Source organism: Antennarius striatus, chromosome 24, assembly GCF_040054535.1.
Source record: "Antennarius striatus isolate MH-2024 chromosome 24, ASM4005453v1, whole genome shotgun sequence".
NCBI classification, from domain to species: domain Eukaryota; kingdom Metazoa; phylum Chordata; class Actinopteri; order Lophiiformes; family Antennariidae; genus Antennarius; species Antennarius striatus.
In genome coordinates this window covers 1,328,584-1,465,621 of record NC_090799.1, presented here as the reverse complement: position 1 = coordinate 1,465,621, position 137,038 = coordinate 1,328,584, and the positions used below count along the sequence as shown (strand labels likewise).

At 45.0% G+C, this 137,038-nt stretch overlaps 13 protein-coding genes across 23 annotated transcripts; 10 read left to right on the top strand and 3 right to left on the bottom strand.

Moving 5' to 3' along the window:
- The first annotated feature begins 18,033 nt into the window (after positions 1–18,033).
- Positions 18,034–19,902, top strand: LOC137591595 (helix-loop-helix protein 2-like). The gene is made up of 2 exons (XM_068309691.1): positions 18,034–18,596; positions 19,381–19,902. The coding sequence occupies exon 2, from the start codon at positions 19,415–19,417 to the stop codon at positions 19,784–19,786; it is 372 nt and encodes a 123-aa protein (XP_068165792.1). The 5' UTR covers positions 18,034–18,596; positions 19,381–19,414; the 3' UTR covers positions 19,787–19,902.
- An 8,197-nt stretch (positions 19,903–28,099) lies between these two features.
- On the top strand, positions 28,100–56,306 carry LOC137591562 (vang-like protein 1). Of its 3 annotated transcripts, none has more exons than XM_068309638.1 (9): positions 28,100–28,256; positions 34,481–34,744; positions 39,008–39,134; positions 46,246–46,677; positions 46,996–47,171; positions 49,924–50,084; positions 52,488–52,635; positions 52,725–52,959; positions 53,033–56,306. In XM_068309638.1, exons 2-9 carry the CDS (start codon positions 34,674–34,676, stop codon positions 53,291–53,293), a joined length of 1,611 nt encoding a protein of 536 aa, XP_068165739.1. In that variant the 5' UTR covers positions 28,100–28,256; positions 34,481–34,673; the 3' UTR covers positions 53,294–56,306. The 3 variants fall into 3 exon arrangements, with proteins under 3 accessions (XP_068165739.1, XP_068165740.1, XP_068165741.1); XM_068309639.1 differs by having other exon boundaries at positions 34,435–34,744; XM_068309640.1 differs by having other exon boundaries at positions 49,924–50,057; positions 53,033–56,305.
- A 1,365-nt stretch (positions 56,307–57,671) lies between these two features.
- Positions 57,672–62,310, bottom strand: LOC137591476 (calsequestrin-2-like). Its single transcript, XM_068309502.1, has 11 exons — positions 61,964–62,310; positions 60,670–60,754; positions 60,510–60,610; positions 60,325–60,433; positions 59,716–59,789; positions 58,997–59,127; positions 58,875–58,920; positions 58,727–58,781; positions 58,535–58,635; positions 58,352–58,426; positions 57,672–58,269 (listed from the first exon to the last, which is right to left on the bottom strand). The coding sequence occupies exons 1-11, from the start codon at positions 62,207–62,209 to the stop codon at positions 58,069–58,071; spliced, it is 1,224 nt and encodes a 407-aa protein (XP_068165603.1). The 5' UTR covers positions 62,210–62,310; the 3' UTR covers positions 57,672–58,068.
- A 547-nt stretch (positions 62,311–62,857) lies between these two features.
- Positions 62,858–67,022, top strand: poglut1 (protein O-glucosyltransferase 1). Its single transcript, XM_068309402.1, has 11 exons — positions 62,858–63,096; positions 63,469–63,559; positions 63,639–63,782; positions 63,877–64,012; positions 64,095–64,216; positions 64,535–64,594; positions 64,736–64,835; positions 64,942–65,000; positions 65,084–65,251; positions 65,363–65,419; positions 65,494–67,022. The coding sequence occupies exons 1-11, from the start codon at positions 62,877–62,879 to the stop codon at positions 65,648–65,650; spliced, it is 1,314 nt and encodes a 437-aa protein (XP_068165503.1). The 5' UTR covers positions 62,858–62,876; the 3' UTR covers positions 65,651–67,022.
- A 99-nt stretch (positions 67,023–67,121) lies between these two features.
- On the top strand, positions 67,122–71,495 carry timmdc1 (translocase of inner mitochondrial membrane domain containing 1). The gene is made up of 8 exons (XM_068309364.1): positions 67,122–67,284; positions 68,195–68,544; positions 69,042–69,207; positions 69,297–69,385; positions 69,482–69,549; positions 69,970–70,048; positions 70,933–71,043; positions 71,138–71,495. The coding sequence occupies exons 2-8, from the start codon at positions 68,216–68,218 to the stop codon at positions 71,283–71,285; spliced, it is 990 nt and encodes a 329-aa protein (XP_068165465.1). The 5' UTR covers positions 67,122–67,284; positions 68,195–68,215; the 3' UTR covers positions 71,286–71,495.
- A 1,515-nt stretch (positions 71,496–73,010) lies between these two features.
- LOC137591625 (ATP-binding cassette sub-family C member 4-like) lies at positions 73,011–82,157 on the top strand. Of its 2 annotated transcripts, none has more exons than XM_068309747.1 (31): positions 73,011–73,345; positions 73,846–73,956; positions 74,037–74,157; positions 74,249–74,464; positions 74,537–74,626; positions 74,704–74,867; positions 74,951–75,076; positions 75,153–75,402; positions 75,479–75,586; positions 75,661–75,750; positions 75,822–76,013; positions 76,086–76,180; positions 76,313–76,399; positions 76,498–76,594; positions 76,980–77,198; positions 77,309–77,446; positions 77,521–77,558; positions 77,644–77,750; positions 77,822–77,968; positions 78,044–78,123; positions 78,203–78,353; positions 78,461–78,580; positions 78,726–78,836; positions 79,138–79,238; positions 79,320–79,511; positions 79,597–79,752; positions 79,846–79,935; positions 80,062–80,234; positions 80,315–80,420; positions 80,496–80,630; positions 80,714–82,157. In XM_068309747.1, the coding sequence occupies exons 1-31, from the start codon at positions 73,275–73,277 to the stop codon at positions 80,720–80,722; spliced, it is 3,891 nt and encodes a 1,296-aa protein (XP_068165848.1). In that variant the 5' UTR covers positions 73,011–73,274; the 3' UTR covers positions 80,723–82,157. The 2 variants fall into 2 exon arrangements, with proteins under 2 accessions (XP_068165848.1, XP_068165847.1); XM_068309746.1 differs by having other exon boundaries at positions 80,709–82,156.
- A 2,188-nt stretch (positions 82,158–84,345) lies between these two features.
- LOC137591624 (ATP-binding cassette sub-family C member 4-like) lies at positions 84,346–102,870 on the top strand. Of its 6 annotated transcripts, none has more exons than XR_011034678.1 (35): positions 84,346–84,455; positions 84,556–84,714; positions 87,015–87,170; positions 87,711–87,821; positions 87,902–88,022; positions 88,114–88,335; positions 88,408–88,497; positions 88,575–88,738; positions 88,822–88,947; positions 89,025–89,274; positions 89,351–89,458; positions 89,533–89,622; positions 89,694–89,885; positions 89,958–90,052; positions 90,159–90,245; positions 90,344–90,440; positions 90,826–91,044; positions 91,155–91,292; positions 91,367–91,404; positions 91,490–91,596; positions 91,668–91,814; positions 91,890–91,969; positions 92,055–92,205; positions 92,313–92,432; positions 92,578–92,688; positions 93,730–93,830; positions 93,912–94,103; positions 94,184–94,339; positions 94,433–94,522; positions 94,652–94,824; positions 94,901–95,006; positions 95,082–95,216; positions 95,295–95,340; positions 96,504–96,561; positions 102,212–102,870. XR_011034678.1 is itself a non-coding variant. In XM_068309744.1 (34 exons), the coding sequence occupies exons 3-33, from the start codon at positions 87,100–87,102 to the stop codon at positions 95,331–95,333; spliced, it is 3,927 nt and encodes a 1,308-aa protein (XP_068165845.1). In that variant the 5' UTR covers positions 84,346–84,455; positions 84,556–84,714; positions 87,015–87,099; the 3' UTR covers positions 95,334–95,340; positions 102,212–102,870. The 6 variants fall into 6 exon arrangements, 1 of the variants encoding a protein (XP_068165845.1); XR_011034682.1 differs by having other exon boundaries at positions 96,504–96,627; XM_068309744.1 differs by lacking the exon at positions 96,504–96,561.
- Positions 95,603–111,009, bottom strand: abcc4 (ATP binding cassette subfamily C member 4 (PEL blood group)). Its single transcript, XM_068309743.1, has 31 exons — positions 110,617–111,009; positions 109,943–110,053; positions 108,044–108,164; positions 107,728–107,952; positions 107,569–107,658; positions 106,635–106,798; positions 106,081–106,206; positions 104,513–104,762; positions 103,889–104,002; positions 103,712–103,801; positions 103,442–103,633; positions 102,368–102,462; positions 102,201–102,287; positions 101,494–101,590; positions 100,871–101,068; positions 100,587–100,724; positions 100,457–100,494; positions 100,264–100,367; positions 100,034–100,180; positions 99,822–99,901; positions 99,584–99,734; positions 99,384–99,503; positions 99,192–99,302; positions 99,010–99,110; positions 98,745–98,936; positions 98,512–98,667; positions 98,329–98,418; positions 98,021–98,193; positions 97,833–97,938; positions 96,292–96,426; positions 95,603–96,207 (listed from the first exon to the last, which is right to left on the bottom strand). Exons 1-31 carry the CDS (start codon positions 110,688–110,690, stop codon positions 96,127–96,129), a joined length of 3,957 nt encoding a protein of 1,318 aa, XP_068165844.1. The 5' UTR covers positions 110,691–111,009; the 3' UTR covers positions 95,603–96,126.
- Positions 111,010–114,126: 3,117 nt separating this feature from the next.
- Positions 114,127–117,705, top strand: cldn10a (claudin 10a). The gene is made up of 6 exons (XM_068309749.1): positions 114,127–114,187; positions 114,612–114,976; positions 115,729–115,890; positions 115,974–116,055; positions 116,145–116,249; positions 117,315–117,705. The coding sequence occupies exons 2-6, from the start codon at positions 114,757–114,759 to the stop codon at positions 117,442–117,444; spliced, it is 699 nt and encodes a 232-aa protein (XP_068165850.1). The 5' UTR covers positions 114,127–114,187; positions 114,612–114,756; the 3' UTR covers positions 117,445–117,705.
- A 2,192-nt stretch (positions 117,706–119,897) lies between these two features.
- Positions 119,898–122,060, top strand: cldn10e (claudin 10e). The gene is made up of 5 exons (XM_068309748.1): positions 119,898–120,298; positions 120,388–120,549; positions 120,770–120,851; positions 120,957–121,070; positions 121,582–122,060. Exons 1-5 carry the CDS (start codon positions 120,067–120,069, stop codon positions 121,979–121,981), a joined length of 990 nt encoding a protein of 329 aa, XP_068165849.1. The 5' UTR covers positions 119,898–120,066; the 3' UTR covers positions 121,982–122,060.
- A 139-nt stretch (positions 122,061–122,199) lies between these two features.
- On the top strand, positions 122,200–124,129 carry LOC137591446 (claudin-10-like). Of its 2 annotated transcripts, none has more exons than XM_068309447.1 (6): positions 122,200–122,484; positions 123,036–123,175; positions 123,259–123,420; positions 123,519–123,606; positions 123,680–123,787; positions 123,878–124,129. In XM_068309447.1, the coding sequence occupies exons 1-6, from the start codon at positions 122,393–122,395 to the stop codon at positions 123,996–123,998; spliced, it is 711 nt and encodes a 236-aa protein (XP_068165548.1). In that variant the 5' UTR covers positions 122,200–122,392; the 3' UTR covers positions 123,999–124,129. The 2 variants fall into 2 exon arrangements, with proteins under 2 accessions (XP_068165548.1, XP_068165547.1); XM_068309446.1 differs by having other exon boundaries at positions 123,875–124,129.
- A 405-nt stretch (positions 124,130–124,534) lies between these two features.
- cldn10d (claudin 10d) lies at positions 124,535–126,863 on the top strand. The gene is made up of 5 exons (XM_068309445.1): positions 124,535–124,915; positions 125,060–125,221; positions 125,304–125,385; positions 125,499–125,606; positions 125,725–126,863. Exons 1-5 carry the CDS (start codon positions 124,684–124,686, stop codon positions 125,957–125,959), a joined length of 819 nt encoding a protein of 272 aa, XP_068165546.1. The 5' UTR covers positions 124,535–124,683; the 3' UTR covers positions 125,960–126,863.
- Positions 126,864–127,641: 778 nt separating this feature from the next.
- dzip1 (DAZ interacting zinc finger protein 1) lies at positions 127,642–135,483 on the bottom strand. Of its 2 annotated transcripts, XM_068309233.1 has the most exons (19): positions 135,357–135,483; positions 134,738–134,872; positions 133,991–134,578; positions 132,261–132,345; positions 132,014–132,129; positions 131,631–131,789; positions 131,436–131,546; positions 131,295–131,357; positions 131,107–131,193; positions 130,710–130,758; positions 130,560–130,610; positions 130,311–130,370; positions 129,758–129,930; positions 129,467–129,671; positions 129,223–129,397; positions 128,765–129,096; positions 128,466–128,587; positions 128,213–128,372; positions 127,642–128,128 (listed from the first exon to the last, which is right to left on the bottom strand). In XM_068309233.1, exons 2-19 carry the CDS (start codon positions 134,738–134,740, stop codon positions 128,034–128,036), a joined length of 2,634 nt encoding a protein of 877 aa, XP_068165334.1. In that variant the 5' UTR covers positions 134,741–134,872; positions 135,357–135,483; the 3' UTR covers positions 127,642–128,033. The 2 variants fall into 2 exon arrangements, with proteins under 2 accessions (XP_068165334.1, XP_068165335.1); XM_068309234.1 differs by lacking the exon at positions 130,311–130,370.
- Between the last annotated feature and the right edge of the window lie 1,555 nt (positions 135,484–137,038).

Below are 137,038 nucleotides of genomic sequence, written 5' to 3'. Positions count from 1 at the left end.
CAGAAGCTTTGGAGTAAGAAGGTTAAGGTTTGAGTTACCATCTAACAATCTAAAGGTTTAAAGACTGAAGTCAAAGGAAAGGCTGAGAAAAAATATCAACAGTGATTGACAACACAAATTAAACATTCAGCTGTTGATCAGAATTGAATTTTGATTGTTATGTAAAATATTTTTCCTCCTATCAACAGTTTGTTTGTTGGATTGTCAGCAACATTGCACAAATACTACTTTTCAAATTATCTTGGCCTAGACTAGACCTTATTGAATATAGGGAATTCTGATTAAAAGTGGAATTCACAATTTCTTTCAACATTGAAATTATTTAACCCTAATTTAACCAAATGTATTTTTTTTTCAGAGTATGAATGAAAAATAAACACATAGAACTCCAGATCCAGATGTTGCTGCACATGATAGGCTGTTCTATATAAAGTTCTGATTTTGATTTCCTCCTTACAGGATGCATGTCTGTACACACAAACACACACACACACACACACACACACACACACACACACACACACACACACACACACACACATACACACACACACACACACACTGAGCGCTGCCCCCTGGACACAGATGGGTCCTGAGCCATCAGTGTTGCTAGATGTCACATGAGGTCCTACAGGCTGCCTGCCTGGTGTTGTGACTGATTATTTCTATCTTCCACTCTGTCAGGAGAGATGGAAAATTATATCGGCCTAAGGTGGCGCTCCGTTATTGATATCACTGTTAAAACTCTCCAATCCAGCTGGTCGCCTCGCCTGCAATTAAATCTGCACGCTGCTCCCAGCCTGTGTGTGTGGCAGAGAATAATGGGCCCAATAGTTACTGTAACAAAACAATAACGTGATTCAGCATGGCAGCTTAACAACCATATATATGGATATATCATTGCGGTATGTGACAGGGAAGTTAATGGGTTATTATTACCTCCCCGAAACAAATGGCAGCATCACAACAAACAAATACTCAGTGGACTTGTAAACAAACTATTAAAAAAAGAAGTGTGCAAGGAATTATAAAGATGGTCAAGAAAGTCATATCATGCTTTTCTCTCCCACTTTGCATACAGCAGGCAATATTAGATGATGAATATGGTAATAGTCCCCATTCTAGTGGGACTATCTCCTTTCAGAGGCGAAGATCTGGTTCTGCTGTTAGATTAGATTAATTCCTCTTCATGCCACTCCTCATTTTGTGTCCTGCCACCTCTACCCCCCTTCCTCGCTAACACTTTCAGGCCTATGATATTAGACGAACAATCGCAGAAACAAAACGAGCTGGAACAACCAAGATGGGAACAGATGGCACGTAATTGCCTGGTGGAGGAAGCCAGGGAGTCAATTTTTACCCGTCCTAAGGGAGATGCAGTTGCAAGAAGGGAAAAAAAAAAGTGCAGGTGCATTTGTTTTGATCAGATATGGCCTGGAGGAAGCGTCTGAAAAATATTCATCACACGCACATTAGGGGTGAATTCAACAAAAAAAGTTGTGGGTGAGACCTGGGATGCAAGTGAGCTTTCATCAAGGCAAGGAGGTAGGCGTGAGGCTGAGTCAACAGCAGCAGATGCATCGCAAATTAATATCACACTGAAGTGTTGTAAAAACTGTAAAACTTTCAAAGGGTAACAGTCTGTCCTAACATTTGCCAAACTAATTTTAGGATTTGTGATTGTGGCACTTTGAATAATGTGAGAATACTGTGGAATAATGATATAACAATTAAAAAAACAAGTCTTTATTTGACCTACATTTGTGCAGCACCAGCTTTACAATTAGTGTAAATTCAGATTTTGACAAATTTAAGGAGAAATAATGACTACAGTCCCTGGTTGGTATAGTTAATAGATAGTTTTATATTTTTGTACCATGTCTTATTTTATTGTCATCCAAAAACTAATCTTTAAAATACTCAAAAATCTATGTGAATACATTACCCATAATTCCTTATAATTTCCTCAACAGCAAAATTGATCAACATTTTTTTTAAAAAGTTAACGTGTTTACTTTTGTAATACAGTATTGTTATTTAAATAAAGTTTTATTAGTTTGTACTGGAAGCCACGTGACTACTTTATGGACATTGTGTCGCTTGATTGGTCCCGGGTCGGAGGCATTATGGGTCCGAGACAACATGAAGTGACGTAGACGGTAATTCTTCTTTATTTTTGACTAATCATAATTAGTGAGTAACTTCTTTGGCAGAAGTTTTTATTTATTTGTTTGACGTCAGGACGTTTTTGTTTAGCTAACTTGCTTCTGGCAAGTGGGTGCTAGCTTGAGATGCTATAAAAGGAAGGACGGATGTTTATTTTATAATGTACTTCCTGTTTATTTTTCGGCATGGGGGTAGTAATTAAAAGCTAAAAAATTGTTTCCCTTGTTATAAAATCAACATCCATTCTTCTAATAAACCACTAATAGACGCTAGCATGCTGTCTCTAACTGCTTGATATTTTATTTACAGTTTACTGTGTTCACCATAGAAGGTTAGCACGTTAGGCTGCTAACATTTAGCTGCTAAATAGCACAAAACAGGAAGTACAGTTGATGTGTGTCCAAATGTTTTGAGAAAAGTTGGGCTTAAACCACAGTACAGTACTGTTACACCTGTTTATTGTCAGTCAACGTAATTTAATTGATGGGAATAATGTAAAAAAACAAAACAGAAATATGGCAGATTCTAAAACTACTCAATTGTTTATTTGAAAACATCATTTCACAAAATAATTTTATTCTTATCCTTTCACACAAAAGAATCATTGAGAAAGTAGTTGAAAGATTTTATCAGTCTTTAATTTTCAGTTGTTTTTGAATTTATCTAACAATGCTTTATTTCAAGCTATGCAACTCAATCAGTGCGATACAAGTTTTGCAACAGGAGCTTTCTGTGCGACGACGGCAAAACTTGATAACGCTATTTGTCTGCGCCCACTTCATCCTTGGACATGAATCAGTCATATCAATCTGAGATGAAATCCTTTTCCCCTGTCCTCTAAGCTCTGACCACATCTGTTCAATTACCAGCATGGAAAGTGCATTACCATTGGCTTTGTTGTTGGAGATGCTTGATTTTCTTAGTAAAAAGCAGATGAATTTATAATGTTGTGATTCCCTCTGTTGTGAATCTCTTCAACGGCCCGCGGCCCGGGTCCAGAATAAGCATTTTGATGAGCAATAGGCCGTCTCTTCTTTTTACAATCCCAAACTTGCGCTGCCCGTCCAATATCAAACTAATAAATTACAGCCTCCGTCTCCACATAACTCACTGATAAATAAAAAAAAGGGTCTGCCATAGTGTGCAGCTGTGACCCAGGGTTACCTAGCAACAGGTCATGCCCAGACGTGATGCACAAGGTAGAGAGATACACCTCTAAGGAGGGAGAGGAGGGAGGGAGATGGAGGAGATGGGGGAGGGTGGGAAGGAGGGATTGGGTCTCATCCTCACTCTCTATGACCCTTGACAGATAGAAAACGCACTCAGAGGAAACGGCGTTTGATTGACAGGGATATTTGAGGATCCTGAGATTCCTTGGTTTCTCCATTACTGCTTTCAGGCTGGACACTGAGCTGCTTTATACCCGACGAAAGTAGACAGAAAACTGATTTGTTCAGTTTTAGCAAGATTTCTGTGCATCATATGAATCATCTGTGCCGCTTGAGGACATTTTGAATCAATTTGTACATCCGTTTATGAGTTGTGGCATAAAGAAAGCAATCTGGATGTGTTGTTTTTCTTAATTCCCTCTGAAGAATCACGCTGTCTCTTTCTCTACCTCCCATATTAACACACACAGAACACATTTACCACACTGAGACACACAGTCTGCTTTCCAACCTTTGCGCCAAGAGAATTGTCTGATGAAAACCCTAACTGACAGGCCTAAAAAGATTGAGCAATAGCACAAGAGACGCACAACCGCAGCGGTGTACGATGTCTTTGCCAGAACGGCGCGGCATGGAAATGAGAGCGTTCGGTCCGTGCCCACCCCCTTCCCTCGCCGAGCCTCTGTTGCCTGTGCGACAAACCCTCAAGGGGTCTCTGCAGCTGTGTGGGGTTAGCACATGGTCGAGTTAGGGGCCACACAGACACTGACAAACACTGCTATTCTGTGAAAATACAGAATATTTACGCTACATAAACCATAATTATTTGTTCTTTAGTGAGAATATTTCTTGCATGCAGCTGCAAGAATGAGTTTGAAATCTGTAATGTTTACTAGATTTCTGCTTTTTGGTAATCTGTGTTGTTTAGCCCATTTTATAAGTGTTGGAGTCATTGAGATAAATTCAACAAAATAAAAGAAGCATAGAAGGAAAACGAAATTATAATTGGCAATCAGATATTTTTTTCAGGAGTTGGTGGAGACTAAATCAGAGATAAAAGTAGAGAATACCTGTGTGCATCACATAAATGAGTGGAAATGTTGAACCACATCTGCTTATTGTGCAGAAAGTTTGTCAGACCATTGTAAAAGAGATAATGTATCAATGCTCTTTTTACAGTGTGATTCTGAATGCAGTGAAGGTAGTGATAGTGGTATTTATTGATTTTCTCTGTGCTTCTTCCCCCTCTGATCGGAATTCTTAATATTTTTCTTTTGTGTAGTTGTTTTTTTGTTGTTTGTTTTTTTGCTGCCTGCAAAAGCTTAGGGCTCTCAAGACATTGTAGCTGCTCGGTTAGTTTGTGTATCTGTTCAGTTGTGTAGCTGTTCTCCATGCTACGTGTTGTTCTCTGTCTTGTTTGCCTGAGAATCTTAAATCTTGTACAATAAGAATGGCAAGGGCATAGCCAAAATAATTCTGGACCTTGTGCAGCAGAGCCCCTCCCTAAAGCAACGGGGACTCATTCTAGTGGTTTCTCAGTCCTTCTCAGTTGAAGGACCCGTATACACAGCCTCTCTTTTCCTCTCAGTCCAACTCCAAAATGGGATTTCAAATGTTTATTAACGACAGGATTTAATGCCCTCATGTGTGCATCCTTGAAATTAAACTTCACAACAGCATCAACATCAGAGGAAGGCAGACAACCCAGATAAAATTTGGCTGTGATGACTTTTAAAACTTTGAATATTGGGCATTATTTGGTAAATGGATGCAAAATCATTATTGCATAAAGTAAATGTGAAGCTTCAGTTTAAATAGCAGGCTGCTGTCATATTTCAGTGCACACAACAAACTGGATGAGCCACATGCTACATGGATTTCTTTCTACTATTTTAACACATTTTTTAAGTTGTAGCCGCAGTTTTTTAGTTATTAGGATTTTTATATTCTAAGCCAGCCACTGTATAAACCAGCTCGACCATTTTATTCTTTTTGTTCCTAACAAGAGGCTTTAGGATTGCATTTCGCTGCATCAAGGAATCAAGTGTAGATTAAAGTTAATTGATGAAATCTCAAAATCGATCCTATAAAACAGAAGAGTGCTCTGCATAAAAATGCTAAAACACATCCAACAGAAATATTCCATTTAGCTTTTGTGCTTGTTTGATTATGGGAAAAGAATCTGGTAATATAAGGGTTCAGAAATTATTTAGAATGAAATAAAACAACTGGTTGTTGCAGTTATGTGCAAACCGTTTGTCCTGTGGACTAAACGACCTGTGCAGGAATAAACTCATCCTGTGGAAGATGATCAAACTCCATAGGTGCTACAGAAAGCAGCGTTGCCGTTTGATGCTGCGTTCATGCTCAGACAGACGTGCATGGAGTCATTTATGGTTTTTGCCTCGCATCCCTGTAAACAAGTTCTGCTCCCGTTTTCCAGAGACTCAGCACACAGTTGAGGTATAGCAGCTGACGCGGTGGGGGGACGCGGACCTCCTCATGCAGTTAATGGACATCACACACACTGTGGTAATTCACAGCTAGCAAAACATGACGTATGCCATCAGAGGACGGTGTGAGTAAAACGGGCATCCATCACAGATGCTAACAACTCTGATTAAAAATACATAATCTGCAAGCGGCCCCCTGATACCGCCGTCAAGCCATTTTGGGTCTAATTGCAATTGGTCTCCATTATGATCAAAGGCAAGTCACACCTGCTCGCCTTTAGCTTTCGTTTCGCTGATTACACTTTCAAATTTCATCAACGTCAACTTGAAAGATATGACAATATGCAGCAAACCAGTTTACTCGTGGTAAACATGATTCCATCACGCATTTCATAGGGCAGGAAAAGCACAGTGATAAGGAAGAGACCATAAAACGATGCAGCAGAGATGGTGGATCTGATGTCAATGGAAAACAGAACTGAGTATAGCTGCCCCCCCCCCCCCCTGAATCCTCACCTTACCCACCACCTGTATCTCATGGGGTGGTGGTGAAGCATCAAGAGGAAGAGGCCCAAGCCTTCCTTCACAGGCTTTTACATCCAGTGCTCACCCAATTTACACCTCGCCTTTTCCTGCAAACCTCACCCAGTATCCTCTGGTGACTGCACCACGTTAACCATCACCTCCCTGCTGGCGCTGCCGTGTGTGTGTGTGTGTGTTCAGAAAAGAGAGTGTGTTTTAATGTGGAGGAACATTTGCGGTATCCTTGTGGGAAGCAGTGTTAGACCTTGGGTACACCTTTTTCAAGGAGAGGTCATTTTATTCCCTCCTTTCTTCTGTGAGGGATGGGTAAAATATGTCTAATCACCTGATTGTCACCTTCCTGCACACCTGCCCCTCTTTCCCTTCGCCAGGTCCCAATATAAACCAGGCTCTATCACTCCATTCCACCTCAGATTGTCTTTGACAGACTATTGTCTGCCTGGTTGCCATCATTTCTGATCGCACAAACTTTGTTCCTTCTTCCACTTGATTGGAGTTTGTTTGTTTGTTTCTGTGTGCTATTCTCTGGAACTCTCATATCTCACATATCGTTATGGAAGAAGGAGGAAATAAAGTGTAGAAAATCCAAACACACTTCTGTATCAGTAAGACATTAAAAAAAAAGAAATTCTGTGTGAAGGATTTTGGGTGAGATTGTGCTGATTTTTCTTTGGAGGTCGATCGTTTCTGTGAGTTTTTACATTAAAAATATGGAGGTCATGTCCCATCTGAGCCCCTGCGCTTCTTTTGGCCTTACTCGTGTTCTTTTCCCTACCTTCAACAATACTGTATTTGATGTGCACACATTCTGTAGGAATCCTTAATACGTTGACACAAAAAAGAAATCTCAAGTTCTGCTTCTTTTAAACTGATTGATCAACTTTTATTGAGGAAAAATTGGCATTATTTGAAGTTTAAATTGCATCAAATATACTTTACCTTTTGCTTTCCGTCTCAAGCCATGTTTTTTTAATTCCCCAAAGAAAAGTACTTTGGTCACGATCTTGCCATCTGTCAGTCACAACCCAGTTAAGCGAAGAGACAAGCCATAGAGGGACACAGCTGCTGGCTGTTGCACAAAAATTAAAGCTTGATTTTACAGTCACAGCCTTAAATTTCATTTTCGTGGGAGGAAATACCTCGTAATATTTAGACCTGGCATGTAGCGATGGGGAAGATGAATGTGTCACAGTATGTGAGTGTGATGATGCCCCATTATAAGTCACTGCAGAGGCCAGACATCAGAGAGCCTGAGAGGAAATCTGCAAACTCACTTCCTGTTCAGCTAAAGCCCAGCTTTAAGTGATGAGCCAAGGGGGTAAAACATAAAAAAAGAAAAAGACAACCTCCCTGACAGGGTTTGAAATGATGTACCCACTGTACGCAAGGTCTGTTTAAACAACTTGACAGGATTAGAGTGGAGTTAAACTGCTTTGCAGGCGCAGTTAATTGAAGCGGATGAGGTTTTTAATAAAGCGTGCAGTGTTAGCAGCTGACAAATGGCTGGGCTGACACACGGGGGAAATTGCATTTAATGGCATCAGGTATGTGCTTTGCTGGAGCTTATCACATTACACTGGTGAGTGCACACACACTCACACACACGCACACACACATACACATTAATTTATGCTTACGTGAGCCAGTCAAGGTGTTGTCCCTCATGGATTTCAATTATGGCTCAGCGGGATGCCTCATGTAGGGCAGATAGGTTGGTAGGTCGGTTGGTACATAGGCAGGCGGGCAAAGTCACACCGGACCTATTACTGTAACACTGTTGGAGTTTCAGGTTAGCTTGGGGAATAGATGCGATTGCTGGAAAAACTCTGAGCCGCTTTAACCTGTCTTTGCTTGAGACAGCAGCACTTAAGCTTAATAACATGTAATAACATCAGAAAACACACAAGAGAGGGAGAAAATGGCTTGAAATGGAAAGGCAGGATGCAAAACAGTCACGTGTGCCACGTGGCTATACTTTAATAATTTAATTTTAATAATATCCTCTGCTTTCGGGCGTAATTCTTCAAAGAAATTAAATTTCCTCTGCTTTCTATCACCAATAAAATAAACTGATGTTTCAACCTACAGTCAGATTATGAAATCTTTACATTTTTATGTTTTCAGAGCAAATGAGTTTAGTAGCTGCCAAAGGTAGCGACAGAATAGTCACAAACTTTTTAAATACCTAACCTTCAACTAAAAGTTTGATTGAGATCCTAATATTTGAACAACAAACATCATAAAGGTGCAGAATATTAGAAATAAAAGTGGAATACTCAAGTTCCCTTTTTGTAGGCTACTTGTGTGCTAAAGTACTTTTCCAAACAAACCTGACGCTGTGCTTCTTTCTTATATAAAATAGATTGTGTATTCATGCCTCTCTTAAAATATTGTGTCTGGATCAACTACATATAATAAAGGCAAGAAACTGTCAGAGAGGACAACATGAATTATTTCAAGTGATATGACCGTTGCATAGATGCCCTTTAGGAGTTGTCAGTTTGATATCTCACCCAGAAGCCCATACCCCCCACACACACACAGATGCACATGCACACACACACGCACACGCACACACACACACACACACACACACACACACACAACGCAGACCCACACGATATCGAGAGTGAGCGCCTGTAAGAATTCCTCATATGCAGGACAATTAGAGTGTCTCATTTTCTCCTAATATCAATCACACAGCTCATGAATAAAGACAATTAGGTCCTCACGATTCCATACAATCGCATCTGCCCTTTGAGTTCCCCCTCTCCGATTTGGGAGGGATGCCTCTTGGGTATATGGCGCTCTCATCACCGTAACTCAGCGTGAGCCAGCGCAGTCAATAATGGGGGACAAAACGGGGGAGGCACAGGCCGGGCTTCAGACTAGATCAGATCCTCCGGACGTGTGTCACTCTTCATTAGGGAGGCGGGGTGGGGAGGGATACCCTTAAGGTGAGGATGGCCACAGAGAGATGGGGGGCGAACGGAGGGAGGGGCGGAGCGGCAGCTGTGGACAATGACAGAATCTGTGTCCATGGGCCCCCCAGGCCAAACACCAGCTCTCCTCCACCCCAAACTGATCTCTCGCCTCCAGACCCATCGTGTTTGAGGGAGGGGGGGTGGGGAGAGACAGAAATAGACCAGTCACACTCAGTGGACTTTCCATCCAGACTTGCTGTACTCAAGACTCGGCCTGACATTGATGTAACGCATCACACACATGTGTGCGATGTCATATTCATAGAAACATGATTGGTTTACCTCAGGCATGGGCGGGTCCATTTAGAGCGCAGCAGCTTGGGTAATGTCACATATGAATCTTTCATAGCCTGCATTAAATTAAGCACTTTGATTTACTTATTATTAATTTATACTGATTGCTGCAGTGTTGACATACATGCTGGTAAAAGCGGCTACTAAAGGATATCCCTCCCTGAGGTTGCCATTTGGGCAAACTGTGATCTTTAGTTGGGAGAAATAATCTTTTCTATGTGTAAGTTTTCACTTCAGCCGGTAGATCACATGACCCTCAATCAGCCTTTAATCCAATCGGATGCTCCTTAAACGTATTCTCCCTAGAGCTGAAACGAAGGATTATTTTCAGGGCTGATCAATTCATTATTTAGTCCATTAAATGCCAGTAAAGCAGTAATGAAATGGCTTTTATGGTTTCCCAGAGCGCAAATAAAAATCAGCAAATATCTAATTTATGTGAACAAAGAGTCTGAAATGCAAATATTCAGCATAAGGATGATATCAGACAGAAAACAAACAGATTTGTGTTAATTTTTGTGACTCAATATGATCTAAATCTATAATTCTCCCCGACTTTGAGCGAAGCGACAGATGCAGGTAATAAATCTCACTAAAATCAACTTCTTCGGCAGATTCAAACTGTTTTCACACCATCGTCGGATTTCCTTGTAATAAAAATATTGATTACAGCCACATGGATTTAACAGAGAGGCAACTGAAAGCAGCTACTTCTCCATAGAGTATATCTGGTGTGTTTGCTGCATAGCAGATAAAAAGAGCCTCAAATGTTAGAAGTAACCCCTGCGGCTCTGATGCGACTATAATAGCAGTAAACAGTGAAGTTGATATTGATGAAATTTGCTCAGGCATTCTAGATTGACACCTGAATGCAAGAATCCACCAATAATACAACAAATTATGTGATATGCAGGAACGATTTGTGACTCCAAATGCATTAAATAGCAAATACAGTCATCAATAATAGTTCTCTAACGCGCTTGTTTGTCATCAGCAACACACACAAACTAATAACCTGGTCTAGAAGGGGGTGGCGGGGGCTGTGGGGGCTGCTGCCACATGTAGGTGGCACACACTCGCCTTATTAGCCAGGTCAAACATAATCAGTGATAGACACGGCATGGAAGCTTAATAATGGCTGGCAGCTGGCAGCGGGGGCCTTCCTTTAGGGGCCGGGTTATGCCCATGCATGAGCCCCCCACCACCACCGTGACACCCACCCACACATGGCCCAAATGTAGAATAAATCGAACGTCCCTTTTGTTTGGGGTGAACCATGTGGCAGCCCTCTTCATTTAAAGCAAGAATATAAATGTGGACAGAATTCGGGATTAATAGAGGGGAATGGGGCATTAAATTAGTGTAATTGCAAGGTAACAGCGGCGCATGAATATGTGTGTGTTGGTGTGCGTGTGTAGAGAGGCAATAAAAATATCCTTCCAAGAACAGCAAATCATTTTCTCCAAACAAACCAACAAAACACCTGAGCTATCAAAAGGGCCCAGATTTTTCAATTTCATAACACAGAGAATCCAAACTGACTGTTTGCTGCACTTTGGGGCAACACGACAGATGTGTTCACACACAGCTCACTCCCAAACAAGACGGAACGCATCCTGAAAAGCCACCTAAGCCCCCGCCGCAAACAGCTTGTAAATCTGCACTTAAATGAGAGCAAGCGAAAGACCGACTCCTGCCTGCCTGCCCGCCTGCTGCGTCACCAAAGAAATATGGCTTCATGAAGTTTGCAGCCGGCGCGAAGCAGAGAAAGAACCCCTATTCGGCTGATATAGTGTGTGATTTTTATCCTTACTACACCAAAAACATCTCTCCGATCAAAGATGGTGCATGCAGTGAAAACACAACTGTGTGTCCGAGAAAGAAAGACGCTGCTTGAAGCCTCAAGCGCTTGTGCCCTCTGATCTCCCAAGGCTGCTGTACACACACACACACACACACACACACACACACACACACACACACACACACACTGAGACACATGCAGACCCCTTGATTCAGCCTGCTCTTATATATTGATCCATTTCATTCTGCCTCAATGAGATGCAGACACCATCCCAGCACCCCGGCCGCTCATAATCATGATATAACACTCGTCTCTATTGAAGCCCACCATAGGAAGGCATAAATCGGATAATGCAACAGCCCAGATAATCAGCGATATCAGATGACATATCGACGTTGTCATGCACAACCCATAATGAAAAGTAAATGTGATGTTGGGTTTGGATTGTAGCAGATGGGGGGTGGGGGGTTTCTTGTCCCTAACGGTGCACCGTAGCGTCTGAAGGCGAACTTTTAAAGCTGGACCTCGAATAACACTCGATTGTCAGACCGTTGCCACGGCAACCGCCCCGATTGATCAGGCACCACCTCGAAAACCGAAATGTTTTACCAAACCAATCAGGGTAGCCATCAGTGACCCCAGCAGAGGAGGATGATGGGAGTGTGGCCTCATCGTGGACGATTCAGTCCAGCAATTCAAATCATCGACACTGGCCCCCCCCATGTTTGATGTGTGCAACAATTGCTGATAAAAATTTGTAGTTTATAAAGCATTTGAATGCTGTGACCCAGAGATGATCAGATTCTTATTCTCTGTCTGTAGCGGGTCCAGTTTGCTCGTGTTTTGTTTATTCCTGTGCATTTAAGCGCGTCAAATATCTGCCGCTACCAAAAAATACAGACAGAATAAATAAAATAAAATCTTCCACAGACTTTACCGCCTGCGCGGCAGCTGGAGGGGGTGTATGGGGTTTATGTGAGGAGGGATGTGACACTTTTATTTTATGTCAACAGCCATGGATAGCTGGTCAGGGTTCAGGGTTCATGCTGTGATATTTCACCACGTCTCTGCTCTCCTAAACTCCCCTGCCTGTGTTTGTATCCTGAAGCGATGGCGCGTCTCATGCCAGAAATCTCTGCGTCACTTTGTGTCTATACGAGAAGAAGACGGGCAGAAAAAACCTTCCCCTGCGAAACAAAACCAAAAAAAAAAAAAAAAATCAACTCAAACAAACAACACAGAGAGCAAGACGGAAGGAGAGAGAGAGAAAGGGTGAATGAAGAGAAAGCTTATTACCAGAAAACAGATGGCCCCCAATTCGCAGTGGCCCCACGGGGACCTGGAAGGACAACTCTTCGCACCTCCGGGTTACCAGCGCTGCAGAGAGGGGTGGGGCACTTAAACACAGCTCTGTGTGTGTGCACTTTGTTTGTTAACTTGTAAACAAAAAGCAAATTTGTGACATCACTGGCAGGGTGCCATTCCGAGCTCGATGCGGTTTTTAAGATTTCCCTGGAGTTTGTCTTTAAAAGACTGTTTCATTCGGATGAAGACGCGTCCGGAACGGCAACAGCAGCTCATCGAATCCGCTGAGGAGTCCCATCTTTCCACTGCGGATGCTTCGAATATTCAAAACAGCGGAATAATCCTTTAAAACGGCGGCACACGTGCAAATTTGGCTCCACTTTCTTTTTTGATCAAACTCGTCACTCGGCATCATCGCCGGACGAGTTGATGTCACAGCATCCGTAAAATGAGATCTCACACGCGCTCAAACATTCACACCCTTAATGCGTGTGCATATGCAACTGTATGAGTGGACACACACACACACACACACACAGATGACAGGCAGTGAGTGGAAATGAAGGATTTGGAGTTCTATCCCGTTACATTATGCAGCAGATGGCGTTCAGGCCGAGCCCGGCCAGGCCTCTCCCAGGAGAGAGAGGGAGCGAGAGAGAAAGTGGAGAAGAGACAAGATGGGGGGGGGGTGTGGAAAAAGAGGGGGTGAGGGACAAAGCTGCGGTCCTCTTCTTCTTTTTTTTTTTGATTAACTTGCGTGAATGCACGTGTTTGTTTCCTGTTTTTTTTATTTTTTTTTGTTTTTTTTGACGGATGCCGCTCCGGTCGCCCGGGGGACAGATACCTCCTCTCTCCTCCTCTCTCCTCACCTCTCCTCTCCTCCCCCAGTCTGCCCAGCTGAGGCTACACCTGAGCCCAGCCGTGGAGGGCCCCGACCCCAGCTGACCCACCACCAGGGGTAAGGAAGCAGAGGACGGCGCTGGGAGGAGGTGAGAATGGAGGGAAACGGCTGAATCTGCAGCTGAAACGCTGCAGCAGAATCACCGAGACGCTCGCTGCTGACTTTGATTTGTTTGTTCATCTTCCAGCTTTAAACCTTGTCTAATTTGAACTAAATTCATACACAGCTGACTTGATCAAATGTCACAATCAATACCCACACACACACTGATAGACACACATACAAAGAGGCCTGTTAAGTCCCCCCAGATCTTTGCCCCCGGCGCTTTTTGTTTTGTGTTTTCCGAATTAATTGAGCCAACGCTCAAGTGTGGGGCCAGATGTCACTGCGACCTGTGGGGATTATTAGAAATCTGTTTCCCTCATTGTTTGTGTGGACCCCCTTCAAACCACAACGCCTCGCGCTCTTCCCCACCAAAGTTTCAGGGGGAAACAAGCCCCACACCAGATTGCTAATGCACAAAATAACACACTCCCGGCTCCAAGAACATACACAGAGCCTGAATGTGGACATGTGGGGCATTCTGGGACTTTTCTGACCCGCCTCCAATGGCCGCGGTCCGTGCCCAATGACCACCAGGGGCCTCCTGATGCCCTCCTGATTTGGCTTGAACAGTTCCACGCTCCTTGGCAGAACTCTGGGCCTAATGAACTCATCAGCCAGCTGGAGGCCTTGGATGGAGGGACAAGGGCCGCTGCTGTGGGGGGGTTATGAAGATGGAGGGTTGAGGAGGATGAGGAGGCCTCGCCTCCTTCAGAGGAGGGTCAGTGGGGGTGAGGAAGAGGTGCTGTGTGGGGAGGAACTGCACATCTGTGCAAAATGGCCAGAGCTGGACCCGTGAGCCAGTGGTGAGTTCAGGAGCGTAGGAGATCAGAGCTTTGGGCGTAAAGATAATTTTTTTGGTCTTAAACTACTTGTAACTTCCTGTACAGTGAAAGAACATGACAGACTTTAAATGTGGGAATTGCAGAACACAGCTGGGTCCTTTGCTGACTCATAATTCTTATTTCCACTCATGGAAGTCATGACATGTCATCACGCCGCCCCGCCGTTCACCGCGCAATCAACAAACTCATCATCCTCCCATTCGGTCCCCAGCGTTTCCTTGCTTCTCCCTCTGTGTGTGTGTGTGTTTGCGTGCGTGCGTGCGTGCGTGTGTGTGTGTGCGTGTGTGTGTGTGCGTGTGCGAGTGCGTGTGTGTGTGTGTGTGCGTGTGTGTGTGTGCGTGTGCGAGTGCGTGTGTGTGTGTGTGTGCGTGCGCGTACGACTGAGAGGGGAAGTGAGCACCTTTGTGTGTCCATATGTGTCTGGGTGGCGGGGAGCGCGCCGGGCGCCCTGCTGGGAACACAGATGGTGCTGAGGCCTGCCACAGCAGCGCTGATGATGGTCACATTCTCACATGGGACCCCCAGCTTTCTGGATCCCACACCTCCTGTTCAGGCCTGAGCCGACAACCCCTCCTCCTCCTGAGTCACACACTCCCAAACACACACAGTCAAGGCCAGGGGTCCAGACTACTTCCTGTCCCACTGCCCTGGAAGAAAAGACGGAACGGATGCAAATGTCCACATCACTCTGGGACTAAATGCTCACCACAACTACAGTTTTGTGTCTCACAAGCGGCTTCTTCTTCTCCCAATTCATCTTCATTTTTGCACACTTCCGTTTTTCCTCCCATCTCTCTCTGGCTCCTAATTCCTGTCTCCCTCTCTCCACTCTCTCCCAGATGCCCCCCGTGGCTTGATGTCCACCTGAGAGACGTCTCATACATCTCCTGACAAAGTGACTAATCCTCCCCATTTCACAGCTCCATCCCACTGCTCCCCCCTCCCACTCCGAACATTGAAAACTGTGTGTGTGCTAGGAGGTGACAGGTGGGAGTATGTCGCACGGGTTCAAGGTGTTTTTTTGTTGTAACAAGCAGCTCAGACCTCCGGGGGCTCCGCCGGCGGATTAGAGAAATCACTACGTCTCATCAGCGGCGTCTCTTTCTGGTGACAGCTTCTTTAAAAGATCCACCTACACACGAGCAAAAACCGTGTTTTCACGGTAGAGTTTTCATTTTTATCTTCGCCTGAAAACGATGGGATGCTTTCTAATTTCAAATTTGCATCTTATTCCCGCAGAAACGGCAATATTAGGCCTCAGCTGCAGATTTTAGCAAAGAATGATCACGACCATCGATCAGCGCTGATTCCTCTGTCAGTTCTGGAATAACTTGGATTTTAGGTGACCTTTGAGTTGAAATTCTCTTTTACTTCAATAATAATTTTGTTTATAAGCCCTACGTGCTTCAGTGTGTTGATGGCGGTATTTCTCAAACACGGTGCTGACATCACGCTGAGCGTTCACACACCGCACCGCCGCTGTGTGTTCAGGCTTTTCCCAGCAACGGCGTGACTCAAGCGGCCGTCATCCTGTTGGCTGAAGTGACCATCCTCTGGTGACTACACCACCCTGCAGTCACTACATCAGCTGTGGGATGTGATTTCAGCAGGCGCAAACAAAACAGCCTTGGAGGGGTCCTTCATGTATTTGGCCAAGGGCCGCGCCGAGGCAGAGGAGGAGTGCAGGCGGCGCCAACCACCAAGCATCTTCACCTCTCTGTCTGTAGAGTAATTAGAGTGGTGGGCTCTGTGTGTGTGTGTGTGTGTGTGTGTGTGTGTGTGTGTGTGTGTGTGTGTGTGTGTGTGTGTGTGTGTGTGTGTGTGTGTGTGTGTGTGTGTGTGTGTGTGTGTGTGTGTGTGTGTGTCCGTGGGGTCCAGCTGTCAGGAGACCTCTGTCTCCTGGTCCTGACATGTCTCCGATACACCCCGCTGTGAGTCTCTCTGTGTCACACACACACACTCCACAGACCCGGCCGGAGCCCAAGGCGAGCTGTCCGTCATCTGCGCACACACACACACACACACACACACACACACACACACACACACTCACACACTGATGCGATCCTTCTGGCGCTGTTCTGGTTCTCCTCTCTCACTCGTCTCTGGTGTGATGGCAGTGAGCATGGCGGTGGCTGCGGGCCACGGCTAGTCATCCGTGCTTCCTCTTATCGTTTTAATCACCTCGTTAGGCGCAGCTAGTGCCCACACTCACTGGCCACTGCCACGCCTCTGGAAGCGGGCCCTCCTGACCCCACGCTGGTGGTGCCACCGGGCACAGGGAGGTGTGACGAGGACAGGACCCCACGCTCACATCAGACATGAGTTTTATGTTAGAGCATTGAAGAGGTCAAACTAAACGGTATTTCACTATGAAGGTGAAAATTATAGAAGGTCTAAGAGATCATTTTCTTTTGTACTGCTGGAGAGGCCTGACCTCCAGGTGGGGGGGGGGGGTGTGGAATGCACCAGCAAACAGCAGGCCTGTAAACTTCTCTTAGCAGTCGAACAATGTTAGAAATAATAGATCTGACCTACCGTTTTATTACGTTTGAGTACTTTTACTTGAGACAGGATCTGCAGATAAGTGTTATATGTCATGAAATTCATCAAATTTATTGCTATACTTATATTTCTTTTGTTTTCATCACAACAAAAGAAACAAATATAGAGTCCAAGTCATGATTAACAATAAACTTTGCTTGTATTTGTAATATAGGAAAATAACTACGAAAAAGTTTAATTTAAGTCCTTAGACGCATATGTACAAACATGATGAGATAACTTTGTGTACTTTTGAAAAGTAGAATTATTATTATTATTAAATTTTTACTATAAACGGGGTAAAAAAGGGTTAAGTTGATAAAACAGATTAAAGAAAATTAGTCCTTTAAAAGAAACTTTCAAAAGCTCCTTGACACAGTGTTTGAATTCTCCACAAAATCACAGAAATATAAGGATTAAATTGAGAAAACACTTCTTTAATATTTGTCATTATTATCTAATCTTATGACTTGCAACCCAATCATATTTTGTCTTCCTCTCTCCATCTTCACCTCACAAATCTGACTCATTTTATTATCATCATCATCATCATCATCATCATCGTTATGCACACGCACAAACTCACCAACACGGACACAGCATTTATTTATTTTTTCCATCCTTTATCATGCACACATCTCTGCTTTCCCTTTGCCCACTACTCCCCCGGGAGGGAGAGCGCTTGAGGGCTGAGGGGCGTGAAGAGGGAGGGAGGGAGGTGTGTGTGTGTGTGTGTGTGTGTGTGTGTGTGTGTGTGTGTGTGTGTGTGTGTGTGTGTGTGTGTGTGTGTGTGTGTGTGTGTGTGTGTGTGTGAGAGAGAGAGAGAGAGAGAGAGGATGAGGGAGGGGGCGGTGTTAGACAATACCATTCCTCAAATATATTCCATCCCTGAAGTGAGCCTTTATTAGTCGGGACCGTTTGGATCTTATCTCGCCGGTGACACTCGGTGGAAGAACGGCTGGAGGAAGAACGGAGAGGCGGATTATCCGTGAGCTGCCTTCCGATCCGCTGCTTCCTGACCGGGGGAGAGCCTCGCTCATCTCGCCCCTTTATCCCCATCTTCCACGGGCGGACGGACGAGTAGCCCCGGCTGCACTTTCTCCACTATCTATCCATCTCTATTGTCTCTCCATCGCCGGGATCACACGGGGGGGGCTCCCAGTTTACACCATCATCAGCATCAGCATCTATTTCATCTAATCCGATCATCTTTAAGACTTCTGGACTGATCTGCAGAAACATTTTCCTCCTGTGACGTTTTTTTGACACCCCCCCCTACCTCCCCCCCAACGTTGTGATTCCCATGTTTGCGAGCGCGGCTGAAAAAGTAAAACTATTTGATTTTGTTCTCGTTTAATCTGCGTAACAGTTGATGGTTGTTTCACCGCTGGAATATGAGTTAATCTGGAGTTGAGGCTCCGCTCAAGAGCGTTTTCAACTTCATTTCCAGATTTTTTCCCCCCCCTCCTCACAACTCTTTGTCAAGGTGAGTCTTAAAATGTAAAAAAAAAAAAAAGAAAAAAAGAATGCCACACTTGAAAAAATGTTTTTATCTTATTTTCAGACTAAACCGACTTTTTAATACCTCTTATTTATCTATTTTTATTTCTTTCTGATAATAAATGATTTCGTTTTCCTCGTTGTCCAGAAACACAATAGCCTCACTTGATTTCATGTCCAGCAGATGTCAATATTATTTTTTGCCGTCTTTTGCCTCCATGCTGTCAAGTCACTCTGGCCTCAGCCAAGCAGATGTGTTCATCACACTGTGACAGATGGCCAATTCTGATTATGTTAATTCACCAAAACGAGAGTTTCTCCTTCATAAATGATCAGAACTTACACCTTAAGAAAATACAAATAAACGTTTTGGGGTTTTTTTTTTAAAAAAAAGATCATTTATGAATGCGAAATCCCCAATAGTTCGTCTCTTTTTTTTTAAATTTTGCAGCTGCTAAATTAATCATTAATCCAGGCATTTATTATTTATGACGTTTAATGTTATTATGCAACAAATGCAGACAGCATTTGGTTTCATGTGGGGAGGTGGGCACCCAAACACCCACCCGTGATTTCTCATATTTTAAGGCCTCGTGGTGTCAAAAAACAATTCAGTTAAATCTCATTTTTGAAATTATTTGTTATTTTTATTTGCGGTGTAAGAATTATTTTTTTTAAATTTAGATCTTTATTAGAACAATTTCTGTGACAGTTTACTTCAATTTCATTTTCTAAGCTTTAATTGTTGCTTCCCCCCCCCCACATTTCAGCTTCACCACGAGGAGTCACAGCCGGAGAATAAAGATGATGCTGAGTCCGGACCAGGCCGAGTCGGACCTCTCCTGGACTCAGTCCGACTCGGAGACCATCCTCAACGGCCTCAAGTCGGCCGGCTGCGCGTCGGACGAGCCCACGGAGGGGGAGGAGAGGGCCAAATGCAAGGCCGACCAGCCCCTGAGCAGGGAGGAGAAGAGGAGGCGGCGGAGGGCCACGGCCAAGTACCGCTCGGCCCACGCCACCCGGGAACGGATCCGGGTGGAGGCGTTCAACGTGGCCTTCGCGGAGCTGCGGAAGTTACTCCCCACCTTACCCCCCGACAAGAAGCTGTCCAAGATCGAGATCCTCAGACTGGCTATCTGCTACATCTCCTATCTCAACCACGTGTTGGATGTCTAAGAGTGACCCACGTGACACGACTGTTGGGGTGTGGTGTAGGTGTGCTGGGTGTCACGTGGGTATGGCAAGGTTGGCATTTAGGGTCGATGTTTAAAGTCATGAATTTTACTCTTGACGTCCCCCGACTTCCAGAGATATGAAAACTTGAGTGAGTTTTTTTTTAAATAATGGAGGTTTTATTTCCCCTGATAAGTTTTTCTTAGTAAATTTTTGTTTTATTTTTTAATAATTAAACCTTCCAGAATTTTATTTATTTTTTTATTTTTTTAAATAAAGGTACAATCAAACAACCTTTAGGCCGGATTGACCCATCTCGGCCCCAGGTGGGACCTTGCCATACCTTCACAGCTGACTGGGTTCACCCCCCCTACCCTCACCCCACCCCCACCCCCCAGCATGAGTCCAGTGTTGGTTATAATGGTGTAAAACTGAACAAAAGCAACAAACGTCGAGTCGTTTGAGCTGTTAGATGCAATAATAAGAGTAATTTCCGGTATAGGTGCAGTGGTGGAGGATGTAGGACCCCCACCCCCCCGCAGGTATCCACTCCCACCCCCCTTTAGCAAAAGGGATGCAGTGGAGCAAATGTGAAGGCGTTCAGAGACACTTGATCTCCACGTTAAATCAGCTTAAAAAATGATATTGGTCTAATTCTAACGCCGTGAATGCATTTAAGCCGAATATTAAAGTCCTCCTCGATCAGTCTGAGGTCTGAAAACACAAACAGCATTTTCAGATCGAAATGAAGGGATGTTAACGAGATAGCTGCTTTAGATCTAGTTTAGGCGATGTTTCCCGTGAAGGAGTAAAAAAAAAAAAAAAAAAAAAGATAAATGCGTAAGTGCCACTTATGACATATAAAATTGTGACCTTAATCATTTTTTAAAAGTGTATGGAATTATTTATTTAATTGTGTTAATATTTAAGGCTAATTTATTTATGTTGATACCATAGGCTGGCGTCTTTTTTGTATAAATGTACATTGTTTGTTGCTTCTATATTTTAGGCTGTGAAGTTGAACCTGGAAAGTGATGGTGTTCTACTCTTTAAAAAAATGGCACTTTCTGTTAACCCATTAGCAGATTCGTTTTGATGTATGTTTTGATGTTTGTCATTCTGTTTGCTTTCTAAAGTCATGTCTATTGTCTATCAATAGCAAAGATAAGCACTTCAACATGGGGTCGACGGCCCCAGAAATGTTTGTTCTCCCTCAATTGTTGTGTGAAGAGGTGGTTGGAAGAAAAAGAATTGGGTTGCTTTTTAAAAAAAAAAAAAATCACGATTTAAAAATGTCTTTCAGTGACAGAATATTCAAATAATGTGTGAAAAACAATTTATCCCATCAAACAATTCACAAGCAAACCTCTTTTTGCTGTTACCAAAAAAAAAATAATGCTGATAATGATTTCGAAAAAGTCTGAATTTATTACCTTAAATGTTCCGCAGTTTTTTATTTATTTATTTATTTGTTTGTTTGTTTGTTTATTTATTTATTTATGCTTTGTATTACAAAATTCAATAAGTAATTTTATAGTGGGAAAAAAAAACATATCCTCTATCCAAAGATTTTTGTCTCTTCAGGGTTGTGTAGGCTACTTGTTGCTTTATGCAGATCTTTTGTAGTAGAGGTATCATGTGACAGCTGGTTTCTAATGGACAAACTTTTCATATTTTCCGGTGTTATTTTTAATTAAAAACGGAAATACTTGAAAAAAAAAGAACACAACTTCCTGTCTTTGTAAACTCATGGAGTCTTCACAGGGTTCACCCCAGCAGCGCACATTCAGCTGACTGCAACGCTGCGATGACGTCAAGGTTCGTGCACGCGTGGGCGCGCGCACACGCATCTTGCTTCGTGTTTAGTTCTCAAGCAAATGCGCACACTCGCATTATAACTCACTGCAGGCACATGCACGCGCAACGCGAAGGGAGCGTAAATCCACGCGCAAAAAGCGCACGCACACGCACTGAGTGGTCAGCAGCTAAAGGCAGTGGTAGCCTGTCTGCGCCTGGCTGAAAGGCTCTCTCCCTCCCCAGAGAGGGGGCAGGTGTTACTCCAGACGAGCCAAGACAACCAAATTACTGGCCGTCTGGCACCTCCCGTGGGAAACCCGGGCAGAGAGGACGGATGGGAGGGATGGAAATTTATGAGCAAGCAAGCGCTGAGATGTATTATTGCCAAATGGTATGAACAAAAAGATCCAAATATTTATATTAATTTGCGCTGCACACACCTATTCCCATCGATTTTGCTATAAAAAGCCTGACGAGCTGCAGACCCGCTGATGTGTGTGGATGCTTTTATCCAGCCTTCATTAGATTATCATGAGTGAACCTTTTTTAGCAGGAGCATGTTGTGGTCCCAGTGGGCATCGAACCCTTCACCCTGGAAATACCACTGATAACCAGTTCCATCTGCTATCTATCTATTGATTTACAGCCATATCTTTTATTACAGTAATAATGTAAAATAAATAACCTAAAGGTTAATTTAAGAAAGAATTATCACCCAATCTGCATTCATAAGCGATAGCGCAGAACCAGGAAAACTGCGGCCCGCGGGCCACATCCGGCCCTGTGGTTGACCCTGTCCGTCCCACGTGAGACCAATCATAGATTACAAGAGGTAAACTTTCTATTCCTGTATAGATTGGAGCTCGAATTTTGCAAGCAACAGGTGCTCAGAGTTCAGCTTGTCTGTATAATCAGTACATGAGTCGAAGATTGTACGAAGGGACGGAGACGACGCATCAATTTGCATCCCTCCATTGGTTCTGCGTGCGCTCGCTCCACCTCTTCATTGTCGTGCAATCATTTGTTGTGCATCATTTAAAAAACCTGACTTGCTCCCATCTTTTAGATGCTTTCAGCGTGGTTAAAAAAAAAAGAAAAAGAGAACACCAATATGTTGCATCAATAGATTGTCCTCTTCAGAACACAAAAAACAAGCTCTGTGGTTCTGGCACTGTGTGGCGATAGACTTCTGCTGCAGCTTATTGAATGGAGGAGTCCATCTGTATATGTGGCTGTGAAGCACTACAAGGCCATTTGTGCTCCTCATCCCAAAAGCTTCCGTAGCATCAGTCCTCTTCAATTTATTCTTTACAAACCCCAGAAGGGGCAGGCGAGAGGGAAGTGACAGGCAAAGCCCAAACTGCTGAGGGCACTGAACAGCCTGCCTGACAGTGTGGCCTTATAGTGCATACGTGTGTGTGTGTGTGTGTGAGTGTGTGTGAGAAAGTAGCACGTTTCACCACGACCCCCCACCCCCACCCTCTGTGCACCGTGGGCTTATGTAATGGCGGAGGCCGTGGAATGACCATATGTCAGGAGGTGTGCGCAGACAGCAGGGGATTATACAGCGGCCATTATCAATGTTTGGACATCCTTCTCCTCATCATCATTCAGGTATACTCAAAGCCAGGAGGAGCACACACACACACACACACACACACACACACACACACACACACACACACACGCACACACACACAGGCGCTCTGCAAATGCCCATTTAATTCTGAGAGCTCAGTGGCTCTGTGTAAATTGGACGAGGAGAAAGAGTGTGACAACAAACAGCCATATGTTCACACACCAGGAACAATATTTGGGCCTTTTCTTTTTTTTTTTTTGTGCTGCCTCATTTTGTCACCGTCTCTTTTATTCTCCAAGTCGCCGGGTATTTTCTAAGTGTTCATGTTCAAGGCGAGAACTCCCCACCACCCCCGCCATCGTGTTACCTCCCCTACGCTCACAGAAGTGTGTGTTGATGTGCGTGTGTGTGTATGTGTGTGTGTGTGTGTGTGTGTGTGTGTGTGTGTGTGTGTGTGTGTGTGTGAAGGGTGCTCGTGGAACCAGAAGTACAAAGCCCGGTCCATGTGTTGAAATGCAGCCCCCGGGATGGAGCGTATTATCCCTGCCTACTTCACCAGCAGGGTCCTGGGGCTGGAGCTGGCTCCTGGCCCTTTGTCTCCAAACAGATGGAAATGGGCAGAGGAGAGGAGAAGAGGAGAATCAGAGGGAGAGGAGGAGGACGAGGAGGATGGGGGGGGGGGTAGAATGGACAGAGGAAGGAGACAGGAGGGGATGGGAGGGAGAAAGAGTCAGTCTGCTCTCGTTAAGTGCTGCATTGAAGACGACGTCCCCCCCCCCAACCCCCACAATGCGTCAGCAGCCGCCGATGGTCCCCCTCTCATTCAGCCTCACGCTCGGACCATCTGTACTGTCATAAGGTGTGTGTGCATGCATTAGGCCGCAACACACGGCCCAATCTGGTGAGTTAAAACGCTAATATTCATTGGGTTTCAATTTGGTTAAGATCTTTGAAATCCAATTGTTGGGGCTTTTGTGGAGGACGCCTCATTAGCGGGAGTCACCCGGAGTCAGAAAGGGAGTTCATCCAACATCCTGCTGTCACCTTTTATTCCAGCTTCACACACATAAAGGTGGAGAAATGAAGCGACTGAATCATAAGAAGAATAATCCCAACTTTCATCCTGTGATGATGACTGAAATTAATTATTTGTTCACTGCTGACTTCTCTTAAACTTCATTTAATCATTATTTTCAGGATCAGAATTTCAACTACAATGAATGATTATTTTCAAAATCCGCTAGTTGATACAAATTATTCTCTCAGCAGAGTCAAGAAACCCAAAATAAATCTGGTCGACATGTTTTTCGTCAAACTACACTGCGAATGATGGTTCTTTGCAGGTAAATCTCAACTTGAGGTGAGTCTTTTATTGTCTGTGCAGCTGTTTTAGTTATAATGTCTCATCTCCACACACTTTCAGTAGTTCAGCCTATTCAGGTAAAACTAATCCATGAGTCGCTCAATTAAAACATGAAGTTTAAACTCTTGGATTTGATGCTGCTCCTTACGGTGTTTATAACTACACAACTTTACAGTGAATTATTGAGGCCTCCAGGGGGTCTAAAGGTCCTGCATCTTCTCATAGTTGTCACTGATTAGTATCTTTATTGATTTTTGCAGTTTTGATCGACTATTTGATATTCATTTCTCACTCAAATTCACTCAATTTTGATTTTGCATGTAGTTCCACTAGAGTTTTGCTTTCTTACTATCAGGATGATCGGAAAAGAAGAAGAAAATAGTTATTAATTTAAGATTTTCCAAGATTCTTAGGCTTCTTATAGTTTTGTAGATGTATTGTTTTGTATATATCTTTATACTGATCTGGACATTAAACATGTATGTACATGTCATTCCATCCTCTTATCTTTAACCCTACCACAAAATTCTGACTGTGTCGTTAAACTTTTCTCCTCTCACACTAAACGTAATTGGCCCCCGAACAGAAAGTCTCATCTGGCTGTAAAAGATGCAGTAAAAAAAAGCCGCCCCCCCTCCTCCATCTCGTCTCCTACGTCTATGTCCGTGCATGTCTGCGTGTGTTCTCATAAAGCGCGTCTCTTCCCACTTCGTCTTCATTTTTACACGCGTTCATTTTTCTCCTCTATTTACCAAAAACCTCTGTAAACTCATAAACTGCGTGTCTTCGGGGAGGACTCCATCCATCTTCCGGACACCAAATCGGATTGATCTCAGGGGCCCGGGGCCCCCCCGCCCCCCCCAGCCCCCACCTCGCCTTCTCAATGGGGGCCATCTGCGCGCGCTTCCCCACTTTGAATAAACATGAAAAGGTGACAGCACGTGCTGCCGCCGCTCGCCGTCACGCGACGCGCGTGCCCACGAGGCTGCCTCGCGCTTTCATTCAGCTGTGTAATCTGATTTCACACATCCGGGCTACAAGGGCTTCAGTCACAAAAACTCATTTTAATCGGACTAATCACTCATTAATATTAATATTTATATTTATACATTTTTCTCTTAACTAACTAAATATTTGAAAGTACTTCCCAAGATTAAAATAAATGCAATCGTTGACAAAACAATAACCCTATATAATATAATAAATTATATTATTTAATGTCTTAAACACACACACAAAAAATTTTTTTTTTAAAAATGCAATAAAACATCAAATCTGTCCACAGTATAAAGAAGATGTGGATTTGGAATAAACATGTAATGTCAAATAATGACCACATGGTGGCGCAGCAATCATAAACTACGATGCTTTGTAACTACTGCGGGCCTCCATCGATCCTGATATAGTCTGAATTAATGCTAATATGTATATTTAAAATATTGATTTTTTTAAAATAATGACAGCCGTGATCCAATCTAATTCTTAATTACATGTAATTACAGTTAAATCTCAAATTTGCACTCTGTTCATGTTCACGTCTCATTAGAAAAGCAGCTTTTTCTTCTTTCCAGAGAAAGGATTTCATACAATAATGAACGGAGAGGCAGACACGTGTTCTCCATCATCCATCCTCCCATCTTGACACAGTATTAGTGTTTATCTGACTCTCAGTGGGGAGGGATGGGGGTCATGTCCCAGTCATGACCTCCATTGTGTTGTGGAGGGCGTGAGATATATGAGGCTGCGTGACGCGTGCGTCGAGGTAACGATGGCTTTCAAAGGGGGACAAAATATCGATTCACATACAGCTGTGTGATTTCTGGGGGCATCTGTTGCCTTGGGGTTTGAGCATCCATGTGTGTTTGGAGTCTCGATCAGCTGGCCCCCCATCCCCTACCAAAATGAAATTAATTAGAGAAGATATGTGTTTTATTGACTTCTTGTAATCTTTATTTAATCATATATACTGGTAGAAAATAATGTGTCTGAGTGCAGGAATTAGAAAATGTAATTACTTGTATGAATAAACTATAAATAAAAAAACAACCTTATAAGCCTGCAAACGTTTGACTAAGTAATGTCTTCAGCCAATCAGTGTCCAGCATCAGGGCTGCTTTTGATCACTCCTTTGATAAATAGATTTATAGCATCGTTCTCATGTTACTCCATAATATCTCCAAATTAAACAAATCTCTACCTCTGCAGGTGTTTGCTCGTAGATATTCAGTCTCAGTGAAAAGAAGCAGTTTCTCCTCCCCAGGCTATAAAGTAAGTTTACAACACCACTTTTATCAGCAGGGGTGTGTCAGTATACATAGTATTCCTGAGGTCTCCTGCTTTAAAGAACTAGGAGTTATCAGATAGAGGAATTCTTGTTTACATTCCCCCCTGAGTGGTTGCCTCAAGGCCTCGGTGACTTCATTGTGTCTCTGTCACTGACTGTGTCCAGGACAGATCACTATCACTCCACTTTACGAGAGTGAGTCGTTGTATCACCGACGATCGCTTGCTTTATTTAACTTCATCAACTGTGAATAATATATTGGGTTGAATGGAGATGAGAGACGGTTTATTTTGCACTTGTCCAAACCTTTAACAAAAGAGAAAAAGTTCTTCATAAACTTTATGAAATTTATGAATCTTTATAGTAGTAATGTTACTTAGTATTGATTTTATATGGTTTAAATGTTAGGTGTTTTGAACTAACTTTATCCCAACCTGTCCACACGTAATTATCTAACTTCTTTCTTCTGTGAAGATGTTTGAGCATGTTTCCATGACACTGACATTTTATCCCCTGACATTTTATTCCCGGGATCTGACATTTGTGTCTTCAGTGCAATTCAAATCTAAGACTTGTTGAGGCAACAGCAGTTGTGAGTACCCACCATCTGCTTGTTAGGAGCAACATCGCTGAACACACAAATGGCTTCTTACGATTTTGATTTTTTTCGGGGGAGGCAGGGGGGGGATAATTCCTCATCATCACAAATATTTGCTTCTTTTGATATACTTCACTGTGCAAAATGATGTAGAAGCAGAGTCTGATGCTGTTAGTTCAAGGCAAATTTAAAATATGAACTCATTTTGTGACATTAATGCTTGGAAATCACAGATCAGTACAAAGCACACAGAAATGTGATGTTTAAAAAAGACTTAATTTGAGGAATGCCTTAATTTCTTGCATAACAGAAGAACAATTCATTTTATGTTGGCATACTTTTTTTTAGCTTTTCGTGTTACATCAGTGCTCACATTCATTTTAAACATTCTTAGAATAAATAAAAGGTGCAGTCAAACAAAAACAGCTTTCAAAAAAAATACATATACATATGTCTTCGATAAGATGAAAAAGTCAAGTAAATAGAATAACAGAAAAAATCTGTGTGTTGACACAATTTAACATTACCTCACAATTAGGAACAACTGGAATCATATCTGTGATCAATATCCCTCCTGAATGCAACATCAGGTCCACTTCTTCTTCTTCCTCCTCATTCCACACGACACAGCGACCTCCGCTGCTGATAGCTCCCCCTAGCGCCGTATTTGCGTACTACACCCCCCTGCGCTAAGAAGCACTGCCCCCTGTGAAATTCCTGCGTGCCAGGATGATTCCTATCGTTACTAAGGGCTGCTTCCCAAAGTAGTCCACCGTGAGCTCCGGCGTCACATATTTTATAACCTTGGGATAAGTCATCACCTCCAGGGAATGATATCCCCACGGATAAAGGGTGAGTTATGCTTTAATAACGCAGGATACACCTCCGGTCATACGTATTCTGCAGATGTTACCGTGCGGGTTTAGGAGCGTGTGGAACTGACAGGCTGTAATGTCTCCTCTTTCTTCATTCGTTTAGTCAACAAATGCAGTTTATTCCCATTTTTACGACAAGAGAGGACGACTGTTGTGTTAAACGTGAGGCTGAATTTGTTTTAAGGCGTTAAGGAAACAGTTGGGAACACGCCCTTGCCGCCTTGCCTTGCCTACCTGTGCGAAAGGGAACGCGTTCAACTTCACTCCCATTCCCCCCCCGAAACGGAGCCGAGCGCGGAGCCCCGACCTGTGGAAGTCAGCCGCAATTATTCGATTTTAGGTTCAGTTTTTACTTTCCCACAGATTCCAGTGTGTCTAGGACATGTTTCTTCAGAGCCACAAACTCGGGAGTCCCTGCGATAAAAAGTCGGGGCGGGAGAGGCGAGGGGGGTTCCGAGGCCACGGTGAGACCAGGGAGTTTCCTGTCTCCTGGTCCGCCGGGCTGCAGGTCACAGGTGTGGGCAGGGGCGGGGGAAACCTGCGCCGGAGCTCCACCAGACAGAAGTGATGAATGGATGAATGTCTGTTGATCATAAAGGAAACCTTTAATGTTTTATTTAAGTTATCACGGCTGTAATATCAAGTAAATCATCCCACCAGCTGTTAGTAGTTTATTAATTAACGCCATATCGGCTGTTATTGACGAGAAATGTTGTGTCACGTGATCGGGATGCGTTTAATTGATTGGATTAAATCCAGTCGTGATATGTGCTGACGTAAACAAGTCCAGTGTTTATGTAGTTAATCAAGAATATAGGGGTTATAACGTGTCTGCTATTCAATCACAGGTTCATTCGACTAATTTATCATGAATTTATCTTCTTTCTTTCTTTCTTTTAATCATTTAGTGTGGAAAAAATGTGTCATAACAGTCAGAGACGTAACATTTCCACGTAATTGATGCAAATTATAATAGCATACATTTACATTATCAAAAATGTTCTTCCTGTAGAAGCAGATTTTGCAGGAAAAATTAAAGTCATCACTTTATTTGCTAAATATATATATTTTTTTCAGTGTTTCCAAGTTATGACTGCTGATAAAGTCCCTAACAACACAACCCCCTCTCTGGCGCTGAAATCATATAAATAGCCTGCTGCATACATTCTAGATTCACCCTCTTGACAGTTCATTCCAGATGGATTGCCTGAGTGTAATTGCTATGTAGTTGACAAAATGACAAAAGCTGTATGGTCACATGTGCACTGTGAGCGCTCAGACGAACAAAATCAGTCCTGATGACCATTTCCTCCTCATAAATTATACAAAGCCTTCATTAAGATGAAGCATTGAGATGAAAATGTGAGAGCGGTGTGATTCCTGGCTTCCTGGGAATGTGCTTCTGGTTTTTGTGACAGCTGCACAGAGAGGGAAAACAGATAAGGAAGACCTCAGCGATACGAGGCGTGTGCTTGACATCTGGCCTTGAGTTCTGCTCGCTTGCAGCGTTCATATCAGGTATAATAGGTTTTAAAAGCGTTCAGTTATGTGTGCTGGGGTGATCTTGAACCATTCAGCTTCTGGTTTGTTGTCTCAGCTGTATCAGGGGAGGACAGTAGAGGAAGTTAATCTCTGGAGAGGAAAAAGGCAACATGTCCGTGTCATTTTTCCCTCCTGTCTCCACTTCTGCACAATCATTTGCATTATTTTCTGTTGATTCGTCAGCGGTTTGAGGTGCAGCAATCTCGTCTGGGTGAATGCCGTCTCCATCGGCTGGTTTATTGATTGACCACACAGGGTCTGCTCCTTGTGGTTGCCTAGCAACTCCGGCACAAAAATGCAACAGGTAAATGCTAACATGGGAGAGCGAAGCAAGAGATTCGGAGTCGGTGTTGATCAGACGCTGCTAATTGAGAAGTGATATTGGTGTATGTTCATTATCAGTTTCCGTACGATGGTGATTATGTAATTTATTGATCATGATTGGAAGTTGAAGAGCTCTTTTTTTCTGCTAGGCTGTGTCTCTGTTTCTGCTCCTTCCTGATTCATCCTCACCAGAGCCCTGAGGGGTTAAAGTCGGGATCACTCTGGAATGTTGATTGGATTCTGCAGAATTAATGGTCCTCATTCGCTCCATCATGGACAGCAACCCAGGAAACATGTGACCGTCCAGACTTGTTTTCGCGTCTCGTGACTCGTTCTGTGGAGAGTTACCTTCTCTTGCTGAAGTGAAGTGACTGCGTGGCATGAGCTGATCGCCTGTTATTACAGAGTTATTATGGTATGGTGGTGATAATGGAGGCAGAGCGACCAGGGCGCCATGGTTACCAGAGGGTCAGACGAACGAGCTGGAAGTAGCAGAGCAGGATAATTTAATTTGCGCAAATGACACAAGCAGATATTTTTGACAGATTATTTGAGATCTCTCATTCTTTTCATCCCAAATACATCATAATTATGCGTTAATCCTTAATTTTCCATCATCAGCGCTTTCCCATTGGGTAAACAGAGGTTATATCTACCATCAGCTGTAATGCTGATGAGCTTTTAATGGCATCTCAGCTCAAACTGGCGTCCCCCCCACCACAACAGATCCATCTCTGATTATCCCAATCGGTGTGTGGAGAGAAACAATCCCACTTCCTGAACATTTCTTGCTCTTTATATCAGTCGGTTAGTTATTTTTCTCAGAGGGACAGAGAAGGACTGGCTTGAAAGGAGGGTTTTATAAAAATCTGGTTCATTAGGTACTTAATTTGCTGTTTTACACGAAATAAGTGGAAACGCTCTTTCTGTTCGACTCGGAGTCGCTACTGAAGTCTTGACTCTGCTGTTTACTTTTAAAAGTTCATTTGTGTGTTATGAGGTCAGTTGATCCAGTAGGTTATGAGTCAGCAGAGAGAAGTTTGTCTCATAAATGTCTCCTAATCAGTTCAAGCTGCTGCAATAAGCAAGTATTAACATTGTTTTTGAAAAAGTTTTAGAAATAAGTGGTTGTTTTTTTTGTAATATAGCATTGGGGTTTGATGATTTACCCCTTCCACACTGTTTGTGCCCCGTTGCTCACACAGGTCTCTAACTTGTGCGTGAACTTTGACACGCTGCCATCGTCAGGAAGCCAAACGTGTTTCCTCGTATTCGCTTTGGCTGCCGAGTCCTCGTTGGACGTGATGTAAAAGGTGCAGCCGAGCAGCATTGATCCGTTCAGGGCGGCTGACAGCTCCGGTGTAACGTTGCTCCGCGTCGGCGCCGGAGACGAGTGTGTGTTCTGTTTACACAAGGTTGTTGGTTTACATTCTCGGTTCAGGTCCCTGGGTGTTCATCCTGTCGTCCCAGCTTGAATCTGCGCTCTAGCCGCTACGCTTTAGCTCCTTGGCGTCATTATTCTTCAATTGTTCCACTTTTTATTGAGTGATTTGTTGTGGTCTCGTAAAATCCCCGGGTGTTTCTGCGTGGGATTAGCACACAGATTTCCCAAACAAGGATTCATATTTTCATTAACTGGTTCTGGTCTGCGTTTGATCCATGCGATCTTCCTCCTCGGCGGGGGTCTCGGTTCGCTGGAAAGAATCTTCTAGGGCTTTCTGCCCTCCAGGGTGGGAGTTTCCTGTGTCGGCTTCGGGCTCTCGTAGTAAAGTGATTCCGCTTTCCAATTTTCTCTGGCATGGAGGGGAGACACAAACCACATGCAAGAACACCCGCATATCCTGTTTCACTTCAATATAGACCTCAAGGCCAAGCCTCTTCCTGCAGCGGTGCATGCACAGGTCTGTGAAGCACCTGATAAATGGAGACGCTCCTGCATTTTTTAAAAAACATGTAAGACTCTGCAGGAGGAAGTAATTGATCAGCTTTTAACCTGGCTGCTGTGTTTACTTGCAGCTGCACCCTGACTGAACTTAGACACTCATTTAACCCCGTTAATCCCTCATTTAGCCGCATGCCTTTGCTTTAGACCAGATTAAGACGGGCAGTGGAAATACTTGTGATTGTGAAACATGGTTTTTTTTTTTTCAAAGTGTGGTCTCCATGGAGTCGTTTGAGTTTCTAACCCTGGATTAAACCAAAAAAATTGCTCCCTATTCATATCTAAAATTTGGTATAAATTAAAAGACAGTCATTTTCGGGAAACCCCGACTTCTCTTGAAGAGAATTCCACGTGATCCGTTTTGCAGCTGTCTGCCGGTGAGAGTTGGGAGAGATCCTCCTGTTTATGGCGGATTTGTCACCACGTGAGGATGATTCAGGCGTTTAGAAATGATCTGCAGAGCCAGCGAACCCAAAAGTGCAGTTGCGCAACCTTCAAAGGATTTTCGGTATCCTGACATACAGGATACCGAACCAAATGGGTCAGCCTCCCTGTGTTGTGTGTTTTTTTTTGTGTTTCTCTCTCAATGTCAGATAAAGATTGGACTAAATCTGGAATTTTCTTTCTGACGTCCTGTTTGTGGAAATGCAGGGACGTCTTCTTCACTTTCTCACCACCTCTCAGGCAGCCGGAGCCGTAAATCAGTCATGAATCTTTGTTTGTGCTTGAAGGCTAGAATTAGAGTTTCAGGGCATTTAGGATGGAGAAGGTTTTACTGCCGCGTCAGACTCTGTCAGGACCAGGACGACGGTTTTATTAGCATCTTATTGGTTCTATAAGCTCTAGACTGAGTCTATGGAGAACGACTGAATTATTCCAGAAGGTTCTGGTAATTTTAATTTTTTCCAGTGTTGACGTTAGAACCTAGAAATCTGTTCCTCGCTTCAACTCAACACCTTCTGGCAGACAACTTTAACTCCAACATGGTGACGCTTTAAGTGCTGAACAGAGAGGTGAGCGCCGTATGCTTGACAAGGTGTGTGTGTCTGTGTGGGCGTCTCACACAGGTGTGTTAAACACAAGTGTGTTTACAGCACGCCTGCAGCTACCTATGACTCACTCCTCCCTCTCTCCCTCCCTCTGCAGCTCCTCTAGTGTGTGTTAGTGCTTTTAATATGACTCTTTAGATTCAGATCCACCTCACACACACACACACACCTCTGTCTTTGCTCGCCGAGGCCGACCGCACCATTTCAGGTTGCACTCAGCGAAGTACTCCGATTATCCACTAATTCCCGTTATTGCAGTCTTTAAAACCCTCCGGCTTCCCGGGAGCCGTACGCGATATGAGTGTGTGGGTTTTTTAATGGCGCTCTGGTTTTTACAAACTGATGCATAAGTTGGTTTCTGCACACGAGCACATGGTTCCATCAGGGCCTCCATTGCATGCAAGACCCTTCAGCTTACTGGAAATTTTTAAGCATTTTGAATAAAAAACATGTGTCCTCTGAACAAATTAAAAAGGATGAAAAAAGTTGTGTTGACAGGAAGCCCTGCAGACACTATGTAGGATTAAAACATGACTCTTTTCATTAAATAACCATCATTCAGAGGCATTGCTCTGTGGAAGAACCCCAGACTTTATGAAAATGCTGGACTGAAATCAGCCATGAGACTAATTGTTTTATTAATGTGCTTTATATTCAGTTTGCACATCCAGATAATTCTAAATGTGGGAATAATCAATGTTAACAATTCTTTAAAAAAAAAAAAAAGCCTCCTGGGAAGGCGTAAATGTGTCGGTACAAACACCTGATAATTACAAGGCTTTGCTCGGGAAAAACGTCTCTCAAAACCTTCCTGTTGTATTTGATAAACCTGTGATAAACCGCGAGCAGCACCGGAAAAAAAGTTCTTTCATGGAACAAATGTTAGTTTTGATAGCTGATGGTGTTCGCTAATGAACGGCAGAGACGCCGCTGTCGCTTCATCTCCATCTTTTTTCATGGGACTTCGCCGTCTCGTCGTCTCGGAGGTCGTCAGCGTCGGTTTCAAACGGTCGGCGGCGCCTCAGACGCTTCAAGCCGCCTCTGAACGACAGTCGGCTGTCACACGGAAACGAGAGCTGAAACGAAGCGCAGTTTCCCAGCGTTTCCTTAAACGGGAATGATGGGCTGTAACGCAGCCTCCTGAGGGCTGTTAGATCTGTGGGGACTCTGTGTGTGTGTGGGGGGGTCTCTACAGGTGTAGGAGGCAAAGAAAAGCTGCCAGAGGAGTGAATGTGAAGAGTGAACGCCTTAAATGTTTGATTCTTTAATGTTTATTCCTTGATTCCTTCTGTCTGCAGCTCCCAAACGTCCACATTCATCTTTCCTGTTCCGTCCTCCTTCCAGGTTGATGCTTCCTCGCCGGGCGCCCCCCCCCCAGCCCGTCTGCCGGCCGCTTCCCGTCTCCGTCCGCCTCTGGAGCGAGGTCATCGTTCGCTTCTAACGCAACAAGCATCCGCCGGCGGTCCGGCTGAGCGGCCCCCGTGTTGCTGCCCCCACCCCCTCAAGGCTCGTCTGCCTGGGCAGGACTTCCATCACCATGGATACCGAGTCCAACTACTCGGGCTATTCCTACTACTCTGGACGCTCGCGGGGATCCCACAGGCACGGGTAAGGATGAACGCTGAACTGCATCCTCCTGTTTCTGCACAAACCCCTCATTGCACCGAATCACATCCACTCTCCGCCCATGACCCCCACCTCTTTTGGACACCCCCCCCCCTTCCGCGGCGTGTGCATTAGTCTGTCGACGGTGAAACGTTAGCGGCTGACAGACATCAGGAAGGCTGCAGGAGACAGGTGCTGAGGAACGACTGATGGTCAGCGGATACGAGAGCCTCAGAGGAGAGGAGAGGAGGGATCTCCTGTTCCACCGCGACCCCTCCCCATGTCACTAATGGACCCCCCTCCGCTTGGCGGTCATATATCTGCCCGAGTCTGCTGCTGCTGCCACCTGTTGGCATTTCTGTCACCGTCTCTTTGCGTCTTTCGCTCCTTCTCCTCATCATCACACATTTTTTAAAATTTTAGATTTTTTCTGGTGTCTTCACACGGAAGCAGCTGCTAGCCCCCCCTCCTAATGGATTCCTGCCTCTCTGAGGACGGCGGGTCGGTCGGGCGCAGGCGTATCACTTGTTCCTCACCCCCCCAACCGACCCCGGGGGCAGGAACGTGCCCTTGTAGCTCAAAGATATGCAGAGCAAAAAAGTGGTCCCACTTTGTTGAAATCAAAGATGAGGTCAGTGGTTTGGGTAGGGGGTGGTGTGTGAAGGGGGGGGGTGCACCTCTCTTCTTGCCTCTTTTGAGTTGACATCTTTCAATTGAATGACAGAAAATTGGAACGGAACCCGTCGGCGTCCTCGCCAAGTTCCCTCTGCTCCGAGCGCGGCGGCGCCAAAGCCACCGGCTGGCCTCTCATTTCACATTAAAAAAAACAACACAACAAACAAATTGTTGCCTTTGAAAGCCTTCGCCATTGTACAGAGGAAATCTTTTTACACCGGGGTGGGGGGTGGGGGGGCAAGGATCGCTGTAGTCTAATTACATTGATGTCAGGAACAGATGCAGCACGTGGGAGTGTGTTCATGCACCGACACGTAAAAAAATCACTCCCGTGTTTGTATAAATGCATATTTATTTGACATTTTCACTGAATATGTCTGAAGAGAAAAGGATGAAGGGAGGGGGTTGGCTCAGGTTGTTCACCGACAGACGGAGGCATGTTGGCTTCATGCCTTCACTCCTGTGGTAAAAGATATTTCACTCGCGTCTCCAACAAAAAGAAATCCTCCTTTTTTCTTCACATGACTTCTGATGATGATGATGCAGAGTTTTTTCTTTTAGGTGCATTATTTTAATTCACTATGTGTCATAATATCCATTATAATTCATAACCGCCATATCACACAATTGTAATTTTTATTTATTTCTACCGTTAGAAATAATTACAAAGCAATATATAAAAATTATATATCATGTAATATTTCTGCTGGACAGATTTTAAACAACATAATCATATTTAGAAGCATGAAAGTTTGATGAACAGTGACTTTATTTCATTCTTTTTTTCCTTCGCTGTGACGGTTTTAAGTGTTTAAAGGATTATGAAAATATGATTCTCGTATTTTCATCTGCTCATGTTGAAAATGTTTTTTTAATTTATTGGTAGAACTTCAGTTATGGGGAACATGCAGCATCTTAGAGGTTTCTGGATGAATCCCTTCGTAAAGGAGGGACTAAATAAGTCCGAACGCGGCGGAGGTAGCCTCAAACGCCGTCTGATTCGTCCACAGGCGCCTCGGCTCGGACCGCTGCTTCACACAGGTGTGTGTGGGTTACCCCCTCAGCCAAAGAGAGAACAAATTGGTCCACAGACAGTTTGACGAGCCCTGCTAGCTGGCGCTGCTTCACACATAGCTGTCCTGCCATCGTCGTCCCTCAACAGGGGGGGGGGGCGGCGATCACAGCCTCAGGTGTTGGAGAGCATCAGCGCTCTGAGGCCTAATTGGCAGAGCTCTTCTCTTACCTCGCCAGGCATGTCTGCCCTCACATCACCCCCACCTCCCCATCCTCAACACACCCCCTCATCCAAAAAAAAAGCCATACCGGTTGCAGGGATCCATGCTGGAAGTCAAATTCCATTAATCAAATCACTGCAAAGGCGCTGTTGGAATACCGATGGGCTGTCTGCATGCTAATGAGGCAGGAAGAGGATGTGGGAATAGGAGGAAGGTGTGTGTGTGTGTGTGTGTGTGTGTGTGTGTGTGTGTGTGTGTGTGTGTGTGTGTGTGTGTGTGTGTGTGTACACTCCAGAAGCTTTACTGAAGAGAAAGAATGAGAAAAGGCGTTGGAGATCGGTAGACGGAGGCCGACCTGTCTCGTCTTCATCCATCCACAACGGCGCCCTTTAAAACGCTCGTTGTTCGAGGCTCCCTCACATCGTCTTTACACCTCTTTTTCTTTTTTTTCCTTCTAATTTGCATATTTGTAGTCCTGCCGGCGCGGCGAGAACCAGGTGTTCCTTCACCTTGTTGCTCTCGACTCACAATGAATCACCCGTCGGCTGCGATCCACAGGACTCGTGCTGTACACACGTTCTCACGTTGAAGCGAAGCACTCGTGACTCGTCATGACAGATTTATTCTGTGGGCAGTGATGTTACCTTCTTATTTATGGGAAAGAATTAGCAATAATTTAGTAGAAAAATTAAACAGATTCGACCCCCGGCTGCTTGTTATTCATCAGATCTCCTTCTCTGAAGCGCTCCTCCCCAATTAATAATCATAATCAGTCCCGCTGAAGTCACCGTCCGCTCTCTGACGGCGATACGTCACGCTATTTAGAGGAAGAATGATGGCTGTGATTTCTTTTAATGCCTCACATCAACTTCCCCCTCCCCAGGCATCAATAAATAAAAGCGTGTCAGTCCCGCTGAGAAGAAGATATTGCACGCACATGAAAATGACTTCTCACTTCAGGACATTCGTTCAGTTGTAAGCGTTTTTTTTGGGGTTTTTTTCTGTAGGAAATTGTGTCTCCATTCAAAAGGAAACACAAGAATAGAGGCGGGAAGCGGGCCGGGTAACGCCCTGAAATCATAACACTCGGATCCGATGCTGTCAAAGCGTCAGTTATACCGATTCCTCCATCGCTCCTGCAGGCAGGATATCCTGTACGCTACGGTTATGAGCTGTTATTGTGAGAAAGGAGATTTTAATGATTTTGTCATTTGTAGTTCAGCTAGCTAGAAGCTAGGAAGCTAAAAGTGTCCAAACAGTTCCATCAAGACTGAGTGTCTGAATTCAATTTGCTCTACATTGCCTGGATGTGTGACAAAGAAAATGTCAATATAATTATTTGTGAGTAGAAAAGTTGTTTAGCTGCTGTTAAATTTAATTTGTAAGACCAACCGTGCTCTTACACAAACGAAATGATTACCATGAAATAACGCGATTAGAGACGGAGGGAATCAGCATCCGGCGAGACGACAGCATCCAGAGACGTCTTTTGTCCTCCTCAGACGCGCCGCTGGAGCAGAATGCACGATGTCTGAACACGTCGGACCTGTGACCTCTTCATCTCCGGCGTGTGATATCTCTATTAAAGCTGACGACGTTGGATCTGGACTGCCCCCCCCCCCTCAGTCTGCATTCAGAACGACACAACTTATGTCACCCAGAGTTCACTTTGCGTTTTTACGGCCTACCTTGGGACCGGTTCTGCAGCATTTCGATGTGTGTGTTGCTCTTAAAGATGCCAGCAGCAGCAGAGGGGGGGGGTGGAGGGGAGATTAAACTGGAGGGGGGGGCTGCTGAGCCTTTCTGTGGTAATGGAGCTGCAGCGTGGGCGCGGTGCCATGTGGCAGCGCCGACACCGGGCGGAGGATGTGGAGACCACGCTGTCGACGCTCACGCAGGATTAGGGCGCTAAGTGCAGGAGGGGGGTCAGGTCCGGCTAATGGAGCTCATATGTTAGGGAGATGCAGTGATGGATTGAAGATGGGGGGGTCGATAGATGGAGGGAGGGGTTTATGTGGGGCAGAGTTCACACAGTTTCTTCATCTCCACACAGATGCTTTTCGCTGCCTCTTTCCTTGCATGTTCAGTGTGTTCCCCACCAGCTCAGGCGTGTTTAGCGCTCAGCCCATCACGCCATGAAATAAAGACCAACTGAAAAGCACGGGGAGATAAAAGGCCATTTGCAGCTCTCATGGACGACGCTGGGAAACGAGATAAAAGAGCCGACAAAAGGGAAAAATGCACTCGTGTTTCCTAGAGGGGTACTTGAGAAGCGTGAAAGATGGAGGCTGTGATTTATTGACGATTTGTTGAACGTCCCCGTGCCACGTTCACCACGATCTTTTCTCCTTTACAGGGAGCGGAGCCGGGATCGCCACAAGTCCCGCAGCAAAGACAGCCGATCGGAAAAGTCGGTCACCATCAACACGCCGCCGGCAGAGCCGCTGCTGGGCGACTCGTCCGTTCGGGGGGAGCAGGTCCAGGTAGGGTCCTCACATCCTGCGTTCTTGATGCCTCTTCCGTTATATCTGCAGTATATTTCCATCAGGGTGTGGGTTTGGCCTTCGGTTCACGCGTGTAGTTCTTTGCCAGTCTCCACCAAGTCATTTTCAGGGAGACTTGTAATTATGTTTTTCTGGAGTCAGATTAAAGGAAGCTCGATCAGATAGCGTCGTCTTCAAGTTTGCATGTTTAGACATAAAATCCTAACTAGCATTTAAACGATACCGGGCTCAAAAAAATGTCAAAGGAGGAATCAGAGCTCTTAAGTTCTGCCTGGTCTGATTGAGCTGCAGTGTTCAGTGTTAGCTCGATCTTTAGCGCAATTTGGGCAATTTTTTGACACACGCTTTAGTAGTCATGAGTGGATTGAGGTGTGTAATGCGACATGTCATGAGTTCATGCAGTGGGTATTGGCACTGTGTCTTTAATGGTGGAAGCAGCGCTGTGAGGTTGTGGTTAGCTGGTTAGCTCCGTGGGCGTTGATCTGAGCTCCTGCATGTGGAAGGGTCTAATTAATGATTGTAAGCACTTAAATGGTGCGTTTTCGTGTTCACGCCACAGGTGATGGATGTAGCTGAGGTGTTGTTCACACGCTTCACGCCAGTCCTGACAAGTCGACATCACCGACGTCCAGGTCCTTCCTCGTTCCCGGCTTCCGCGGCGGTTTTTCTGAGCGGTTGTTGAGCAATCATCTCTTCTTTCATTGAAGTGTGAAACTTGAGCAAATCTTAAACATTTTTTTTTCCTGGCGAGCGTCAAACGCTCTCACACACACACACACACACACACACACACACACACACACACACACACACACACACACACACATACACACACACCGGTCTGCTCTCAGAACCAAACAGCTGTCTGGATCATCAGACACGAGATGTACCGCGCTGAAGGAGGAGGATGACAAACGCTAACTGACACTTGAACGACCTACTTGGCGCTCGCTTTCCCTCATGTCAACAGTTCCCCCGTATGGTCGACTATTTCCATTGTCGTCACAGTGAGTCTGATTCTAACACATGGCAGGATTTATCACGGTGCAAAGCCATCCTTAGCATCCTGCCTCGTTTGGCCGTAGTGTGAGTAATCAAGGCCACCAGTTCTGCAGCGAACGAGGCTCAGCACTAATCCCTGTTAGTGTGTGTGTGTGTGTGTGTGTGTGTGTGTGTGTGTGTGTGTGTGTGTGTTGGCTCCTTGGGCTGTTGTTTCTCATGGTTTTTCTCATCGTCCTGCGCCGCTCTCATCGCTCCACGGGCGGGACTTAAATCGGGATCTCGTCGGATCGAGGTGCTCGTCGCTCCAGGCGGGGGTATCCTCACGATCCAGCAGAACATTTTCTCATGACTGTGATGTGACTTCACCTCAGGAATAATACGTAGAGGGGTTTATCTCCACGTCAGAGTCGGACGAGGAGATATTTATTATCTTTACCTGCAGAGGGATTCGACTCTTCTGGTGTGAAGGGAACACATCCAGCAGGTCGCCCCAAATTCAGGAGGCAGGCCGGCGCCCCAGGCTGAGTGCTGACGGTGGAATGTGAAGAATACCCCTCAAGTGCTTAGTCAGCAATAAAATCTTGGAAGTCCACCTTTGCTGTGATTCTCTGGGTGGGGGTTTGTAAATGACAAAAGGAGGAAGTTATCGCTCGACTCGAAACCCGCGATCAGGTCGGTTCATCCCGCCGCCATTGTTCTGTGAAGTAGGATATCGGATGGCGAGGTGCGTCGGCGTAGCGAAGGTTGGGTGTCCAACAGGGGGGAGGGGAAATGTGACACCTTTGAACCATAAAGCGTGCTTTGAGAATTAGCACATTCCTCTTTCCAACAAATGGAGACAGTGGAGCCGCTTTTATTTTTAGATGTTTTTCTTGCAGTTTAGAGGCGAGGCTTCATACGGTCCTGAGGGATCTGCGATTCGCCGGCACTCTGAAGCCGTGGAAATGTCCAGTTTGTTGATTCAACATCAACGTAATGATTTTCAGGAAGGAGAAGCCGTTTCTAGGCCTGTAATTTCACTCTGTCACACAATTATTGTGGGGAGAATTCATTTCTTTTTGGTTTGGCTGGTTTAAAAAAATCTTTTCAAAACACACTGTGTGGGTTTTTTTGTTCTACTATAGTCTCCTATAGCTCTCTCTCACACACACACACACACACACACACACACACACACACACACACACACGAGGCCTCGCCGGTGGCGTCGTGGCGACACCACGCTGCTCGCTGGGTCAGAAGGAATAGACGGAGAGTGGCGCTGAGGCAAGAGACGAGCGGAGAATGAGAACGATGGAACGTGCCCGGAGGGAAAGATGGATAAAAGGATGGGGGGGGGTCTCTAGATTATTGCGATCGCACCTCATTCCGTTCTGTTTACTCTCCTCTCTGGACCCGGATGTTTATTTCTTCGCTCCTCCATCTGTCCATCCGTCCATTTATCCCCCTTCCATCAGGACGTCCCATGTGATCACCTCAATCCTCTCTCCTGCCTCCCTCCATAAAGCCCCCTTACATTACGTGGCAAGTGAGCACACAGTCCCACACAATGCCTCCTGATGCATGATGGGAGTGATTTCTATATAAAGACGGATAAAGCGAGGCTGGGCGGCATAACCGGAGCGAGTCGGGAGGTCAAGAGCGCTCGTTCTGGGATGGATGAGGGGATGGACGGCAGCGGCTGAGCTCAGAGGGTGTGTGTGTGTGTGTCTGTGTGTGTGTGTGTCTGTGTGTGTGTGTGTGCGACCCGGACCGAGCTGAAGTCTTGCAGTTGAGTGTTTGGGCATGCAGTCGCCAACGCTGATGGAGCCGGAGGACGAGGCCATTCAGGTGCTTGAAGTGTGTGAAGCCCTGGAGGAGTTAAAGGAAGTGATTATCACCACCATAGAGAGTAACGCTCAAACCGACTCCCCCCCAGTCACCAGCTCTGGGACGGGGACCAGACCAGGACAGGTAAGACGGAGACGAGGGACATGGAGGGACGTGACGCACCTGCAAACATTCATGTCTGTTTGCGTGTGAGCGCGGTTCGTCCTGCTGCAGCAGGTTGTCGTGTTTGCAGGATGAATCTGCGTTTACTGACTGATTGCATTTGAATATTTAATTCGGTGTTGTGCAACTTGTTAAATTAGGGAAGGTAAACCTTTTAGTCTCGTGCAGAATCATGCAACTTCTTCATATTTTGTTCCTGCAGGATTGATTTATCCCGTTCAATACTTGTGAGACATTATACAAAATGATTATTTCTAATGCAGATATTTAACACCAATAAAAATTCTTGCAGAATTAAAATGTCACTGAAGAAGCTGCTCGGTGTTTCGTGCTCGAAATGTTTAAATCCTCAGGTTGATCCGTACGGATTTATGCATGGGTTTTGTTATTCTGATGTAGGATGACATCATCTTTCAAACAGATTTTCCTAAATCAGAAGTTATCTACTCGCCTGCTGCTGAACTGTTAGTTCTGTGAATAATCCGCTGCTCAGCTGTCAGTCTCCATTTGTCACAGAGTCGCTCGTCTATCCTGCAAATTAGTCAAGGGAACTTTGTATTAAGTGCTTCCCATCCTTGTCCTGACAGGTTGCTGGCAGCTTCCTCTGCTGCCCACAGCCGGAACAAAGGACTTTTTAATGGCTGCACGGCGCTCTCGGGGGGGGGAAACTCACGTTGCTATATTCTGCACGAACTCAAACACACACACACACACACACCTCTCCTCCCAGTAGCGAGTTAGAGTGCATTTGTTCCCTCGCTGAGCGAGGCGCTTTGTTTGCAGCCCTCTTAAAGGTGAACAACAAAGAAACGAGCTCTTAGCGGACGTTTGATTTACGGTGAGGGACAATAGCTTTTATTTACACTCAGGTGGAGAAGAGACCAGAAATAGTCTGTTGAAAGCTTTGCAGATGCACGCATGCTGACATAGCATGTTCTTACAGTGTTCTAAATATACCTGCAGTCACGCTAACACAGTGTCGTCAGAGCATCTTCAATATTTCAGTGTATTTTTATGCCAATCCTTTAAAATACTGGTTATAATATTTATTCTAGATCAGAATATCTCACTGAATGCAGTTTTACATTTTATTTTCCGTTTTCCTGCGACACAAACAGCTGTAACCGTCGACCCATTCGTCATCAGGGACGCGCTGAAGGCATTGAGCAACACCGCATTCCATCAGAAAAATCCCTCCGATTCCAGCAACCGGTCCTGTAACGCGATCTGCTCCAGAGAGCGTCTCTGCGCCGTTCAGATGTCACTCTGGATGCGTCTTAAAGCTCGCCGGCTCCTGGATCATATTACACCACTTAACTCTCCTTGCTTTGCCAAAAACTCCATCAAAGAAATACTTTGATGGCACATTTTGCGCCCTGTCAGCTTGTGATGAAGAGTCATTTCCTCGCGATGCTGTTTTGGACGCCTGCCTCTGAGTCGTCGCTGTGCTTTTTCAGGCAGAACTTCTTGTTTCTGTTTTTTTTTTTTTTTCTCTGATGATTTTACATCATTTTCAAACTCTTTCTAATTTTATTTCCCATCTAAATAAATAAATACATCATGAAAGCGATGCCACTCTCCCGTCTCTGTGGTTTAACAGGAAACCAGAGGCGGATTAGCTTAGTGTGAGCGCCCCGCTCCTCTTCCTGTCTGAGTCGATCTCTCTCCTCCCTTTAATTGGCCGTCTTGTTATCGAACATTTCTCTCTCGCCCTTCTCCCCTCTCCTCCCTCTCTGTTGTTTGTTCCTCCCTCCTCCGCCTGGTTTTCCAGTGATGAATGGGTCTGGGCCTCCTGCTGGGCGGCTGGTACTGAACCAGATCGCCCTGTGGTGATTGGTTAATCCTGGGAGGAAAATGTGGGTCACGCGTGGCTATTTTTAGTCGTGGTAGTGGAAGGGAAAGCCCAGGTACGGTCGTACTGATCCATCAACAACAAGGAGTGGACGATCCCTTTGTGGTCGCAGGTAAAGGTTGATGGATTTCAGCGTAACGACTAAAAACAGCCAAACAGGCATCGCCTGTTCAAAAAATCCTGATTCTGAACAATCAATTCTCTGCCGATCGGCTTCTTTCTGGTGCGATCGCCACTTCGCTGGTGTGTTTTTGTGCGTCTGAGCACGTCGGGTGAAGATGGTTTGGAGTTCTTTAGAGACTGTGAGTCAGAGGCGTGAAACAAGGCCAATGAAGGATGAGTGTGTGTGAGTGTGTGTGAGTGTGTGTGAGTGTGTGTGAGTGCAGGCATGATTCACGCCTCCCCCGGGTGTTCTGGAGGCGCTCCGTGGTCAGAGAGACACTCGTTCTTACAACTAATGCCTATTGATTTCCTTTCTGTCTCTCTGACACGCACACACACACACACATTACACACACACACACACACACACATTATGAGTGTCTGCAGCCAGACTGTAGTAGAGGAGATTCCGACTTGGGAATCGTCCAGCCGGGTGGATTTGCGCTCTACCCAGCATCACACGGACCCGTTGTGTCACGTTTACTCACTCAGAGGAACATTTTAAACGTGTTCGTCTGAAGCCGTAAAAACAGCTTCGCCTTCCTGCCGTCTGACTCCTCAGGTATGTTAAATGTCAGCTCTGGTGATTTGTGAAGCTCCCACTTACTGCCATTTTTTTTTCTCAGAGCTTTTATCTCGGCAAATACAAAAGCAAAATAATGAGAGTTTTGTTTACTTTCATCCTCTTCGGTGGACCATTCCTTCATAAAACGCCGGTTGCGTTAATGTGTGTGTGGAGAGAGGACGATGGCGTTCACTGTTCACGCTCACAAACAATTTCCACTCGTAGAGTGGACTGAAACATTCAGTATTCACCATTTTACAGTCACGTCCGCCCCCGCTGACCTTTCCCTCCACTCGGTTTCCTTCACACGACATCGGCCGGTTTGTGATGTTTGGATTTACGACCGTATTGTCGTGTCGAAAGGTCGTCTGTGAAAAACTACACCAACAAGTCGACAGCTAACATGTCAAACCCCATGAGAGATGGCGCCGCTATAGATAGGAAATGTTGCATCATGTTTAAGGCTCATCGTGTCCCGGTTTTGTGGGTATTTACTGTAAAATACTGTGAATTTTTAGCTGGATTTGACTTACATCTGTATTCTCATCCTCAGTCTGCAGCTACAGCTTGTTAGCATGAAAACACACACAATTATGAGGCTCATCTGTGTGTTTTTAAGAGATTTTGACAACTGCTGACATTAATAAATGTAATTTTTGTTCAATTTAATCTTTTTTTTAAAGGATTTGCAGACGATCACACCTTTAAAACCAATGCAGTGTCCTATCTTTGCTCTTCTTCATCCATTTCTTCACTGCTATAAGCCCTGAGGCCGGGGGGGGGGGGGTTTCTTCTTCTAAGTGCACTCTCTTCCCCCGATGTAAACTTATAATACACCCCCTTTCTCTGATAGCTCCAGGTTAATTTTGCAGATAGGATCTTTAAACAGGATTCCTTTGCAGCGGCGAGGTGAGTGTTCTCCTGCTGATGGCGGCTCATTAATCGCCCATTTTTCTGCAGAATCGCGCGAGCAGCTCGTTACGAGTCCTCTGTAAAGAGTCCTTATCGTTCTAACTCTGAAGGCCGCGCCGTATTGCCGCTGACCTCCGCTATCTGCAGATGCAGTCGGACCCAGACGTCAGCGCTAGCCCAGTTGGCAGCTGACTGTGTTGACTTTTTCTCTCCACTTCCTATCCGCCGTTGCTTTCTTTTCTCAACATGCCTGGAAATAACCCCCCTTTGCTTTAGCCGCGCTGGTCAGGAGCATGAAAAAGAAATGCTACAACTCCTGGAGCTGCAGATATTCTCACCAAACAGGGAATTGATTCACATGCAGTACAGTGAGGAACCAAACTATACTCCAGGCGCCCCGTATGGATAAAAGCTCTCTCTTCTAATGGTTCCAATCCTTTGATGTCCTCTCTCACTTTTTCCCCACGAGCGATGCAGCTATATTTGGCCTGAACGCCTCACTGTTGTGCTGCTTTTGTTATCCTGCGTTTGCTGAAGCCACTGGCTGCATGTGGATCTGATCACATCCCTTTAAACGCATCTTTTCCTCTGTTTTTCTTTACCAGGATGACAACTGGGGTGAAACCACCACGGCCGTCACGGGCACGTCGGAGCACAGCCTCTCCCAGGAGGACATCGTCCGCATCACCAAGGACCTGGAGGACAGCGTGGGCCTGGACTGCCGCCGCTACTTCACCCTGACCCTGGCCGTGATCCTGGGCCTGCTGGTGTTCCTGACGCCGCTGGCCTTCCTGGTTCTCCCCCACCTCCTCTGGCCGGAGAAGCTGCAGAGCTGCGGCACCGCCTGCGAGGGCCTCTTCATCTCCGTGGCCTTCAAGCTGCTGATCCTGCTGCTGGCCGTCTGGGCGCTCTTCTTCAGGCCCCCCAGGGCCGGCCTCCCGCGGGTGTTTGTGTTCCGGGCTCTGCTCGCCGTACTGGTTCTGCTCTTTGTGGTTTCCTATTGGCTCTTCTATGGAGTCAGAATCCTGGACTCACAGGTGAGGGAGATGAGTCGTGAAATGTTACCGCTCTCATCTTTTATAAGCAGCTCAGGTCTCATATTACAGATGCATTTATTTTTAATGCCTTTAGGAGCGAAAAAACAACCAAAAACACATTTAGCTTCCCCAGAGTTGTGTGTTTACTGTGTGTAATTTATTCAGAACGCTCGTCGAGTCTAATCCTTTGAAATACGTCTAAATATTCATCTCATCTTAGATGGGTACAATTTCTTTTTTTAACTCTGTTGGAGCATTTTGTGCCTGTTTTGTTAGAAATTATTACATGCAAATAACTTAAGACTGTGTTGTTTTCAGGATGAGAACTACCAGGGCATCGTGCAGTACGCCGTGTCCCTGGTGGACGCGCTGCTCTTCATCCACTACCTGGCCATCGTCCTGCTGGAGCTCCGGCAGCTCCGGCCCTGCTTCTCCGTGTGCGTCACCCGCTCCACGGACGGCGAGACGAGGCATTACAACCTGGGACAGCTCAGGTGAGAGGATCACGGACGATAGCTGGGGAGGGCGTGAGCGACATCCAGGGAAAAGAGAGGCAGAAATCATGTCTGAGATTGGAAGACAAGAAGCTGCTGATGGGGGGAGGAAACTGTGCCAGGAGGAAAAGAGCGAGGGCGGGGACGACTTCACAGAGGAAACTCCTCAGAAATAAGCAGCAGACAGGGTGGGTGGAGTACAGAAGGGAGACCCAGGAGACTGAAGGGGGAGGGGGGGGCACAGGAGTGGGGAGAGAGAGAATCGAGGAGGAGGGGATTAATAGTTAATGAGAGGGTAGAGTTGAATAATCCTCAAATGTATGTGGGAATTAAAGAAAGAAAAGGTGTGTGTGTGTGTGTGTGTGTGTGTGTGTGTGTGTGTGTGTGTGTGTGTGTGTGTGTGTGTGTGTGCGTGTGTGTGTGTGTGCAGGAAGGCACGGCGCAGACCAGACGGAGCAGGTTTTTTACGACCTCTCCTTCGTCTCTGAGGGAAAACAGGAAAATCCCATTTTTAGCCCAACAGCAGCTCCTGTTGCTCCCTGGAATAAACACGGAGCTCTGATTCTCAGCAAACAGGCAACAGCAAGGATTTACAGCAGGGGGGGGGGATCAAACGTCTCCCTGAAGTGTTTTATCTTCCTGTAGATTTACAGGTGGATTGTTTCATACTTTCTCCTCAGGAATAATAAAGTAATAATAGATCCACTCCTTTAAATGAAAACAACTTATCGCGCTCCAGCGGACCGTCCTGTTTGCTGTTAACATGTTTTTTTAGAAATAATCCTCCACAAACAGCTCGTAAAAAAGAGTTGAAACTCTGCTTCCAGCTTTCAGAGAAACCATCGTGAACGTCAGGTTTAAGTGATGTCATTTCCTCCACCCACAAAGGAAACAGAAGAAGTGCGGCCAACAGTCCCACTTCTCTTTGGAATATTACTACCAGCGACATAAAATACATCATTTATAGCCAAAGGGATCACGCTGTGACCCTTAGAGCAGCCTGGAAGTAACAGTCGTATTGATACAGCATTGGTAAAAGCAGGTCAGACGTGTGTGTGTGTGTTTGTGTGTATGTGTAATGGTGTGTTAGCTGCTTGCCTTTGGGGTATTATCCTTTGTAAGCTGTGCCATTCATCCCTGTTTGGCCGGCAGCAGGCCTGGCCTCTCTCTGTCGTCCGTCTGTGGCTGTAAACACACAGCTAATTAGAGCTCCCTGCAGACAGGAGCTCTTCATCTGGTCATCCTGGTGCACACGCGTGAGTGCACGGCTAATCGCATCATATACATGCAAATGATCCTCATATGCATGTATCCACAAACAGATCTTTCATGTAGCGACTCGGGCTTTGATGGCGATCTGACGACCACAGGAAGTTTTATTCGTCCCACGTCGGGTGTGAAAGTTGTTCCTCTCTAAAGTTTTGACGCAAACGTGTCAAATATTCTAATGTTGATCTCTTTATTTTATGGATCTGGGCGCTCACACAGTGTCTGAGTCTAGCCTCGAACCGGTTGTAGCACGTCTCCCCGCTCTGACAGGATGTCATAACGTCTCCATTCGCTAAGAATGAATGACAGTTTAATCCCGGTTGGATGTCTTGTGGTTTACATCTGTCTGGTATTCCTGAATGGCTCCTTCACTTGTCGGAGGACTGGTTCTGAACAAGATGCAGGAGTCCCCAGAGGTCAGGAGGTCATCTCTCACACACACACACACACACACACGCTACAGATTAGCGTGTGTTGTTCCTGTAGATTGAGTTTGCCGTCCACGCGGCCTGAAGAATGACACGGGACTCAGTCTGGTGTCACACGTGGGTCGATTCCACTCAGGCAGGAAGAAAAGGCTCCAGTGTTCAGCGGTGAAGTCATGCTGCGGGTCGGTTAGCCGCTGCGCTGCGAGCTCGTCTGCAGAGGATGAGTGTGTTAGACGCTCCATCAGGGGTGGCTTCTCTCTCTGACCTCCAGTATGAGGAACACCGAGCTAACGCATCATTAAAGAACCCATCCATTACGTCGTACAGCGTGTCACAACACCCGGCTCGTGCAGCGTGGGGTTAATAGTTTTGTGTAACTGGAGGAACAAGAACCGGCATGCAGGGTGAAGGATCAGGATCTGCTGCTCTGAAGCCTCATCAGACTGTGAATGCTCTTCTCGCTTCTCACGCCTTCTGTCATCAAATTTAATGTTTCAAGTCAATACTTAATCTCCTGGCTGTTTTTAAAAAAAAGTCCTAAATCACTGTAGATTCTGTCTTTTGAGTGATTTTTATTGTTAAATCATTTGAGTTAGGTCCCCTTTAATGCCTTAATTCGACTATAAAAGTCACGTCTTTACATTTTTCCTTCTTTTTGATCCTTCTTTTTCGTTTTCCAAGTTTCCCTTCATCATTTTTTTTGTTGAAACCACTTGAGAATGTGCCCCCCCTCCTCTCGCTGCCAGGTTCTGAAACCTTCCATCTCCTCGCCATCACTCAGCAGATGACGGGTGTTTCTTCAGGATATACGAGAGGGATTTTTTTTTCCAGGCGTAGCTCGTCTGGAGAGAAAACCAAAAAGGCCTTTGTGCTGATCCGTCCTTCTGTTCTTGCCCTCTGGTTTCTCTAATCCCACTCCTCTGTATTCAGGAGGAGCTTGCTGCAGGAGTTTGTCGGTGTTTGATTTTAAGCAGTTGGAAGCCGTCCTGCGGCTGATCGTTTCTCACGCTGCCGTTTATTCATTCATTCATTCCTTTCCCTCCTCGTCTCCTCAGCATCCAGAGAGCAGCTCTGGCCATCTTGGAGCACTACTATTGTGATTTCCCCGTCCACAACCCGGCGCTGCTCTCCGCCTCCAAGTCCCGTGCAGCCAAACACCTGGCCGGCCTCAAGGTCTACAACGTGGATGGTGAGTTCCCAGCAGCCCCTGCTGAGGGTGAGTGGGACGTTCTTTCAACTCCAAGCTTCAGTTCCTCTGTGTGTTCTGGTCTGTTTTCCCTCCTGATGCTAATGGTAGCATTGATATCACAGGTTTAGCCCCTGGACTACGACTCTCTCTGCGTTTCTCTCTGCTTCTATTGATGCTTCTATTGATCGTTTAATGCATGATAATGATGGAAAAGGAGCTGCAGCGTATTCTCATCTTACCGGTTCATTGTTTGGTCACAGTATTTGAATGAAAAGGTTTTTAGTTTCAAATAAGAAATAAAACTGGAAAACATGTGAAGCTATGAAAACTATGCTGGAACTTAAATATGTTTTTTAAGAAAAAAATTTATATTTTTTTTTACATCAGTAATCCAACCTTTCTGAGTTTTTCCTGCACTGGGATGCGTTTGGACAACAAATATTAAACAGATTTAAATCTATTGGAGTAAAAGATGTGATGATGTGACCTTTCACAGGGTTGACACAGTCATGACATTTAACTAATGATGAATAGTACAGATTGTATTTGATTTATCATTATCTGCTGTTTATCTTATCCCACCGTTCAATTAAACGTCTAATCGGAGTTTAATAATGTAAACACACCTCATGGGGAAGAAGATCCATTCATTGGCACGTTCATGTTTGTATTATTTGTGCTGCAGATGGACCTGCTGCTGTGGAAATCTGTTCAAACCCACTGATTCTGTTGTGTTGATGGATTCCTGGTTGTTCTTAGATTTCGGCGCCGCCTCTGTGTTACGTAGTTATTTTGCTCTTTTTCTCATGACTTAAAGCCAGTGAGTGCTCTGTGGTGTTTGGCTCTGGTCATAAATGATTCATGATGTTCTCTCATAATTTAAGCACCTTGAGAGATTAGCATTCAGCGGCGCTAAAGGCTAATTTAACTGAAGTCATTAGCGAGCAGCCGTCTGACTTCAAACAGTGGGAAAGGTGATGATAGCAGTGGAAACCTAGCATTCCTCCTCCATCCAGCTGTTTTACTCAGACTTATTATTTAGCATCTCATCTGACTGGTTTCTTTTCCTCTTGTGTCCTGATGCTAACCCGCTAATAAGTCTTGAAAGCTAAACTGAGAGCCTACCTTCTGGACAGTGAGTAAAAGCTTTGCTGCTGTTGACCAGAAGTCCTCCTTAAATCTGAAGCTTTAAAACAAGACTTCCAGGAATGTCACCGCTCGCATCACCCCCCCCCACCTCCCCACCCCTCACTCTTGCATGCCACAGATTCATGAAAAAGTTCAGTCGTCTTTGCAGCAGCTGGCAGAATGTAACACAAACCCTCCATTAAATTATCGCCCTCCCTTAAGTGTGCTCCAGCTTCGCTACCTCGACTCCCTCATCGTTTGTGTTTTCTCCCCCGTTTGTCTCCCTCCCTTTCTCCTCAGACGTTGGGAGACGGCTCGTAAATCAGAAGCGATCACGCTGCCGTCTTATCACGTCTCTCTCATTTCCATCCAGCAGCGTTTAGCTGCTACTCCCACAATCCTCCTTTCTGTTGTAACATCTCCGTCCAGCTCTGGGACAGATAATAATGTCTCCCCGATGAAAGGGCGGTGCAGCCCTGAGGGTTGAGGTAATTGTACGATGCCTGACAAGCTATTTAGTCTCCATTTTGACTCACCAACATCTAATATCAGGAATGACTTGAATCCCATCAGATAAAAGGTGCTGTTTGCAGGGAAATCCACAAAAATATAGAATTAAAATGCCTTCAAGTATTTTTCTGTGCAGCAACTTGTGCTTGAGTGCAGTTTTGGCTGCTTTCTCTTCACCTCATGTTTTATTTTAATCTCTTTCTGGTGTCATATCGTCTATGTTTACATTTTAAATCCTCCATACGAAACAATCAGAATGAACTCATACACAGATTTCCCATAAATCCCATCTAATTGCAGGAAAAAGCAGGAGTGTCGAAACTCCTTCCTCTCCCTCCATGAATTATTCTACACGTGCACCATCGCTGCCCCCGCATTAATAATTCACCAGCGCCAGCTTCTTTTAACCTGCATTAGTAGCGATGGAAGGGTTCATCAGCAGCCTCCTTACTCCGCTCCAAAAATGTAAACTTTCCAGGCTGAGGCGCTTTAATTGGACGCACCCCGTCTCCTGAGGGTCCCACGGAGGAGTGAAGGAATGTGTGAGTCTCTGCTGTCATGTGAGGATTAGCTGCGTGTTCAGGGGTTTCCTCTGATCGCCGTACTTGGAATAATTAAAAGAAGTTACGACTTTGTGCGGATAAACACATGAGCTCCCCCCCACACACATACACTCTGAATGCACGTTGCACTTAGTGTCATCAGTGAGGATTTTCTTTGCTTTGCGGCTCTGGTTTCACCTCAGAGGCCGCGACACGCCGGGTTAACGTTCTCGTCTTATTCATGTCCCAGGTCCTGGGAACAACGCGGCGGCGGGTCTGGCCCACTCCCAATCCAGAGCCATGATCGCAGCCGCCGCCCGCCGCCGGGACACCAGCCACAACGAGCTGTACTACGAGGAGGCGGAGCACGAGAGGCGAGTCCGCAAACGCAAAGCACGGTGGGTAACGCGACACGCAAAAAACAAACAAAAACAAACTAGAGCTCGATTCAAGTGTGCGTGTTTTGTGGGGGGCGTTTCCTTTCCAGGCTGGTGGTGGCGGTGGAGGAGGCGTTCACGCACATCAAGCGCATGCAGGAGGAAGAGCAGAAGAAAGCCCCCGGCGACGTGATGGACCCGCGAGAGGCGGCGCAGGCCATCTTCCCCTCCATGGCGCGCGCCCTGCAGAAGTACCTGAGGACCACCAAGCAGCAGCACTGCCACAGCATGGAGAGCATCCAGCAGCACCTGGCCTTCTGCATCACCAACAACATGACGCCCAAGGTCAGACGCCGACCGCCACGCCCCCTTTAGAGTCACGATCCTTTGACCGATTCTGTGTCCCGCCCCCCGCCAGGCGTTCCTGGAGAGCTACCTGACCTCGGGTCCCACCCTGCAGTACAGCCGGGACCACTGGTTGGCCCGCCAGTGGACGCTGATCAGCGAGGCGTCGGTCACCAGCGGCCTGAAAGACGGAAGCGTCTTCCTGCTCAAGTGCGTGGACTTCGGCCTGGTGGCGACGGCGAGGAAGATCCCCTACATCCAGATGTCGGAGGAATACATCGACCCCAAGTCGCACAAGTTTGTCCTGCGGTTACAGTCCGAAACATCCGTGTAGGACGCCAACAAACATTCTCGATTCCTCGCTGTTTCCTTCGCTCTTTACGTTTGCAGTTTTTATTTTTACTTTTTTGGAAGATTTTTTATATATTATATACGATATATCACACACACGTTTGAATATATTAAGCTTTTTATGTTGGAGAGAATCCAGACAGGATTCGTGTAACCGGACATGAATGTGTGGACAAACTGTGTGTGTGTGTGTGTGTGTGTGTGTGTGTGTGTGTGTGTGTGTGTGTGTGTGTGTGTGTGTGTGTGTGTGTGTGTGTGTGTGTGTGTGTGCGGATGGACATTTTTGTCTCAACACAATCACTTGTTCTTTTTTTTTTTTTGTGATGCTGTGGCCAAAAATGATGGGACCATTTGTAGGCTCTGACGCCCCCCCACGGAGACATTTCTTAAGCAACGGATGGATAAACCACTAAAGACTGCGAGGTGTGACCTGGATTGTGGTGTTTGAAGCTTGATGGGGGGGAGGGGGCATATTAGAAATGTCCCACCAGAGTTGCCGTCTCTTCAAGTTTGGACCCTCTTGTGGACGACAGATTGAGAACTGAATGGATTTATTTGTCTTTAAAACCAAATTAAATACATTTGACTTCAAGGTTTAATCAAACTTAAATCAGGCGTTGCATTAAATGCACATTTATGTATGTTTAGAGATTAAAAGATTATGCCTAAAAAGGATGTCAGCCTGCTCAAAAAGAGGATATATGGGACTGTTTTTTCCAAACTAACCCTTTCCCAGAATGCAGTTCGCCTCACACCCAGCGGCACCTCTGGGTGCTAATTCTAGCAGCCGAAGCGCGAAGCTTCGAGCAGTTTTTTTTTTTTTTTTTTACAATTTCTTCTCCAGGTGCGATGGAGCAAGATCCAGAGTATTTCCACTCCAGTTGGTAACAACACACACACGCCATGTTAAACACAGAATGAACCGCATAATAAGAGGTGCTCAGAGGTGGATTCATGCCCAAAAACATTTGCCCTGCCTCATCGGTTCAGTAAGCATCTCATGTCTGCTGCATCCGCCTGACATGAGGCCAAGGAGAGGCGGAGACGATGACAGAAATAAGAAGTACTACTGATGACTTCCCCCCTTTGTGGGATTCACTAAATACTGTAAATGTTCTCATAAACTCGTATACGATTAAAATGGGGCAGAATGAACAAAGGAGTCATGTTACACTCACTCTGCTTTCTAGGATTTCCATACTTGCAGTCATTTCTTTTTGCTCCATCTTAAGCCACCAAGAACAACTAAAACCTGCCTATAAAAGGCATTTCTTACCTTATAAAATCCACAAACAACTCAGAGAGGAAACATGGAGCGAGACGCGGATGTGACTCGTAACCGAGGTTCCCCGGTTGGGAATGGAACCGAGGATGCTGTGGTTATGTGGTTAAGTGCCTTAACCATTAGGCTACCAAGATGCAATTTACAAGGATTCAGTGGGGAAATGAGAATGTCGCCGTTAAAGAACATTGGATGTGAGGAAAGTCGGTTCAGAACGCCTGAGCAAACAGAAACACAACAGGAAATGCAGCGGCCGCCGCTCGGTTTGCTCCTAGAATGCAGTTACGTATAATTTGAGCGCGTCTCGGTAGCGAGAGCTGCAGCAGGGTGGGACCTCCTTCCCAACTCAACCATCTGGTTTTCCTTTACTCCTTTACTCTCTCTGTTGTCTGACAAACGCGTTCGCAGGAGATCCCTGGAGGTCGGTCACATCGCTGGAAGCCTCGTAGGGGGACGTTTGTAATTCCTTCCTACGGTTAAATGAAGCTAACGGCATCGAACGACACTTTAAACGTAGGAATCTGTTGCTGTCATAACAAAAACCCCGTTAAAAGGTTATGGATCACTCAAACAAGAAGAATTCAGTGGGTCATGTCAGTCGCCGACTGCCCCCTGGTGGCCAAACCTGATATGACAGCCTGAATGTTTAAGGGCAGTGGAAAAAGTGTCGAATAAATCATTGAAATACTGCAAAAACATTTTTCACTGTAAATTCGTAGATGTAAAATCACTTAAAACTGATTAAAAAAAAACACTTTTGCTCTCTTTATATGAAGCAGCCACAACAAATCAACACCTCATGTTGGTTTTATACCCACTGACAGATGAACTTTGTGTGATCCCAATGTGACTGTGCCTCCTGTTTTTACACTGTACCTATTTATGTAAACATGTATGTATGTATATGTATGTATGTGTGTCATTCCAGTTCACATGACCAGCCTTTCACCCTCTCTTCTACGTCAGCACCATCTGTCACGCTGTTGCCAGGTCACAACAGTCATCTGTCACGGTGTTTGTCGGCCTGCTTTATGATGAAGACGTGACATTGCAATGTAAGACATGATTCAGTTCCACAGCGTTAGTATTTGTAAAGAAAATAAACATTTTTATGGACATTTGTAACTGCCGTGTTAGATTGTGTTGTGCGCTAATCGACTCTGATTTGTCTCCAAAAAGGTATTTTTCCAATTCGCGTGAGCGGTTTTATTAGACTGACAGTTTTTCCAATCCTATCCAGTTTGTGGCTTTAAAGAGGGTCCAGATGTCAAATTTACATGCTGGAGATTTAGTGGGAGCGCCAAAACAAACCAGTTGGTCATGAGTGACGAGTAAATCAGCGTTGATGCCATGTTTTGTTTGAACGCCTTCAGAACAGAACACCAAAACTTCATATTTTGAAACCATAAATTGTGTCTTTTTAACAATATCTAAAGTTATTTTGAATAGACAACTGATGGATGATGATTTAGTCATGTATTTTTATTTTGAATTGAGAAAGATGTTGTCATTTGGGCACAAATTATTATTTCAAGCCTCCATTTAAAACCTAAAGCCGACTGTTTCCAAATGATTCTTGATCTTGACGTAACACATAATTTAAAATCATTTAATCCACAGCAAGGGATGCAGTCTTTTGTTTTCACATCAATATTGTAAGATCAATAATGAATTAACTCAGGATTAAACTTGTTTTCTGGAGATAAATCCATGATAAATGTTTTGTTCCGTTTTCTCTTCGACCAAACTATAATCTCTGTTAGGAACTGGTCTTTTAATCCCTCTATTTCAGTTTGGAGTGAATCAGGTCCTCATTTCTTCTCAAATAGCCGTCTCCTTATGCACGAGCATCTCCCCCCCCAGCTGCAGGCGAGCTGACACCCTCCTCTGTCGCCGCCCATTAACCGTGATCCTGCTGTGTGACAAGCTGCAGCAACATTTCAGCCTCTTTGCCCTTATTTTGGGGGCTTTTTTTTTTTTTTTTTGCTGTCATGAAGCTCAATAGTAATTGGCCGGCCGTCAGCCTGTCAGCGTCGCACCCGGGCCTTGTGGGTAAATGAATGTCAGTGTCAGTATCCAGCGCCGAAAACAAACAATCTCATCCCGCCACGAGCTCAGGGCGCGAGGCCACCTGTCGGAACTCATCTGTCCTCGGCTTAATCCCCCCCCCTGTACCCGTCTGGTCCACGCGGGACCGGGACGAGCACAACGGAGGTGGACAGAGAGGAAAATTTGCATCTAAATGGAATGTTTTCCTTCGCTTCATCCTGGATTCTCCATTTGTCCGGTAATGACTTGGTTATGTGCGGATCGAGGCGCGACAGGAAGTCCCTCCATCCTCCAGAGGCTTCGGTTCGGAGCAGAAATCTTCACCTTATTACATCTCATGTCTTTGTTCTGTTTCATTCCGACTGTGTTGATGTCATCCCTCGCCTCACGGGAATCAGGAGGTGTGTGTTCAGGACGTCGGTCCTCCTGGCCTCCTTTCAGTCGACGTGTAAAACAGCATCGCAGCTGACATTCAGAGGATTACGTAACATCAAGGCCGTCGCGCCGCCACTGTCGGCTTCCTTTTTCCTGAGGAGGGAGCGTGAAACGTTCCCGCCTCGGGTCACGTTTAGATTCACGCCCAGCTGAATGTTCTCATCGTTCAGCTCAGTCGTGGATTACGTGTAAATCCCACAGCAGGACACAAACATCCTGTTTACACATCCACCTCCAGGGGGATAATGATTCTTGCATGACCCGGTATTATTAATTCATGGGTTCAGTGTGTGTGTCCTCACTCTGTGTAGTTTGTCGGGGGCCCCCAGTGGGCAACATTTTAGCCTGACTCACCCTCGACCCCCTCACCCACCCCAACCCCCGCCTCACTGTCCAGGTCCCTTCTCCCATTAGGAGCCATAATGATGCTGAATTATTCACCCATGTTTGAATAATTCAAGGTGAAAATGTGCCAATTTGCTGTCTTCAGCATCAATCTGGACCTTCTTAATGAGGGTGAAGTGTGTGTTCTCTCACACACACAGACACACACACATTAAAAACACAAGTAAGACGACAGGCCTGGTATTGTGTACTTTTATTTTATACTTTTTAACATCATGAAAATGCTGAGCACATACTCTAAAGCATCATAATTCTTGTAATTAATGTCTTAAAAAATTGAAAGGAACTTTTTAATAAATAATAACACTAAAAAATTCCTTCTAAACTATCTTGTAGAGCCTATATGATGAATATTTTAAAATATGACACTGATATGACTCCTAATTCTGATTCTACTGTTCCCCTCACCTTTATGCACCATTTTAGCGTCTTTCAGTTCGTTATTTTGGTTTTACAGCCAATAACTGTAACGTCTCCTCAGCACATCTCTGGGAAGTCACATGTAGCTAACTGATAACACGTTAGCTGTAGCGACTTGACAGGTGATAATAAAGAGCGACACGTATCACCGACCCTTGACCCTGAGGTCAGTCATATTCCTCCTCCGTGTCTCGGCTTTCGGTGCTGTCGTCTGTGACGTATCCGTCAGTTCTGTCGTGATCGTCGGCGGAATCGTCGTCGTCCTCCGTGTTCACCCTCCCGGAGAGGACGTCCTCGATCCAGTCCTCCAGCTCCTCGGCGGTGGGCAGGTCCTCGTCGTTGGACATGTCCAGCCACACGCTGTCGGCCTGCGTTACGGGACAGCAAGACGAGTCGAGGTCAGGGTAACAAACACATACATTTTTAAGACAGAAAATAAGGACTACTTACGTCCGTGACGTTGACGACACCGATTTGAGGCGTGAACAGATCCAGTTTAAATGTTTTTTCCCAGTAGGTTGTCAGCTGGAGAAGAGGGAGGGAAGAACCATGTTTACTTTGCCTCATTTAAAAGGAACATTGTTGTTTTAGACTTCTATATCCTTAAGAAGTATTTAAGTCAGGAGGCAGAACCAGAGGGAAGTCATCCGGGTCGATCCAGACGATGCTGAGCTCTGGATTGTTGGTGTTGTCTCTCGCCACGTCTTTCAGGATCTCCAGGAACTCGTAACCATCTGTAGAAGATGGAGTGGAGAAATTAAAGCTCACATTCAGGCAGGAAGGACGGGGTTAAAACTGTGAAACCAAAAGGGGAAAGGTGCCGACCTGGATCTTCCTCCTCGGCGAAGGCAACTATATGTATTCCGTCCATGTCGTCCTCCTGGAAAATGTAGAACGTTGCAGAACAACGGAAATTTAAAAAGCAAAATCAGTGCTTGTGGATTTGAGAACTAGTCAGACAAGTTTAACTCACCCATGTTTCAAACATGTTCTCTGCCCGGAGCTTCCTCAGAGTCGCCCTGTAAAGAGATTACATTCATAAAATGCTGCTTTTAGTGGATTGAAGGGACCCTAAATGATGTGGATCAAACCAACCTCCGGTGTTGGTTGACAAACTCCACGATGTCCATTTCTGACAGCGGTCTGCCAGGCAGAACGACCGGCTCCTCCATGAACGGCTCGTAGAAATTCACCTCGTTCATCTTGAGGGAGAGATGTTTGGCAGTCTAGAACATACAACACACCAGATTAGGATTATCAGGTGGATGCTTCAATCTGAAGGGTCTGCACTGCTAAAAATACCAGCATTTCTCTTCATATTTTGCCGTATGGAGGCCATCATGCATTTTCTTGCTATACTTACCCACAATCCTCGATGTTTTTAAAGGAAATTCACATTAACTGAACCACCAAGGGAGCACAGATAAATGTTAGCACCACCAAAATCTCATTTTTACGATGAATGTGTGTCCAATATGGTCAAAAATCACTTTAATGTTGTGTTCAAGCGTGAGAAAGTACTGCAATATGCACCAAACGTATGCATAATGCATGCAAAAGTATGCACTTTGTAAAGACAGCAGCTGTGCTTTAGTGCTAACGCTAACACAAGCAATTTAAAATGCAATTGTAACGTGTTAATTTATGTTCCTTTGTTGGATTAAAACAAAGACACAGCAGGATTTTTACTATTGTTTCCAGAGTTTATGCTAAGCTAAGCTAACTGCCTGCTGCTCAGACACATATTTCACATACATACAGAGGAAGATCCTCTGATGTGTTGCCCATAAATGCAGGTTGATTACAACACTCACCGATTTATCAAACGTAGCAAAGAACTTGATGCAAGGCTGGAAACGCTCTGAGGCCTCCTGAAAAGCTTTGTAGTCTGACAGAAAGGGAGACATAAGAGATACGCTGATGAGCAACACAACAGGGAACCACAAAGAGAACTTCACGCTTAACAGTCCGGTCACATCCCTATCCAAATCTATGGCGTGAGATCAGGAAGCCAAGCAGTGGAACCCGCTCGCTTCATTCAATTTCCCGCCGTGATTGTGCTGTCCTCAGCCGAGCGACAGCGGCTTCCTTAATACAGTTTTATACGCTCGCCTCGGCTCCCAGTGAGGTCACATCCAAGGACCAACCCATTTCTGCTCAGAAATAGAGTCTGATGAAGCTTCATGCTGCTGTCATCAGGCCAGATCGCACCTTCCCTGTCTCACTATGTTCTCGTTTCATAAAGGGGATGTAATTGCTTTTGGACTTATTAGACACAGAACTGGAGGCTATTTACAGGCTCTCCTGAGACCACTGAGTCTGGAATCAGGTCTCCCCCCTGTCCATTAGCCTCCATGTCCCATTAGCGTCTGGGATGCATGTACGTATTTTCAGTCCTCGTAAAGAGTTGGGTGTGAACTAACAGGAATCCTCTCCTCTGAAGTATCCGATGAGGCGGATGTCCTCCTCCATCCTCTCGAAGGCTCGCAGCTCCATGGCGTTATTGATCATCTCCACCGGGTCCTCCAGCACCTAGGGGCCGATATAAAGGATGGTGAACTGGTCGATGAGGCTTTGAATTCCATCCGAATGGAGTTACAACACTCACATCCAACAGAAACTCCACCAGCGTGTCCGATGAGAGCTCGCCGTCGAACTCGATGACGCGGTCGTCCTTGAAGACGTACAAGCTGCCCTCCTCCTCCAGACCTGATTAGAAGGGAGTTTTAGGAAACAAAGCAGGTGCTAGAAGAAGACATGAGTCCTACCTAGTTTTCTGGCCACTTTGGCGTCCTTCTGGGAGTCCACCATCCCAAAACCGATGTCTTTGTTTTCCAGGACCTGAGCTGTGAGCTGTGAGTTCACACAGACAAAAATAAAGTCTTTTAAACCCATTCAGATGGTTTTTATTTTGTGAAACTATCATAGATAACCTGATGAACGCGGCTACATCGTGATGCTACACCAGTGATCACATGGTCACCTCACAGGCCCTCCAACATCGCCTTTTTTTACTAACAACATTAGCAAAGCGCTGTGAAGCATTACTGTCAATGAAATGTGCTTCATAAATAAACTGACGTCCATCCCAGTGATTTATGATGTCAAAATCTAGTTAGATAATGTGGTAATTTAATCCAGACGTGAATTATGACCAGTGACATTGCTCCCATCGAGGAAAAGAAATCCTTTGTGACTTTATCAGCACTTTCCCTACTGATTAGATTTTATATGAACAAATTCTGGGGAACATTTTTAATTAATTGCATTAGGGGTTTTTTCACCGGGTTTCACTTCACTGTGTGGAGGATTGGTTTTATACCAACAAAGGTAAAAGCCCAATAAATGATATAATGGATATAATCCCAAACTGAAAGTCTGCTGCTCATAAATGATAAAGACGCTTTCAGGAGTGCATCAACTTATTTCTAACTCGCAGCCAGATAGGAATGAGTTTTGGGAACAAGCTATAATTAACAGCGTGGCCTAGAAACGATCCCTGGAGGCAGTAATGAGATTAAATTCTTGATCCTGTGACGATGGATCCTAATTCACTTTAGGGTCTGTAAGAAATTCCGCACAAAGAGACTGAGAAACATGCTAACTGCTCTGATGCTTTGAGCTAAATGCAATTAGCATGCTGACAGCATTTATCTGTGTTTAAAATGCTTACACAGACTTGAACGAATCAAACAAGACGTTTGTTTGAATCTGAGAAATTCTTGCTAAATTTTGTTTAGATCTTTCAGATGTTATCACTAATCTAATAGAAAATTGATTAATTTGTTGAAGAAATAATTGGAATATAAATGGTACCAATTTTTGGCCTGTTTGATCACAAAGAAGTTCATTTGTTACAAAATAAAAATATTTATAATCACATTATTGTTGAATCGCAAACCAACATTGCTCATGAAATGTATTTCTTTCTTTCTTTCTATTATAGACTATTATGCACACAAAAAAAAGCACAGCAGACCACATAAGTCCACATTGGGAGTTCCTGCCTCTTTCCAAACTTCTGGGCTCCCCTTTGACCCTCTTGCAGACCCCCTTCCTTACCTCCAGCACCAGCTCTGTCATCTGGAACCGCTTCTGCAGACCCTTGTTGGCGGGCAGCGGTTCATGGTAGAACAGACACAGCAGGTCAAATCTCTTCAGAGCTTTCTTGTAGTTGCGCTCGCTGATGTCCAGCACTCGATCCTTGCCATCAAAATTAGGGAACTCGAGACCTTCCTCGGCATTGCAGAGAGAAATCAGGAGTGGGTAGAGGATAGATAGCAGAGAGTAGAGCCAGATCTGCTGCATTGTTGTTTAGCTGTGGGTGTGTTTGCAAACTGGAATACAGTTTGCAGAGAAAAAACTGAAAAATAAGAAATAGAATAGAGATGTGTTAAAATACAGCTACGAGTTGGATCTGTCTTGCAGACCTTCCACATCTAATCTCTGATATTCCTCCCTCCCTTCCTGTCTTTGTTCTCCTCTCTCTCCATCAATGTCTCAAGAGGGCCTCATTCTTTCTCCTTTTATTTGTTTCTTATTATTTATTTTATTATTTATTTTATTTCCCTCACTGAGAAACCATATGAAGGTCAAAACATTCACATAAATTCAACAATTATAGCAGAAGAGCAGTGGTCCATTTAACCAAAAATGACATCATCCCTCCAAATAATGTTTAGTAAATAAATAATAAAGTATACTTCTTCTAAATAAAAATGATTCTACGACACAAATTCAGATTTATTTTATGTATGTTTTCTGATATAACACAAGTGTGATATACAGTATTATCCTCAGGCTTAGTGAATATCCCTTTAAAGTCAGGTAGGACTGGTCTTCTCTACGTTACGGTAGCTGATTGAATTTCATGGTGCGCATTACCGTAATGACGACATTCAGACAGGAGTAGCAGATAACACTGCTTCTGTTTCCAGACATCACTAGAGGATCGAAAGAAAATGGCGCGCTCCTGATGCGGTGTTCTTCTTCTTTTCCTTTCAGATTTTCCCTTCAGGGGTCTCCAAGGCGAATCAATTGCCTCCATCTAACCCCGTCTTCTGCAGCCTCATCTCTCACACCAACTACCTTCATGTCCTCTTTCACTACATCCATAAACCTCCTGGGTCTTCATCGAGGCCTCCTGCTGTTGATGCTGCTTCAACTTTGTGATTTGAGTTCGGCTTCCGCGTCAGGTAATAAATCTTTACACGAACACACCTGAAGAAAACGTTTCGCAGTCGAGAGGAAGACGATGACGGATGTTTGGTCTCGACTCGATTCATGTTTGAGTTGAACTTTTTGTTTCGGAGTCATTCATCGTGTGACGAGCTAACGTTAGCAAAGAAAGCTACACAAGAAGCTAACTATCGAATAACTTTTGCGTGAATTGAGGCGTAAAAGTTGAGACTTTCGCTAAATATTTTCAAATTAGTTTATTTTTATTAAATGATTGTGTTAGTTTTACAGCCGGTCTGTTAATTCTAGCTATCCCTAGTGGTGATTACTGTACACTCTTGGATATATTTTAAATCTATTGATTCTAATGTATTTGTCTCTATTCGTAGAGAAACAGTGGAAGCAAATTAAAAACAAGATTTCAGAAGCTGTCAAAGAATACACGCCGTGCAGCTCTGCTAACTGCAGCTGCCATCTCAGGTGGGTGTGATGTCCGTAAACTGTTAAGAGACTGTAAATATGAAGAGTCATTTAAAAGCATGAAACTATTACTTAACAGCGTCCTACAACATGACCTGGAGCCCTTTAAAGGAAGAATCTCTGAAGCTCTCATGGCTGCAACTCTTGAAAGAGGGGTTGGAACCCACTACCAGATCATTGGACACAAGTTATACAGAGAACACGACTGCATGTTTCCAGCCAGGTGAGGAGGAGAACAACTTGATCAGATTCAAATTCTAATCCAATGCAAACAAAAGGAAAGCTGTTTATTTACCACGTCTGTTTCCTGTTTCAAGGTGCCAGGGGGTGGAACATTTCATCCTGGAGGTGATTGACAGGTTACCTGATATGGAGATGGTGGTAAACGTGAGGGATTACCCCCAGGTGCCCAGCTGGGTGCAGCCCACGCTGCCCGTCTTCTCCTTTAGTAAGGTGAGACTCCAGTCTGGTTTCATTACCAGAGATATTTGTTGAAATCAATGTCTTACAACATGTTGATGTCTGATCCGCGCAGACTGCAGACCAACAGGACATCATGTACCCTGCCTGGACATTTTGGGAGGGCGGACCTGCAGTGTGGCCCATATACCCCTCCGGACTGGGTAGATGGGATCTAATGAGGGATGACCTTAAAAAGTATGTTCAGATGTAAAGATTATTAAGTGTGTTTACTATTGTTGTTCTAAATTTGCTATTATAAGGGATAGTTAAAACAGTTAACCAATCATTCAGTAATTGAGGTACATTAATTGGTCTATCAGCCAACTTCTCTGCTAGTTATCATCTTAGGTATGTTTTTATTGTGCTGCATATCTTTTTTGTAATCATAGTTTGCCATTTAATGACAAATCATTAACTGAGCACTTACAGGGTGTGATAAAGAAGAAATAAATGACAGTAATTTGCATCCATATATTGTGAAATGTAGTTTATCAGTAGGATGTGTTTTGGTAGGTCTGCGGCGCAGTGGCCTTGGAAAAACAAGGAGTCCAGAGGATTCTTTAGAGGATCAAGGTGAGTTTTTAATTTGGTTTGTGTAATATTCTTTTTCATTTCTGCTTCTCTGTGTCCTTCTCAGATCATTTGCTTTATACATTCATCCTTAATGAATTGTCATTTAATCTCCCTAATGCTCCATTCTGTGTTTCTGTGTAGAACAAGTCCAGAACGCGACCCTCTCATCATTTTGTCCAGAGAAGATCCAGACCTGGTGGACGCAGAGTACACAAAAAACCAGGCCTGGAGGTCTGAGAAGGTCAGTGACTCTGAAACCACACGGCATAAATTAATTTAAACAGACCTCAACAAAAAACAATTTATTTTTAACCATTCACCAGCACGTGTTTTTCATTATTTCATAGGACACACTAGGAAGACCCCCAGCCAAAGAAATCCCACTTGTTGATCATTGCAAATACAAGTAGGATTTTTGGATCGGAGGGAATAATGATGGCGTCATTGTTATCAAACAGCTTTTAAAATCTCTCTTTAATATCCTTGCAGATATTTATTCAACTTCCGGGGAGTGGCGGCCAGCTTCCGCTTCAAACATCTCTTCCTCTGCGGTTCTCTTGTGTTCCATGTGGGGGATGAGTGGCAGGAGTTCTTTTATCCTCAGCTGAAGCCTTGGGTCCACTACATCCCAGTCAGACAGGACCTCCATGACGTGAGGTATCCTAAAACTACAGTCTAGTTTTATAGTCTGTTGAAGGCAGATCAGTCCTGGAATGAACTGAATCAGTGTGTTGTCCAACTATTGATCTATGTTTGAACTGTCCTCAGACAACTTCTACAGTTTGCCAAAGAGAACGACGCCATCGCACAGGAGATTGCCTCAAGGTATCCGATTATATTTTATGATTTAAGATTTATTTGTATTGTTGGTCTGATTTGACCTCATTGTCCCACCCTAGAGGTGAAGAATTCATCCTTAACCACCTGAGGATGGAAGATATTTCCTGCTACTGGGAGAGGCTCCTCACTGAGTACAGCCGTCTTCTCACCTACAAGCCCAAAAGGAACAAGAACTACAACCAAATTTTTCCCAAAACTAGGAAGACGGAGCTATGAGACAGGCTCAGCGGGAGCCGATGAGCTGTAGCAGCTCCAAATGGTGAATGTAAATGTAACGTAGGCAATACTGAACATGTGTCCTTACATGGTTACTGGTCGTAGTTGCAGGGTTTTTATTGTTGTTGATGGATTGTGCTGCCGAATCTTCAAGTGCCACTAGGCGGCTTATTTTTATTTATTAGTCTTCGATCGCTTTCTGGTTCGATTAGTTTCCTCTAGAAATCGTCTCACCAGCAGTGTGATAAAAGGGGTTTCTACAGATTCTTACTCACAGTGACCAGCACTACTCAGCCTTTTGACATTCCGCTTATTTTTATCCTGATTAATCATTTCATCAACAGTGACCCAGAAAATATCAGTCAGGTCATGATTGGAATTTTTATTGTTCTGACTCAGTGACCCAAGGAGATTGGGAGGAAGAAATTCAGTGCCTTGTTCAAGAGCAGCCTACTTGAATCCAGAATGTTTTTAACTTTTTCCACAGGCAAAGTCGCCAAAATTAAAAAGTAGATCCCATCCAGCATCTTAAACTTTCATTTGAAATGATTGAATCATGCCGCAGCAGAATTTGGGGGTTAATTTTCCCCAGCTGCTTAAATATCTTTAATAATCTACTAATAATAGTTTTAGTATTGTCTATGAATTCCGTGATGTTACAGATGAATTACATGGAAGGTTTTTTTTAACTCTACAAAGCTGTTCTATGCACCACATTAAAATGCAAATTTGCAGTTCCTTGTGCGCACTGAAGAATATTTTCAATACTCTCTAGTCTATATGGAACCTAGTCTGATGGCTACAATTACAAAGTATTGGATAACATTTAGACATAGTTTGTTAAGTATATGGAGTCTGTTGCCGAGGGGGGGAATGTGATAATTTAATCTCACTCAAGACATCAGCTTTGGACATTACCTACAACTGAGTCCAGCCGATTCTTCTCAAGTCTGTCTGTAGGTTCTCAGTTATCCAGGACATGGTTATGGGACACATATGGGATCACTATACCATCACTCTTGCTCTCTTCTGTCCTCCTTTCTGGATCTTGTGTGAGCTTTCACAAAGGTTCAGTCAGGATATCCACAGGTTTTCAGTGCCCCTTTCAGGTGTTTGTGTTCTTTTACCTGGTCTTGGGTACTGGTTGGTAGACCAGGTAAAAGAACACAAACACCTGAAAGGGGCACTGAAAACCTGTGGTTATCCTGACTGGACCCTTGTGAAAGCTCAAATGTACATCTGAGTGATAATGTAATTTCTTCCCTGAATAATAAAGATTTCTTTATTATTTAACAGTATTATTGAGACATGTGGAGAAGATGGGTCAACATTTATTTGTCTTCTTTTATGCTAATAAACATCGTTCTAGGAACTACCAGAGTTGAGATTTTCTTATACCCAGTTAGTCCAGTGAGCATGCAGTGTAGTCCTCCACCTGCAGGAGGCGCTGCTACTCCACCTGTCATCGAGGTCAAAGTTCAAAATAGCGCAGCGATCCTGCATAGAGAACCTCTGCGAGACGACAGTGATGAAACGTTAAATACAGACATTATTTACATTTGACGCATTAACCAAAGTAGCGGTTATTAATTTAATACATACCTCGATGTCGAGAAATCCCGCCTGACTCGCTGGTAAGTTTTATTTCTCCATAGACAGAAGCTAATAGCATGCTAACCACTGATACTTCCATTGTCGGACAGCGACCTTCGCGTTCCCGTAGCGTTAATTTTGGGACTGAACTTCAACGACCAGTCTTATGTTTCCAGTGTTATTACAGCTTCAAAGTAAATAACTCTTGTTTATCTGTGATTTAAGTTTTAAAACGCGTCAGTTGGTGACATTTTAGCTCAGGTTAGCGTTAGCCAAAACGACCTGGGTTCATCAGGCTAACCCGACACAGGTGTTCCTCATCAAGCTAATCAACTGACGCTGTTCGGGGTGACTAGGTTATTAGCTCATGGATGGGTTTATTTTAGTTAGTAATTAACTTGTGTATTCTGTTTTCCTGTGTTTTGGAAGAGGACAGTGATTTCTACAAATGCTTATTTCACGGTAACAGCTCACTGTCGTGATGTTAGCTTGCTAACTTAGTTTGACCTGCTGATGAGGTCAATGACGTCATGTCGTGGCAGAAATAATTCGTGTAACATTAAACTTCTGAGTCATTTGTTTATAAAAAAAAAAGCTGGTTTAACAATTATTGGTAATAACTTTATTCATAAACTCCATGGTTAACATCGACTCTGTTGTAAAAACATTCTTAATTTATCTTTAGTTATCAATGGGTGATTCCTATGGATGCGTTGTCTATTTATGTATTGAACTTTGACCCTTGACCTTGTCAAGGGGTTTGATTTTATCACCCTGTGACACATGGAAAGAAGGGCTTCTGCCCATTGAGTTTAGACATGACAGAACATGTAACAGCTGCTGAGCTATTCCGCCCTGCCAGGATTTCATTTGCCCTCTGGTTATTTATTCTGAGGATGGAGTTGAGGAGTGTATCATCCCAAATCACGGTTGTGTTTCTGTTTGCTGCAGCTTGATTCCAGCTGAAGCGTGATGCATCCAGAGCTGCCCAGAACGGGTCCTGCCCTGCAGAGACATCGGTCAGACTCAGCCCCTGGGGTCACGCTCAGCACCGGTCGCTTACAGGGCTTCATCCAGAGTGCCAGGCCTCCGTCCTTCTGCTTCCTGCTCCCCAGGGTCCATGCAGCTGACACTACTGCTGCCCAGCCTGCACAGACGCCCGCTTCTTCCTCCTTGTTGCCATCCTCCACTAGTCCTGCTCCTGCACCCACACCCTCGCCCAGCTTCATACCAGAGTGCATCGGCAATCCAGAACTACCAGAAACCGGATGGGAGCGCATCAAGCACTTCTTTCACAGAGAGTTCGTATTGAATTTTATTCTTTACTGATCACCTTTCACTCACAGTTTTATTCTCCATCTTTTTACAATGTGGTGTCAAATTTAAATCTGTTGTCAGGTGTCATAACTAATGGATGAGGTCAAAGTAGAAGATCCCTCTTTTGAAACCATTTAACATGATTATTTGGAAGATTACAGAAACATTCTTTCTTTGTACCAGAATGCAAAAACCTGGGCAGACATGGCCAAACTACGGCCTAAGGCCACATCCAGCCCTATACTTTATTAATCCTGGAGGAAATTGCACTTATCACTACCAGCTTTCCAAAACATTTAATTTAGTGCATTTTATAATGGAAGAAAGTTGAGCAAAATTCAATTCAGGCTACCGTTGGTGTGGTTCTCTGTTTTTCATGTGGCCCCTTGTTAACATTAATTGCCCACCCCTGTTTTAATGTATTTGTCTCCCACTTCTTGTTGAATTTGTGTCACAAATTAAAACCCCTGTCTCCCTGTAGTGGGACACCTCAGTACCCAGAGGAGATAAATAATGTGATCAAGAGTGGGCTATTTTCTGGAATGATTGGTTTCCTGTACGGAGGCGTGCCAGCAGCTCGCTATGCCAGACGGAGATATATCCAATCCAGCCAGGCAGAAATCTACACCAGTCGAGTGGACGCCATTGTAAGTGTGTGAAGCAAAGTGAGTGTGTGTGTGTGTGTGTGTATTTTACCGTCGCATAACACAATGAATGTCATTTCTTTGTAAACCAGCGCTCGTCCCATAATGCAGCAATCCGAGGTTTACTGAGATACGGGTGCAGGTGGGGCTGGAGGGTGGCGGCTTTCGTCACTTTGTTCAAGTAAGAAAACGCGTCACCGTTCGTATTTGATGATCGTATTTCCAGTGATCTTCCTCTTAAAGCTGTGAGTTTCAGCCTCGTTCCTTCTGTCTGTAGTTCTGTCAGCACGGGGCTGTTGGTGTACCGGAACAAGTATGCCATCAGCAACTACGCTGCAGCTGGAGGTGAGTCACAGGGGCTTGGACGTGTCACACCTTCACTTCCTGTTGAGACTTCATTGCTGCAGTATTTACTCAACACGTGGATAAGGGCTGCAGCAGCTGTCTATGAAATGATACACAAATACCCATCAATTTAATGACAAACAAAAATCACACCAGAAGTTAACTATCAAGAAAACACGGGTTTATATTGTGCAAAAATAGTTTATTTTCTCAGTCGGTGATGACAGTAAAAGCAGAGCGATGCTCAATCAGCCAGGAGACAAACGGTTTGAACCCCTCCACGCCAGCGCGTTAGCCGAAGACTGATGCTAATAAAACTGTGGTGTGTGTGTGTGTGTGTGTGTGTGTGTGTGTGTGTGTGTGTGTGTGTGTGTGTGTGTGTGTGTGTGTGTGTGTGTGTGTGTGTGTGTGTGTTAACAGCTGTGAGCGGAGCTCTCTTCAGAGTCAGCCTGGGCCCGAAAGGCGTTGTGGCGGGGGCGGTCATCGGAACAGTGCTGGGGTAAGGGCGTCCATTCACACCCACCGATCATGCTAAGAGCGAAGCACGTCAATCGTTTCGGTCACCGTGGATACATCAGAATCTGCTGTTTAACAGTCGAGCTCGTTCGCTTGTGTGTGTGTGTCATGTTTATGCGTTCCTGCTCTCTGGCAGCCAGCTGCGCCCCTCCCAGCAACCCTCTGTCGCCCAGCTGAACCCCCTCCCACCTCCAGCTCTGCTCATGGTGCCAGAGGGACTCATGTGCTCTGCAGACAGAGGTTTTGTGCATGAGGGCAGGGAGGCGGTCCAAGGCAGCAGCTGCTTCTCCTTTTATGCCACCTCTGTTATTCCAGCCTCTCGTCTCCGTCCATCCTGGTCAGATCTGGATGTTTGCTCCCCTCCATCCCCTCAACCCCCCCCCCTATCTTTCTCTCCACTCGTTGCTCTGGACACTTTTTTCTGCGTGCATGATGCAAACACAGATCCTATAATGGAGTGTTGGCACAGCCCTGCTCCATTTTCCTCTCTGCTCCGTATTAATATCTCCCCCGTCCTCCTCTTCCTCGCTGCCCGAAGCCCCAACCACCTGGAGCGGTTCACGCATACGAACCGGCCCGCCCCCGGCGGTGCCAGGTGCATCCAGGGCAGGAGGCGGCGAAATGAAACGCTAATCAAATAGCACATCACGCTCCAGATCCCCCCCTGCAGATACACATCCATTGGTCCATGTGGTGGTCAGGTGACTGAAAAGTTTGGGTCCAGAGGCGTGAGACAGTTTGGAAGATTTATGGAACGTAACTGACAAACCGTGTTTCCAAGCAGGTTAATATCCTTTCATGTGTTTGAAATGCAGTTTAAAATACAAACAACCTTGTTTGGTTTTTTTTCTTCAAATTTATTTAAAGGATTCCCATCGGCGCTCTGATCATCGGCATGCAGTCGCTGATGGGACAAGATCCTGGAGAAGGAAGGAAGCGCAAACAGAAGGAGCTTTATGAGAAAAGACTCGGAGAATGGTAGAAATATTAGTAAAAAATCTCACAATTACACCATAGTCAACCAGACGTGACCCAATGTCCTGTTAACCAATCACTGTCCTCCCATCACAAGGACGGGCCGTCTGCAGCTGACGGACGAGCTGATCGGCGATCTGACCGTCCGATCGGAACACGACGACACCAGCCAGGACGTGGACAGGATCCAAGAGCTGCTCAGTTTACCCCCGAACGACGACGCTGTGGACTCGAGCAGCCAGTGATAGTCGCTGAAGGTGGGACTTCACTCACCTGTCTGGATAAAGGGGTCACTTTTCTGGGTGAACTTCATGCACCGCATCTTCTAAAGGGACGGAAACTGCCTCACGTCAAACACCAGTAAAAATTCACAACACAAAGCTACCAAATTGGGACCGCGTCCATAATCAAACCTATGTTCCTCTTGATTCTGTGTGAATAAACAGTTTAAAAGATCTGTCCAATAAAGGCTCTTTTTATTTTTGGATAATCCTGCGATGACCCCCATCATTGCTCCCCTTCTTCTGTTGTAAGTGAATTAGTCTCTTCCTGTTCCAGAATGGTGTCCTTGTTTTCCCAGGTTAGGGTTCTTCACTGTTTGTCGGGCTGTTCGACATCTAAAGGTCAAACACACCATTGGTCCCTGCAGATGGACAACCAGTAGGAAGCGATTGTTTCAACCGTTCCCTTATCAGCGCATTATATTTTTTGCAACTGCAGGTATTAGCCTGTGTCCCATATAGAACCTGGAGTATGACCATGTTTAAATTCTTTCTAGGAACAGAAATGTCTTTGTTTTCATTAATCCATTTGTCTGGCACTGCGATGGTGTTCTGGTCTATGCAGGGCTGTTAACCGCTTCATGGAACAAAAACAAGAACAAACTTTGAATTGTCCTAGGATTGAAAATGAAATCTAAATCTTTATATTTTTTAATATCCTGGGACATAATTGTTTATACAAAATAATAGTAACCAGATAATGCCCTTTTTTTTTTTGGTTCATGAAAAATATCTAAAAAATATCAACACTAAATTCTGTAAATCTTTAAAAAATGTTTGATTTAGAAATTAACTCATTGGCTGCAGCCATTTTCAGAGCCGAGTTCCCTGGACTGTCATGGAACTTGAAGCTTTGAAACTTTGTTGCATCATAAATTGCCACAACTTCTGTCTCCCTCTGATTCTCCATCCTCTGTTCCGTAACTGGATCAGTGCTGTTGTCCTGTTTACTGTAGAGACACATCTACAGGATATAAATTAATTGCTTTAAGTGCCAATTTAGAAGTCCTAAAGCTACCTACGTATTTATATTCTATAAATTTAAATATTTAAATATAAACGAGAAGAAAACAAACGGAAACAAACGTAATTTAGACACTTAATTAGTGTTTTAATTAGAGTATTAAGTCCAACCACAAAACCCAAACTGCAGCCTTTAAAGCGGGCTGGCAGCGGCCTCTAGCGGCGGGTGTGTGTTACAGCAGCTCGGGTAAGGAAGGACGGGAAGGACAAGAACAGGCTGAGGTGTCAGAGGTGTGGAGACAGAACAGAGGAGTGGAGGTGTGAAGGAGCCCCTGAAGACCCCTAGGGTGTGAGGAGGGGGTGGTGGTCTCCAGGTTTAAATCTTCCATAAAAGGAGTTCATGCGTCCAGAGATGCCAGTGTTAAGTACTGTATTACATAAGTTACATTATCTACAAGAAGACAGGTTAGGATTTGATAATATTTTATTGCTACAGGAGAGTTAATGTTTACTCCCTGCTGGGATTAAATAATACATGCTTGATGTACTTTAACCTTGAAAGTTTCAGCACAAATTCCACACACACGCAGGCGTCCGTTTGTGTGTGTGTGTGTGTGTGTGTGTGTGTGTGTGTGTGTGTGTGTGTGTTTAGCACGTGCAGCGTTCACGCACTGGTTAACTTTCACTTCTCATATTTCACGGATTTTTTTTCAAAGCAGCTCCTAGAAATTAGAAATTCTTCGCGACTCGACGAATAGATATCGATTATTATATGTGACGTCATCCGCACTCCAAACGCAGCAGCTGATGGGAATCAGAATTTCCCGCTGGTTTCCTGTCATGAGGGATTGGTGATATTAAACCCTGCTGTAACGTGATCGACCTCGACTCTGACTTGATTCCAGGAGTTTGTTTTACTTGATGTTCCTGAACTCAACACGTCGTGGTGACAGTCCGGTCTGAACGGAGCCGACCCGGGACCCCGCAGAGATGTCAGGGGGGGACAGAGGGAAGCCCAGCCCGCTGGAGACCGCGGGGTTCTGCTCCAGGATGCTTTTGTGGTGAGTTGGTTCGGTTCGTTCACACCGGTACCGGGATTTAATTCCGTGTCGGGATCGAAGTGAGTCAGGAATCTGGTGCCAAGAATTTGTCAAACCGGTTCCTCAAACACGTGTAGTATTGACCTTCAGTTGGTTTTTTTTTGGTTTTTTTTACTGTTTTTTTCCCCTTTTAGGTGGTTCTGAAGGTGTGGAGAGGAGAGAGGGGAACCCCACCTCTGACCCACGTTTGGTCTGCACCTGTCAGAACTCACCCTGGGCTTTAGTAGCCCATATTATAAAGCCCACAGCCGTCTGGAGAATTCTTGTCTGGTGACATAAATGTTTACACCAGGAGGGGTTGAGAGATTGATGACTCCACTGATGTCAGAATGTCTCCTGTCCCAGATTAACCCATATGATTAAAGCTTGTTGTTTACAAGGAGACTAAATGTAAGAATTTGTCCTCTTGTTGTTGCATCAATATATTTATTGAAGCGTCGTTGCGTTCTCTTCTCTTTCAGCTGGATTTCGCCGCTGATGCGTCTCGGTAAGAAGAAGAACCTGGAGGAGAGCGACCTGTACGGCGTCCTGCTGGAGGACCGGTCGGAGACGCAGGGCGAGGAGCTTCAGAGGTGCCCCGCCTCAAACACGATGCAACACGGATCTTTGAGAAGATTAATGCGTCACGATAAAATGCTGATCTTTGCTGCAGGTTTTGGGACCGTGAAGTCAGAAAAGCTGCAAAGGAAGGAAGGAAGCCGAAACTCAGCAAAGTCCTTATTCAGCGCTACTGGACGCCATTTGCCGTGGCTGGGCTGTTGGCCGTTTCAATAGTGCGTTCAGTGATTCATACTAATAATAATGATCAATAAGGTGGGAGATCAGGTTTGAAATTGTCGCCTGTCGTCTGTTGACTCCACATAGGAGGTGATGAAAGTAATCCAGCCTCTTCTCCTGTGGAGAATAATCCAGTTCTTTGAGACGTCCGACGACCCCGGCCTGACCTCGGTTTACGCCTCTGGAGCAGCGCTCTCCCTCTCCGCCTTCGCCCTGACCTTCTTCCAGAACTCCTACTACAACTCCGTGCTGACGACCTCCATGAAGATCCGTGTGGCCATGTGTCACATGATCTACAGGAAGGTGAGCGTCTGTCCGGTTTGAGGCCTGACTGGAAACGGTTCTGGTTTTCACGCCCTGCTCTCGTCTTCTCAGGCTCTTCGCCTCAGCAGCGAGGCGATGGTCCGAACGACCACCGGCCAGATCGTCAACCTCATGTCCAGCGACGCCAACCGCTTCGACGAGGTGAGGGCGACGCCTTCTGCTCCACGCTGCCGACTGGGGATGTTAGTGACCGTACGACATTGTCACTTCCTGTTTAGGTCCTAACCAACCTCCACTTCCTGTGGATCGGCCCTCTGGAGGTGGTGGGGGTTACGGTGCTGCTCTGGTACTGGATCGGTCCGTCCTGTCTGGCCGGTATGGCGGCCATCGCCCTCATGGTGCCGTTGCAGAGTTGGTTTGGGAAGATGTTTGGCCACTTCAGGTGAGGGGGGGTAAAAAGATTCAAAATTCCTCTTTTGTTTCCCGTAGAAGTCGATCCAGCTTTTCCTGTTTTTTTGTTCTCAGGACCAAAACGGCGATTTTCTCCGACAGGAGGATCCGCATCATGAACGAAGTTCTGTCCGGCATCCGGATCATCAAGATGTACACGTGGGAGAAACCGTTCGCCGCCTTGGTCGCCGAAGTCAGAAGGTCCAAAACCGTTCAGAACCGCATCAGAGACGGCGTTTAGAAGGCGTCTCCTCACAGCATGAATCTCCTCCCCCAGGAAGGAGATCCACCAGGTGCTGAAGAGCTCCTACCTGCGCGGCTTCAATATGGCCTCCTTCTTCGCCAGCACCAAGATTGTGGTGTTCGTCACCTTCGCCGTCTACGTCGTCCTCGGCAACACCATCACCGCCAGCAGCGTGTTCGTCACCGTCTCGCTCTACGGCACCGTAAAGCTGACCGTCACACTGTTCCTGCCGCTCGGTGTGGAGAAGCTGTCGGAGTCCATCGTCAGCATCCGTCGGATTCAGGTCGGTTGGCGTCGGTTGGTTCCAGAGGAGACGTGAAGGTTCACCGTTTAACTTCGTGCGTTGATGAATCGCCCAGAACTTCCTGCTGCTGGAGGAAGTGAAGGCGACCAACTCGTGGCGTTCGCCGGAGGAAAAAGATGCGAGCTACGTGGAGATGGAGCGTCTGCTCTGCTACTGGGACAAGGTGAAGGGCGTCGCCATCATGTGGGTGTGATGTCATCACCGGGTGGTTCCTCACAGCGGCGTCTGTCTCCTCAGTGTCTGGACGCCCCGTCGCTGCAGGACGTCTCCCTGGCGGTGAAGTCCCACCAGCTCGTGGCCGTGGTCGGCCCCGTGGGGGCCGGAAAGGTGGGTGCAGCGTTTTTCCGTCGGTTTGTCGGTCCGTTCTGTCTCACGTCAAACGTATCTCCGTTCATCAGTCATCCCTGCTGAGCGCCATCCTGGGGGAGCTGCCTGTAGACAAGGGGAAGCTGAGGGTCAAAGGTCGGGTCACCTACGCCTCCCAGCAGCCCTGGGTGTTCCCCGGAACCATCCGCAGCAACATCCTGTTCGGGAAGCCGCTGGACGCGCAGAAGTACGACAGCGTGATCCGAGCCTGCGCCCTGAAGAAGGTTAGATACTTGAAGCAGAACCATCGGCATGGAAACAAGCGTGTTTTAACGCGTCGTCGTGTCTGAGCGCAGGACCTGGAGCTGCTCCCCGACGGGGACCTGACGCTCATCGGGGACAAGGGCGCCACGCTCAGCGGGGGGCAGAAGGCTCGTGTCAACCTGGCGAGGTCAGATCCCAGAGTTCACGAAGAATACGAAACGGTCGTCGTTATTTTCTGTGTCTTTGAATCTGTGTGTGTGTGTGTGTGTGTGTGTGTGTGTGTGTGTGTGTGTGTGTGTGTGTGTGTGTGTGTGGACAGGGCCGTCTACGAGGACGCAGACGTCTACCTCCTGGACGACCCGTTGAGCGCCGTTGACACCAATGTCGGGAAGCATCTCTTTGAGCAGTAAGCAACACTTGGAAGCCGTGTGTGTATAAACGACGACACGCGTGTGTGATAGACGTCCCCCTCAGATCGGCCTCGCTGTCCGTGTTCACGCTCAGGTGCATCTGCGGTCTGCTGAGGAACAAGTCCCGCCTCCTCGTCACCCACCAGCTGCAGTACCTGTGGAAGGCCGACCAGATTGTGGTCCTCAAGGAGGTTTGTAGACGTCCTGGCAGCGATCTGGAAATATACCTGGAGTCTGATTGAGCAACTTTTCTTTTACGTAAAGCGCCTGCAGCTGTAATTACCTGATCCCTTTAGATTACATGAGAACAATTGGAGTTATTTAAGAACTTTTACTGCATCTAACACTGATAAACAGGGAGGAGGTGTTGAGATGATCTCAACGAATATCATCAGGTTAATGGTTGAGCTATCTGAACTGGCTAGCCTCCAGTGTACGACTGGAGGACAGTTACTTCTTCTGTTGTGCCATAAATTAAACCTTCAGGTTACAAATGCTGCATGTTTTCATCCTCCTGCCCCACAAACAATGTCTGGACATTTAAAATCCCACTTCCTGTCTCTCTTGACCCCACAGGGTCGCGTCGTGGCTCAGGGTTCCTACAGAGACCTGCAGCACTCGGGCCTGAACGTCGTGTCGTTGCTGAAATCCGACAACGACGTGGATCCGTCGTCCCGATCGTCCGACCCCGACAGACAGTCGCTGCTCAGCAGGAGGACCAAAAGCTCACGCGGGTCACACAGCTCCGCCAGCAGCCTCCTGCCACCAGAGGGCAGCGCCACACACGAGCTTCCTGTAGGTGGATTTTCAGAATAAAACCTGACCTTGCTCTGCTAAGGAGTTGCTGACTCTTAGAGGAAGTAGAGGTCTTCTGCTCGAGTCTCTGATGAGCTGTCGTCTTGCAGGTGGAGACGGTTCAAGCGATGGCGGAGGAGACTCGAGTCGAGGGAGACGTCGACCTCCGCATTTATGTGAAATACTTCACCGCAGGGTGTAACCTGGTGGTGTTATTCCTGGTTGTGCTTCTCAGTGTCGTCGCCGAGGTCAGAAATGATTCAAACTCAACGTATTTGTGTGTTCTTCATCAGTTTATTCTATTCTTCGCTTCCTTTTTCAGGTTGCTTATGTTCTCCAGGACTGGTGGCTGGTGTACTGGTGAGTTTCAATGTCAATTTAATATTACATTTTGCAGCTTATTTTCTTTCTTTTGTCTCTGCTGATGTTTTATTTCCTCTGTCAGGTCCAGAGAACATGTTTTGAACAACACGTCCATCATTAAAAAGATGAACGCGACTCATTCGTACGATCAAGGGTCAAATCTGACCTTTTACCTCAGCATATATTCAGGTGAGTCTTGATTCCTGTTTGTAATTTTGCTGCTGCTGTTGGATCGTGTCTTTAATCCGCTGCCGCTTCAGGTCTGACAGCCGCCGCCGTGGTGTTCGGTTACACCAGGAGTTTGGTCATCTGTCACGGTTTGGTGAGGTCGGCTCGGACGCTCCACAACAACATGTTCAACGCCGTCATCCGGACGCCCGTTCGCTTCTTCGACGTCAACCCCATCGGTGCTTCCTGTTCGAAACGGTATATCCTGGTGATACGGACGGTTTTAGCTGACTTGGCTTTTCCCCGCTTTGCAGGGAGAATTCTCAACAGATTTTCCAAAGACATCAACCTGATTGACTCCAGGCTTCCCATCACCTTTGTGGACGTCTATCAGGTGAGAAACGAACGCGTGTTGAACTTTTTTACATCTTCGTTTTTGTCAGAATGTCTCATCAGCGCCTGTTGCTGTCCAGTTGTTTTTACAGGATACTGGTGTGGTTGTCATGGCAGCGGCAGTCATCCCTCTCATCCTCGTCCCTGTCATTCCTCTGATTGGAGTTTTCTTGTACCTGAGGCGTTTCTATCTCTGCACGTCTCGAGCCGTCAAACGTCTGGAGGCTACAAGTACGTCCATGTATTCCTGATAAGACAAAGACATTCTATCACATTTATCTCTAGACATAAAGATAAAGATGGCTGATAACTCTTGTGTTCCTCTTGTGTTCCTGCAGCTCGGAGTCCAGTCTTCTCCCATCTGTCTTCATCTCTTCAGGGATTGGTGACAATCCGGGCCCTCAAAGCTGAAGAGAGGTTGAAGAAAGAGTTTGACGACCATCAGGACCGCCACTCAGGTTCTCCTTTAACATGACTAATGTTTCCAAGCTTATTTAAAGTAAGAACTAAAATCTCACCATACTAAAAGGATTATTTCTTGAGTAAAGAGTTTCCCTGTTGATTGAGGTCATTTTTACTCACATGCTCTCCTTCTGGTGTCAGAGGCCTGGTTTCTCTTCCTGATGACCTCCCGCTGGTTTGCTTTACGCATTGACTGCATTTCTTCCACTTTCATCACCATGGCAACATTCGGCTGCATCTTCCTCAGAGATGGTGAGAAATCATCCTTCTAAGACAATATTATTATATTATCAGACGGAACAATCCAGCTGACCTTCTCTTTATGCAGAGCATACGTCACTGTTTGTCACAAAACCATGTTTTAGAATTACAGTTATGCTCAAGTCAAACTAAAATTTTACAACATGGTGGTTAAACCTCTATAAAGAACAGACCTTTTTATAATTATTTGTTTTCAGAGGCTAGAACAACTAGAAAATTATGGATTATAATCTGTCAATGCTGTGGAAAAACATCCTGAAGCAGAATTTTGTTTTTTGCTCGTCTTCCTCAGGACTCAATGCCGGGGAGGTGGGCTTGGTTCTGACCTACGCTGTGACCCTGATTGGAAACTTCCAGTGGATGACGAGGCAGAGCGCTGAGGTGGAGAACATGGTGAGAACCTGGTGACTCTGAATGCACTCAAATATCCAGGATGGGCTGGAGATGTGAGGAAATGTGATGTTTGTCCTCCAGATGACCTCAGTGGAGAGAGTGGTGGAGTACATGGAGTTAAAGAGCGAAGGGGCCTGGGCATCCCAAAAGAAACTGCCTTCTGATTGGCCCAGCAAAGGCCTGGTGACCTTCGATCATGTTAACTTCTCCTACAGTGATGATGGACCTCTGGTCCTGAGAGACATCAGCACCACCTTCCAGCCCAGAGAGAAGGTGAGACGTCTTCAATGGTTTCCAGCCACCAACGTCTCTCTGAAGCACATAGTGATCAGCTCTGTTTGTCTTACCGGTTTTTCAGATTGGAGTCGTTGGCAGAACCGGAGCGGGAAAAAGTTCTCTGATCTCGGCTCTGTTCCGCCTGGCGGAGCCTCGGGGGAATATTTACATCGATGGGATTCTGACGTCTGAGATCGGCCTCCAAGACCTGCGGCAGAAGATGTCCATCATCCCTCAGGTGAACACACGACTCCATCCGTCGCTTCATGATGTTCATGAAACTCCACACCTGTGTGTTTCTGAGCGACTGATGTCCATCCTCGTTCTCCAGGACCCGGTTCTGTTTACGGACACCATGAGGAAGAACTTGGACCCGTTCAACCAACATTCAGACCAAGAACTGTGGAACGCCCTACAAGAGGTTCGTAACGTTCAGTCGAAAGACAAATGATGTCAGTTTGCTGGAAGAGATCCCATTAAATCGACGTGAGGCCACAGACGTCCCTTTTAGAGTTGTAGGATTTATCTTGACTGCCCCCCCCCCCAGGTGCAGCTGAAGTCCCTGGTGGAGGAGCTGCCCGGGAAGCTGGAGACGGTCCTGGCCGAATCGGGATCCAACTTCAGCGTGGGCCAGAGACAACTGGTGTGTCTGGCCAGAGCCATCCTGAGGAAGAACCGCATCCTCATCATCGACGAGGCCACGGCCAACGTGGACCCCAGGTACCGCCGACCCCTGACCCCATTTGAATGGGATCGTTGGCTTTGTGTTTATTTACTGAACTTTGTGTCTGTCTCTGCAGGACAGACGAGCTGATCCAGAAAACCATCAGGGAGAAGTTCAGAGAATGCACCATGCTGACCATCGCCCACCGCCTCAACACCATCATCGACAGCGACAGGATCCTGGTGAGAGCTCTGACTAGATTCCTGCTACGAAGAGTCTTCTCTACAGTAGATTTCAACATCTGATCCTGCTTTTAGGTGCTGGACAACGGTGTGATCCAGGAGTTAGACCGTCCCCTCACCCTGCTGCAGAATAAAGAGGGCGCCCTCTATAAGATGGTGCAACAGATGGGCCCGACTGAGGCAGCGGCTCTGCGGGAGTCAGCCAGACAGGTGAGTGAGCACATGAACACACTGTGTGAAGCATCGTTAGCTTTCAGGTCGCTAAGCTAACTGTGACTCTGTCTGCAGCACAGCGGCGCTGACAGCCTGAAGCCGCCAGAGCGATGAAGCAGATGTAAGTACCTGAGAGACCACCCACTGAACAAGAAGACACCACCTCGTTTTAAAATGGACAGGACACAGACTTTTATTTTGAAGGATAACTAGCAAACAGACAAATCATGTGATTTTGTGTCTGGTTTTGATTCTCTAAAGTAAAAACTTTATTTCTGTGTAAATCTAAATTTCCCAGTTTTGGATAAATAAAATCTTTCTATATAACTTGTATGACAATTACGATTTAGGACACTACAGTATTTTCCACACTCTAAAAGCCTATAATTTTCTCATAAGCCCGAAGTGTGCTTTATAATCCGATGCACTTTGTATATGGATTAATATTAATATTAGTATTGGTTAAAAACAAGTTCGCTGAAAAAAAGCCGGCAGTCATGCCACACTACGCCACCAGGGGGCACCCTCCGACAGTATTCAGGCCGTACAAGGCCCCTAACAACGGTAGTCAAGGGGCGTCGCCTCTCACTGACCTGCTGTTTGACAGCAGCCTGCTGAGAAGAACACCAGTGACCTGCTACGATAACGTAGCAAAACATAGGGAATTTTCAACAATTCTAGCAATAAAGTTTGACTGACTGATCTCAGTATTTCCCAACTACTGTGGCGCCGGAAATATCCCACTTTAAACTTAATTGGTCTTAAAAATGCCATTGTGCTGTCATCTGGAATCTTGTGACGGTCCATCTATTAGTCTGTGGAAACACACGGAGAAACTGGCATAAAGATGAATGAAAGACCCTCAAAGCTGAACTTCCAGCCTTTTCTGAAATTTCAAGAGCAGTCACTGCTAGCAGTCAGCTTGTGTATTCTGTTTGGCAGCGATGTGCTGATTCACGGCCCGAGGCACCGACGTTAAAGTCAGTTCTAGGAGTAAAACAGCGTCGCATTTGCCTGTAAATTAGCAACCTGAGATTAAAAACTGGTAAAAAAATTGTTTAGGCAGCAAATAGCTGCACTTCACCTCCGACTGGACTACCGATCGATCAAAACAATATTTAATTAATAAAGACGAATGTTGGAGCTTAAATATCTGCTTCAAACTTCAGATCGGGAAATAATCCGCCCTGTTCGAACTGAGTGGTCCACTCGAAATGTCAGGTTTTTTAACATGCGTGTTGACTTCTTTCTAAGATGGCAAAGTGATCAAGTGAGGCTCAGAATGGCCTCATTGGCATAAAAATCTCCGTTCGCAGCTGACTAAAGGTAATCACAGTCACGAATGCTGTAACTAGTGGACGGATAGCGCAACTACAGCCACTAGTTTTTGAAATCCATTTTAATGTTTATTATATGCGCCTTATAATCCGGTGCGCCTTATATACGAAATAAATTATAAAATAAACAATTCATTAAAGGTGCGCCTTATAATCCAGTGTGCCTTATGGTGCAGAAAATACTGTAATGTTGCATGGAAATACATGACAAGATAAAATGTCACTGGCAACAAACCTTGGCTCCTTCCCTTTATCTCCAGCTGCACCTACATTTACATCTTTGAGGCAACTTTCAGAGAAATGCAGTACTGTTTGTTTAATCCCACTGACAAACCAACCGATACCGACATCATCTCCCATCAGCCAGCAGGACAGTTTCCACGGAAAAGTAGAGCCACCTGACGTTAGTTACAAAAGACTTCAATCAAAACCAGCAAGAGAGAGCGGTAACATCAATATCAGCACCGCCAAGAATCCACATGCCCCACCAGACCAGAGCAGATCCTGATTGAAAACAAACTCAACGCTGACACTAAGGCTCAAAGTGAGCTCAAGAGGAAGCCATGTTTCTCTGACCTGAGACTCAGTAACCACAGAGCAATTCTGAAAATGTTGGATTGATGGATGGATGATGGATTTGGCCAGACTCGGTGTTCGCAACTCTTTGGTGGCAACCTGGACCTTGTCATGCCAGTATCTATCTCACGCACACACACACACACACACACACACACACACACACACACACACACACACACACACACACACATAGGTTAATGATACCGTTTTGAATCCAGATGACATCATTGAGAAGAGATTTCTCTCCTAACAAGACACTGTTTGGACAGGTATGAGTCTGATTATCAAAGACAAGTTCAAGCCTGTGATGAAACTTCACAGCAACACTTGTGAGACCTGCAGTAGTGCTAATGATCACCTACATTAAAGCAAACATATTTCATCGGTTCTGAGAACAAAGAAGTCTGAAAAAAGGGCTGACAGATGGGACACTTTCTAGTTTGGCCGAGTGAAGCAGCAAAAACGTCTAAAAGGGCATTCCCATAACCTTCAACACCTTTCAGACAGCAGCCATAAACCCCAAAGGTCAACCTGAAAACAGATCACATGTGAGTCCACCATTCCTTTCCCACATCTCTGCTCTGCCTGAGTCTCATCTCACATTACTCCACCATTTGTGAGGGACTACGTTTTGCAGTGGAACAATCTGGGGTCAGTGTTTTCTTGGTAATAAAGGTATGTGTTTTCATTAGATTTCAGACAACAATGGAGCTCAGAGGTGTCAAGTAGGTGGAAATAAATCTGCTTTCCTCTCTAGTTTGTGTTTCTACACTAAATAAAAGGTCGACCGACCTTTTCTCTGAATGCTTTGATAAGATGACAGACTGTTTGCTTTTTTAAATCTTTTCAAACTGCTCTTCTTTCATCAATTGTTAAGTAAAACGCGATAGCCTGAAGTCTGTACAGACATGGAAGCTGCCTGATACTCTGTCTTCAGTGCAGTTAGATGCCAAACCACTGACAGCATTAATAACTAATTGGTAGATATAATTGGTATGTGTATGTAAAAATATGTAAAAACAAAAAAAGACTTTAAAGTTTATTTTCGACCTAACTTTCAGCACAGGAGACTCAAATTCTGAGAAAACAACTCGATATTCCATTTATATGGAAAGATTTATGGGCTGGCACTGTGGGTAGTGCTGTTTGTCTACATGTGGCTTCGCGGTGCACTGGCGTGGCGCCCGGAGTGTCCCCTGCCTCACACCCCCAGCCAGATGGGATAGGCTTTAGCACCCCTCGATCCACAACAACAGCGAGTCATAAAACTGGATGGATGGAGAGATTGATCACATTTGAACATCGTTCACATCCTGTTGAACCACATATGCCAGCCATCTCCTCTGGGGATATATTGTGTTTAGATATATTTATAGAGTCAGAAAAAAGACTGAAATAATTGCAATTATTTGCTGTCTGTTCTTTTGTGTCAGAGCTGTTGTCTAAAAACACAGCATTGTCTGGTAATTTAACCTTTTTCTGTTCGAACCATCTACAACTAAATGAAAAACAAATTGGAGTTCAATCTTTTTCAATAAACACGGTGATGACTTCAGGATAATTTCCCTTAAATTTAGCATAAAACCAAATTGGTGCATGTGGTCAGGTGACTGAAAAGTTTGGGTCCAGAGGCGGGACTTTGTGCCTGATTCACTTTCCAGTGAGACAGTTTAGAAGATTTATGGAACATAACCGACAGAAACAGTGTTGCCAAGCAGGTTAATATCCTTCCAGTGTGTTTGAAATGCGCTTTAAAATGTAAACAAGCTTGCTTATTTTTTAAATTTTTTTTTTAGAATTCCACCGGCGCTCTGATCATCGGCATGTAGTCGCTGATGGGACAAGATCCCGGAGAAGGGAGGAAGAGCAAACAGAGGGAGCTTTATGAGAAAAGACTCGGAGAATGGTACTAAATATAAAAAAAATGTCTCACACTTACACCATAATGAACCAGACGTGACCCAATGTCCTGTTAACCAATCGCTGTCCTCCTCTCCCGTCATAAGGACAGCGGTCTGCAGCTGATGGACGAGCTGATTGGCGATCTGAGCGTCTGATCGAAACACGACGGTGTCAGCCAGGACGTGGACAGGATCCAAGAGCTATTCAGTTTACCTCCGAACGACGACTCTGTGGACTCGAGCAGCCAGTGACAGTCGCTTAAGGTGGGACTTCACTCACCTGTCTGGATAAAGGGGTCACTTTTCTGGGTGAACTTCATGCACTGCCTCTTCTAAAGGGACGGAAACTGCCTCACGTCAAAGACCAGTAAAAATTCACAACATAAAGCTACCAAATTGGGGCCGCGTCCGTAATCAAACCTATGTTCGTCTTGATTCTATGTTCTGTCCAATAAAGGCTTTTCTTTATTTTTGGATAATTAGTCACACAATCCTACGAAAAAAAATTTTTTTTCTCGGTTCATGAAAAACCTGCAGTCTATGTAAACACCGCAGTCTGGAAATCTTTTTAAAAAATGATTTAGACATTAACTCATTGGCTGCAGCCATTTTCAAGCTGAATTCCCCGGACTCTGCTCTGAAACTTTAAACCTTTGAAGCTTTGAAACTTGCCAAAACTTCTCTGTCTATCTCTGATTCTCCATCCTCTGTTCCATAACTGGATCAGTGCTGTTGTCCTGCTTACTGTAGAGACACATCTACAGGATATAAACTAATTGCTTTAAGTGCCAATTCAGAAGTCCTAAAGCGACCTAACTATTTATGTTCCACAAATTTATCTGTTTAAATATAGAGGAGAAGGAGACAAACTGAAACAAACGTAATTTAGACTCTTAAATAGTGTTTTAATTAGAATATTAATTAAGTCCAACCACAAAACCCAAACTGCAGCCTTTAAAGCGGGCTGTCAGCGGCCTCTAGCGGCGGGTGTGTGTTACTGCAGCTCGGGGGACCGGAAAGACGGAAACCGGAAACAGACTGTCAGACGTGTGGAGACAGAGCGGAGTCGAGGATTACAGGTAAGATCTTAAGCCCGAGCCCGACTCCAAACCCGACCCGAAATTCGGGCCGGGTCGGGCTCAAAAAGTCAGTAATTAGGTCGGGTCGGGCTTTAATACCCTCGGGTTGGGTCCGGCTGGTGTTTAAGATCTTATGATCCAAGCCTCACCCGGCCTGAACTTTTTCAATATAATGTATCTCAAATGATCTATGGATATTAAACAAAGAAAGACCCTGATAAAATGTAGGTAAAACAGAGGGCGCTGTGTGAGAATCGTCCATCTACAGTCCCTGCCCCGTTCCCTCCGTGCTTCAGCTTCTCTCCTGTCACTTCACCTTTCCGATCGAACGCACTGAAAGTAGAGGTACGATCTTCAGCCTGAATCCATGTGTGGTTTCAATATCCCCGGAAGGTAACTTCACCGTTAGTCTCAACTTCTGACATGTTGTGTAGGGTTCTTTCATCGGAAACAGTGACGACTACCTCCAGGCTTGCGTTTGTTCGGGTTTTGCTGTGAACTAAACCCTCTTGGGTTTACTGAAGAAGTTCAGCGGTTTACAATTTGGAGAGGATACAGCGCTGGGCTCCCCAACAGACACAGAACAAACCTCTGCAGGAGAGCCCCGAATGTTCAGTTACTGTGTTTGGATTGGACTGTCCTTGAGTCACCAGACGCCTGACTCAGCCTCACATGTAACGGTTAGGGTTAGGGTTAGGGTGTGCTTGTGCTGTACTTGTGTGTTCAGAAAATTATGTGATAGACAAGAACTGGATAGACAAGTGTACAGCTATCTGTGTTTGTGTAAGCAAATGCGTTTTGTGGTTGTTTCCATTGTTAAATGGAAAATTCCCAACACGTTGCAATCTTTTACTGAATAAGATGATCAGACGTACAACTCAATACAGCACGTTTCATTTCAGAGTCCCAACTGGGAAGTACCCCCAAGGCCCGCCTTCAGACCTCTCAGGTTGCGTGCATGATAAACATTACACCGCAGTGGTCTCCAGGTTTAAAGCGTGTATAAAAGGATCTCCTGCTTCCAGAGCTGCCAGTGTTAAGTATTATATAAATTATATTATGTAGAAGATGACAGATAAGGATTTGATTTAAATTTTATTGCTACAGGAGAGTTAATTTTTACTCCCTGTTGGGATTAAATACAGGCTTGGTGTACTTTAACCTTGAAAGAATTCAGCACAAATTCCTTCGAAGCAGGCGTGTGTGTGTGTGTGTGTGTGTGTGTGTACAGCACGTACAGCGTTCATGCACTGGTTAACTTTCACTTCTCATTTTTCACGGTGGATTTTTTTCAATGCAACTCCTAGAAATTAGAAATTCTTCGGACTCGACGAATAGATATCGATTATTATATGTGACGTCATCCGCACTCCAAACTCAGCAGCTGATGGGAATCAGAATTTCCCGCTGGTTTCCTGTCATGAGGGATTTGTGATATTAAACCCTGCTGTAACGTGATCGACCTCGACTCTGACTTGATTCCAGGAGTTTGTTTTACTTGATGTTCCTGAACTCAACACATCGTGGTGACAGTCCGGTCTGAACGGAGCCGACCCGGGACCCCGCAGAGATGTCAGGGGGGGACAGAGGGAAGCCCAGCCCGCTGGAGACCGCGGGGTTCTGCTCCAGGATGCTTGTGTGGTGAGTTGGTTTGATTCGTTCACACCGGTACCGGGATTTAATTCCGCACTGGAATTTCTCTGTACCGGGATCTCTCTGCACGGGATCAAAGGGCGTGTTTCAGAAGTCTGGTGCCAAAAATTTATCCAACCGGTTCCTCAAACACGTGTAGCAGAGAAGTTAAGTTGTTTTTTACTGTTCTGGTTTTGGTTTTTTTTGGTTTAAAATTTTTTAGCTGGTTCTGAAGGTGTGGAGAGGAGAGAGGGGAACCCCACCTCTGACCCATGTTTGGTCTGCACCTGTCAGAACTCACCCTGGGCTTTAGTAGCCCATATTATAAAGCCCACAGCCGTCTGGAGAATTCTTGTCTGGTGACATAAATGTTTACACCAGGAGGGGTTGAGAGATTAATGACTCCACTGATGTCAGAATGTCTCCTGTCCCAGATTAACCCATATGATTAAAGCTTGTTGTTTACAAGGAGACTAAATGTAAGAATTTGTCCTCTTGTTGTTGTTGCATCAATATATTTAAGTTTCGTTGCGTTCTCTTCTCTTTCAGCTGGATTTCGCCGCTGATGCGTCTCGGTAAGAAGAAGAACCTGGAGGAGAGCGACCTGTACGGCGTCCTGCTGGAGGACCGGTCGGAGACGCAGGGCGAGGAGCTTCAGAGGTGCCCCGCCTCAAACACGATGCAACACGGATCTTTGAGAAGATTAATGCGTCACGATAAAATGCTGATCTTTGCTGCAGGTTTTGGGACCGTGAAGTCAGAAAAGCTGCAAAGGAAGGAAGGAAGCCGAAACTCAGCAAAGTCCTTATTCAGCGCTACTGGACACTCTTTGCCCTGGCTGGGCTGTTGGCCGTTTCAATGGTGCGTTCAATGGTTCCTACTAATAATAATGATCAATAAGGTGGGAGATCAGGTTTGAAATTGTGGCCTGTCGTCTGTTTACTCCACATAGGAGACGATGAAAGTAATCCAGCCTCTTCTCCTGTGGAGAATAATCCAGTTCTTTGAGACGTCCGACTCCGACGACCCCGGCCTGACCTCGGTTTACGCCTCTGGAGCAGCGCTCTCCCTCTCCGCCTTCGCCCTGACCTTCTTCCAGAACTCCTACTACAACTCCATGATGACGACCTGCATGAAGATCCGTGTGGCCATGTGTCACATGATCTACAGGAAGGTGAGCGTCCATCCGGTTTGAGGCCTGACTGGAAACGGTTCTGGTTTTCACGCCCTGCTCTCGTCTTCTCAGGCTCTTCGCCTCAGCAGCGAGGCGATGGTCCGAACGACCACCGGCCAGATCGTCAACCTCATGTCCAGCGACGCCAACCGCTTCGACGAGGTGAGGGCGACGCCTTCTGCTCCACGCTGCCGACTGGGGATGTTAGTGACCGTAAGACGTCTTCACTTCCTGTTTAGGTCCTAACCAACCTCCACTTCGTTTGGATCGGCCCTCTGGAGGCAGTGGTGGTCATCGTGCTGCTCTGGTACTGGATCGGTCCGTCCTGTCTGGCCGGTATGGCAACCATTGCCCTCATGGTGCCGTTGCAGAGTTGGTTTGGGAAGATGTTTGGCCACTTCAGGTGAGGGGGGGTAAAAAGATTCAAAATTCCTCTTTTGTTTCCCGTAGAAGTCGATCCAGCTTTTCCTGTTTTTTTGTTCTCAGGACCAAAACGGCGATCTTCTCCGACAGGAGGATCCGCATCATGAACGAAGTTCTGTCCGGCATCCGGATCATCAAGATGTACGCGTGGGAGAAACCGTTCGCCGCCTTGGTCGCCGAAGTCAGAAGGTCCAAAACCGTTCGGAACCGCATGAGAGACGGCGTTTTAGAAGGTGTCTCCTCACAGCATGAATCTCCTCCCCCAGGAAGGAGATCCACCAGGTGCTGAAGAGCTCCTACCTGCGCGGCTTCAACATGGCCTCCTTCTTCGCCAGCACCAAGATCCTGGTCTTCGTCACCTTTGCCGTCTACGTTGTCCTCGGCAACACCATCACCGCCAGCAGCGTGTTCGTCACCGTCTCGCTCTACGGCACCGTCAAGATGACCGTCACACTGCTCCTGCCCCTCGGCGTGGAGAAGCTGTCGGAGTCCATCGTCAGCATCCGTCGGATTCAGGTCGGTTGGCGTCGGTTGGTTCCACAGGAGACGTGAAGGTTCACCGTTTAACTTCGTGCGTTGATGAATCTCCCAGAACTTCCTGCTGCTGGAGGAAGTGAAGGCGACCAACTCGTGGCGTTCGCCGGAGGAAAAGGATGCGAGCTACGTGGAGATGGAGCGTCTGCTCTGCTATTGGGACAAGGTGAAGGGCGTCGCCGTCAGGTGGGTGTGATGTCATCACCGGGTGGTTCCTCACAGCGGCGTCTGTCTCCTCAGTGTCTGGACGCCCCGTCGCTGCAGGACGTCTCCCTGGCGGTGAAGTCCCACCAGCTCGTGGCCGTGGTCGGCCCCGTGGGGGCCGGAAAGGTGGGTGCAGCGTTTATCCGTCGGTTTGTCGGTCCGTTCCGTCTCACGTCAAACGTATCTCTGTTCATCAGTCGTCCCTGCTGAGCGCCATCCTGGGGGAGCTGCCTGTAGACAAGGGGAAGCTGAGGGTCAAAGGTCGGGTCACCTACGCCTCCCAGCAGCCCTGGGTGTTCCCAGGAACCATCCGCAGCAACATCCTGTTCGGGAAGCCGCTGGACGTGCAGAAGTATGACAGCGTGATCCGAGCCTGCGCCCTGAAGAAGGTTAGATACTTGAAGCAGAACCATCGGCATGGAAACAAGCGTGTTTTAACGCGTCGTCCTGTCTGAGCGCAGGACCTGGAGCTGCTCCCCGACGGAGACCTGACGCTCATCGGGGACAAGGGCGCCACGCTCAGCGGGGGGCAGAAGGCTCGCGTCAACCTGGCGAGGTCAGATCCCAGAGTTCACGAAGAATACGAAACGGTTGTCGTTATTTTCTGTGTCTTTGAATCTGTGTGTGTGTGTGTGTGTGTGTGTGTGTGTGTGTGTGGACAGGGCCGTCTACGAGGACGCAGACGTCTACCTCCTGGACGACCCGTTGAGCGCCGTTGACGCCGAGGTCGGGAAGCATCTCTTTGAGCAGTAAGCAACACTTGGAAGCCGTGTGTGTATAAACGACGACACGCGTGTGTGATAGACGTCCCCCTCAGATCGGCCTCGCTGTCCGTGTTCACGCTCAGGTGCATCTGCGGTCTGCTGAGGAACAAGTCCCGCCTCCTGGTCACCCACCAGCTGCAGTACCTGTGGAAGGCCGACCAGATTGTGGTCCTCAAGGAGGTTTGTAGACGTCCTGGCAGCGATCTGGAAATATACCTGGAGTCTGATTGAGCAACTTTTCTTTTACGTAAAGCGCCTGCAGCTGTAATTACCTGATCCCTTTAGATTACATGAGAACAATTGGAGTTATTTAAGAACTTTTACTGCATCTAACACTGATAAACAGGGAGGAGGTGTTGAGATGATCTCAACGAATATCATCAGGTTAATGGTTGAGCTATCTGAACTGGCTAGCCTCCAGTGTACGACTGGAGGACAGTTACTTCTTCTGTTGTGCCATAAATTAAACCTTCAGGTTACAAATGCTGCATGTTTTCATCCTCCTGCCCCACAAACAATGTCTGGACATTTAAAATCCCACTTCCTGTCTCTCTTGACCCCACAGGGTCGCGTCGTGGCTCAGGGTTCCTACAGAGACCTGCAGCACTCGGGCCTGAACGTCGTGTCGCTGCTGAAATCCGACAACGACGTGGATCCGTCGTCCCGATCGTCCGACCCCGACAGACAGTCGTTGCTCAGCAGGAGGACCAAAAGCTCACGCGGGTCACACAGCTCCGCCAGCAGCCTCCTGCCACCAGAGGGCAGCGCCACACACGAGCTTCCTGTAGGTGGATTTTCAGAATAAAACCTGACCTTGCTCTGCTAAGGAGTTGCTGACTCTTAGAGGAAGTAGAGGTCTTCTGCTCGAGTCTCTGATGAGCTGTCGTCTTGCAGGTGGAGACGGTTCAAGCGATGGCGGAGGAGACTCGAGTCGAGGGAGACGTCGACCTCCGCATTTATGTGAAATACTTCACCGCAGGGTGTAACCTGGTGGTGTTATTCCTGGTTGTGCTTCTCAGTGTCGTCGCCGAGGTCAGAAATGATTCAAACTCAACGTATTTGTGTGTTCTTCATCAGTTTATTCTATTCTTCGCTTCCTTTTTCAGGTTGCTTATGTTCTCCAGGACTGGTGGCTGGTGTACTGGTGAGTTTCAATGTCAATTTAATATTACATTTTGCAGCTTATTTTCTTTCTTTTGTCTCTGCTGATGTTTTCTTTCCTCTGTCAGGTCCAGAGAACATGTTTTGAACAACACGTCCATCATTAAACAGATGAACGCGACTCATTCGTACGATCAAGGGTCAAATCTGACCTTTTACCTCAGCATATATTCAGGTGAGTCTTGATTCCTGTTTGTAATTTTGCTGCTGCTGTTGGATTGTGTCTTTAATCCGCTGCCGCTTCAGGTCTGACAGCCGCCGCCGTGGTGTTCGGTTACACCAGGAGTTTGGTCATCTGTCACGGTTTGGTGAGGTCGGCTCGGACGCTCCACAACAACATGTTCAACGCCGTCATCCGGACGCCCGTTCGCTTCTTCGACGTCAACCCCATCGGTGCTTCCTGTTCGAAACGGTATATCCTGGTGATACGGACGGTTTTAGCTGACTTGGCTTTTCCCCGCTTTGCAGGGAGAATTCTCAACAGATTTTCCAAAGACATCAACCTGATTGACTCCAAGCTTCCCATCGCCTTTGTGGACGTCTATCAGGTGAGAAACGAACGCGTGTTGAACTTTTTTACATCTTCGTTTTTGTCAGAGCGTCTCACCAGCGTCGATGCCTGTTGCTCTTCAGTTGCTTTTACAGGTTACTGGTGTGGTTGTCATGGCAGCGGCAGTCATCCCTCTCATCCTCGTCCCTGTCATTCCTCTGATTGGAGTTTTCTTGTACCTGAGGCGTTTCTATCTCTGCACGTCTCGAGCCGTCAAACGTCTGGAGGCTACAAGTACGTCCATGTATTCCTGATAAGACAAAGACATTCTATCACATTTATCTCTAGACATAAAGATAAAGATGGCTGACAACTCTTGTGTTCCTCTTGTGTTCCTGCAGCTCGGAGTCCAGTCTTCTCCCATCTGTCTTCATCTCTTCAGGGATTGGTGACAATCCGGGCCCTCAAAGCCGAAGAGAGGTTGAAGAAAGAGTTTGACGACCATCAGGACCGCCACTCAGGTTCTCCTTTAACATGACTAATGTTTCCAAGCTTATTTAAAGTAAGAACTAAAATCTCACCATACTAAAAGGATTATTTCTTGAGCAAAGAGTTTCCTTGTTGATTGAGGTCATTTTTACTCACATGCTCTCCTTCTGGTGTCAGAGGCCTGGTTTCTCTTCCTGATGACCTCCCGCTGGTTTGCTTTACGCATCGACTGCATTTCTTCCACTTTCATCACCATGGCAACATTCGGCTGCATCTTCCTCAGAGATGGTGAGAAATCATCCTTCTAAGACAATATTATTATATTATCAGACGGAACAATCCAGCTGACCTTCTCTTTATGCAGAGCATACGTCACTGTTTGTCACAAAACCATGTTTTAGAATCCTGGTTGTGCTAAGTTAAACTAAAATTTTACAGCATGGTGGTTCAACCTTTATAAAGGTCAGGCCTGTTTATAATTATTTGTTTTCAGAGGCTAGAACAACGAGAAAATTATTAAAGGGACAGTAAAGTTAATTGTAAGTGACATATATGTTATTAATCATTATGAAAAATAGAAGGAAAAATTAATTTTATGTGTGTAGCATCATCCGTTTGGTCAGAAAAGCCGCAGCAGCTTCCGCATTCAGTGGTCACGTGAGCCTCCTACGTCACTGGCGAACAACTTAGCTTAGCAGCCATAACAAACAATGCAATTCTAGACGTGATTAACACTAAAAATCTCAGGGCTACCTGCGCGGTGAACGGTTGTGTCAACAGAACAGCAAAAAGACGCGACTTTCAAATAAATTTTCAAATAAATTAACAAAGTCCAATATTAATAAATGGCGGTTAGCTCAATGCTAACATAATATTGACAATCCCATTGACAGGCTAGCGCGTTCGCATTTTTAGCGCGATACCTTCCCAGAAGGTGTTCTAAAGAACGGCAGGTCCTCATCTTCACGTCTTTTTGTTCTTCTGTTGACACAACCGTTCACCACGCAGGTAGCCATGATACTTTTGGTGTTAATCACGTCTAGAATTGCATTGTCTGTTATGGCTGCTAAGCGAAGTTGTTCGCCAGTGACGTAAGACGCCCACGTGACCACTGAATGCGGAAGCTACTGCTGCGCAGATTTTAAGCTTTTTGGACCAAACGGATGATTCTACACATATAAAATGTATTTTTTCTTCTATTTTTCATAATGATGAATCACATACAGTATATGTCACTTAGAATTAACTTTATTATCCCTTTAATTATAATCTGTCAATGCTGTGGAAAAACATCCTGAAGCAGTTTTGTTTTTTGCTTGTCTTCCTCAGGACTCAATGCCGGGGAGGTGGGCTTGGTTCTGACCTACGCTGTGACCCTGATTGGAAACTTCGAGTGGATGATGAGGCAGAGTGCTGAGGTGGAGAACATGGTGAGAACCTGGTGACTCTGAATGCACTCAAATATCCAGGATGGACTGGAGATGTGAGGAAATGTGATGTTTGTCCTCCAGATGACCTCAGTGGAGAGAGTGGTGGAGTACATGGAGTTAAAGAGCGAAGGGGCCTGGGCAACCCAAAAGAAACTGCCTTCTGATTGGCCCAGCAAAGGCCTGGTGACCTTCGATCATGTTAACTTCTCCTACAGTGATGATGGACCTCTGGTCCTGAGAGACATCAGCACCACCTTCCAGCCCAGAGAGAAGGTGAGACGTCTTCAGTGGTTTCCAGCCACCAACGTCTCTCTGAAGCACATAGTGATCAGCTTTGTTTACCGGTTTTTCAGATTGGAGTCGTTGGCAGAACTGGAGCGGGAAAAAGTTCTCTGATCTCGGCTCTGTTCCGCCTGGCGGAGCCCCGGGGGAATATTTACATCGATGGGATTCTGACGTCTGAGATCGGCCTCCAAGACCTGCGGCAGAAGATGTCCATCATCCCTCAGGTGAACACACGACTCCATCCGTCGCTTCATGATGTTCATGAAACTCCACACCTGTGTGTTTCTGAACGACTGATGTCCGTCCTCGTTTTCCAGGACCCGGTTCTGTTTACAGACACCATGAGGAAGAACTTGGACCCGTTCAACCAACATTCAGACGAAGAACTGTGGAACGCCCTACAAGAGGTTCGTAACGTTCAGTCGAAAGACAAATGATGTCAGTTTGCTGGAAGAGATCCCATTAAATCGACGTGAGGCCACAGACGTCCCTTTTAGAGTTGTAGGATTTATCTTGACTGCCCCCCCCCCCCCCAGGTGCAGCTGAAGTCCCTGGTGGAGGAGCTGCCCGGGAAGCTGGAGACGGTCCTGGCCGAGTCGGGATCCAACTTCAGCGTGGGCCAGAGACAACTGGTGTGTCTGGCCAGAGCCATCCTGAGGAAGAACCGCATCCTCATCATCGACGAGGCCACGGCCAACGTGGACCCCAGGTACCGCCGACCCCTGACCCCGTTTGAATGGGATCATTGGCTTTGTGTTTATTTACTGGACTTTGTGTCTCTGTAGGACAGACGAGCTGATCCAGAAAACCATCAGGGAGAAGTTCAGAGAATGCACCATGCTGACCATCGCCCACCGCCTCAACACCATCATCGACAGCGACAGGATCCTGGTGAGAGCTCTGACTAGATTCCTGCTACGAAGAGTCTTCTCTACAGTAGAGTTCAACCTCTGATCCTGCTTTTAGGTGCTGGACAATGGTGTGATCCAGGAGTTAGACCGTCCCCTCACCCTGCTGCAGAATAAAGAGGGCGCCCTCTATAAGATGGTGCAACAGATGGGCCCGACTGAGGCAGCGGCTCTGTTGGAGGCAGCCAGACAGGTGAGGCAGCACCTGAATGCACTCTGTGAAGCATCGTTAACTTTCACGTCGCTAAGCTAACTGTGACTCTGTCTGCAGCACAGCGGCGCTGACAGCCTGAAGCCGCCGGAGCGATGAAGCAGATGTAAGTACCTGAGAGACCACCCACTGAACAAGAAGACACCACCTCGTTTTAAAATGGACAGGACACAGACTTTTATTTTGAAGGATAACTATTCGGAAAATAGACAAATCATGTGATTTTGTGTCTGGTTTTGATTCTCTAAAGTAAAAACTTTATTTCTGTGTAAATAGCTTGTATGACGTTTTACTTGCATACGTAGGCAAATAACCTTTGACCTCAAGGCAGGAAAGAGTCTGTAAAATAGGTTCACCTACATCCAGTGTGGAGTTATATGTATTTATTTTGAAATTAAACATAGCAAAAACAATTAAAAAAACCATTGAAACTCAACTCGAAATGTCTGGAAACAGTTTAAACATGGACGTCATTAGGTCGTCACTCATCCTGTGCAATGATGCAACCAGTAGATACAGTACAAACAAGGCAACTTTGGACAGGTCCATTAAAAAAGAGGCACTTCATTAATTTGATTGTTACAGTAATTTTCTTCAAGGCATCAGCGATCACTGTTGAAGGTTAAATATAACTTAGCAGCAAATGAGGGTCCTGTTGCATCTTCAGCATGAGGTGCTCTTGAAGACACGTGTTTAACCTTTAACGTAAAGCTTCATTTAAGGCACAGACGATAGTGATCTATTAAAATAGTGATTTCTAAGCCCTCTTAGCTTGAAGGAAACGACTCCAGTCCCATATGGCCCCACCGGTCGGGATCCTTCGTTCACCGGTAGCTGGAGGGGCCTCCTGCCTGGGGACTCAACAGTCTGTGGCGACGTACAGTCCACCTCCTCACAGGGCCGTCTCAAAGATGACCAGGCTGCCGTCGGCGGGGCCATTCGACAAGCTGAGATTGCTTCTCCCGTCGTAGGCCTGGAAAGAGTTTGTGTGGAGTCAGATTCACAGTAAAAAGCGTTTCCGTTCACGTGTTTGAGGATGACACGAACAAGCGTGCACCTTCTTTGCTGCCTCCTGCAGGGCGGCGGCCTCCTGCTTGCCAGTCTGCTGCACCATCCTGTAAAATATGCCTTCTGGGTCTTGCAGCAGTGAGTAAGGCGTGTCGTAGGCGTGAATTTTCCCTGCATCTAGAACCTGGAGGCAGATTTGTAGTCCGTTAACACGATGTAGACGTCTACTGTGGCTAGAGTTAACTTTGACATTTGTTTCAGGTCGCCTGAAGACTAGAGACACCAACAGTCAGTCCAGCCTCATCATCATCACCTACAGGCAAGTGGAGCACTAGATGCTGCACCAGGGTTAGAGGGTCAGATCACCTCCACAATAACCAGGAAGGTAACTTCCACACAAGATAGATCAGAACAAGTGTTTCAAAATAGTTTAATTACCATCCTACTAAAATAATGCAGCAGTGGTAATAAAATAGAATAGTAAGGTAGTATTAATAGCAGCTACGTGCGGTGAGACATTAAAGTCAGTGTCGCATTTGCCTGTAAATTAGCAGCCTGACATTAAAAACTGTTTAAAAATGATTTAAGACACACAGTGCAGCAAAGAATAGCTGCGTCTCACCTCCTCACTGGACGACCAATTAAACAAAAGATTTAAGTAATAAAAGACGACGCTTAAATATCTTTCAAACTTCAGGTCACAAAATAACCAGTTTTTAATGTGTATTTTGCCAGACAGATTGGGAAATACACCACGTTGGCTGGCTTGTAAAACTGACTTTACGTGAGTGCCTCACCGCACGTCACTGATTAATAGTATAAACGAAGTAATGGTAGACCAACAAAGTTGTAGTATAATGCATATAATAGAATATTACTAGTATAAAACAGTACAAGTAATGTAAAAGAATAGTAAAGTATACTATGAAATGTAGAATGTAGTAATCCATTACTTCAAGTTTATCGTACACTAACAAAGTAGTAGTATACGTATAGAGTATTGTATTAACAGTATAAAATAGGAAATAACGTAGTAGTAGAGTAGCATGATGGAAAAGTGTAAATTAAACTAGCAGTAATCGATTAACAGAATAGTAGTATTGTAGAAAAAAAGTCAATACTGTTTAGTGAACTACAATTTTTTTACAGGACTGGCCCTGAAACCTAAATGAATGTTTGCTGCCCTCTAGTGGTTTAAAGTGGTACCTTCACCTACACTTATACTAAGTTATAGCTACACTGTTAATATAGACCGAAGAGGGCAGCAGAACATCTTCAATCACAGCAGCTACTGCTTCCTTGCCTGCAGGTGGTGACAAGAATAATGCCTATATGCGTGAGCATATGTAACCTCAGATCTAATCATTTGCGCATATACATGTTTATACAGAGCGCCCTCGTTAAAGCTTTCAGGAACCATAATGTTCCATGATATTGCGATACAGTAATTTAAACGTTTATGAACCCTCCCCACACTGATATTAAAGAACATTCTATCTATATGCACTTTTGCACGCGACGGCACACTGTATACACACACAGTCACACTATAATACTCCACTATCCAGAGCTGAAGGTCAGAGCTCTCACCAGGATCCTGTCGCTGTCGATGATGGTGTTGAGGCGGTGGGCGATGGTCAGCATGGTGCATTCTCTGAACTTCTCCCTGATGGTTTTCTGGATCAGCTCGTCTGTCCTGCAGAGACAGAGACACAAAGTCCAGTAAATAAACACAAAGCCAACGATTCCATTCAAACGGGGTCAGGGGTCGGCGGTACCTGGGGTCCACGTTGGCCGTGGCCTCGTCGATGATGAGGATGCGGTTCTTCCTCAGGATGGCTCTGGCCAGACACACCAGTTGTCTCTGGCCCACGCTGAAGTTGGATCCCGACTCGGCCAGGACCGTCTCCAGCCTCCCGGGCAGTTCCTCCACCACGGACTTCAGCTGCACCTGGGGGGGGGGGGGGGGGGGGCAGTCAAGATAAATCCTACAACTCTAAAAGGGACGTCTGTGGCCTCACGTCGATTTAATGGGATCTCTTCCAGCAAACTGACATCATTTGTCTTTCGACTGAACGTTACGAACCTCTTGTAGGGCGTTCCACAGTTCTTCGTCTGAATGTTGGTTGAACGGGTCCAAGTTCTTCCTCATGGTGTCTGTAAACAGAACCGGGTCCTGGAGAACGAGGACGGACATCAGTCGTTCAGAAACACACAGGTGTGGAGTTTCATGAACATCATGAAGCGACGGATGGAGTCGTGTGTTCACCTGAGGGATGATGGACATCTTCTGCCGCAGGTCATGGAGGCCGATCTCAGACGTCAGAATCCCATCGATGTAAATATTCCCCCGAGGCTCCGCCAGGCGGAACAGAGCCGAGATCAGAGAACTTTTTCCCGCTCCGGTTCTGCCCACAATTCCAACCTGAAAAACAGGAAAAGCGTTTCATCACCTCCTGTCAGGTCATAGGAAATCATCGGTAAAACTAAAAGACGACTCACCTTCTCTCGGGGGCGGAACATGGTTTTGAGGTTCTGCAGCACCAGTGGACCGTCGTCACTGTAGGAGAAGTCGACGCCGTCAAAGGTCACAAGGCCTTTGCTGGGCCAATCGGGCGGAGGTCGCTTCTTTGTTTCCCATGGTGCTTCACTCTCCAGTTCAGTGTACTCCACCACCCGCTCTACTGATGTCATCTGAAGGTCACAAACTGGGGTTATGGCCTGAGAGCTGCTCTGTGGTACAATGAATGCATTAACGGAGTCTCACCATGTTCTCCACCTCGGCGCTCTGCCTGACGCCCCACTGGAACATCCCCATCAGTGTGACGGAGTAGGTCAGCGCCAAACCCACAGAGCCGGCGTCCAGCTCTAACAGAAGGAGTTAAGACATCAAATATTCTAACATGATCCTGTGAAATACGGACAATCTGTTCAAAGACGAATAATTACGGTTTCTGAGCAGCAGGCAGCCGAAAAAGGTGATGACCACAAAGACGGAGCAGATGGCGTCGAGTCGGAGAGCGAACCAACGAGAAGTGGTGAGGAACAGGAACCAGGCAGCTGATCAGGAGGAAGCAAAGTGTTCATGACAGGAATTTAAAAAACCCCTCTGTTGGAACAGGAAGGCTAAACGGTACCGACCTGAGTGCAGGTCCTGATGGGCATCGAAGGTTTCCTGGAACCTCTCCTCCGCCCCAAACGCTCTGATTGTCCACAGGCCCTGAAGAGACGAGGACAGGTGGGAGAACACCGGACTCCGAGCTACAGGAGGACGACAGATGGTGGTCATCGGCCTGTTTAGAGTGCAGGATGCAGACACTGACGATCTTCAGGACACTCACTGGTGGACTCCAGGCGTTTGACGTTTCTGGAGGTCCGCAGGAAGTAGCGGCGCAGGTAGAGAAAGAAGATAAGGAGGGGGATCACTGGGAGTAGAATCCAGGGGATCACGGACACGGACACAGCGATCACACCGAGGATCTGCAGGAGCACCTGCTCAGAGAGAAAACCGTGTTAACGCCGATGAAAGAGGTTCTCCTGAGTTTAAACTACAGACACGAGGCTCTGAGATGTTTTCACCTGAATGAAATCCACCAGGGTCCACGGCATGTTGGAGTCCAGCTGACCCATGTCCTTTGAAAACCTGTTGAGGACTCTTCCTGAGGTGAAGCAGGGGAGAACAGAATGTTATTCAACCTAATGAGGCCTTTGAAAAGTCCCTCAATAAGTTAAGTGTCTCATAAGGAGGAGTCACGAAGGGATGATCGATATGTGTCACGACATCCACTTACCGATAGGGTTGATGTCAAAGAAGCGGACGGGCGTTCTGAGGATGGCGGTGAACATTCGGTTGTGCAGAGTCTGAGCAGACCTCACCAGCACGTGGAACAAGAACAAGTTCCTGATGAAGCCAAAAACGATGACGGCTGCCGTCAAACCTGTCAGAGCCAATGACTGATGATCAATAACAAAACCCTCTTAATGAAAAATCTCTGACTTGACGGTCCGGACGACAGATTACCTCCATAAATACCCAGAAAGAAACCCAGATCCAGCTCCTGGTTGACATTTTGACCATTTTGGACGATGGTGCTGCTGACGTTCAGCTTCTCCTGTTGGTCAGCCCTGAAGGGGAAAACATTGCTCAATTTAAAAATCAAAAATGGACTGAGAGAGCGTTGGATTTTTAAAACTATTTTTAGTGTTTGCCTCACCAGTAAGCCAGCCACCAGTCCTGCATGACGTATGAAACCTGGGAGATAAGAAAACCAACTAGTTTGAGTCTTTTCTCTTTGCTCCAACGTGACATGACAATCCTGACGCGTCGTTAGCGTTCACCCATACCTGAGCCAGGACGTTGATTAGCAGCACAGCTAGCAGAGCCACGATGTTAGCGCCAGCTTTCAGGTATTTCATGTACAGACCGAAGCCAATCGTTCCCTGAGCTCGACTCTCCTCTGCGACCGTCTGCACCACCTCTTCCTGTTTACAAACGGGTCACATTAGAATGGAGTCACACATTTAAACGTGGCCACAGCTGTCATCAGCTAGTAAACAGTCCTCTATCATTAATGCTCATTAAGGTGCGTTCCAATTGGCAGGTTCCTTTAGAGAGGTGGTGCACTAACCGGTACGTAGTCGCCGTCTTTGACTGAGAGCATCGAGGAGGTCTGAGAGCGGACGGAGTTCTCGGACAGAGTTCGGTTTCTGATGACGACGTCTTGAGACGTCTGCTGCTCCTCTTCCTCGTCCTTCTTCAGCAGGGAGGTGAAATCCACTCCCGACTGCTGCAGCTCTGTGTACGTTCCCTTCGCCACCATGTGACCCTTAAGCGTGAGCAAACACCGTTAAAGATGTCCTGAAGCAGGATCTACACACCATCACCACCGAGTAACGACTACTGAATAGATTTCATACACATTATATGTACAGATCCATTAAAACAGGTTCTAACGGTCATAATGGTGATAATAAGTACAATTGATTTCTTCCACAAATGTTAAAACTCTCAACTTCACCCTGAATTTCTACATACCAAATTAAAAGTTAAAAACCTTCAATCCAGATATGAGGAAGCAACTGATCCTAAAGCACTGAAGCGTATATTTATAAAAAGCCATCTATATTCAAATGTCACGATACACAGAAGACTCTCAGCTGTCTGTGTGATTATGATGAGGCCATGATGCAAAACAAACATGGCTGCGTGTTTCCCATACATGAATGCGTGTCAGTGTGGAACGAGACTTACCTCTTTCAGGACCAGGATCTCGTCGGCTGCCTTCAGGTACTGCAGCTGGTGGGTGACCAGGACTCGGGGCTTGTTCTTCAGCAAGCCACAGATACACCTGAGGGTCACAGACGTCTCATCGTGGTTGTTCCACACAGTCTATAGTCAGACCGGTGTCACGGATACGAGCTACGAGGCCTAACGTCTTTCAAACAGTGCAAATCTTGATTTTACTGGCAAGAATCTGCAGCCCCCCCCCCCCCCCCCCTTAAGTCCTCCGGTGACAGGAAATCTTTCCTGATGTCACTGGCGTTCGTGTGCAGGATGGTGACCAGAGCGCTGCAGGATTTCCTGTTTGGTAACAGACCTTACGGGTCATCCACTCCCGAGAACCACAGGAAAAACGAGAACTCCAATTATTGATGAACAAACAAGACACGGCTGGAAGACTATTTGGACAGGTCCAATTGAAATGAGTGCAACGTACATGTCAGTAATTACACTAATGAAACAATGTTCAGTTTGCAACTAAAGTGCTCATATTTCCCGCCCACATTAGTTATAAATGGATGGATAACAACACGCTGACACGCATCAGGCACAAAACCCCCCCCCACAACATTAGCATGGAGCTGAGGAGTAACGCGTGTGTGCATGAGAACACGTAGACGTACTGTGTGTAAAACTAATTTGACAATGTGGACAGGAAACGACTGACTCTCACTCACTGTTCAAACAGGTGTCTCCCGACCTCGGCATCAACAGCACTCAGAGGATCGTCCAGGAGGTAGATGTCTGCATCCTGATACACGGCCCTGACCAAACACACAGATTCAGACAGCGAGTCCAATCAATGCTGCTGTTCCTGGTTTAGTCTGAATTCCTGTGATCTGACCTCGCCAAGTTGACTCGAGCCTTCTGTCCCCCGCTGAGCGTGGCCCCCCGGTCGCCGATCACAGTCAGGTCTCCGTCTGGGAGCAACTCCATGTCCTATACAACCACAACCTCATCAATTAAAGACAATCGGAGCAACTGCTCCACATGTGAAAGAACACTTGTCCCATAAGCAGTCGTTAGGATTTCCATCAGGAGAAAGTCTCAGCTGCACTAAAGAGGCGGAATTCCTGCTCAGTTCTTATCTTATCAAGCCAAAGTAAAAAGGTTCAGACAGTGTTAGTTAATGTATTCACTGACATGGGAACACAGCTTCATCCACTACAGTAAGAACTGACATTAATATGTGTGGAAACAACATCAGAAGAATCCTGATTGATTGTGTTTGCTGCTCTGATCAGCTGTAGGTTTATTCAGTTCACAGCTTTCTGTTTGCCAATAACTGTCCTCAAAAGTAAAAAATAAACTCAAAATTCATGACAATCTGTTTTTAGTGGAATAAGGGATCTTTGTAGCTGTTTTCTGAATGGAAAATCAGTTTTATTTGCTGGTTTCTGCTGCTCTTCATGCTCAAAACAGTCATAGACTGTCCTGTTTGTTTACAGGGAACCACAACTACACAGCGATCCAGAAAATCTCAAAGGCCAAATATGAAGAGTTTTATATGATATTCTGCTCAGCAACAGACAAAAAAATAGAATTGCAATCTCCTTAGAAAGTAACTTACAGGTAATAATTCTGCAAAGGATGGAATTGTGTGTTTAGCTGGGTTGGCTCTGCAAATGTTGTGGTTCTTTCTGGAAGACTTCCTTGTTCCTCTGGAGGTGTTGACCCATCTTCAGATTATGTTTGGCTGATAATTAATGAAACTAGTATGACTAGAAATGCTTTCTAAATCCTGGTTTGGGCTATGTGAATTTTTTTAATTAATCATTCATCCCTCTGGTTAGATTATTCTCTCTGAAAAGGTCTGCAGTCATTCTATGACCTCTTACCAGCATGCGTTGAGTTAATACTTTATCTGAACTGCAATGAAGTGAAATCCGATGCAATACCCATCGGTAGTTAAACTCACCCTCTTTAGAGCACAGGCTCTGAGGACTCGCTCGTATCTCATGGGCTCCAGATTTTTCCCAAACAGGATATTACTGCGGATGGTTCCAGGGTACACCCAGGGCTGCTGGGAGGCGTAGGTTAACTGACCCTTGACCTTCAACACACCCTTATCATCAGGGAGTTCACCGAGGATGGAGCTCAGCAGCGATGACTGCACAGGTACAGGACAGGAAATCAAACATGAGCTGGGTAATGAGGGGGGAAACTGACAGATCGACACGGAACAAACCTTTCCAGCTCCGACTGGTCCAATCACAGCTATCAGCTGGTTTGAGTTCAGACTGAGGGACACGTTCTGAAGGGTCGGTGCATCGAGACTCTGCAGGATAGGAAATTATTGGAACATTATAAATGATGTTTGGGAGATGAACAGTCAAAGAACCTTAATCCAAATACCAGTTCTGACCTTGTCCCAGTAGCAGGTCAGGTCCTGGATCTCCACTGAGGGCTCCTTTCTCTTCATCTCCTCCTGAGTCAGTGCAGGGCTGGATTTTACAATCTCATCCAACATCAGAAACTCCTTCAGCGTGAATAAAAAACACAGGGGTGTGTCAGAGGTTTACAAGTTATTTAAATACCCTTCACCGACAACAGTAAAATGACTCAAGTATCATAAAACACGCATTTGCAAGTATTAAAATACTTAACCAGACCAGGATTTTACTATTGCCTTCGAGCAAATGAGGTGACATAACATAACCTCCACAACGACTTCAAGCTATCAGCAGACAATGGAACAGGAAGTGGGTGAAGGTGGAGACAGTTTATTGGATTCAGCTGCTCGGTTTGCTGTTTGACTCTGATGTCAACTCAGTTCCGTTTAGAATGTTTTTTTAAGTGAGATATTTTCCCTAAAATCCGAATACAGCGACTGTATTTGACGCTACGGCGTCACCACATTTCCCCATAAGCAAAACACATGACAACCGTGATGAGGAACAGCAAAGCCATTGAACATCAGAATGAGGCGACAGCACTTACAACTACCAACTGAGTTTATAATAATAATAATAATGATAACCCAGCATACCTGAATCCTTCGGATGCTGACTCGGGTCTCAAACAGCTTCTCGATGGCGTTGGGGAAGAACAGCGTGACGGTGAGTCTCACAGCGGTGTACAGCGACACCGTCACAAACACACGGCTGGCTGAGAGCGGATTTCCCAGCAGGACGTAGAGGGTGAAGGTGATGAAGACGATGATCTTGCTGGCGCAGAAGAAGGAGGCCATGTTGAGGCCCCGAAGGTAGGAGCTGCTCATGATCTTGGAGACCTCCTTGCTAAAAACACAGATGGACAGAGAAGATAAGGGCTTAAAATCAAATGAAAGCAGCCCAGACACCGGGGGGGGGGGGTATGAGCTACATTAAATAATATAATCAAGACGCTCCTGGCATGGGCTTCTATGGCAACACACCACCTGGAATAGCTACGAGAATCTCACAACCACAAACTGCACGACTGACAAAAACAACTGAAACTAGAATCAAAGGGCAGTTCCACCGCAGAATCTTATTTTGAAAAATCGTATTAACAAATTAAAATAAACTAAACTATGGCATACCAATGGTGGTGTTGGTGGTCAAAGTTAAAATGTCTTCTAGTCTAAGTAAAACTTACAAGTAAACATTGAGTAATACTTTGTATGACTATCTTCACAGAGTGAATGGAAGTTTTCAATAGTTGAATCTCACATTTATACCTGCATAAAGTAGGACAGAAATAAAGATAGTTCAGCTTCAACTGTTTAGTGTGTTTTTGTAGGTAAACTGAAGAGAAGATTTTGCCCTCAGAATGCAGGAAAACAACCCCATTTTCTAAAAAATTTTCCGGGGGAGGCCAATGTTACTCAATGTTTACTTGCAAGTTTTACTTGCCATTATAACAAGCCGCTGTCTGGGACACAGAATGTGGCTTTTTGTGGCTTACTCAATTTGTTTACTCTCAGCCACAGTGGCTTCGTTGTAATAGCTCCTGGTCCAAGCCCAGCCAACTACTTTTGGCTCAAATCCAAACAGATGGGAGTTTCATGGAGGAAAACAGACACATTTTACGCCATCTATAAACCACGCAGCAAAAAACAACCAAATCAAAGTCAAGGGTGAGCCCCACATCCTGAGTGTCACGCAGACGACAGATTCATATCCTCCATTCACTGCGGACACAGACGTTATGTCTATTCTGTGTTACAAGCATCTTCAGCGGACGCCAGGCGCTAAGCAAATGGCCAAGGCTGAGCTGCAGATCTGAAGAATGAAAGCAAACATTACAGCTCGCAGCCCCAGCAGGGAAAAACACGTTTGTCTTAGTTTGCATATCGCCTGAAAACATACAATGGTTCAAAGCTACAGGTGAAGCAGACCCTGGTTTTTTTTAACACACGTCCTGTTTGTTTAATGAGTCACAACGCGAGCAACAATTGCAATTTTCTACTTCCCACGACACTGAAACACATAATTCTGTGATTTTGGGTGTGTGGGACCATGTCTGCACATCGATGACTCACTTCTGATGGGTCAATGTCACAGTCTCGTTATCTGCATGAATAATAATAGTTCTTCACTACTTACTGCCAAAACCAAGGGTGCTTTTATTTACCTCCTGACATCAGCCACCAGGGCGGCGAAGGGTTTTTCCCAGGCGTACATCTTTATGATCCTGATCCCCGACACCACCTCGTTCATGATGCGGATCCTGCCGTCAGTCAGAGCCGCCGTCTTGCTCCTGCAGGAAAATACACATTTAAAGCTGGATTCAATACTGTGGATGTGCTTCTACTAAGAACTGCTGGCCTACAGCAGCTGTAATGCAGCACGAGCTATCCCTGAATAGGGTCTCGCTTTTTTTCTTTGTAAACAAGGAGACAGAATTCTAGGTTTATTACCAGCTCTTGCCCAATATCTCCCATGCAGCACTAAATATTTACAAGTATCTAAACCTGCAGGAGTCTTCTGTGACTTCCTGTGACTCACTTGGCAAAACATCTCATTTCACTGGTAATTCCCCCACAATGTGGACAGGATAAGAGTGTTTTTATTAAAACTGATCATAGCTTTATCGCAAAAACCTCGACTAAACACCAAAACCCGGTATCCAAAGGACAGATGTTAAAAAAACCAGTGCTTGCGTGTGCGTGTGTGTGTGTGGATTACCTGTACTTAGAGAACAGTCTTCCAAACATGGTTTGAACCGGCATCAGGAACATGAGGACCACCATTCCTGCCAAACATGATGGACCGATCTCCACCCACAGCAGCCCGACAACCGCCGCCGCCTGGAGGGGCCCCACCCACAGGTAGTGCAGGAAGATCGTTACCTGCAGACGATGAAGACGAGTCATCACACTAACAAGCAAACAGATAAACACGGCTTAAGCAGGAGGAAATCCCTTCTCAATCACATCCCGTCAATCCTTGAGATCCACGGTTGTCCTGAAGGAGACCAGGAGGCCAGATGGGGGTCAGCGGAGGACAAACATGTAATGTTGCATGGAAATACATAACAAGATAAAATGTCACTGGCAACAAACCTTGGCTCCTTCCCTTTATCTCCAGCTGCACCTACATTTACATCTTTGAGGCAACTTTCAAAGAAATGCAGTAGTTTGTTTAATCCCACTGACAAACCAACCGATACCGACAGCATCTCCCATCAGCCAACAGGACAGTTTCCACGGAAAAGTAGAGCCACCTGACGTTAGTTACAAAAGACTTCAATCAAAACCAGTAAGAGAGAGCGGTAACATCAATATCAGTACCGCCAAGAATCCACATGCCCCACCAGACCAGAGCAGATCCTGATTAAAACCAAACTCAACGCTGACACTAAGGCTCAAAGTGAGCTCAAGAGGAAGCCATGTTTCTCTGACCTGAGACTCAGTAACCACAGAGCAATTTTGAAAATGTGCCGCACCCATTTAAACAATACAGCTCAGCCATCACTGCAGGTAATGAAACGCATCTTTCACTGGTGTGAACTGTGCACTCCAGAATAGGCTGGCTCACCTCAGAACTTTAATATTAAGGAGACGACGTGTTGGAGAAGCAGTCAAGTGTTTGTCGTCCAGAACCTCTCAGCTTTACGTACCTCATCAAACTTGTTGACGTCATTGGACAGGAGGTTGACTATCTGGCCTGTGGTGGTCTTTCCCATGGCTGAACTGCTGAGACACAGCGCCTGGACAGAAATCAATAGTCAACGAAAGAAAATTGATCAAAAACACCGATTTAAATAGGAGGTTTTTACCTTCTTGTAGATCATGTGACACATGGCCACTCTGATCTTCATGCCGCTTCTCTGCACGTGGTAGAAGTAGAGGTGATGGAGCATCGTCAGGCCGATGGTGCAGAGAGACATTCCGGCGGCGTAGCCCAGAGTCTCGTACAGCGCCACGAGATCGTCTGGGTCGTAGGTCTCAAAGTAGTCAATGATTTTCCCCAACAGGACCGGCTGGACCACCTTAATGACCTCCTGGAATGCAGACAGGGAGAAAACACCATTTACATGGTGACATCATGGATAAATCTGAGCAGAGACCATCCAGCTCATGTCTTCATCCCACCTCAATGAAGGTGAACACTCCCAGCACGGCGTACGGCTTCCAGAAGCACCTAATGATGGATTTGGCCAGACTCGGTGTCCGCAGCTCTTTGGTGGCATCCTGGACCTCGTCATCCCAGTATCTATCACACACACACACACAGACAGACACACAGACACAGACACACACAGGTTAATGATACCGTTCTGAATCCAGATGACATCATTGAGAAGAGATTTCCCTCCTAATTAAAGACACTGATTGGCGGGTATGAGTCCGATTATCAAAGACAAGTTCAAGCCTGTGATGAAACTTCACAGCAACACTTGTGAGACCTGCAGTAGTGCTAATGATCACCTACATTAAAGCAAACATATTTCATCGGTTCTGAGAACAAAGAAGTCCAAAAAAAGGGCTGACAGATGGGACACTTTCTAGTTTGGCCAAGTGAAGCAGCAAAAATGTCTAAAAGGGCATTCCCATAACCTTCAACACCTTTCAGACAGCAGCCATAAACCCCAAAGGTCAACCTGAAAACAGATCACATGTGAGTCCACCATTCCTTTCCCACATCTCTGCTCTGCCTGAGTCTCATCTCACATTACTCCACCATTTGTGAGGGACTACGTTTTGCAGTGGAACAATCTGGGGTCAGTGTTTTCTTGGTAATAAAGGTATGTGTTTTCATTAGATTTCAGACAACAATGGAGCTCAGAGGTGTCAAGTAGGTGGAAATAAATCTGCTTTCCTCTCTAGTTTGTGTTTCTACACTAAATAAAAGGTCGACCGACCTTTTCTCTGAATGCTTTGAGAAGATGAGACTGTTTGCTTTTTAAAATCTTTTCAAACTGCTCTTCTTCCATCAATTGTTAAGTAAAACGTGATAGCCTGAAGTCTGTACAGACATGGAAGCTGCCTGATACTCTGTCTTCAGTGCAGTTAGATGCCAAACCACTGTCTGACAGCATTAATAACTAATTGGTAGATATAATTGTAATATGTAAAAACAAAAAAACACTTTAAAGTTTATTTTTCGACCTAACTTTCAGCACAGGAGACTCAAATTCTGAGAAAACAACTCAATATTCCGTTTATGGGCTGGCACTGTGGGTAGTGCCGTTTGTCTACATGTGGCTTCGTGGTGCACTGGCGTGGCGCCCAGAGTGTCCCCTGCCTCACACCCCCAGCCAGCTGGGATAGGCTCTAGCACCCCACGATCCACAACAACAGCGAGTCATGAAGATGGATGGAAGGAGAGATTGATCACATTTGAACACTTCTGACCTTTTTTACATTAAATTTACAATTTCCAGCACCTGATGGGATGCTGGTTCTTTAGGTTTTTAGAAAAACTTCCAATCCTAAGAGATCTGAAAGTGAACCAGCAGAGAATGAAATGGATCAAGATATCTGCAATTCTGACATTTTTAGTCATACAGGTTATACAGCCTATTGCTGTTTTGGCAGTCAGTTTAGCTTAGGTAATGGATGGTAAATTTTTGCCAACAGCAGAAGTTGTGCTGAGAATTGAAAGGATTTTATTTGTGGAACGCTTCGATCAGTCAACACAGAATGACATCGTTCACATCCTGTTGAACCATGTATGCCAGCCATCTCCTCTGGGGATATATTATGTTTAGATATATTTATAGAGCCAGAAAAACTACTGAAATAATTGCGATTATTTGCTCTCTGTTCTTTTTTGTCAGAGGTGTTGTCTAAAAAACAACAGCATTGTAATTTAACCTCTTCTCTGTTTGAACCATCTACAACTAAATGGAAAAACAAATTTGAGTTCACTCTTTTTCAATAAACATGGTGATGACTTTAATTTAGGATAATTTCACTTAAGTTTTGCATAAAACCAAATGCTTTTTTATGTAAACAGAGTCCAGTGAGAGTTATGAGCTCATTCTCTACCTATGCAGGACTTGGCCCAGATGTTTTGACCCGTCTTCGTGCAACACTTCGTACATATCATCTTCCTCCAGTTTCTGCTTGTATCCAATGTGGAAAAAGGGATTGAGCCACCTGACAGGAAGCAGACGAGACAGTTTAAACAGAAAAAAGTGGAAGAGAGTCAACTAAACACCTAGTTAATTATCACTCCAGAAGGTGTACATACAAACTGTGAAACCTTGAACCATGCCTTTTAAAACACTTCCCCAACGATTTTTCATCTAAACTGTGAACTTTGTTATTGAGATTAGTGATAGAAAAAACTGGAAACGTTTTTTTTCTCCCCAAATTAAACGTATTCTGTATATAATTACATAGTAAAAGAGTTATATAACCATCACAGAAAATGATTCAGCAGAACTGGGGTGGGGGGGTTGGAGTGGGGAGGTGTGAGGATGTTACCAGCGAGTTTCAAAAGTTTTGATGAAGAAACATAAAACCAACACGTTTCAAGACGGAACTGAACACCTGGGGAAACTTGTGTCGTTTATCCGGGGCTACCGCTGAAACGGGTTAATTCCGGGTTCGCTTTCACGGGTAATTACCGGGTGCGGGTGAAGTATGAACGCACTGGAGTCGAGCCCCCGGCTAGCGGTGGCTAACAGCGGCACTCGCTCTCCGTTTGGTCGGCTTACCAAAAGAACAGCTTGGACAAGACGCCTGCTTTCGCTGCGGGGTTGCTCTTCAGGGGTTTCCCGACTCCCTCCATGGTGTACCCGGTGCTCCTCTCCGCTTCTCCCCGGCGGTAGGAACGCTTCACTGGGCTACCCGGCGCGACCGCACTGCCAGGACATAACGGTGGAAGAGCGGCGTGGTGTCGCCCTCCTCCAGGCGAGGTAGCTGTTCCGAGGGCTTTAGGAAAACCAAATTATCACCTGTGCTGGTTCCGCCCCCTAAGCCCCATGATTGGTTGGAGAGAGGAACACTCGCAGACAATTGGTTCGTTGTTTGCTGCGATTTCACCTGATTGGCTCAGATTGTCGTCGTAATTTCCGCTCCTTATTAACTGGAATCTCTTTGAAGAACACGACAAACCCCCCCCACATGTTCTGATTGAATAACATGGAGATATAACTTCAGGGTTATATATGATTAACAGCAATGTGAAAACGCTGCTCCACCATTAATATGATAAAATATATAATTAACGCGTTTCAATGACATATGTTATTGAAAGTACTTTTTCCAGTCTATTTCAAATCAATTCAATTCAATTTAAAAACTTCAATTTTCCCAAGGGGCAGTTGAAAGCACATAAAGCATAAAAGGCACATAAAGGAAAATACACAATAAATAGTGATATACAATATAAACAGGTATGTGCAATGAGCTAATAAATATATTTTTAAAATGTAGAAATGGTAAAACTATAAAAGGATAAATATATCCGTCACAAACGCCTCATATTTGTAAAGTGATCAGCATAAATCAGGGCTAATAATGCTGTTTCACAAATTTCAAACGTGGTCAGTGTCATCATGGGTGTCAGCGCTGTTTGTCTGCATCAGTATTAGTCAGCAAAATCTCCAAGTCTGTTATCTGCTCACCTCACGCACTTGTGACAAGAATTTTAAACATGAACAGACATGCAGGCCTCCACTTATTTGTGTGTCACTACTGATAATTGTTTTACACTGTTTCCACTCCCACTTTGTTTGCGTGTGCGTGTGTGTGCGTGTGTGTGTGTGTGTGTCAAATGACTTCAAGCAGTTTGGGAAAGCCGAGCAAACGTCCAGTCAGTTAGAAAGGCAAACAACATTGAAAACAATCATCCCATCGCATTAGTTCTTGTTTGCCCACTCTCTCTGTCTCACAGTGCTCAAACACAGATGAGCCGTACGAAGGAGAAACATGAACAACCACAGGATATCCTAAAATTAAAGAGGGCACGATGCAGATGACAGCTCACATGTGACACACCATACGTGTTTCGTCGTGAGACGAGAACTGAGAGTAAACACTATAACCCTATAAAAATTCCCTCCTGTCCTCCTTCCACTGTTTACTCTCCTGTCTCTCCAGAGCTCAAGGAGTCCACTCATGTTTTCCTCACTAACAAACTAATGACAGCAGACCCCAGCGAGCCTGGCTCTCACACCTTGTGTGTTTTTGTCCTGTGGATGTTTGGCTTCCACCCACTGGGAAAAGGGCTGAAGGATAAAAAAATCAGCAGGAGATTATTACAAGCAGCCAAATAACATTAATCTATGGGATCAGCGCTCCTTTCCCATGCCCCTCCACTGGTCTGATACTTTTCCCTCACATATTTCAAGCTTCTTTTCTCCCTTCGCTGAACATGAAGAATGAATAAAGACTTTATTAGCTGTCAATTCCAGATAGACACCAAAAAGGAATCTTTTAATGAGCAGCTGTAAAGTATTATCTGTGTAATTGTCAGATTAACAGGCTTGTTTCTGTTCTATTTACTATCCATTGCATGCGAAAAGCTGATAAAAGCTGAATGATTTTTGTCATATACCTCTAAAAAAAATAAAGATATTCATCATACATTTGGGATTCCACAGTTTTAGATTCAGATTCATTCAGCTTTAATTAAATTTATAAACTAAGTCTGGTCTCCTGTCAGATGTGCTGAGGATTAGAATCAGTTAATTTTTGAGGCCTTGTCTTTTTAGAATTCAGACCCTTTTGCTATCCTTAATTAGTGAACAAATAAAAGTTTTTATCTCTTTATCTCGACTGATGTTACAGCCAAAGGACAGAGAGTTAGGATTAGTCTGATCAACATTTACAGCCAATGTGAAAACCTCTGGTTTATCTTGTTTTTATCTGTAATTGTGGGTAATTCACAAGGTTCACATTTAGTCCAATCCTTTTTACAGTTTATGCCACTCACATTTAATTTTCAACCAACAGCAATGCCCATTGCACATCATCCAGATGATAAGACAGCAACTTTGTGTGTGTGTGTGTGTGTGTGTGTGTGTGTGTGTGTGTGTGTGTGTGTGTGTGTGTGTGTGTGTGTGTGTGTGTGTGTGTGTGTGTGTGTGTGTGTGTGTGAGGTGTAAACTCTGTTACACTTCATTAACTTCAATTCTAACAAGTTACTTAAACTAGTTCAGTTCCTCGTTACTCTGCAGGTTTTATGCTGATAAGTACAATTAATTCATTTTATTAACATAACTGATTTCAAATCAAACAGATTTTCAAATCAGAAAATTTGCCTTCATAATCAACCATTTCAATTATCAATAATCAGGCCAAATTTTTGTTTGGACGCATTGATTGATGACTTATCCTTTTGGCAGATTAATCTTTTGGCAGATATATATTTAAGAATCATACTTTCATTCAAATATATAATTTTGGTAGTTTTTACAACAATATTCAGAGCATGACCATGACTTAACATCCTACTATGTCAAATGACTGCAGTTTCATTTTAGACATCCAGCACTAATCACTTTATTGCTGCTAAACTGAGACACGCATCACTTTCAATGGAGGTTAGTTGCCAGGAAAGAAAAGCGTGGGTGATTTTCCAGCCGATGTGAAGGTCACCCTCATCATCGTGTTTTTAATGGGGTGTGAGCAGCAGATTGAACAGGACGACTTGTTCCAGCTGCTACATGAGCAGGTTTCCAGGAGAAGGCCCGGTCTGAAGCTGCTAAGCGACAGCCATCAGGGAAACACCCCCAGGAGACTTCAACTACCACCAGATTGGGGCAACAATACTATCAGGACTTTCACACTGGATTTTCACTGACAATAAATAACTGGGTTTAGTTTGCCTTTAATGCTAATCCAGGCCCATTTATTGACCATTAATAGGGGTCAGTGGGGGCAGCTGACAACGGTGTGTGGAAATGCTTGAGCAAAAATCTTTACAAAAACAGATTAGATGTAATCCCTGCCTGAAAAAAAGCTCAGAAATAAGAAGTGACTCACAATCGTGTGAGCAGTATTTCAGCTCAAGATGACTACAGTAATATAACTAAGTAGAACGTCACTTTATTCTGCTGAGATGATGTGTTTATACTTCCCAGTTGACTTACTTCCTTTGAATATTACATCATCCCTCTGACCTCTGACCCTCCTTTCTCTCTCTCCACCACGATTCTACCGTCTGCCTCCACGTCATTTTGTAATAGTTGCTCAGGATTGGAGACAAACCACACAGGGGGGCTACTCTCTCTGTAATGAGCCAGCTTCTCATTTAATGATGCCAGAAAATAAAGCAAACAGGTACAAGTAGCTTCTTTTACTCAGGCATCTCTTGTTTGTTCAGTGTGAGCAATCCGTGTGATCGTTACGGAACTAAAATAAATCCGATAGGGACACTGACACTAAAATCACAACTTGACAAAGGCCTGTTGATGTAAGTTGTAGAGAATGTAAGTACTGTAGTTCGGAAATGAAGTGAAACACATCCTCTCACTGTTCAGTGAATCCAGCGTACACATCGGCTCTATCTCCATTCCTGATCTTTTGTTGCTTCGCTGTCAGAGACTTTTCAGATCCTTTCAATTAAAGACTTCCTCCTCCTACAGATCCTTTGCACAACGTGTGGAGTGATGACCACCGCACACCCCTCCCACCACACACACACACACACAACATACAACAACTGATTGTGCATCAGGGAATGATATGCATTTAAACTTTTCAGTTCTCAGGTATTGAAGCTTTCCTGACAAGCCAGAGGAGAAGAGTTCTGACTCACCTGAACCGATCCTCCCACATCCGCTCAGTCTCTCCTGTGGTCGAAGCCCTCAGTCCTGCCCCAGTCACGGATCGCCACACCACGGGAAAGAATGGGCAACATGGCAACAGAGATTGTGGGCTTCCTCCTGGCCATCTCAGGCTGGATCCTGGTGTCTTCCACCCTGCCTACTGACTACTGGAAGGTGTCGTCTGTGGACGGGACAGTCATCACCACAGCAACCTTCTGGTCCAACCTTTGGAAAACATGTGTGACGGATTCCACCGGAGTGTCAAACTGCAAGGACTTTCCTTCAATGCTGGCTCTAGATGGTGAGTTCTAAGAACGCCGTCACAGTGCATGATGTCTTTTTCATCCATCAAGTGACCCTCCAGTTGTCCAAAGCATTGAAATCCAAACTCTTGACACCTGTTGATTTCAGATAAATGACCACCATGAAGAAATGTGTTTGAAATACATTTCCGTTCTTCAAATACAGCACTCACAATTTCTCCCAAGCTTCCAGTTTAAATAAAAAGTTCCCAAGATAAAGCTGAGGAAACGTGAGTCTCAAAGGAGTGAGGAAAAGAATGTTGGTTTTTCTAGATTCCTGCTCTTGTTTGGTCTGATTTTTGTATTTTTTTGTATTTTGCATAATTAAGCAATGCACACACATCCATATGCAGATGGACGCCACAGCTTATTATCAATACTGTATTTGCTTTTATTTACATACATAACAAGAATAAAATGCTGATTTGTATGTAGATGGTAAATTCAAATCTAATACTGACCTTCATTTTTGTTTCTCCTGCATCTCCTAAAATACATTTGGCTCTCGCTTACTCAATGGTTCACTATGTCCACCAGCTAATTGCTAACTTTGTCAGTCTTTTGGTGTTTAGACAGGTAGAGTAATGTGGATTCAGTGTTCAATCAACACTGCTGTCTTTTGCCTCTGAAAAAAACCCCCCAATGAGTCCAAAGACACAAGTAGTCTTGCTTTATTATAAGGGATCACAAAACAAAAGTTTGGAAGGATGGCTTTAAATCATGTTCCTTCTTCTGTCCCCCTGCCTTCAAGCCTACATTCAGGTGTGCCGGGGTCTCATGATCACGTCTGTATGTCTGGGTTTCTTCGGGTCCATCCTCGCCTTGATAGGCATGAAGTGCACGAAAATTGGAGGCTCAGAGACGACCAAGGCCCGTCTGACCGTCCTCTCAGGATTCCACTTCATTCTCAACGGTAAAACCCAAACTGCTTATGTCTCTATTGGGCTCATCTCTGTATGAAGTGAAGCAATCCTTCTTCTTTGATTATTCCTACAGGTCTCTGCTCCATGACCGCATGCTCCATCTACGCTCACAGAATCACAACGGACTTCTTTGACCCGCTCTTTGTTGCCCAGAAGTAAGCCTTCAAAATTAAAAAAAGGATTTGTTCAACAGGGAGTGAAAAGCAGTCCTTAAGTCCTTCTTGTTTTTATTTCCACCCTTGAGGTTTGAGTTGGGGGCAGCTCTCTTCATCGGCTGGGCCGGATCGGTCCTGTGTATCCTCGGAGGTCTAATCTTCTGCCTCTCGTTGACTGAAGGCTTCTCCGTCAGGCAAGTTGTATTGATTTTCCTGACATGCTGCCCGAACAATGTGATCCCACATCTGTCATCAGCAACAAAGACTTTGAGGAAATCTGATTTGAACAGACTCTCCACTGCACTGAATCGCTATTCAATCAGGCAATTAAAGCAATTACTTTAACTGGAATTGAGAAAACATTGTTAAATCTCTCTCAACATCTTGTCTCATAAATTTTAAAGCTATAAAAAAAACACTATATGATCTTCATTTTGATTAGTTATGCAGCTGCTGACGGCTGAATGTTTCCTTTGTTGCAGTTGAATAATAAGGACCTTTTTGACATGAAAGTCACCTTGACTGAGGGCTCTGAAGTGTTGCATGGGGAAAAGAATGTAATTATCCTTGTTTAGAATTTTGTTAACAGTCTGTCCTACTTAGCTGATCCTCATATTACGGATAAAGAGAGAAAACTCCAACAAATACGCAGAAAGAATTATTTAGAAGGTTCATAAGGGTGGATCATAAGGGTACACGTGGTCTGCAGATTTAAGTCATGTATCCTCAATTCTTTGTTTCATATTTTAGCCAATGACAGACACTCAAAAACATTTTATTACTACTGCTTGGAATAAAATTATGTTAAATTATAGGCATCAAATGACCCGCAATATATTTGACGTGTTTTTGTCATCAAACTCTACCAGGTAAATTTATAAATTGTCTCACATTACTAAATACAGCAAAAAAACAACACTGAACCTATGGATGAGAAACAAATGACCTGGATTCAGTGGCGCCGCCTTGCCTTCCTTCCAAGTTTGCCTGGTGGCCACTTGTGGGAATGCAGAAAAAAATTCTGTCAGCCTCAGCTGTGATGAATCGTGCTAATCAGTTACTGTGTTTCTGCGCTTCTACACCAGGCAAAGATGATGAGCATGATCGAATTAGCACATTAGTATTGTCACGTTGCTGACATTGGCCTTACAGAGCACCTAGCTCTATCCAGATACTCTTGTACAGTTTTCATTCAAGATTGTAACTTGAAATCATTGGAAATGCTGTTGTTGATTTTCGAGTTTCTTGTCATTTTGCAGAGCTGAGTACTCGTACAGTCGAGCTGCATCATTTGCGACATCACACAACAAGCACAACAAGTCGGCCAAGAGCCTCAACAAGGAACCAGGAGTGTCTTCAAGACAGTTTGGAAGAAATGCCTACGTGTGAAATTGTGCTCTTATCTTATTTAATAAGTTGATTGTGGGATTTATTGTAAAGGTTTGTGTGTAAAAGTCAAAGTCAAAGGTAGAATTCATTTTTTATCTTTGTAACTCTGTAAAAAGAATTACAGCGACTCTGGTGAATTTGCGCATATAATTAACTTTGAGGTGCCAGTTTTTCTGTCAATGACTGTTACGTAAAAGATAAGCTTGCTTTTCTTTTAGGGCAAAAAATTTGATTTGGCATGAAACACTGACTCCCACTCTCCGGTCACCTTCAGCATGCTGGCCTTTCCTGACACATTACATCTATGTTTCATAATTTAATCATCAATATTTAAAGCGGTCAGCAAAAGATTTTAAAACCAGAGGATGTCAGCTTTGAGCTACATTAATTTTGACAGTTTTCTGCATTTATGTGAATTTATTGAACTTTTTCGTTTTTGGAATTACATTTCAAATGTAAAAATGTGGCTCTGTAAATGTTTTTTCTTTAATAGCTGAAACTCATTTCTTTTTAAATGTCTGAGTAGGGTTCATGCTGTTAACCTTCTCATGTTGCTTTTAACGGAAACGGAGAACAACACCAGAACAATGAATCACACGAAGGCCTTATTTTCTTGACCTCCTAGGGTCACTAGTTCACATCTGACCCCAGATCTGACTATATAGAGCTGGAGGCCACCCTCCTATCAGCCATCCGTCTCCACCTAGGAATTATTATCAATAGGAATCCCAGGTTATGTTACGCAAAACCTCCTGGCCCAGAGCAGTTGCCCCGTGTTTCCGTCGTCTCCCGACTCAGCTGTCCTAGGATCAGCACAGCTGTTTGATTTAAAGGTATTATATGGTCTAATATCTACCATCTACTTTGCATAATAAGTTTAATCTGTAAATGAAATGCATGAAAATTCTTGCTTATCATTTTAAAGTTTTATTATAAAAGAATTCTTAAACTAACATCTAATAATATGATAAAATCTGCAGGATCTTTCTAAGGAGTCATGAAATTATTTCATGTGTTATTTCAAAAAACATTAAGTTCAACAGTTATGTTTAAATTTCAAACTAATTTTTGATTTCAAATGAAAAACTGCATAATTTTAGTCTTCTCCTCTGCACCCATGCTAACAGCACATTGAGGTAAACACAAAACTGAAAATCACTGACAAAACATGAACATCTGAGCGCATTCCTCATCATACTTTAGTGTATTACCATTATGACATTAGCTAGTTAGCACCAAACAAATCAGGTAGCTCAGATTAACCAGAATGTCATTAGCATGTAGATGGAAACGCGGCAACACTTATGGAGAAATCTAAGGAGGACAAAAGTTATTGTGATGAAATGTCACAGGATCCGGGTCATCCTCTAGATACCCTGAACGTCTGTCGATTCATTTCTCTTCCGGATTCATGTGTTTCTGTGTATATTTTTATTGTATTAGATAACAGGATAAAACAAAGGAAAAAAGGAACGCTAGTGTAACAGCCTGAACTGTTGCTAACGACTTGATAAAAAATAAACACATAAGATAATGAGTGTTTGCTGTATTCAGATAAAACAGCTTATGTGTGGTTTTAATTCAGTCAACACTGATCTATTTGATATCAGCAGCAGATGAAACCGTTTCCCTTCATCCATTCCTGCAATCGCACCACCAGAGAGCAGCATTAACGCACATTTGATTGATGACAGATCTCAGCAAACAGATAAGTTTTGGAATTCCATCTTGATTACATGATTGCATGAATGTAATTAGGTCGTGTTCCCACAACTGATCCTTTGTTCATTGCCATACATTAGTGGTTTCATGCTAATTAAATCCAGCTTCACTAAACAAAGTAAGTCCACCCCACCTACCATCTTTTTCAATAACTCGCTCCCATTACCAATTCTTTGTTAATAAGAGAAACAAAGGGGAGCTCTCACATCCCACGCTGAACATTCATCACTCCCTCCTACTCTCATTAAGTCAGATTTAATGCTAGTTTAACTGTACAAAGACACTGTGATATAATTACAGGACCCACGGCAAGGTCCTCGAACAATGACTAATAACCAGCAGCTTAAAGCCTGAGGCAAAGTCAAGAAAATGTTTAGGTCATAGCGGCGGCGTTATTAGAGTTGAGGGAGAATATAAAGTAAAATTGCCAAAAATGCATGTGTGGATTTTTTTTGAATGCCTCTAAAATCTGAAAAGGATGTAATATATAGATCTAAGTTTTATTACTTTTGAAGATTCAATACTACATAACCTGACAATGATAATAACCTGAAGAGGAATCTTTGCATTATGGGTATTATAGGATGTGGAATGATTTTATAAATCCACATCAAACTCTTTTGAACATCCAGTGCAGAAGTAATTTGAGATAAATGCTGAGGTCAGCACTGTCCACATTCAGATCATGGGAACCTGGGCGAATGTTGTCTCTCACCCATATTTACAAGAGCACTTCCTCTTAACTTTTACCTGTGATGCGCTTGTCCTTTATTTCTGAGGAGGGCGGCTGATGTGGAGACCACAACATCATTCGTCTTCGAAAAGGAAAACCTTCATCTTAGGATGTCTTCTGGAGCATAAACGCTAAAAGGTAGGTCGATCAGCTCGTATCCCAGCAAGATGAAGATTCGTGTGGTCCAGATCTGGGGCTTCCTGATGACGGTTCTCGGGTGGATCTTTGTGGCCTGCACAATGGCCATGGAGGGCTGGAAGATCACCTCTATCGGGGGCATGGGGGGCTCCTCCATCATCAAGGTGGCCTGGTACTGGTCCAGTCTGTGGAGATCCTGCTTTACAGACTCCACCGCTGTCAGCAACTGCTACGACTACCCTGTGCTCTGGTCTGTGGAGGGTAGGTGATGCGTTTTCCACTCAACCCGTCAAAGACAGCATCTCGCTATTCAGTTTTTAGCTTGTTAATGACACGCTGCGTGGCCACAGGCTCCATCCAGATCGTGCGAGGCCTGCTGATGTCAGCGCTCTCCCTGGGTATGCTGGGATTTGTGCTCAGCCTGCTGGGAATGGAGTGCACCTTCATCGGGGGCAAAGACAAGTCAAAGTACAAGAAGATCTTCGCTGGCGGGTGGTGTCACATCATCGCTGGTAATGCATATCTGTTTACTTGTTTGTTTTTAATTTGCACTTATAATTTTTTTTTTGTGGTAATTTAGTTTCATATTTCTTAGATTAAATGATTTTTGGGGGGGGAACTACATTTAACATTTCTTAAATTTAAAGGATTTGTGTGATTCCTAAAAAGAAAGCTGTGTGCAGTAAAAGTTGTCTTCTTTGAGTTGTACTCATTGTTGTTTTCTCTCTGTAGGCTCACTGTCGACGTGCGGTTATGCTGTTTATGCCGAGTACGTCTCAGTGGAATACTTTGACCCTCAATTTGATGGCCTGAAGTATGTTAACAGACTCAAATGTTACTATTTAACCAAAAATAAATAAATAAAATAAAAACGCAAACTTTGAAATATCACTCTCACGGTCTGTTTTGACACCCACAGGTACGACCTTGGCACTCCCCTGTTCCTCGGCTGGGTCGGGTCAGGTTTCCACATAGCGGGTGGATTTTTCTACCTGTGGTCGGTGTGCAAGCCACTCTGTGGGGGAGAGGAGATGTGAGTAGGCTGTGAGCTGATGTAAATGAATAACTCACTGTCAACTTTCGGTACATAAACATTTAGCCTGTAAGCTAACAAAAATTGCTGTTATTAACTTTCCTGGTTACGTGAGGACAAAAGAACTGCATGCTGTGAATAAATGTCAACACTAGGAGGCGCTCAGTGAGAATAGATTGATACCATTTTGCAGCTTTCATTCATGGCATTGTCTCCTTAAAGTTCTATCCTGATGATACTGTTATAAAGGTTGATGCTGCACTTTTACGACAGTGGAGATTCTTACAGCTAACTGTTAACAACAAATCTGTTGTACCTATGCTAACAACGTCTAATTGCCTCAAAACAAGAAAAGCTGAGGCTGATGGGAAAGTCATTTGCTGTGCAATGGAAATTATAAAAATGCCCCCAAAAAATGGAACAAATTTTAAGAACATAAAACTCAAATGTCTATTCAACACAGTCTTCATGTTGGACTATGATCCATCAATAATAAAGTCTCTGTCTGCAGAATAATCAACATCCCGCCAGAACCAGATCCCGAGCAAAACAAATCCACCACAGCTCTGTCCACGGTGTCCGGGATCACGTCAAAGACTAAAGCGTCGTCAATTTCGGAATTGTCATCAAAGTCTGCTCGCTCAGACGTGTCCGGTATCTCCTCAAGATCGGACCGCACATCCAAATCTGGACGCACGACCCGGTCAGGGTCATCGAAGACCGGTCGAAGCATCGGGTCTGCAGGGTCAAGGCCAGGTTCGAGGTCAGGGTCAGAGTCCGGCCTCTCATCGAGGTCCAGCGTTTCGACATTGTCTGATTTGAGGAGCAGCGGAAGCAGCCGAACATCGATATCGCTGTCCGGAAGTTCAAGGAGTGAAACGACTCCGTTCATCAAAAATTCCTACATCTGAAAAAAATGTGATGGCAGATGATGACGATCACAACGCATCTGTGGTGAAAGTAAATGCATTATGTTGTGTGTTAATAAAAGAAAACCTTTTTAACCAAATTTATTATTTGTTTATTGCAAATTATTCTCTCTCCACATACAAGAACACATTATTTAGGCATTCTTTCATCTTCAATAGATGCATTTTATGCAATAAATAAAACTCCTTCAAGCCAATCCGGTCTAGTTGACAGTAAACAGAGTCTGCTTTGTGGCTATTTAAACCAACAAGAGCAACCACAGCAAGAGGATCACTGCTACAGTACTGACGTGAAGAAATAGTCTTGTGGACTTTACTTTAATATCTTCTGAATTGAGGTTACCCTTCTATCAGAATATTACAGAATTTTATGTAAAAAACCAGGCTGAGGGGATGTGGAGGAGACAGATTCAGATACTGGGCCTGCTGCTCTGCCTACTGGGTTGGGGGTTTGTGGGCTGCACCCTCGCCATGGACCGCTGGAGGTATGCACAGATAACGGAATAGACAAGATACACAATTTTTGAAGCACAGGCAAAAGTACAGCTTAATTTTACATGAAAAAAGAGGAATTTAATTGAAATATTAAGTGCTGACATGCAGTAAACACGTTATGACCGTCTTTCTGAATAACACATTTCCTGCAAGCAACAACCCTTTTCTACTGATATAAGTCAAACTGAAATCCACATATGTCAACAGAGAAATAGTCATTGTTTTACTGCTTAAATTTATGCATCTCTTTGTTACCTCAACTTTCATCAAATGCATTTTTCTCACTTATTAAAAATTTTGTTGAATTTCAAAAAGCTTGTGATTATTGCTTAAATCAAAAATACGACACAATTTGAAGTGACTCTTCTGGCACAAGTAAACACCGTCAAATTTAAGGTTAAAAGAATGGCGTCCAAAATAATCGCGACTGCTTCCATGAAGACAATTTTTTTCTTTCTATGAATCCGCCACCTTTTTGAAGAGCAATACTGAACAAATCTATGTAAATGACTAATTCATTTGATTTGTTCTCTAACTTGAGGGTGGCCCAGCTGGGGGGTCAGGGGGGCTCCTCTGTCGTGGTGACAGCCTGGTACTGGTCTGACCTATGGAGAGACTGCTATGAAGACTCCACTGCTCTGGTGAACTGTGTGGACTTCGGGGTCCTGTGGCGAGTCAAGTGTGGGTGCTCTCACAAGCGTTAGGATTTCAGATCATTTTGGCCGTGAATCGATGATGACAGACGTGTGTTTGTCTGTGATCAGCCTACATCCAGGCGGTCAGAGGGCTCCTGATGATCGGCTTGAGCCTTGGCTTGACCGGCACAGTGATCACCTTCTTGGGACTTGAGTGCACGTACATCGGTGGAGACCAGAGAAGCAAAGACAGGATGCTAACAACAGGCTCCGCTTTACATCTGCTCGGCTGTGAGTACGAAATGTTTGTTTGAATGCGACTTATCGGATTGTTACCCACTGGTTCGTCTTGTTTTGTTCCCATGCGTCATGGGCTCTCCCTCATGCAGGCGTGTCAGATGTGGCTGCGTACTGTTTATACATCAACAGGGTGGTTGAAGCTTTTTTACACAGCAAAGCAGATCCATCTAAACTGAGGTAACATGTTTCCCCTGACTCATCCTCATTAGACAATGAATATGACTGACAGATTTAACTGTTATCTCCTCAGTTATGAAATAGGACCACCCCTCTATCTTGGCCTGGTGGCCAGTTTTCTCATTTTTCTTGGCTGTACATTTCAATGTATAACTGCCTGCAGATCAAACCATCCCTTAAGGTTTGTTTCAGCTGAATAATGCCCTGTAAATTCCAACATTGGGAAACTTTCTGTTGTTACTAACTGCATGTGATGCTCTCTCTCCAGCAGACATCCAACAGTTCCTCTCATTGGTGAAAAAGAAGAAAGAGGACTAAGAGGACAAAAACGCACAATGTCAAAGGGTTCTAGAATCTTTCCACACAGGACGGCTTCTGTTGTGATTGTCTGATATGAAATATTCTTTTAAGTTATCTAGTTCAGATGTAACAACTAAGATTTCAGAAACATCCACGTCAAACTCAAAATCATTAATAAGAAAAATTCCAAAAATTCTGGTTGATTTAATAAACTAATTACATTTTCATGCAAATTTTGTCTATATGATACGTTTGTGAGTTTTTTGAAAAGCCTGCGCAAAAATAAAATCAAGTTTTTAACATTCTTTGGGATGACAAGGCGGTTTAAGCGGTTCTGCTGACCCATACCCTCCTTTTAGAGCTGCAAATAAACTTCATGCTTCATCCCCTCAATGATTCTAGATTTTAACAAAGTGATATCATACATATTGGTTAAGTAGGTTTGGTTGGAATGGACTAAACAATTCCATCTAAATTACCATCAATGGAGTTCTATACGTGTTCACCAAACGAAACACAGGGTTGACAACAGTATCAAATTTCAGCTTGACGTAATCCTTCACCAGTTCTGCACGACTGCTGGGAAAATGACGGATGCTTACTGGGCAAAACCATCAGAAAGATAAGTTGAGGCAAACCAAACATCAGCACCAGCAGGATAGGAGTTCAGCTCAGTTTCCCATAGAGAGAACCTGCTCTTACTTGGACGTTATTCTCCAGGTTTAAAAGATCTTAATTTTTTTATTTTGGACTGTAGCTTGAGGAGCTCCTCTCGCCATGAAGTACAGGACTCTGGTGATGTACATGGAGATTGGCTGCTTCGTATCCTGCCTGTGTGGCTGGATCCTGGTGTGTTCCACCCTTCCTACGGAGTATTGGACCTTCTCAGAGGTCGGCAGCATCGTTCTGACCACCTCCAACTACTATTCAAACCTGTGGAGGGACTGCATTTCAGACACAACGGGGGTGTCGGACTGCAAGGATTACCCCTCCATGCTGGCCCTCCCTGGTAGGAAACTAGGTTCTATACAAAAATCTGACTCAGCTCTCTTAGCTCAAAAATACAGAACCTTCTACCACTGATAACATTTAACCATTTAATTACATTTTAAAGATGTTTGAGGCTTTGCTTCGTTCCACCTCTTGTCTTCAGTGTTCCTACACGCCTGCAGAGCGCTCGCCGTCTGTGCTGTTATCACTGGCTTTTTTGGAGGTGTCCTCACCCTCATAGGGATGAAATGCACTAAAATAGGTGGATCGGAGATTGCTAATGCCAGAGTGACCTTTGCAGGGGCTGTAACCTACCTAGTTTCAGGTAAAAACATGAATTTTGGCCCGTTGATCACATGTGGAAGTTATGTGCCACAATTTTTAAAGCAAGGTTTCTTTTCTGTTAGGATCTTGTGGGATGATCACCTATTCCTGGTGGGCCAACAGAGTCATAACAGAATTCTTGGATCCAAATTTTAGGGCACAAAAGTGAGTACTTCTTAATTATGATTATGAATTTGAGATGTTCCGCATCAGCGACATTTGATGACAGGGGTAAGAAACAGAAGAACAGATTAAAATCTTTAATACTTGGGATGCAGGTTTGAACTTGGAGCTGCAGTTTTTGTCGGCTGGGGAGGTTCCATCCTCCTCCTCTGTGGAGGAGCAGTAATGAGTTACTTCTCTGGAAAAGAAGGACTTCCATCAGGGTAATTTTTTCTTTTCTGCTATATTTCTGTCCTGCATTGTGGCTCTTATGAAAACCAAATGTGGTATAAAAAAATGGAAATAAAGGATTTTGCCATTTATGTCTGACCGTGTCAACAGGTCTTCAAAAGGGCCGCGGAGACCACACACATACATCTCAGCCCGAAGCAGACGAACCTACATGCTGCCGGCCGCATCCTCCAGGGTGACTCTGGTGCCACCGCTCTTCTATGAAGGCAGGCAAAGCCGGACAACCAGGGCAACAACCAGAGCAACCACCAGAGCAACAACCAGACCAACAACCAGAGCAACAACACAGACAGGACGAACCTTCAGCAGAGACAGCTTTGTCTGAACCAGATGAAAACTCTCAGCTGAGAACGTGACTTTAAAACTGAAACTGGTTGACAATTTCAGAAACATTTTGCTTTCATGAAGACTTGTTTTTCAATGCAGCAACACATCCTCATTTTTCTAAATCAATCACAGTCAGCTCTCTTCAGTGTCATTGTACTTAAAGGCAAACTTATTAAAAAGTCCTTTTGCAGTTTATCTGAACATCTATTCACTTGTCTAATCTTCTCCATTGCATTTGTCATAGAAAACAGAAAATTCAACACTAACTTCGAGTTCAGTTTTTCAATTTCTCCTATTTGAAAAACAATCAAACATTCGAAATTTACATTTAAATTGTGTATTAAAAATCCTGACCAGCTGTTTTACGCCTGCTACTAATACTTTTGTTTGTTTGTGGATGGATGAACTTTGAACATGTGCAGACTTTTGTATATTAATTGTAATACTTTATAGATAATGACGATGGTAAGTAAATATTAAACTTTTACCTTTAATATTGTCTTCCGAGCGCACAACTATCCTGCAATCCATGACCTGGATGACTGCGAACCTACACAAATGATCCTGCAACCTACACAACCCTGATGAGGGCAGCACAGACAAAAATGCTTATTAAATGAAGTGGGGTGTATTACAGTGGAGGTGTGCAGCATGCATGGTGAACGTGTTTACATTTCCGTATTAGAAAAGACGGTAAGTTGACATGTGTTGAGGATTGTTCGTATGTCCAATGTTAGCTCGTTACGTAAAGAGAAAAAACAAGCACATACAAACGTCGACTAAACACAAGAAATGGATCAGTAGTATTCACTCAGCTATAACCCACTGTCCAAACAAGAATGTCATTTGTGTAACATTCTGCATTACGATGTCATTTGTGCAATAAAACATTTTTACACAGGAAAAAAAAACAACTATTTATGCATCACTTTTGCTATTAAAAATGATTTTAACGTCCACAAATGTTCTGTTAACCGCAATGATTTAGTTACGTCTCAGTAAATTGACAAAGTTCTTGACTTTTTACTAATTCTTTGTATTGATGGTTCGTGAGCCATCAATATAAAAGTTAATATAATTGCGTAAAATACTTTTTTAAAACTTGTTTTTTGTCCAGAAAGAGCTTTTTACGGACATTCAAGCCACCAGACTGACAGCCACAGCTAGCGTTAGCATTATTTACAACCAATAATGGCAGGCTAGCTAACAAAAATACTGTACTATAAAAACAAGACGAACTTTTGACTTATTAGTTAATAAATTTAACCACCAGTGTTGCTTGTGTGTCAAAGAAGTGTACTTACATCTCGGAGGGACGAAAAGAAGCAAGAACCCCCACCAGAAAAAAAGTAAATGTTCGTCAAACTTTTGATTAAACTTTAGCGCTTTTCAATTAAAACTACGTCATTATCGCTTGTCTAATTCGCTGATTTGTTTTCTGTAGCCAGACACCGTTTCTGACTCACGACTGCCCCTCTGGTCAAAGGGTGAATTACACCTTAATTGAAAGAGAAATCAGTGATATATACTGTACATACCTGTATTTGTTCAGTATATATCAGTATATACATATATATAAATAATTCACACAGAAAGTGAATTTATAAATACTGTCTCTATTTTCTTGTAGAAAAAAACATTGATGTGCCACCATTGTAATGTTTCCTAAAACTATTCGCAACTGCTTGATTTACAAAGAAATGTTTTATTGTAAGTATAAATATTTCTATACAAAATCCATTTAATACACAAAGGTTTTAGAAAAATTGTAGTAAAATTTTTACACAAGCTACAGTACACACAGTGTCTACAGTGATCATGCAGATTGAAGTCATCTTTCACAATCTATGCAAAAAGGAAAAGATCTAGATAAGCAAAGAATTGGCACAAGGCACAAGGTGAGATCTTCATAAACGAGCTGATTTCGTTAAGATCAGACAACAACTTTGGAATAACTAAGGTACTACTCTGTTGCTGCGGTGCACTGGCGTCACGCCCTGAATGCACCCTGCCTCACGCTTTGGGAGAAGCGTTTACTGAAGATCTTGCTGGTGTACATCACCTAGTCAGCTTCAGTATTTACTGCTAATGTCCTCAGAGTCACTGACGTCGCTGAGGGAGCACAGACTGCCCCTCAGGGTGCTTCCTGTTCCGCCTCCAGTCAGACCTGCTGGGCACACAGGAGGAGGGTTATTCCAAAACAGACAGGACGGATCTGAAACACAGCAGAGACTTTAACTTTTAATCTGACCTGGTCTGGGATCCCTCCCAGTGGAGCTCCCCCACACACTGGTGCTGGGGGAGTCCAGGCTCTTTCTCAGCGGTCCAGAGCCCTGAGCTGGTTTAGGCGGCTCCTGACGTTCCTCTAAGGAGGAGACCATCCACTCACTGCCCTCCTCCAGATCTGTGTACTGCCAGCACAAACAGAGACAGGACCTTTAGACGTAATAATATAAAACAAGCTGCCAGTGTTCTGCACTGTCCAATCAGAGAGCGGGTCTCACAGTGAGTTCCTGAACTTCATCCTTCCTCTCTGGTAGGATGCTGACGCCCCCTGGTGGTTTCTTTACCACTCTGCCTGCAAGCTGCTTCTCCACTGTTCTGGCCAACTCATTGATTTTGTTCCCTAAAATAACACACACACACGCACACGCACGCACGCACGCACGCACACACACACACACACACACACACACACACACACACACACACACAAAAAAAAGACTTTGTGTCATATAATTTTTAATAAACTTCAACACAGCTGTTAGATGTGAGCTGTTTGTTCGGAGGCAGCAAATCCTACCGTCACCAAACTTCTTCTTGTCCACGTTGCCGCTCTGGTCTTTGTGACTCTGGAGTAGCGTTCGAGGGATCTCCTCCAACTCGCTGACGTCCGACCAGCCGTCGTCCTCTTCGTCGCTCTGCATCTTAGCAACTGCTGTCTTGGTCACGCCTCCCGCTGACGCAGCGGTCTGCTGGCGGACAGAGGAGAAGGAGCGCGTGACTACGGGCCGTCTGTCCGGACTGGCTTTGCCTGCTCTTGGGATCGGCGACCTCCGGCGGCGCGCTTCAGGATGGTCGTCCTCCGTGTCCGTCTGATCCTCAGAATCCTCATCTGAACTAAAGGGAGGGGTCCTGAAGGACCAGGACAGGTGTTTACGGTCAACACTCGGACATGGATCACCTTCTCTCATCACCTTGGTTACAACAGCATCGAACAATCTGATACCCATGATGCCTTTATACACAATTTTTACTTACTTGGAGAAAAAGTTCCTCCCTGCCGTCTTGGTGATGGGTGTAGATGTCTTGGGCTGGGTGGGGGTCTTGGTCCTCGGCGCCGGCTGGGGGGTCTTGGGCTGTCTGACTGCAGGTCCAGCCTTCACCCGGGTCACCCTGGAGGGGAGGCTACTGGATCTGGGCCGGATTTGTGACACTTCAAACAGACAAACATATAAGTCTGACTCACCCCTGACTCTGAAACGGGGGATTGATACCAACTCACCTGGAACTGATCCTCTTGGTGTGGCCTGTGTCTCAGCAGGGGGGCCGCTGCCCCTCCACTGGTGGTCCAGCTTCTGCTCGGCCACGCTGATGATCTCCTGCCGGTGGCTCCAGTAGTCAGGCTTCCCCTTCGCGAAGCTGTGACGTCTTGAATGAATCTTAGCCAGAAGGGAGTCGAGCTGTTTGGTCTTCACGCCGCTCTGATCCTGGGAAGGAAAGAACGTAACAGCGTATTTAGGAGCGTTCGCTTTCTTATTCCACTTCTTAAACCTCCTAAACGGTGCTCACGTACAGGCTTGACTCCCAGGCTCTCCAGCCTCTTGACGACATCCTGCATGATATCCGGCCTCACGTCTTTCTTGATGTTGGAGTTCCTCAGGATGTTCGAGGTCACCTTCTTCTTCTTCTCCGGCGCAGGCTTTGGCTTCTTCTCCACCACCCTCCTCTCAGACAGGCTGCTGGAGTCTGTTCAATAATTAACCATTGTTATTATCATCACTGAGGTAAAACATGCAAGCATTTGCAAATTTCCACACAGCAAACTCCATGTCTTGAGTCAGTCGGGACTCGGCTGCGGTGAGGCAGGCAGAAGAGGAGAACGTTTATTTGCCACAAACAAGGCAACGAGATGATGGATGGATTCCTAGAGCAGCAATGCTTGTGTGGACGGCATCACAGAAAATCACAGATGACAGGGCTTGTTTCCCAGAAAGCTGCCTCCTACTTAGACCATGCCAGTCATGTCAAGGTGGACTAAGATGATCTGAGTCACACTGAGACTGATGCATCCATGCAGACAGCATGCAGCCGACCGTCTGTCAGATTGATCGTCTTTTTCTCTTTACCTTTCTCCTCTTCTGACAGCTCCTGTATGGGATCCAGCTTAAGAACGCACGCTGGCTCGTCTAATTGGACAGCATCAGACAACAAATGGGGTCAAAGGTTGTCAGATACAACATGTGTTCAAGGAGAAGGAGGCACTCGTGTGGTGACGGCGTTGCTTTGCTGAAGGGTTTGCTCGCGGGTCGATCCATCACGCGTGAAAGCACATGCTCAGTGTGTCTGGAAGTGACAGCCGGCCGCGGCTAACTTACCCAGAACCACTCTCTTCGGTTTGGGCTCCGGAGTCGGTGCGCTGACGATGACTGGAAAAGAGAGAAGACGATAAAAACACGAGGATTACATGTGGTTTCCTTCAGTTCAATGCTTTTAAAATGTGAAAATAACAGAAAGTGAATCAATACCTGGAACTTCCACTACTTTAGTGGGTGGGTTGAAAGAAATATCCTTTATCTGTAAGTGGAAGAAACGATAACTTGTTACATCCTGTGGTCATGCATGACTGGGATCAGAGCTGGATCAACGTCCTGCTGATTTAAAAAGCAGCTAGTTTTCTGCAGATAACAAAGAAGTGTGTATATGACATTCAAAAAGATTTTATTCTTAAATGTAACTTTGCATGATTAACATTCCAAACAAAATTCAGCTATAAATGACCACCAAAGTCTCATACAATACAATCTGAGCCCACGTAACAAATACAGGATATCCTGAACAAGCGCCCCGGCCCTCCAATTCACTTCCTGTCCCCGCTTTAATCACGCCGGGCTGTGACGGCTGTGAGCAGGAGTGAGCGCTAACCTGCTGCCGCTGCTCCCTGATGGTTTGATCCCTCTCCTGCAGCCGTCGCTCCATCTCCTGCTGCATCCTGTTCAGCTCGTTCAGCAACTGGAGGAGGAGAGAAATCGGTCAGATTTCTAACAGGTCTTGTTATATATTTCGCCTGCAGATGCTTTAATGATAAAATAACTGCAGAAACTAAAACCCACCTGATTCTTTTCAGACTCGTGTTGAGCCATTGATTCCTGCAGCCTGGATTCCCACTTTTTTTCCTAGAAGACCAAATTTTTTTGCCGTCAAAATAAATTCATCAACTTCTGCTTTTGAAACTGTCTCTCATCCCCACTGACCTGCTTCTTCATCTGCTGGGTGACTTTCATCTGCATCTCTTTGTAGTTGTCAACATCTCTCTCGGGGCTGGCTGACTTCTCGTTCTTTGTATTTTGATTCAGATTTGCTTCCTGTGAGAGACAATCAACGTGAAAAACACTTAAAAGCATCTGAAAAAATACTTCAAAAAGGATTATCTCAATGTCTTTTCGTACATTTAGAGCCTGAATATTTCGAGTGTAAAAATATTCCATCTCCCTGCGTATGCCGTCCCGGCTGTCTTCTATTTTCCTGTCCATGCGTGCCATCTCCTCAGCCTTAAAGCGATCCATCTCTCTCAGCAGGTCTTGGTGCAGAGACTGCTGCTCCTTTTCCTGGAAAAGAAATGGCCAAATATTCTTTAAGATCACTCAGTTTTTAAATAACAAGTCTTCTGGTAACAGGTGTAGCTATAGCTCCAATGTGGTTTGTGCAGCACGTAAAGCTGCTATGATCATTTTTCAAGTAATAATCGCTGGAAATCACTTTAAAACACCATCAAACACATTTTCATTCTATCGTCCTGTTATTGATGGACCAGTGGTTCTGGTTCTCCCACCTGAGCGACTCTGGCCTGCAGCTCCTGCTGCTGCCGAGCGACCTGCTCCTTCAGACCGCTGATTTCCATTCTGAGGCTTTCAATCAGAGACTTCTGCTCCGTGTCTGAACGAAGCCCTAAGAAGAAATAAAACAAGACACAATATGATGGAATACTTCGGTTTCACATCTTTATGAGACTCGATCCATGAACTATCATCTGCATCCTCTGAGTGAGTCCAGAAAACATTTAGGACGGCTTGACTTACGTATCTCATACTCGTCTGGGTGGCGACGCTGCATGTGATTCTGGAGGAAGGTCGAGTTCATGAAGGATTTGTCACAATGCTGACACTGAAATGAAGTTAAAAGATGGTGTGACTTTTTCACCGCTGTGACAAAGACTCAATCTGATTACCTAAATACGGCTCGATCTTTAAGTAAACAGGAGAATTGTACGCGCAGTTAGGATTGTATTTAAACGATTATCGTTGCCATGGTATTTTTTTAGTTAAACAAACATGACAAGCAGCTCTTCAGCGCTTCTCATCAGCTTTAATTTACTTAGTGCACAACAGCAAATATTTTAAACGTTGCAATCAGGGGGGAAAATCCTTAAAAAGCCTTCATAGAGCAAGTCCTACCACAAAATTCTGATTTTCAATTCATTATGAAGAAAAACAAGCATGAAAATCAAATGCCTGACGGGTTTAGAGGAAGAAATAAAATATCAGCTACGTGATGAATTGTTCTAAAGCCTCTTTAAGGCTTATATTATAATTACATTTCTGAGGCTGAAATTTATTTTGCTGTCAGTAAAATCCCAAAAAGCAACAAAAAGCTTCAGCGTGTACAAACCGCTTTCTGCTCAAATACCCACAATACAAAGGGTCATGGGTCACATGTCACAGATTTTAAATAGACCAGTTGCAGGAGTGTAAACTCTTGTATTTGAATGGATTTCTGTCATATAGGTTGTTGTGATGGAGTGAATAGACCTGCTCCTCCAGCTTCCTCACTCTTAACGGCGCCTGCGGATTCGCCTCGGCTCCTGACACACACACAGACACACACGCACACACAGACACACACACACGCACGCACGCACACGGCTCACGCTGCGTTTAACTCTGCCGCTCGTCGCCTTGGTGACTTCATCCATTGTTTAACCTCCTGCTACTGATATCATGTCGCACCATATGGTGGCAAATATCCAGACATGACAAGGAGAAGTGTGTGTGCTGCTACGAGGAGTTCTGACAGCTACACCATTACGTTAAGGTTTGGTGTAACCGTGGAGAACGGGGGGGAGGGACCGAGTCCGGAGCTACGACCTCCTGAAACACCAGAGGTCCTCAAAGGACACATGTCCTCTCTATCAATTATTGAACCGCCTCTGTCAGTCGAGCTTCTCATGCAACACCTAGCAACCGCATTCTGTCATGACACACTATATCTGTTGCCTTGGCAACTGCTTGTCCAGGTCAGCAGCAGCAACGCACTGGAGAACAGAGGTCTGATTTTTGATTTGTGCTAAAAATAACCAGAAAGAAAGCTGCCAGAATACATGTCAAAAAGGGAACTGGATCGATCAGATAAATCAGCAAAAAAAAACAAAAACCTGGCATCAGAATGTGTAAACATGAGGGTGGGGGAGTCCTGTTACCCCTTCTTAAGTAGATTAAAAAAAACACCTAATTACTACCAGATGACACCATCTGTTCTTCAGCTCTAAGCTCAAAACAAAGCTCATCGTATCCACGCCGAAAACAACGACCAGCAGCTTCCTCCTGAATTTAAAACCAAAATCTCTCCTTTTTCCCTTCTTTGTCAGAAAACACAAAGACGGAGCTGTGAATAGACGTGACAATGGCAGAGTGGGGGTCTTGAGGAGAAGGAGGAGAGTAGGGGGTGGGTGTCTGCCGCCATACCACACATATGTGAAATGCAAATGGTAACCGATCCCCCAGAGAGCGAGCGTTTAGCGTGTCAGCGGTACCTTCTGGCTGCTGATGATGCGCGGCGTGAGCATGGACTGCTGGGAGCGAATGATCTTCTTCCTCTGCTTGAGCTCGCTCCCCATCACCTTCACCTTCTCCTCCTGCTTCTTCTGCTGAGCCAGGAGCTGCTCGCGCTCCCTGCCCACCGCCGCCATCCTCTCCTCCGCCGCTTGCAGTTTGAGGGTGAGGACGTCCTGACAATAGAGGAGCCACTCCACCGTCAGCTGGGCCAGCTGGTACAGCTTCACCAGAGTTTGGTCCACCGGGCTCTGGCAGCGCTGACATCGCTCTCCTTCCAAGCTGCCGAAGGTCACCGTGTTGAAGTGTTCCTGTAGCGTGTCCACATCCAGCTGGCTCACAACCGAGTCGATATCCACCGAATTTATCCGCCGCCAGTCCACGCTTTCCCTACGTGGACGGAACTTGAAGGGGGGAATGACGGAGGAGGCTCCGCTGGATGGAGTCATGCCCGGCGCTGGAGCGAAGTGGTGGCTGAGCGGGGAGCTGAGGACGGATGGGATCCCCGCTGATGAAGGGGTCCCAAGGGTGTCACAGGGGTAGGAGTAATAAACCCCCTCGTGAAACGGCTGCAAAAAACACCCGAGAGATCCTCATTTAGAAGAAACATTCAAAACACTTCACAGGAATATCCAGCGTCCAATCAGAATGACTTTTTAAAAAAAAACAGCATCTGCTTCGGTTGAAATGCTCAAAGACATCAAAGCTGACTTTCACGTCCTCCTTACCATCTCCGAACGATGCTGCCTTCACGGTCATAAAGGAATCGAGGCTCCTCTCGCGGTTCCGCCCCCTCTCTGCAGGCAGCCCAACGCGACAACGCCGGGGTTGGGCGTAACCATGGAGACAGAAACCAGCGGCCCCTGGGGAGAGAAATGTATTCAAAACACTGCAGGTAATAAGCAAATGTTTGCCCCCACAGTACGAAGGAGACAAGCAGCAGTTTGTATGTGAGGATAAAAATATTCCTACACTCTTCTTAAGCAGTAAAGGCAGCACGCTTTACCTGACTTTAAGACGTTTTCATCGTTAGCTTAAAAACGCCGCTAATCTCCCGGCATCACGTTTCCGAAACAATCACGCCGGGACAGGCTGGTTGCTAAACTTCAAGCCGCAAAAAAGTCATCCATGTCCGAACTTGTCTGAGCCACCGCGACCCCAAAACATGGAGTACTCTCCGCAGAATGCCTTTTTCAAAAACCTCTCCCCGAGCGGCTAACATAGCTAACGGACATGTTTTTTTTAGACGTGTTTAAACAGTTTATAACTATATCATAAATCAAAAAAAATCTATTGATTTAAAATGTTATGTTATTAAAACGGTGAAATGGCGTTGAAAGAACTCACCGGGAGAAATGTGGAGTTGATTTAAAAGATTTGGGGAAAAGTTTTCTGTCGACGGGACCCCAGGCGATGTGAGGGTGACGTAGGAGCTGGTCTCCACATTCCCAAATCCCTGCTCAGAAAAAAAAAAGAGACCGCAGTAAAGCTGCTGGGAAAGTACAAACAACCACACCGGAAGTTCCGGTGTGTCCCTTCAAATTAAAACGACGAAATGCAGTTTTGAAATACCCTCAACGGAACAATAAAAGCACCATCCAGCTTTGACTCGGTTTGAGAAAATATTCCATGAAAACACTCAAAGTTCATTAGAAACGATAAACTACCAGAAGATATGCGTAAATTAAAACAGTGTTTTAACATGGATTCAATTCAACACATTTTAGAAACATAATGGAAATATTCCCCCACAGAACATATATAGATATATGCTAAGAAACAAGAGCTCTAAAAATTAGTTTACAACTATTCTTACATGTACATTTTATTTCAAGCTACATTAGCAATGGTGTTCATAATTATGTTCTGTCGTGTTAAAAATAGTCCCTTTAAAAAACCCGAGTATTTTGTATGTAAAGATAAGTGTACCGCTCATATATGTGTGTGTGTGTGTGTGTGTGTGTGTGTGTGTGTTTGTATTCCATTAATTAAATAAAATGAGCATTATGTAAAAAAACAAAAAACAAATAAACAACCACAAGATCCATCTTACCTGAGAAGGAATATTATAGCTCAGATTTTCTTCACCATTCTGAGAGCCTTTACTTTGATAGAACAGCCCCCCCTCTGCTGGCGATGCTGTGTATTATTGACACATTCCCTGTGAGAAGGGGGGGCAGGCTGATGCAGGCTGATGAGCTGTGATCTGGGGATCGTGGGGGCGGAGTGGGAGTGGGTTTCTTCTCCTGGGGGGGCCATAAACTATCAAATGAAACGGTAACGGTGGAAGCAGCGACCATAATAAAAACTACCGACATCCATTCATCTCCAGAAACACGCGTGTTTCAAACAGTTTGAGACACGCAAGGGGAGGAGGCCCCCCTGTGGTCGCTTTTGGAATCGACCCACTGCTGCCAAACTGGTGAAAGTAATCCATTACTACCCTCAGTCTAATAAAGTACACAGGTATGCATTCTCGTTAAAATTAATGACGATGCTGTGACTGATGTAGTTTTATTTTTCTGTTGGATTCATCAGATTTCAATTTTGAAGCTGCACATAGTTTGTAATCCAGATTATGTAACTGGATTGAAAAATATATAATGATAAACAAGCAAGGTTACGCTTAAAAAGTATAATCAGATTAAAATATCTTTAAAGCTTTTCAAAACTTCACTCTTTTTTCTTGAAAATAAATTTGCTGGGATTTTTTAAAACGTATTTATCATGAATTAATACTCTCTTTTTTTTTATTATTGCAGGCCAATGTTATTATTACAGACTAATGTTCCCACTCAAACTGTTGTGGTTGCATCAGTTTTTGTTGTTGTTTTTTTAAAAAAAAGACATTGAATTAATCAAAATTTCATGCAAATGAAATTCAGTAACTATTTTCATTTCAAAGAGTTGTGATCCAGCTTCAAATAAATAACCGCCAGAAGCAGCAGGGAATGGAAACGCATAAATAAAAATAAAGCGTTCAGTTTGTTGATTTAAATGATCTTAAAATCAAGATGTGGAGAAAGGCT

What these genes read in the sequence shown, in the direction of transcription:
- LOC137591595 (XM_068309691.1), top strand. Translation starts at nt 19,415, where the DNA reads ATGATGCTGAGTCCGGACCAGGCCGAGTCGGACCTCTCCTGGACTCAG.
- LOC137591562 (XM_068309638.1), top strand. Translation starts at nt 34,674, where the DNA reads ATGGATACCGAGTCCAACTACTCGGGCTATTCCTACTACTCTGGACGC. An exon ending in CCCAGCAGCCCCTGCTGAGG is followed by an intron (nt 50,085 to 52,487) that starts GTGAGTGGGACG and finishes TTCATGTCCCAG; the next exon opens with GTCCTGGGAACAACGCGGCG. An exon ending in CCAACAACATGACGCCCAAG is followed by an intron (nt 52,960 to 53,032) that starts GTCAGACGCCGA and finishes GCCCCCCGCCAG; the next exon opens with GCGTTCCTGGAGAGCTACCT.
- LOC137591476 (XM_068309502.1), bottom strand. Translation starts at nt 62,209, where the DNA reads ATGCAGCAGATCTGGCTCTACTCTCTGCTATCTATCCTCTACCCACTC. An exon ending in TGACAGAGCTGGTGCTGGAG is followed by an intron (nt 60,755 to 61,963) that starts GTAAGGAAGGGG and finishes GTGAACTCACAG; the next exon opens with CTCACAGCTCAGGTCCTGGA. An exon ending in TTGCTACGTTTGATAAATCG is followed by an intron (nt 59,128 to 59,715) that starts GTGAGTGTTGTA and finishes TGTATGTTCTAG; the next exon opens with ACTGCCAAACATCTCTCCCT.
- poglut1 (XM_068309402.1), top strand. Translation starts at nt 62,877, where the DNA reads ATGCGGTGTTCTTCTTCTTTTCCTTTCAGATTTTCCCTTCAGGGGTCT. An exon ending in ATGAGGGATGACCTTAAAAA is followed by an intron (nt 64,217 to 64,534) that starts GTATGTTCAGAT and finishes GTGTTTTGGTAG; the next exon opens with GTCTGCGGCGCAGTGGCCTT. An exon ending in GGATTCTTTAGAGGATCAAG is followed by an intron (nt 64,595 to 64,735) that starts GTGAGTTTTTAA and finishes GTTTCTGTGTAG; the next exon opens with AACAAGTCCAGAACGCGACC.
- timmdc1 (XM_068309364.1), top strand. Translation starts at nt 68,216, where the DNA reads ATGCATCCAGAGCTGCCCAGAACGGGTCCTGCCCTGCAGAGACATCGG. An exon ending in AAGCACTTCTTTCACAGAGA is followed by an intron (nt 68,545 to 69,041) that starts GTTCGTATTGAA and finishes GTCTCCCTGTAG; the next exon opens with TGGGACACCTCAGTACCCAG. An exon ending in CAACTACGCTGCAGCTGGAG is followed by an intron (nt 69,550 to 69,969) that starts GTGAGTCACAGG and finishes GTGTGTTAACAG; the next exon opens with CTGTGAGCGGAGCTCTCTTC.
- LOC137591625 (XM_068309746.1), top strand. Translation starts at nt 73,275, where the DNA reads ATGTCAGGGGGGGACAGAGGGAAGCCCAGCCCGCTGGAGACCGCGGGG. An exon ending in GCCCCGTGGGGGCCGGAAAG is followed by an intron (nt 75,751 to 75,821) that starts GTGGGTGCAGCG and finishes TCCGTTCATCAG; the next exon opens with TCATCCCTGCTGAGCGCCAT. An exon ending in AGATGTCCATCATCCCTCAG is followed by an intron (nt 79,753 to 79,845) that starts GTGAACACACGA and finishes CTCGTTCTCCAG; the next exon opens with GACCCGGTTCTGTTTACGGA.
- LOC137591624 (XM_068309744.1), top strand. Translation starts at nt 87,100, where the DNA reads ATGTCAGGGGGGGACAGAGGGAAGCCCAGCCCGCTGGAGACCGCGGGG. An exon ending in CAGGGCGAGGAGCTTCAGAG is followed by an intron (nt 87,822 to 87,901) that starts GTGCCCCGCCTC and finishes TCTTTGCTGCAG; the next exon opens with GTTTTGGGACCGTGAAGTCA. An exon ending in GACTGGTGGCTGGTGTACTG is followed by an intron (nt 91,405 to 91,489) that starts GTGAGTTTCAAT and finishes TTCCTCTGTCAG; the next exon opens with GTCCAGAGAACATGTTTTGA.
- abcc4 (XM_068309743.1), bottom strand. Translation starts at nt 110,690, where the DNA reads ATGGAGGGAGTCGGGAAACCCCTGAAGAGCAACCCCGCAGCGAAAGCA. An exon ending in TGACCTGCTACTGGGACAAG is followed by an intron (nt 103,802 to 103,888) that starts GTCAGAACTGGT and finishes CCTATCCTGCAG; the next exon opens with AGTCTCGATGCACCGACCCT. An exon ending in CCATCAGGACCTGCACTCAG is followed by an intron (nt 99,303 to 99,383) that starts GTCGGTACCGTT and finishes CCTCCTGATCAG; the next exon opens with CTGCCTGGTTCCTGTTCCTC.
- cldn10a (XM_068309749.1), top strand. Translation starts at nt 114,757, where the DNA reads ATGGGCAACATGGCAACAGAGATTGTGGGCTTCCTCCTGGCCATCTCA. An exon ending in CCGCTCTTTGTTGCCCAGAA is followed by an intron (nt 116,056 to 116,144) that starts GTAAGCCTTCAA and finishes TCCACCCTTGAG; the next exon opens with GTTTGAGTTGGGGGCAGCTC. An exon ending in ACTGAAGGCTTCTCCGTCAG is followed by an intron (nt 116,250 to 117,314) that starts GCAAGTTGTATT and finishes GTCATTTTGCAG; the next exon opens with AGCTGAGTACTCGTACAGTC.
- cldn10e (XM_068309748.1), top strand. Translation starts at nt 120,067, where the DNA reads ATGAAGATTCGTGTGGTCCAGATCTGGGGCTTCCTGATGACGGTTCTC. An exon ending in CCTCAATTTGATGGCCTGAA is followed by an intron (nt 120,852 to 120,956) that starts GTATGTTAACAG and finishes TGACACCCACAG; the next exon opens with GTACGACCTTGGCACTCCCC. An exon ending in CTCTGTGGGGGAGAGGAGAT is followed by an intron (nt 121,071 to 121,581) that starts GTGAGTAGGCTG and finishes CTCTGTCTGCAG; the next exon opens with AATAATCAACATCCCGCCAG.
- LOC137591446 (XM_068309446.1), top strand. Translation starts at nt 122,393, where the DNA reads ATGTGGAGGAGACAGATTCAGATACTGGGCCTGCTGCTCTGCCTACTG. An exon ending in GGTCCTGTGGCGAGTCAAGT is followed by an intron (nt 123,176 to 123,258) that starts GTGGGTGCTCTC and finishes GTCTGTGATCAG; the next exon opens with CCTACATCCAGGCGGTCAGA. An exon ending in GCAGATCCATCTAAACTGAG is followed by an intron (nt 123,607 to 123,679) that starts GTAACATGTTTC and finishes TTATCTCCTCAG; the next exon opens with TTATGAAATAGGACCACCCC.
- cldn10d (XM_068309445.1), top strand. Translation starts at nt 124,684, where the DNA reads ATGAAGTACAGGACTCTGGTGATGTACATGGAGATTGGCTGCTTCGTA. An exon ending in CTCCATGCTGGCCCTCCCTG is followed by an intron (nt 124,916 to 125,059) that starts GTAGGAAACTAG and finishes TCTTGTCTTCAG; the next exon opens with TGTTCCTACACGCCTGCAGA. An exon ending in AAAGAAGGACTTCCATCAGG is followed by an intron (nt 125,607 to 125,724) that starts GTAATTTTTTCT and finishes CCGTGTCAACAG; the next exon opens with GTCTTCAAAAGGGCCGCGGA.
- dzip1 (XM_068309233.1), bottom strand. An exon ending in GAAATATTCAGGCTCTAAAT is followed by an intron (nt 131,547 to 131,630) that starts GTACGAAAAGAC and finishes TGTCTCTCACAG; the next exon opens with GAAGCAAATCTGAATCAAAA. An exon ending in TCAGGGAGCAGCGGCAGCAG is followed by an intron (nt 130,759 to 131,106) that starts GTTAGCGCTCAC and finishes TTCCACTTACAG; the next exon opens with ATAAAGGATATTTCTTTCAA.